Genomic DNA, 144,179 nt, shown 5'->3' with positions numbered 1-144,179 from the left:
TTTGCCAAGTTCGAGAAATGTGAATTTTGGCAGCGGGAGGTGAAATTTCTGGGTCACGTGGTGTCAGAAAGGGGAATAGCGGTGGATCCAGCAAAGTTTCAGCAGTGGTTGAGTGGGGACAGCCTACTTCACCTACCGAGATTCAGAGTTTCCACGGTTTGGCGAGATACTATCATAGGTTCATCCAAGGGTTCTCCAAGATAGCGGGACCACTATTCATTTGACTAAGAAGGGCATACGATTCGTGTGGGATGAACATTTTCAGAAAGCTTTTGATGAGCTGAAGACTAAGTTGACTTCTACACCAATTTTGTCGACCCCATATAGTGGAATAGAGTATCTTGTCTACACGGATGCTTCTTTGCAGGGTCTTGGATGTGTTTTGATGCAGGAGAAGCGACCGATTTCGTGTGGATCTCGTAAGCTTAAGCCTCATGAGCTTAATTATCCAACACATGATTTGGAGTTGGCAGTTGTGGTCTTTGCCTTACGTATTTAGAGGCATTATCTGTTGGGTGAGTCCTTCAGATTATTCAGCGATCACAAGAGTCTCCAGTATTTGTTCACCCAGCGGGAGCTGAATATGAGACAGCGCAGATGGTTAGAGTTTGTGAAAGACTATCACTTTTCTATACAGTACCATCCAGGGAAAGCGAATGTGGTGGCGGATGCACTCAGTCGCTAACCTGTTGGTAGTCTTTCCGCTCTATTCACTACTGAGTGGAATGCATTGAAGATTGGAGGTTCCCTTGATATTTATCATCACTAGACTATAGAAGAGCACTAGATTTTGCATGCGATGATCTAGTCCCTTATTGACCGTGATGGTGCAAGCCCATCATCTTCATCCACTCCGATGGAGGATTGAGCATCTTGTTACTCTTGTTACTTTTTGTTTCATGTTATTTGATCCAGTTTTATGTTATTTGGATATTGTTGATTGTTTTAGGCCATATTTGGCATGACGATTATGGGTGCACTTTTTATGTGCGCAGATTTTGATATCCTTCCCAGTTATAATAAAACATGACTTGTTTTCCAGATTTTCATCTATATATATGTCTATACTTTATGCTTGGTACCCAGTTTATGTTGACAGATTATCAGGTATAAGTTTGGGGGTGGACATTTGGCATCTCCTACGGGATTGGATATGTGACAAAAAAAAAAATTCATGTTTTAGCACTCAGTAGTGTTGTTTCCTTTTACCTTTTTTGTGTGCTTAGTTTTTTATATTTGTCTTCATACATTGAGGACAATTTATCATTTAAGTTTGGGGGTGTTGGGATACAACCAGTTATATGCATAATGTTGTATAGTGTCATTGCCAAGTTGTGGTTATAAAAAATAAAAAATAAATATTTTTTTGTGTGTTTAGGCAAATGATTTCTCGTTGTTAGAACTAAGTTTGGGGGGGGGGGGGGGATTTATGTGATTAATACAATTTGTATGCTTATATATGATACCAAAAGATGGTTGAAAATTGCTAGTATGCATGTTTAGATGAAAAAGGTCCATTGCATGATTTAAACATCTTATTTTCGAGTTTTCATCTCTAAGTGACTTCATATTGCACATTGAGCACACCAGAATTTGCATCTCCTTCCTTGTGGTATTGTAGAAATTGGCTCCTTGAATTGATGAGTTAAATGAAAAAAAAAAAATTCCTTGGCATTGAAAAAAATATATATAGTGTATGTGGACCATTTTGTTGATGCATGAATGATGGAAATTGTATAGTGTTTTGAGATATCATTGTTTTCATAGTTATTGTAGTCTTCCTGATAAAATCTTCCCTAAAAGTCATATGTTCCAGCTTAAAAAAATGAGCCTTTTTGCAATATTTGTGGGTATCATTTATAGTAAACCCTCACGAGACTTCACTCATCCTCTAGGGATACCTGGGGGTTTTAAAAGGCTTATTGCAAATGCCAAATGCAATCATCACTCCCACGAAAGAGAGGATGTTTCATTTCTATTTTTGCTAAGGGACTAGGAAAATGTAAGTTTTGGGATGTGATAAGTGTCGAATACTACATATTCAAGTGCCCTTAATTGCATGGTTTAGTCTATTTAACATGTTAATAAAGTGTTTTTATATACTTTTGTGTTTATTTGTTATTTTCAGGGCTTATCTCGAAAATGGCGTAAAAATAGACTTTTACGGGCTTTTAATGAACAAGGCGCTTGGCGAGCTAGGGAACCAGGCAAAATGAACCTAAGTCCAAAAGCATACTCAGCCAAGGAAAAAAGTTAGACCCATGAAGTTAAATAAAGTCCAATTGAATGAGTTGGATGAGCGTAGGATTGACACCTATGACAACTCAAAAATTTATAAGGCACGGTCAAAAGCATTTTATGATAGCCATATTGTGAAAAAGTCTTTTGAGCCGGGGCAAAAGGCATGTCTCTTCAACTTTAAGCTTCGACTCTTTCCCGAAAAGCTTCATTCTAGATAGGATGAACCATATGAAATCATTTTTGTCTTACCTCATGGAGTGGTTGACATCAAGAATTTGAAAGATCAAAGGATCTTCAAGGTTAATGGACGACGCTTGAAACCATGTGTTGAAGGGCATAACATTTAAATAGATGTGGAATCTGCATCTTGGTGGATCCCATCTACTTAGATTCTTAAGCTTTATTGGTGTTGACTAAAGACGTTAAACCTAGTCCTGCTAAGGTTTTCAAATCCTATCTTCCTGTAGATATTTTTTATTCCATCATGTATTCCTTTGGCTTGTTTTATTCTTCTTAGGTCCTAATAAGTGGTCTACTATATTCCCGTTGAAAGAGGGGCATTTCTTGCTTGCTCGATCGATCGAGCATTTCATTTTATCAATCAAGGGTTCCCAAACTTAGATTAAATTTTGGAACCCCAAAAACAAGCTCTTAACCACACCATTCGAGTCTCTGTTTGATCGATCTCAGAATGGTCTGATCGATCGAGTTTTCCTCGATCAATCTGAGGTTCCCACACTTAGAAAAAAAATTTAGAACCCTAAAAACAAGCTCTCGCCCACATTGTTCGAGTCTCTATTCGATCGATCTTAGAATGGTTTGATCGATCGAGTTTCCTTAATCAATCCCAGGTTCCCACACTTAGAAAAAAATTTGGAACCCCAAAAATCATGCTCTCGGCCACAACATTCGAACTATTCGATCGATCTGGTCCAATCAATTGAAGATATCCCAGATGAATCGTAGCTTTGACCCTTCATTTTTATTTTTATTTATTAAAAAAAAGGGGTCGTCGTTTCACTTCTTGTTCGATCGATCAGAGCATTAGTTTGATCAATCGAACACATGGTTCGATCGATCGAGCGTGGCTGGAATAGTTTTTATAAATTCATTTCAAGGGCCATTTTCACCATTTTTTCAAACTTTTCTCCTCCTCTAAGCTTAACTTCTCTCTCTCTCTCATCTAAAATCAAATTCAAAACCCTCTCTCTCGCGGATTCATAACACTCATGCCCCGACTCTTCATTCTTCCTCCTCCTTGTTCACTCCATCTCCAGTGAGTTTCATTTTTATTTTTTATTTCATTTTTCTTTATTTTTCTTTTTTGCTTTGTTTTTCTTTCCATGCATGATTAGATTAGCATGTATATACCTCGTTTTGTTTCCATTTGAGGATTGAAGCATAATTGAAATAGATATGATTTTTTCGAATTTGGAAAGGGGGTCACGAGCCTTGAAGTGACCATTTTATTGTCTATTTGTGGTGTAAAGGGGGTTAGTGCCTTCAAATGACCACATATTCAAGCCTCGCGATGTCAATGTCACATATCCGGCTCTTTTTGGCGTGACAGTTCCATTCGATTGATTGAACGATACCTCTAATCGATCTTATCAGATCGTTTAAACCAGAACTCTGATCGATTGAACTAGATTGATCAAGCAGACACTCTGATCGATCGAGTATGTCACAACAGTGTTGAATATTCTCTATGTATGCTCCATGATCCATGCTTATTTCTTCATTGCCAATGCCTGTGTTTTCCCACATTGGTAGTCTATTTTAACTTGTTTCTCTCATGGCATTCTTGATTTCTACCTTGATCTTCTGTGCCACACATGTTGAATTGTTGATAAATGTCTAAGTGAGGAGTATAGTCTATAGAATTACACTGTTTAGCAACCATGTGATTTATTTGCTGAACTTCATGTTTTATGCAGTATTTTCTTACTGATTTGTCTATCTTTACTTGACAAGCATGCTGCATATTTCTGTACTTTCAATTCTATATATTCTATATCAGTGCTTACTCCTAACTTGGATTACAAGTGTTGAATCTTTTGTAGACCATGGTTAAGTTTAAGACCACAGCCAAACGCTAGAAGAGGCCCAACCCTTCCATCTCAGAGCAGTCTACTTCTTCATCCTCATCAGCTTCAGCAGCTACTCTAGCTCCTCATCCTCATCCACCTATTCCCCTACATTTTTGGGATGTAGTGGCTGAGAAGTACACTGTACTTCCAGTCGAGCACAAGACTCAATTTCATGAGCCTGACTTCTCCACACACAACACTACATAATGGTCTTACAATGAGATTTACGGGCGGAACCTGAGCTCGATCTTTAGTCCTATTGCAGATTTGGTATATGATGTGGGTGGAAAGTGTCAATTATAAAATACCACTCGTAATAGAACGAATCCTTTGCAGGATAGGGCTACTTAGAAGGTGTCTGAACTATGGTGGTTTATTAAGTCTTCAATTAATACTATTTTACTTTAGAAAAAGAGTTTGTTTGTTGTGTTGTGTGATTCAATAACATGAACAAAATTAAATTAAGTAAAGAAATTAGATTAGAGAGAGAAGATCTTAGGGATTGACTTCACCACGAACCTCATACTATGGTCAACTATTTAACCTTGGGATTTCAACACTTATGTATAATATGGAATTCAATAACATTTGTTTAATTCAGATTTAAATAAAGATGTTTAATGAATTTCAGTTAATAATAACCTATTTTCGGTTGGCACGAATTATCTACTTACCTACTTCTAACTAATGTTGTAGTATAACTCGTCTTCCCTAGGTATAGACTATGAAAACATTCATTCACAAAAAATGTTTGAAAACCATTGCATGACCTCTAATCTTATTGTCTGAGAAGCCCTTAGCTACCAGTCTTATACACCAAGAATAAGTTGAATATAATTTAAGAACAATTAAATCAAAGACAAGGTATTAATTTCTCAAAAACTTCTTTACTTCATTAAAATCCCAATTTCTTAGAACATCTAAGTCAATTGTTAAAAATCATGCAATCAAAATACATAAATAGTTAAAATCCCAAAGTATAGAACAATCAAACCATAGTAATCAGATTCGGGTTACATCAATGCCTTAAGAGAAGATTTAGCTACTCATAACGACGCAAGATATCATCTTTGTTATTGTAAACTACATCATCATGGACTGCACTTCTCTTCTATGGATCTTCACCTTCAATGCTTTAGAAAAACTACAAAAACCGTAAAAGCTGCCACTAGATCTAAAATATTTGCAAGAAAAAAAGAGAACTTTTTTGTGGCCTTACGTATCCTTTTGCAGAAGTAAACTAACTTTTAACCAGGATTGGATGGGCTTTAGGTCTTCTGGGGTCATCTGGGCCCGTCTGGGATAACTTAGGACTTAATTAGAATTAATCCCGCAACTTAGAAATCTGACTTAACAAGAAAGGCTTGAGCAGAGAAGCTTCTACTCGAGCTTTCTGGATAGTGCTCAAGCCTTTTGACTTGTGCTCGAGCAGAAATTCTATACTTAGCAATTTTTATTCACTTTATTTTCGAAGTGTCTTTTTCATCAACACATAGAATATTTTGTGACTTCTTCTTCAAGGTACTCGACCACCTTGCTTGGATGCTCGAGCCTTTGGCATTATGCTCGAGCCTTGTGATCTCTTTTCAAGCTCTAGCAACATGAATCTTCCAAGGCTTCGTTTCATATTTCGAGGGAGTTTGTGCTCGAGCCTTTTTACAAAGGATTGAACACCTTGAATCTCTACTCGAGCAGAAATACATTTCCTCAAGACTTTTGGCTTTGGTTACTTTTATTGCCTAAGTCAACTTTGTGCTCGAGCTAAGGAACTTGTACTAGAGCTTTTGCACTTGAACTTCTGCAAAATCACCATTTTGACTCCAAGCTTGCTTTAAATGATTGGGAACAACTCTGTAAGGTTTGATATTAGTCTTAATGCGACCTTAGTGTGTTGCAAAAAATTGTGTACTTATAATTTAGAATTAACACTTATACAATGAAGTATAGTGAGAAGGATCTTCCATAGGGATTGAACATGTGTTAGAATCTAACTTGACTTTAGTGCTAATAAGATTAAAAAGAGGTTTGGTTTGGTGATTAATCTAAAATTCAATTTAAAGCATGCATTACAAATTAACCTAAAATGAATAGAGTTTAAGAGATAGGAAAGAAGTCTTAGGGCATAGGAATCACCACTAAGCTCATTCACTAAACCATTTGCCTTCAACTAATTGGGAAAAAATCATGTTGTAATCAAAATGTGGCTACAAGCACACATCAATCTAGAGAACGATATAATTTGCAATAATAATCATGGATTATCAAATTCAAGGATGGATTGTCTACCAAGCTACAATTAAAATGCAATTAAACTACAATTAAACAATAATTAAACTAAAGGTGTAGTGCAATCCATCAAGCATAAGTATAATCAATCAAATTAATCAACAATTAATTGTATCCAATAAAAACCATGCGTAGCCATCACTAAATCCAATTACAAAAAGTATTTAGTGTAAAGATTGATTTTCAATTAATTACACATAAGACAATTTGTAATCAACATAGAGAACCAATAATAAGAATTAACCATAAAAATCATTCGTACAACCAAGTTTTGCATATACACAAGACTATAGCACAAATCACAACATTTAATTCTTTAAAATAATGAAAGACAACAGTTTAGATTACAAGCTTAGGGCTCATCCAAACCCTAAGGATAAGACTAGCCACTCATAGAGGGTGTAGATGTGGTCAAGGTAGCTTCAAGATCCATCCACATACCTTGTTTCATCTTCCTCTTCTTCTTCTTCTTCTTCTTCTTCTTCTTCTTGGTCTTCTTGCTTGAAACCCTAGAGATCTAGAGATGTTCTTGCCTCCATTTCAAAACCCTAATTTCTATCTAGAGATTTCTCTACAGAACTAAAGCTAACAAAATGAAATAATAGCTAACCAAAATAATATAAAAGCTAACCCCTTTACAAATTGTCCAATTCCCCTTTTATACAAGACCCTTGGAGCCCAAAACAGGTTCGAAATATGCCTAAAAATAATGCAATCCCATAGCCCCTTGGTAGGTGAAGTACGGACCAAAACTGCCCTCAAAATTATCCTTTTAGCAAAGTTACTATTGATCGCACAGTATTGCGATTGATCGCAACTCTGCTATGATCGATAGTAATGAGTTGGTATTTAACCCTATCCACTTTGATCTTATCACTGATGTGGCTGCTGACGAGGACTGCGATCGATCGTGATGATGATGTGGCCACTACGAATGATCATGATGATGATGTGGCAACTGCGAATGATGAAGTGTACTTGCAATTGATCGTGGCTCTGCTGTGACCGATCGTGACCCCCTTTTAGACTTTTTTTTTGACTTTTCTCGATGTATTCGCTTGACTCAAAAAAAAACTTTAATGAATTGTTTTTAGCCCGTTGGAACCTTATTGACCTAAAATTGACAGAAACACAAATTAGGACTAAAACGGGAAAATAAAGATAGATGAAGGGTCTAAAATACCTGAGCTTAGGGCTGAATATGTGCATATTTCAGCATTCTCATACCCCTAAACTTAGATATTGCTAGTCCCTTAGTAATGAACTACGAAGTAAAAAAAGTAAGAAACAACTATACAACTACGAAGATTTGGTACTTAGGGTCGCGGCACAAGTAATGAGACATGCTAAGACGATGAAGTTTGGCATAAATTAGGAAGGACCATATGAAATAATTAAGGCAAATAAGAGTCAGTATTACAAATGACAAGAGGTCAACACCAGTTTTAGAACCGGATCTCTAAAAGTAAAGTGGATAAATATTTATTTTCCATGGAGCAATAAAAGCTCGCTGTTGTTTGCTAAAAAAATTGGATGTCAACAAAAAAAAAAAAAAAAAAATTCCATTAAGTGTAACGTTAGGTAAAGGGGAAATTTTTATAAAATGTAAAGTTAGATAGCAAGCCTTCCACTTAGTATATGTTGGAGAATCAAAATGAAATTTCATTTCCACAAAAAAAAAAAAAAAAAAAAAAAAAAAAAAAAAAGAAAAAATTGGGGAGTTCACAGAAAACAATTATATTACTGTAAGATTATTTATTAATTGTGTGGCCCACATGATTTGGACATGTGATATCTTTCATTAATTAGTGGTTAAGTAAATAGATATCAAATTAATATTATATTATTTAGTCAATCTATAAATTACCTTTTTGGGAATTAATTATTGGAGAAGTAGTTTCCTATTTATTCCTTACTTTGATAGAAAGTGGAATTAAAGTTACTAAAAGGAAAACTGGTCTTCTCTCTACCTTTATAAAAGCGCATATTCTCATCAGTTATGTATGCTAATGATACAACACGTAAAATTTTTATGTGTGAAAAAGGCCAAGAGAGAGAAACTAGTTACCACTCTTTGCCTGTGAAGACCTGGATTTTTCAACCCAGTGTGTCCTGTGATGACCCGAACCGGATCCGAGATGCGGAAGAAAAAAAATAAAACAATGGTCTCAAGAGACACAACACATCCCTAAGACACCAATGTGACACTCAATAAGGTCACGGAACCCAAAGGAAACAAATGCGGAAGCAACATTTCAAAAACGGACAAGAATGGACCTAGGGGCAAAATGGTCATTTCTAACATAAAAGTGGGTGCTACCTAGCACACCATTGGAAAGAAAACGAAAAATTAATGAATTTAGACTCAAGAATCACTTGATTCGTTATCTTTCCAATGGTGTGCTAGGTAGCACCCACTTTTATGTTAAAAATGACCATTTTGCCCCTGGGTCAATTCTTGTCTGTTTTTGAAATGTTGCTTCCGCATTTGTTTCCCTTGGGTTCCGTGTGACGACCCTGGATTTTTTAACCCAGTGTGTCCTGTGATGACCCAAAACGGATCCAAAATGCGAAAGCAAAAGATAGAACAATGGTCTTTAGAGATACAACACTCCTCTAAGACACCAATGTGACCCTCGACAAGGTCACAAAACCCAAAGGAAGAAAATGCGGAAGCAACATTTTAAAAACAGAAAAGAAAGAACCTAGGGGAAAAATGGTCATTCCACACTGAAATGGGTGCCACCGTGCACACCATTGGAAAGACAATGAAAAATTAATAAAGATAGACTCAAGAATCACTTGATTCGAGGTCCGGACGGCAAAGATATCAAGTTCTGAAGTCGAAGGAAGGGATACCCTATCCCGGTTCGAACCAAAAACAGACACTACCTTACTAAAACTTGAATAACTTGAGGCACAAGAAGAATCTGAGGCTCTAATTAGTACCATTGGAAAGCTTATTTCGACACGATCAATTTAGACTCAAGAACCAATTCGGAGTTAAAACGAAGAAGTTATATGATTTGAAGTCAGAGGTGCAGTGCTGAACCAAGACACACACACCCATGAACAGTACTTTGAGCACTCGAACAAGGACTTCGAGCACTCAAAAATTGCCCTAAGAAATCTGCCCAAAGTTCGAGCGCTCGAACTCCCCATTTAGAGCGCTCGAACTCCTGTAGGCTGCTCCTAAAATGTTAACTTGAAATGTAATTTTGAGGACTTTCTGGACCTTTTTGAGAAAAACACAAAGAAGAAACTACCCTCAAAATCATATTTTCTAGCCAACCATTCCAAAAGAAAACTTTATTTTTCAAGTGAAAATCCCAAAATGCCCTTATGCTCAGTTTAGGCTCAAAACGGCAAAAAATGTAAGTTTGCACCAAACATACTTTTGACCCCAAATACACTTCTAGGCTGAAACGAATATGCACACAAACGTAATAAGTGATTTTGAGCGTGCGGGAATGGTCCGCGGCTCCCAGAAACGACCAATGCAAACATAGTGAGATAATAACTTGACATTTTTTAATATTTTCATAATATACCATAAAGTCAAAACTACATAGGATACAAATACATGTCATTGGCCTCCGGCCTCATCTCATACATGTCAAATATATTGTAAAGAGTGTACTCGTGTACACACTACATGTTTAAATTCAAATATACATATTTTGATATATAAGGCTACAAGTGGCTTTTCAAGCCAACCTTTACAAGAAATGGAAATCTTCAAGTCCACCAATCATCCAAGCATGACGAGAATCGCAACCTTGATTCTTGTACCTGAAATATGCCCCAGTATCGTAGGGGTGAGTAACATAAAGCTACTCGTAGGAAATGAGCATGCATCGACCTACGTTTTACAAGTTTGCATGATTTAATTATTGTGGTTCATTCCACCTAACGTTTATGTCAAAGGTGAGACTCAAGGAGCATCCTAGCTACCTAGGATCATTTCTAGCATCAATCACCTCATTCATGCAATTTTAGCAACATAGGGTCATGCTTACACAAAGCAACAACATAGGAGCACGCTTACACAAAGCAACAACATAGGAGCACGCTTACACAAAGCAACAACATATAGATTCTCAAGGTAATCAACTTGAAGTCTAAAATGCAACATCAACTAAATATAACAATTTAGCATAATTAGAATATCTAATACCACACATCAAGACATAGGTTCTCTAGGTTATCAACTAGAAATCTAAAAGTGTGAAATCAACTAAATATATCAATTTATTATGGATGTACTTAACAACATCAAAATCGTCAATAACTAAAACCACAAGTTACAATATAAACATGATTGTTAACTTGGAATTGAATGCGAAAACAAATAATGGAAGACTTGGACATCTACGCTCGGAATTCTGCCGAGACCTCAATGGTTATTCCGGGCACTAACCCACAGGGAAGACCACCCTAAGTGCGCACTATCTCAGACTTAAAGGACTCACGTCCCCGTACTAGAGCCAAACCCTAGCCATCTCAACTCAACAATGTTCCAAGATTCCAAAATTAAACCAAATAAGTTCACAACTTATACATAACTTATATAATGCATGAAAACACCTTCCATGCACAAGTAGGTTGAAACCACACAATCCATGCCTTAGAGTTTCAATTCTAAAATGACATACATAATGTCAATTACAAAGTGTGTAATTCACTACACATGGCATCAATATATTCTATAAAGAAAACATGTTCTCATGAATATAAATATAACAACAAAGTTGTCCAATGCTTAAAACACAACCAAGTGAATACACAACAAGCTCAAGTCCATGATTTGAATATAGAAACAACCTCTAAAATACCAATAGATCCATGGAGCCATTAGATAGAATTTAATGAAACAAGGTGATTAAATTCTCTAGATTTCAAATAACCTCAAATTAATATATGTTAAGCAACATACCATGGTCTTTACATATATCAAATCAAAAGTGCAAGATAAGCAAGATATCATCAAATAGAATTTAATTAACTTAAATCAATTAAATCTATAGATTTCAAAAGTTGTCCAAATGATCTCAAATTAATTTATATCAAGCACTACGTCATGGTCATACCATATATCAAGTCTAAGATAGATTACAGGCAAAACACAATTTACTAGAATTTAAACCAAATTAAATTCATTTAATCTCTAGATTTGAAAACTCATCTAAATCAACCCAAATTAATATATATCAAAGATCAACTCATGGCCATACCATTTACCAAGTCTAAAATGAGTTATAAGCAAACTACTATTAATCATAATTTCTTAAATTAATACACTACATGTATACAAGTTGTATAAGCATCAAAAACATGCAAGACAACAAACATATAACCCTATAACATTCCCTACCTCACTAGAGAAGTGTCTCTCTAGAATCCAAGGCAAAATCAACACAAAATGGCAAACCCTTCTAGGGTTATGAAGAGGAAGATGAGGAGAACAAAATGTATTCCCAAGTTCAAGCTTGGAAATCAATGGAAGGCTCTTAAAAATCAAGGTCAAAGCTTAAGGCATTAGGCTCCATCCATGGGGGTTAGGGTTTTCTTTACAAAAGAGGGAGGAAATGAAAAATGATCAAGATGAAATGTGAGTGGAGGGGATAGAGATCCTCCACTCACTATGTGCTCTTACACTACCTCTCACACACACACTAATGCAAAATCAAATTGTGAGCCTACACTTGTCACAAATCCAAGGCTCCACCCTAGGCTAAATCTGAAGCCTACACTTGTCAACCATCCAAGCCAACAAGTGCACCAATCCTAGGCCAACAATTGGTTAAATCTCCACCCTCCACATGTCCTCATCCAAGGCCTCAAAGTGTTTCCACACACATGTCAACAAGTGGACCAATGAGAGTGTGACACTTGTCACACTTTCTAAAAATTGCAAAAAAAAATCCTTTTTGAAAATATCTTCCAAATTAAATTGAAAAATGGTCCTTAAGATGAAAAATAATTACTTTCCAGTAATTACACAAAAACCCCTAAAGTTTAAAAAATTACAAAAAAGTCATGCATCTATACCCTTTACAAGAAAAGTAAGAACTTAGCATGTTTTTCTACAAAAGTGAAAATACACTTAGTATGGGATTTAAATATCGTGGATGCATGCAAAACCGGAATAAAATCCGAACACGAAAAGTGAGGTTATGCCAACAAAGTGACAACCGAGAAAAATACGAAAGTGAATAGTGTCACAAAAGTGAAAATGTGAAAATGACTCGGTCCTCAAAGGAAGTCATCAATCCACCGAAAAGAGTCTCAGAAACCATTCCCGAGTACTCAAGATGACACTAAGTGACGAGAAACTGAACTCAGAAAAGAAAAGATCAACGGAAAAAAAATATCCGTGAAAATCCGAGAAAAGAAAAGGAAAGAAAATGACCAGGTCATTACATTCCGTAACCTCATTGAGTGTCACATTGGTGTCTTAGGGATGTGTTGTGTCTCTTGAGACCATTATTTTATTTTTTTTCTTCCGCATCTCGGATTCGGTTCGGGTCATCACAGGACACACTAGGTTGAAAAATCCAGGGTCGTCACAGGTGGTATCAGAGCTCCTAGGTTCGAAAACCTTAGGACGACGGGTTTTGGGTGCATATCATGTTTTTGTTACCATGCTCTATGTGTTTATATTCTTTATGATAACATGTTTTGGTTTGATAACATGTTTATGTGTTTAAGTGCTTATGTGGTATATGTAGTATGCCGTTGGTTTAAGCATGATTTTATTCTGATGTAAAGAGCATGACATATGATGTATGCTAGATTAGAATTGCATATGCATAATTGTGTTGCATATTTGGCATGATACGGGATTGGTCATTGAAGCACGAGTTAAGGATGATGGTGATTGTAGTCATAGTTTCGTGGTAGTATAGGTTGTTATCGACCTAGTATTGGTTTTGAGGTAAGTGGATGGTCACCTTTTGTTTAGGCTCTTGTGAGATGAATCATTGGGTGTTACCATAGTGGTGGATTTGTTGGTTTTGGGCCATTATGAGGTTATGGACCTCTTAGGATCCCTGATTGTCCAGGAAGATTCCTCTGGAACTTGCATTTTTCGTGGGCGGGTACCGTACTAGCGAACTACAAGTACAGTTCGGATGGAATCAATGTTGGTTTTGTTTTGATAGGCGTTTTCCTTTGATCGGTGATGATGATGGTTGTTTTGGGATCAGTCGTGGTGATTGATTTAGTTGTTATTGGTATGGCTGTAGTTGCCATTTTCCTTGAGGAGTTCTTGCGTGATGACGCTTTTGGGATCAAGTCGATTGATTGATGTTTCGGGTAGTGAGAGCACTGCACTATTAGTGTCACTTGTAGTGTCACCTTTAGATTCGGAGTTAGATTGTTAGAGTCTTACCGTTGTGGTAAGGGCTCACATTTGTTTGGAGACAGGTTGTTGTCGTATTGGTTTTGGAGTCAGTTTATGGCTAGGAATTGTCCTTCCTTTTACCTAGACACTCTAGGACACGATGTCTATAGGGTTCATTGTTGCATCATTTTGTCTTATGCAGTTTCGTTTACTACCATGTTAGTAGTATGATTTATGTTATTGTGATCCATGAGTAGGTGGAGGTCTATCCACATTTGCCTTCTTGTTGTGTGGCATTAGCATGCCTTCTTTATATGCTTAGAGATGCCATGTTGTTACTGTACTTTTGTGAGATGCTTTTGTGCTTACATGGAGACGTGTTGCATGTACCTTTAATTTTTATCTATGTGAGTAGATTTACTTCTTGGTAGTTGCATTTCCTTGCCATATACATAACTTCCAGGTTTGGTTTTCCCATTCGTTTCCCTCGGTCGCACGTAGTGTGTATGCGGGTTTCCATAAGGGTTTTGTGTTGGTTCGTGTTAGGGACTTCACAAGGAGTGAGTCTCTTCTCTTCGTTGCATTGTGCACAGTTTTGGGGTTGGTTGGTCCGTGAGGATCACTATCATTGTCTTGAGTCCTTGATGAGGATTTGATGGATTTTGGTAGACTTACTTTCATGTAGGGGGTGAAGTCTTTGACCTTGTTGTCTTTCATTTCAGAAATGGAGTCGTGGTGTTGTCCTTTTTAGGACTGGTGGTTCCCTTTCTTTTGTGTCTTCCCTTGGGGAGTTTCTGCCATAATTATTAACGGATTTGTAGTGCTCAGAGTAAGTTGATTGGTGTGAGATCATTTTATGGGGACTTATGTCCATATCATTGAGGATTTGTTTGATTGTGAGGTGAGCTCGATGCTCTTTTGAGAATGTCTTTTGGAGACTTGTTTCCATTTTGGAGACCTGGATGTGGTTAACTTTTAGGAAAAGTTTCGGAGGATTGCTGTTGGATATGGCTTGTTGTGGAGTTTCTCATCCTAGTTATGACTAGCCATAGTTTTGAGGAATCGTAGTTCTGATGATTGGTTGTGGATCAAAAAAAAATTGAGGAATTTTGATTTAACTTGGTGTTTCTAAGTACGGTTTTGAGAGATTTATTTTGTGACCGTGGTTGTTGGCATTTTGATGTGTGTGCCACTTGGTGGATTTGTATTTTGAGGATTTAGTTATCCGTGATAAGGATGTGGATCTGATGTTTAATCATGGTGATTGGTCTTGTAGTTGATCTGTTTCGGGGAGTAATGTGAACGACTTTCGATGAAATGTCTTATTGTGAGGTTCATTTTGATTTCTGTAGGCATTGATTTGCTTGTCAGGTTTTGGATTCCTGATTAATGTTGTTAATAGGGGTATTTTGAGACATTGGAGATGTTAGTTTTGCTGTATTGAGGATTTAGGGCCTTAAGCATAGCGGTACCTATAGCATTGTTGTCAGAGTTTTGGGATCGGCCAGGATGGTCCGGCCGGACATCTTTGGACCATATCTCAGCTCTCATAAAATGTTGGTCCCCGTAGTGCTTTTGGTAATGATCATTTTTGACATTGATGTCATTGGTATCAAGAGGTTTCATGGGTAGACCAAGTGGGGGGCAGGTTATGAACTAGTGTCTTATACTGTCATGCTACCGTACAAAGTTGTGTGTTGTGGGCAAGTACTAGTTGCCGTTGATGCTACTTTACTGACAAGTAAGTGTGGGCGGGAACTAGGATCTGCCATTGCTACCACACATTTGAGTACGTAGTGGGCGGGTTTTGGTCACTATTCGTACTGCCACGTTGTGTTTGTTCTGTACCCTGATTTGATATGTGGTTATCTTGGAGTTCTTTTGGTTGTTGTTTTTGGTTCCTTATGATGGTTTGTCAGGATGGACGCTTACGGTTGTTGTTTTCCGTTCCTTTGTCTGACCCTGGGTTCTCTGTGTGAGTTCAAACTTATCGTGTGGCCATGTGGTCACTTTTCCTTTGAGAGGTTGTCTTGTCATAAGTACGTGGGTGCAGATGACACTGGTTTGTGTGTTCCTTTCAGCTTTGAGGTCGCTGGTGTGGCGTGTTGTGTGGGGTACTCGGAGATATACTCCGTAGTTATCCTGGTTCTGCCTTTTGTTGTTTGGGCTAGATTTCGGGGATGAAATCCCTTTAAGGTGAGAAGGTTGTAATGACCCGGATTTTTCGGATAAATTTTTTCAGTTGTCTTTTCCCTTCTAAGTTTGGTTTCTTGTCGATTAGTGTCGTCTCGAGTGCTCTGGAATGACTTCCGAGACTCTTTTCTTTGGATTGACAACTTCCTTGAGGACCGAGTCATTTCCACATTTTTCATTTTTTGATACTATTCACTTTTCGTCATTTTCCCTATTTCATCTTTTTCCCTATTTTGTCTTTTCCCCGTTTGTCACTTTGTTGGCGTAACCACACTTCTTGTGTTCGAAGTTAGTTTTGACTTCATGTATCTTCATTCTCAGTGGTTTCCATGAAATACGTATCTTTACTTTTGTAGTAAAGTACTCTGGTTGCTCCCAATGTCCATAGGGGCATGGATGCACAGTTCTTTGGAATCTTTTTCTTTTCTTGGGGTGTTTTTCATAAATATCTTTTGAAGATATTTATTTCAGGGGTTTCTAAGAAAATATCTTTTGGAAGATATTTTCATTCTGGAGCAGTTTCGCAGTTTTCACTTTTTGGAGGGGCCATTGTGCAATTAATGAAAGTTATTGCTCAATGCCTTGTTTTGAGCCTGGAACCTCATATGGGATTCATTTTCACATTTCGTCGAGTTGTGGACTCTTAGAATTTCCTCCTGGTCGATGTTTTCCAATTTCAGGGTTTCTGGCCCCGGTTTGCGCCAAACTTGTTTTGGGTATAACTTTCTGCTCGGGACTCAGTTTTCAACGCCGTTTCTTCCGTTGTTCATATTTTCTCATTTTGAATCTTTTTCATTCATAGAATTTTTCTGTTTGAGCACGTTTACTTGAAATCCACTTTTCCGAACCCGACGGGGCCTTTTTGGGGCACTTTTTGAGACTTACTATAAATAGGATGCCCTAAAGTGAAAAATCACTTTTTTACTAATCTTCTCCAGCTCTTGGCTGGCAGCCATGGGAGCTCCTTGGCTTCCACCCTTTCTCCTTCTCCTCCACTTGATTTCCTTGGTAGAAATCCTTCGATCGTTACGTCTATTATTCCCCTCGACGTGCACTACCATTCCCCTCGACGTGCTCTACCATTCCCCCTTATTAGAATTCAGTTTTGGCTATTTCTTGAGTTTAGGTTTAAATTCAAGTTGTGATTTTGATGGGGCTTCTTGTGGGTTCATGTAGATCGTGTTGTCCCCGACAAAACCCTTCGGTATAGTCGGTTTTGGAGCTTTTTTTTTTCGGCGGGCTTTTGAGATTTCATCTCAAATGGAGGTAGGAAATGTTTTAGGATTATTTGTGTGTTGTATTGTGTGTTTGCCATGATTATATAACATATATGTATGCCTTGTATCAAATCTAGAAAGTTAGTAATTTTTATTTCTTTGTATAAGATTTAAAATTCATGATGATGTGTAACTTGGATTTAAATTGTGGCACGCTAAAAAATCTTGTTTTAATGTGTTGGTTAACATATATTAAATTTGGATTAATTAAATAAGAATTGCTCTTTTTAATTAATATTTATCTTTTGTGAAAGATTAAAGTCCATGGTCGTACCTTGCATGCAATTGAGTTGTAATATGCTTTTAAATTAAATCATGGCATGTTCTTGACATACTTTAATTTGAGAGCATTTGGTTGAGTTTGGAAATCTAGAGACTTTAATTAAGAGAATTAATTAAAATCTATTTTGTGGTTTCATTGGCCTAATTAAGCTTTTGTGTGAATATATGTAATGACCATAATATGTCTTTTATCATATATTAAATTGAGGCCATTTGAAAATGATTTGAAATCTAGAGAGTTTAATTATTTTGATGTAGTTAAATTCTATCTTGTTTATCCATGGATCTAATCATGTTTTAGAAGTTTTTTCTATTTTAAGAGCATGGATTTAGACTTGTGATGTATTCACTTAATTGTGTTATATGCATTGAAAAGAATTGTTGTTAAATTTATATTCATGAGAGTATGTTTCTAATATGAATATATTGTTGCCTTGTGATTTCATATCATTATGGATATAAAATGTTTATTATGCACTATTGAGAGTTATATTGCTAACTTGTTACTATGTAGTAGTAATATGTATAAGTTATGAACTTATTTGGTTTATTTTGGAGTCTTGGGACATTGTTGTTACATGTGATATGGCTAAAGTTCGGCTTTAGTGCGGGAGGTATGAGTTCTCCCCAATTGAGATAGTGCGCACTTAGGGTAGTTTTCCCTGCGGGTTAGTGCCCAGAACATCCATTTTGTTCTCAGCGGAAATCCGAGACGTGATGTCCAAGTCTTCCACTATCTGATTTCGTATTCAATTCCAAGTTGGCAACCAATGTTTAATTATGACTTGTGATTTTGGTTATTGGCGATTTGATGTTGTTAAAGACATTCATACTAAATTGATATATTTAGTTGATTTCACACTTTTAGATTTTTAGTTGATAACCTAGAGAATTTATGTCTTGATGTGTGGTATTAGATATTCTAATTATGCTAAATTGTTATATTTAGTTGATGTTGCATTTTAGATTTCAAGTTTATTACCTTGAGAATCTTTATGTTGTTGCTTTGTGTAAGCATGCTCCTATGTTGTCGCTTTGTGTAAGCATGACCCTATATTGTTAAAATTGCATGAATGAGGTGATTGATGCTAGAAATGATCTTAGGTAGTTAGGATGCTCCTTGAGTCTCACTTTTGACATAGATGTTAGGTGGAATGAACCACAATAATTAAATCATGCAAACTTATAAAACGTAGGTCGATGCATGCTCATTTCCTACGAGTAGCTTTATGTTACTCACCCACGTAGTGGGGACATTTTTCAAGTGCAAGATTCAAAGTTGAGGTTCTCATTATACTTGGATGGTTTGTGGACTTGGAGACTTCCATTTTTGTGAAGGTTGGCTCGAAATACCAATTGTAGTCTTATTTGTCAAATGTGTATATTTGATTCTAAACTTGTAATGTGTGCCTAAGCACACTTTTTGATTCTCATTTTGTGTATATAATATGAGGCCAAGGGCCAAACTTCTATTAGGATTACATTTATATCATGGATGTTAATTTTTGTCTTAATGAGAATATATGGAAAATCATGCGTTTTAGTATGCTATTTTGCACCGGAGTGTGCATTGTGTATGAAACTCATCCATTAGAATTCATTTAACATGTATGAGGTGTGGCCAAAGGCCAAACGGTATTTTGAAGTCATTTCATGATTTTAAATTCCAAGTTTTCATTCCAAACTTTATTTTTGTCATTTTGGCCGTTGGGGGGTCATATTTTGTATCGGCCATATTTTTTAGCCATGGACCATTGTAGCACATCTTATTAGGTAAGTTACGTTTGCGTGTATGGTCATTTTTGGGCAAAGCTTCTTCTTTGATGAAATGAGCCTCCTACGGACTCATTTTACATTTTTGTTGCATAATCTGACCTAAGGGTATTTTAGGAATTTACTTTGGGAAATAAATTCCGTTCTTTAAATGGTTGAATAGAAAATGTGATTTTAGGGGGGGTTTATTCTTCGTATTTTACCTGAAAATGTCGTCTTGGCATTGGAAATCCATCGCAAAGTTCAGCTTTCTGTTTTCCATTTAGCAGCTTTTTGGACCCTCTGGACCAGATTTCTTGGGAGGGAATTTTGAGCATTTCACAGTGCGTATTTTTTTATTTTTCTCGAGAGTCACATATAAAACTCAATTTTGAGGGGGGTTTCTTCTTTGTGTTCTTCCAGAAAATGTCATCTAGGGCCTCAAAATCCCATTTGTTCCGGAAAAACCCCTGCTGCCAGGTTTTTGCTGAGTCGTAGTACAAGTGTACGGGTCAAGTGTACGGGTGATGAATCTCGTAACCGGTTAGATGAGCGTGGACAGTGAGTTGGACACTGATTTTTGCTTTCTAACCGATTAGAAAGGGTTTCCTAACCGGTTAGATGGTCTTGGGTTGACTTTTTGACCGTTTTGCCCCTGTTTCTTCCAATAGCCATATCTTTTTCATCCGGACTCCGAATCAAGTGATTCTTGAGTCTAAATTCATTAATTTTTCATTGTTTTTCCAATGGTGTGCTAGGTAGCACCCACTTTTATGTTAGAAATGACCATTTTGCCCCTAGGTCCATTCTTGTTCGTTTTTGAAATGTTGCTTCCGCATTTGTTTCCCTTGGGTTCCATGACCTCAGTGAGTGTCACATTGGTGTCTTAGGGATGTGTTGTGTCTCTTGAGACCATTGTTTTATTTTTTTTCTTCCGCATCTCGGATCCGATTCGGGTCATCACAGGACACACTGGGTTGAAAAATCCAGGGTCATCACATTGCCTATTGATCAGAGTTGCAGTTTAGTTTGTGGTTAAAGAATCTGGACGTTGGACTTAATCTCAACAAAGTTTGATATCATGAATTGAGGTATTTATATCTAACTAGTATTTATTTATGCGTTATAAACTATGTAAAAATAATGAAGTTCTAAGATTATGGGATTTATGTTTATTTGTGACGAATGGCTTTACACGAATAATTGTAGTCTACGTGTGGTATCAGAGTTCATGGTTTAGGAACTCATTGTTTTCCATTAATGTTGCATAAATAATATTTTCAATTTAATCCAATTGCATGTCTAATCTTTCATGTCTGAATGCATATAAATATATTCGAATATGTTGCTATATTTGATCTGATCGAGACTAATAAACGTGGCCCACCGTTGAGTAATTGATATGCCTTTTGAGTCCTTTTATGAATAATTATTCTATAATAATTTTATTTTGATCAGTTTGTGTGAACATGATTATATTACTTGAAAGTTAATTACTGAACACATGTATGCATATGTATAATAATTCATCAAGTCGCATAATTAATGTGTACAGACAAACTGATGCAACATATGTTTCATGGATTGATTTATTTTATTATAGAAATTTAAATTTCTAAAATAACACGAGTTTAGAAATTTAATTTAATCTTATTATTGGACAAGCAAATAAATTATTGTATTTTGTATTCAAACATACATACATATTGGAGAATCAATTTTAAATTTATTCAATTATGATCTTCAAGTCCGAAAAAAATAATAATAATATATTTTATTATGTATATAAAATAAAAAGATATTTTCTTTGAAATTTTGGACTATTAAGTTTTTGAGATCGAAGTTGCTTAAACTTCAATCAACAATTATAAGTATGTGTGTATAATTTTAAATGGATAACTTAATGATGAATTACTTATTGTCTAATTTAATATTCATATTATGTGAAGATTGGTAACTACCAAAGTGGCCCAATCATAATGATTAATGAATATTAATTTTTATAGTAGACATAATTAATGATAAATTAGTTACTAACTAATTTTATATTCATATTATGTAAATGTTGGTAGCTACGAAAGTGGCCCAACCATAATGGTCGATGGATATTAATTTTAGTAGTAGACATAATTGCAATATTTCATGAATTATGATACTTATGATTTCTTGTGATATTTATGAATATTGAGTTTATTTAATTATGAGAAATAATTCCTCAAAGGGAATTAATTTTCAAGTGATTAAATAAAAATTAAGGGGTTGTATGTATTTTTTAATTGGGTAGATATAGGATATCCAAAGGTAACTTATCTGTTTAATTAAATAATGCATCACCAATGAAGGTATACATATAAATACATGTAAGTATCGTTATTAGTATTTTATAGTTGTCATCCAAAGGGATACTATAGTTACACATTGTATTTATATTTTTAAGTTACATATACGTGTTGTTAACTCAAAGCATTATTGTTGTGAGCATTTTATCTTATTATGTTTGTATTATTATATCTTTTAATGTGCATGCTACATCTGTTTTGATTCTCAATAGAACTAACTTCTCCTAATGGAATGAGTAAGTTGAGTTCAAAATTTTGATGTGTTAAATCTTGATTTAGCATTTTAAATTGAGAAACCTACTGTTATTACTGATAAAGACAGTGATGGAGAAAAGATTCTCCATAAAGCTTGGGAGAGATCGAACAGATTAAGTATTATGGTTATGTGAATAATTGTTCCCCATAGTAATAGTGCTAAGGAATATTTGATTATAAGAATGTTTTCGTATTGTAGATAAATATCTAAAATGGAAATTATTAATTGATATAACTACTATGCATTTTTTGTTGGTACTCATACAACGTATTTTTAGATGACTAATGTTACTGCAAAATTGAAAACCTTATAGATGATTGTGAATGAGAATTTTTTTTATTCAATTTATTCTCAATTTCTTGTCCATTCAGTATGGGTCATTTTGAATCAACACTATTAAAACAAGTGGAAAGTGATTTAATTGACCATTATGTTAATTTACGAGGAGACAAGATTTAAGTAGTAAGGTAATCATTATATTCATCTGATGACTTAAGAAGTTATAAATAAATTTTGGGAATAAGTCTGAAAATGCATTAAGTGAGCAACACCTAAAATTAAAAGATTTAGGTCAATCTACTAAAAGAAAGGAATGTAATAATGAAAAAGTGTCATTAATGTATCGAACACTTTTAGAAAGATTACATGAAATATAAAGAATGACTCGAAAAAGATTGGTAAGCTTTTGGCTTTTGTATATTTCGAATTACTTATTGAAATTCTTTTCTAATACATAATAGGTTGACTTACGTACTAATGTTTATGTTTCTAATAGATGCAAGAATTTCTTATGGCCTAAATCAAAAATTCAAATAAGAATTTCTTAGTTATGATAATTAAGAAAAAGTTTTGTTGAAACTATTGTGACATTATTTTTAATGTTAGACAGTGGATTTTATTTAAATTATTTTAAACTTTTTATGTTTATTCATTTCCTCATAATTTGATTTTATTTCAAAACTTTATGTTAATAATTTTTCATTTAAATTTGATAATGATGTTTATTCAAGAAATTTTAATTTGTGAGTTATGGTATTATTGTTGATGATTTCTGTAAATTCAAACTTAATAGTTTATTTATTAAAAACCTTTTGATCTTGCATCATAATGTTTGAATTCAGCGTAGCTCAATTAATAGAAAATTTATCTTTCTTGTGGCATAAAAGACTATGTCAATATTTAGTGAAAGGTTAGGAAAATTAGTAAATGATGTGATTCTTCTGAATCTAAACTTTACTGATTTTGGTGTATGTGTAAATTGTATTAAGGGTAAACAAACTAAACACACAAAGAAATGAGCCACAATAAGTATAGGGATTCTTGAAATTATTCATACAGACATTTGTAGACCTTCTGATGTTTCATCTTTTAGTGGAGAAAAGTATTTTATTGCCTTTATAGTAAATTTTTCACACTACGGATATATCTATTTGTTGCATGAAAAATCTCAAGCAATGAGTACTCTTGAAGTATACATAAATAAGATTGAAAAACAACTAGATAGAAAAGTGAAAATTATAAGGTGATATAGAGGTGGTGAATATTATGGAAAGTATAATAAAACGGGTTAATACTCTAACTGTTTACTAAAATCCTTGAAATATATGGCATTTGTGCTCAATATACTTTGTTATACATGCCACAGCAGAAGCGTGTAGCTGTAAGGCATAATCGTACTCTTATGGAATTGATTAGGAGTATGTTAAGTAATTCCTCGTTACCCATAATGTTGTGGATGTTAAGTAATCTAAAGGATACAAGTTTTACTATCCTAAACATAATACGATAATTATTGAAACCGGTAATGTCAGATTCATTGAGAATGGTGAAGTCAGTGGGAGTGATAAAAATAAGAATGTAATCATTCAAGAAATTATGGTATAAATTTATTTATCCATAACTTCTAAGGAAATAATTGTTCCTTCAGTTGTTGAACCGTATAACAACGAAAAACAATTGAATGATCAACAACTCCATAATGAGATTGTTACCAATGAATAGATTGTAGATGAATCATACGAAATAACATTAAGACGATCTTAAAGAGAAAGGAGATCTGTTATTCTGGATGACTATATGATATATCTGCAAGAATCTGATTTTGATATATAGTGAGATATATACAGATTCGGTTACATATTCACAAGCCATTAATAATAATGATTTTACTAAATATATTAGTGTCATAAATGAAGAGATTATAAAGAAACCTTCTCTCTAGTATCTAAGAAAGAATCTTTTAAAATATCATGGCATTAGTAGCTTATTATAATTTAGACTTGCATTAAATGAATATGAATACAACTTTTATGAATGGGTGTTTATAAGAGGAAGTACATATGGAACAACCTGAAGGCTTCACATTAAAGGGTAAATAATTCATGGTCTGTAAACTTAAGATGTCAATATATGGATTTAAACAAGCTTCCTAACAATGGTATATCAAGTTTAACGATACCATTATTTCTTTTGGTCTTAAGGAAAACATTGTTAATTAATGTATATACTAAAAGGTTAGTGGGAGTAAGTTTATATTTCTGATTCTATATATTAATGATATTTTATTTGTTAGTAGTGATCTTAGTTTATTATATGAAACTAAAAGTTATCTCTATGAACTTTGAAATGAAAGATATGAATGAAGCATCCTACGTGATAGAAATATAAATATTTCATGATAGATCACATGGATTTTTAGAATTGTCTCAGAATGTATATATTGAAAGAGTTCTAAAAAGATTTGGTATGGAGCATTGTTCAACCAGTATTGTTCCATACATAAAAGGGGATAAATTCAGCTTAATGTAATCCCAAAGAATGAATAAGTGATAAGCGCCGAATATTGCATATTCAAGCGCCCTAAATTGCATTAGTTAAGTCCATTATTTGATTTTATTATGTAGATTATCTTCATTTGTGCATTTTTGTTTATTTTCAGGTTCATTGGCTTAAAAGAAGCAAGAATGATGTTTTTGTTGAAATTTTGAATGCAAAGTGCTCAATGCTGAAGCTTGGCAGCAGTGGAACCTGACTTTTGTCGCCATTTTTGACCTAGCAAACTCAAGAACTGGACTTCTATCATAACATAAAAGATTTATAGCTATGAATCAGCTTTCCAAATCTTCAAGCGGTTCATCATTCGGAGTTCGGAGCAGAGAGTTATGATCTTCTTATTAGAGGTGCTCAGAACTGCCTGGCAGCAATGAGTTTCTGCCTTGATCTTCAATTTTGACCAACCAGACTTGAGAATTGGATCTCCACCAAAACATAAAGTTTTTATATCTCTAAATCAGCTTTCCAAATCTTCAAACGGTTTTTCATTCGGAGTTTGGAGCACAAAGTAATAACCGTTTTACCAAAGTAGGTCCGAGCGAAGCAAAGCAAGCATGGAGCAATCTGCTCCATTTTCGAGTGCTCGAGGCCCTATTTCAAGCACTCGAAATTCAGGCAGAATGCAGCTCGGGACTCCTCATTTTCAGCCACTTGCTTCATTGGTTTCCTCAATTTGAATATCCCTATTTTATGAAGTGGTTGGGAATGTTTTTGGAGGAGATGGAGGGCTTTGTTGGAGGAGAGAAGGCAACCAAAGGCCAGATATATCCTATCCTTCATTTTTAGAAGAGGAGAGGAGAGAGAAGAGAGCAAAGAGGGTGGTGTTCTTGAGTGCTACAGTAGGAGCTCGAAAATGGAGATGGAGGCTTCTTCTTCTTCTTCATTCCTTGTAGTCATGGGTAACTAAACCACACCTAGGGAGGTGATGAAGCCTCCCCTTGTTGTTCATGTTTTAGATTAGGCTATGTTGGGGATTATGATGTATACTTTTGGCATTTTCATAGTTAGAGCATATCATCTCATGTAATGAACTCTAACACTTTTAAATGATTTATGTGAGTTTCTTTTGCTTGTCTTAATGATCTTTGTATTAATCTTATTGCTTGCATTCTCATAGTGACAATGGGAATCAAACTATGATTTGTTTTCAAGGCATGTTGTTAGAAAAATGGATAGTCCATTGCTTAGGAATTTCCTTTGATGGGTTATGCTAGTTTCCTACCTCATGTGCTTTATCATTTGGTTATAAACTTGATAGTTCTTGCTTGAGTGAATATGTTGAGGGCTACACTTTAGTTTAGGTAGCTCAAATGTATGAATTTTTAAGGGATTATTCTTGTTTAATGATTTAATGAACTTTTCCAAGAGTGTATGGTAACATAGTGTTGCTATATATTCCATGACCATTTTATACATTGTACCTCCCCAATTTAGCCTTAGTCTAGCATGTACTTAGGGTGTAGTGTGGATTCATCTTCCTAGTATTTTCTACTTGTATCTCACTTCCTTTAATTTAATTGCAATTTATTGTTTTATGCATTTCAATTTCTTAGTTTAGTGACAAACACACAAACCTTTTTTAAACCTCCCTCATCATTCTAAAATGATTCTAGACATTTAGGTTGTATTAGACTAGCGCAATCCCAGTGGTTCGACTTACCCGACCAATAGCCCTATTTTACAATGATTCGTGCTATTGGAAGGTTGATGTTAATTAACCAACTGATCAATTTTTGGTGCCGTTGCCGGGGACTTGCATACGGTTTAGCAACCAAAGTTTTAGGGTTAAACTTAGTGTGATTGTTAATATTGTGTTTTGTGCATATTTCTCGTGTGGTTTAACCATTTTTATGTTGTAAGATTCTAGGGACTCGACTCTCACCGTGGGAACGCTAGCAAAGTGTAAGTCTAGAGGACCCTAGGTAAGCTTCTTGACCTTTTAGTTTCGCATTGTTATATTTTGTGCATGTGTTAAGCTTAGAAGTAGTTAATTTATTTGCAAGCCCTTGTTGAGGCTATATTATTGTTTTAATTTTGTGTTCAAGTATCGGTCCTTGTCGTGACCATTTATTTTATGTCTTGATAATTGAGGAGAAAGAGAACATCGTATGTGGAGTTGTGGTTGATGAATTGCTTTGTTGAGTATATGCTTTGTTGTTAATGTTCGGTTGTAGGTCACTTTCCTTACCCACAATCGATTCTCCCATTGATATTAACTCTCTTGAAAGAACTCTAGACGGAACCCTAGGGAACCTACTCTTACACGGGATCTTGAAACTGAATTTAATACAATGGGGGATAATATAGGAAATCCGGGGAATGAAAGGGCTGAAATTCCTAATATCGAGCCAATGACTCTTAGAGATCATTTCATCCCTACCACCTATGCTTCTCCATCTTGCATAGTGATGCCAAACATCGATGCAGCTCAATATGAGATCAAATCTAGTACCATCCAAATGCTTCCATCTTTTCATTGTTTTGATAATGAAAATCCATATAAGCATCTCGATGAGTTCCTTGAAATCTGTTCGACCATCCGGTTGAGAGGATTTCCTGAAAATGCACTCCACTTACATCTTTTCCCATTCTTCCTAAAGGATAGGGCAAAATATTGGTTGAACTCCCTCGCTCCCAACTCTATTACTTCTTGTGCTCAATTGCAACAAGAATTTCTTAAGAAGTATTATCCGGTGAGTAAAACTAACCAAATGAGGCGTTCCATTCTAAGCTTTTCTCAAGTTGATGGAGAACAACTCCACGAGACTTGGGAAAGGTTACAAGATCTTCTTCGGAAGTGTCCTCATCATTTGATCCCAAAATGGCAATTAGTGCAAGCTTTCTATGCCGGCTTGACCGACACCCATAGATTCATGGTTGACTCTTCTTGTGGTGGGATGTTCATGTCCAAGAATGCGGATGAGGCTTGGACCTTACTTGAGAATTTGAGTGAAAATTCACTCCAACACAATTCTCGTAGGGCTCTGACCTCAACCACTCCAAAGAACACCAATCCTTGTCAACAAAAATCAATAAGGGAGGAATCATCTCAAGTGGATGCCATTGCTCATAAATTCTACCAATTGATGGCACCACATCTTCCCCCTTCATTGTCTCAAAATTCGGCAAGTTCGGTTTGTGCTTCATATACTAGTCCATTCCATCTCTCGGAAGATTGCCCCACACCGAAGCAATTTCCCAATCCCAACCAAGAGCAAGCTAATGCCATGTTCTCAAGGCCCGGGCATAACCCATATTCCAATACATATAATCCAGGTTGAAGGGACCATCCGAATTTTTCGTGGAGACAACAAGCCCCACAAAATTCCCAACTTCAAAATCAAGGGCCTCAAAATCAGCCCTCTTCTCAATATCAAGGTAGGCCTTTCCAAGCCTCTTCAAGCTACCAACGTCCATACAATCCAAATGTCTCCACTCAACCTCCTGTGAATCCAATTGATGAGATAGTGGCTGCAAACAAGCAAATGATGGAATCATTAAATGTGCAAATGATGGAATCATTAAACAAGCAAATCATGGATTCCAACAAGCATCTCTTAACATCCTTGCAACCTACTCTCCAAATGGTTCACTCCCATACTCAATCCATAGCTACGCTCAAAAATCAAATGGGACAAATAGCTAACCAAGTGAACCAACTTCTTCAAAAAGACAAGCGTAAGCTTCCCGCTCAACCATTTGAAAATCCTAGAGGGATACATGCAATTGATGAAACCCCTCTTCCGAGTGGGCCGAGTCTTGAGCATGTTCAAACTATCACCACCCTTCGGAGTGGTAAAGTGGTTGACAACAAGGTCGATGGAGACAAAAGTGAACAAAATCCTCCTTTGAAAAATCCAAATTCAAGCTCTTCCAATCCAAATCCAAGTTCTTCTTGTCCAAATACCATTTACGGAAATCCCACGCATGTCACCTCAAATGTGGAAACTACTTATGAACCAAAAGCTCCGTTCCCTCAACGTCTTCAAGAGTCGACACATTTTGGGAATAAGAATTGCAAAATTCAAGATATGTGGAGGTCTTTAGGCAAGTAAAGATCAATCTTCCTCTCTTGGATGCTATCAAACAAATTCCTCCCTATGCAAAATTCCTTAAGGATTTGTGCACTCAAAAGCGCACTTCCAGAAGTCATTTACCAAAGAAAGTGAGGTTAACCGAAAATGTTAGTGCGATCATTTAGCACAGCACTCCTCCGAAGTATAAGGATCCGGGTGCCCCCACAATCTCTTGTCATTGGTGACAACAAAATCGAGAGGGCCCTCCTTGACTTAGGAGCTAGTGTGAATTTGGTTCCATATTCGGTTTACCTACAACTTGGTTTGGGAGATCTTAAACCAATTCCAATAGTATTGCGACTTGCTGATAGATCTATTAAGCAACCACGGGGAATCATTGAAGATGTTATCATAAAGGTGGATAGGTTCTACTTCCCGGTAGACTTCGTGGTTCTTGATACGGAACCAGTCCACGACCCAAGAAAACACATTCCCATAATTCTCGGACGTCTTTTTCTAGCTACAGCTAATGCTTCTATTAACTGTAGAACCGGATTGATGGATATCTCTTTTGGGAATATGAATGTTAAGCTCAATATTTTCAATGCTGTGCATCTTTCTCTGGATGAGAGTGAGTGTTTTGCAATCACTATTGCTGATGAATTCATTGAAAATCCAATTCCACCTCCTTCAACGGAGGATCCCCTACAAGCTTGCTTGGTCCACTCTAATTTTGAGGATTTTGATGAGGAAAAATCCATTCGGAAAGTCAACTCCTTACTTGATATTCCATCACCATTTTCCTCTCCTTTATGGGTAGCACCAAACCCATCTCTATCTTGGGAATGTCCATCTCCTTCCATTTCTTCACCGGAGTTACCTCAACATTTTGAGGGTGAACCACCGGACAAAGGTAAGGAGAATGTTGACAAGTTGCTGGAAATTCTTCCAATCATTCCGGCCCAATCTAGAATCATTGTCCATGATACTCAACCTGTGAACAAACCATTTGAGTACAATGAGGTATATGACTTGGAGATTGCAAATATGAAAGGTCATGATCCTCCCATTGTTAGTCAAGACAATGACATTCAACGAGCCTCCATAATCTCGAACAAGCAACACCTTTGCTTAAATCTGAAAATAAAAGAAGTGAGATTAAAAGAGATGCTCAAATCCTCTAAGGCCAAACTTGTTTCTCTTCGGAAGGATCAATATCCCTCACCATTCATTGATCCAAGTTTGAGACCATATGAAGGAGGCAAGTTGCATACGGAGCGTTAAGGATCCATCTCTCCAATGGATCCCGATCCTGGTTCGTTTCGCTATCGACATTAAATTTAGCAAAGCAAGGGAAGAAATTCTTTCGATGTTCCAAGCTTCCCTACCTTCTCAAATTGCTCGTGCCTTGAAATTTTCTGGGAAATGATTTAGAAAAACCAAAAATTTGATTTTTCTGAAATGGTCTTCAGTTGTGTTCCGCAATTTTAGACCGGCCTCTTAGACCTTCTCAGCTCTAATTTTCATTCCCGGAAATTTCCATCGCTTTCTAGCAATTTCATAGGATCTTTGGCATGCAACTCATGTGCACAACCTCTCATTTTCAATGCATTGTTGGATCATGGTTCCCCAAAATTTTCCATACATTGGAGATGAAGTGCAAGGTTTAAAAAAAAAAATTCCTACATTCATCCATGCATTTGAAGAGACCAAATCCCATCCATGCATTGAAGAGATGTTCCAAGGTTTAAAAATTTTCTCAAAATCATCCATGCATTGTGTGAGGTTGCAAAAGTTGAGAAATCTTCTTGAAATCATCCATGCACTCATTGAAAAAAAAATTTTGCACAATTTGAAAAATTTTCTAAATTTTCCATGCATTGCAATGAAGTGCAGAGTTTGAAAATTTTCCCTCCTTACATTAGAATAGATTGAAGTTCAAAAGTTTGAACATTGTCCATGCATTAGAAAGAAGTTGAAAAGTTTTCAAAATTTTCCATCCATGCATTACATTAGAATGAATTTGCCAAGTTTTAAAAATTTTTCTGAAATTTAATTCATGCATTGTGTGATGTTGCAAAGGTTTAAAAATTTTCCTACATTCATCCATGCATTGGAAATGTGTTGCATTTTAAAAATTTCTCCAATTTGATTCATGCATTAGCAAGATGTTGCAAAGTTTGACACATTTGTTTCAGCAATTGCATCCATTCAAAATGCTCACTGGGCCAAGATTCTAGTGCTCGAATGATCTAACCAAAATTCCATGAGCTACTGCCCATTTTTGGAGCACTCTAGCTTCCATTTGGATTGCTCCAAATTACCACACCAATTTTGCATGCTCACTGCCCAAGTTTGGAGCGCTCTAGCTTCCATTTGGATTACTCCAAACTTCTCCACCATCATTCTGAGGCTGCTGCTTGTATTTAGAGCACTCTAATTCCATTTTAGAGTGCTCTAAATGTGAACCAATCTCATCCCAAGCTACTGCCTTCATTTAGAGCACTCTAGCTCCCATTTTGAGTGCTCTACATGTGAACCATCAATCCCAAGCTCACTGCCTTCATTTAGAGCACTCTAAATTCCATTTGGATTGCTCCAAAAATTCAGCCCTTCATGTGCAGCTACTGTCTCCATTTCGAGCACTCGAATTCCAATTTCGAGTGCTCGAACCTCCATCCCAAACATCCCAAGCACACTGCCTCACATTTGAGCACTTGAAAGCCAATCCAGAGTGCTCGAAACTTCTACAAAAAACAATTCCGAGGCTCTGCTTGTTTTTGGAGCACTCGAAGCCAAATTTCGAGTGCTCGAAAAACCAAACTCATCCCTCACTCTCTGCTCGAGCATGCTCAACACCAAACCCCTCCCTTCAGCATCACCAACCCAACACAAACCCAGTGCCGAGCACACTGCTCAAATTTCAAGCACTCGAAGACCAAGCTTCGAGTGCTCGAACTCCTCATGCCCACACCCTAGCCCATCACTCAAGCTCTCTCACTCACCATCGAGTGCTCAAACCCCTCAGCCTGCTGCCCCCCTGTTCATCCAAGCTCCACCTCCTCCTCCTTCTGAGGATGCTTCCATGGCAACAGCCGCTGCAAGGTTAGAGCCTCCGGTCGACTCTCAACAGGACCAGGCTTTCATCCGGGCTAGCATTGCCGGTATTCATGAGCGGATGGATCGTTTTAAGAATTCTTTGTCCGCGTACACTCGGACTATGTGTGAGACTTCTTCCCGTGCCGAAGAAGATCGTCGTCTTGCTGCTGAAGACCGCCGTGTCGCAGCTGAGGAACGTCGTTTGGCTTCTGCCGAACGGCATAAGACTCAATCTCTCCTCTATTCCATCCTCGCCCGTTTACCCTCTGGCCCGTAGCTTGTTGCGAGTGTTGGACCTTATCTTTTTGTTCATATGTAAATATTTCTCTTGTATCTTTTGTTTTACTTTTGAACTTTTAGAATTTGCTATGTATAGGTTGCTCTAGTAGACATAATCTATGTACAGCTCTTTTGTAATCATGTAAACTCCCTTTTGAATGCAAATTCTCTCTTTTCTGTTATCTTTTTGTTCAGTATTTTTCTGTATATGTGCTTGTGCTATTAATGCCTTTTGTGGTTGTTTCTTTTTGTTCTTCGTCATACTATCCAGGTGGCGCAGTCCATTTCAAGTTTGGGGGTTTTGTCTCACCATGCCTTTTCTTCCCCCTGGGTATTTTTGTTCCTTTTTACTCTTTGTCATTTTTGTCTTTAACTTTAATCCATCTCCCATATTGAGGACACTGTGTCGTTCAAGTTTGGGGGTGCATTATTGCATTCTTGGCATAGTTTTGGTATCATATTTTTATAAAGCAATGATAGTGTAACTTGGAACTTGTTGGAGATGAAGCATATGTTTAAAACTTTGTGTATAGAAGCAATTGACAATTTTGAAAATAAAGAAAAATTTTAGTTGAAATGATCATGTGGATTCAAATTAATCTGTATAAATGTCCCAATTAGATTCTTGCTGGACTTTACACTCTTATAAGCTTCACAATGCACAGATGCACATTGGAAACTTAACTGTGAGGCATGCAACTTGATTGACCTTGATCTTGGCCTAGTTAATCTGATTTGATGAACCTAATGGATGAATATCTTTGGCATGATTCTTAAAAAAAAAATTAAAAATAATAATAAATAAAAATAAAAATAAAAAAAATTGAGAAAGATAGAAAATAATGACCAGTTGAAGTTCGTAGCCTTTCCAACTCGAGCTATTAAGCCCTATGGAGTGTCTCTACACTTAGCACCCTAAAGCCGTCTGGTTTGGGAGTTGTTGGCCTAACGCTTGCTATATGGGATGGTTAGAAAGCTTAAAGGACTTAAACATTGCACGGTCATTCAAAAAAAATTTGTAATAAACATGGTTTGTTGGAGTTCGTAGCCTTTCCAACTTGAGCTATTAAGCCCTATGGAGTGTTTCTACACTTAGCACCCTAAAGCCATCTAGTTTGGGAGTTGTTGGCCTAACGCTTGCTACATAGGTTGGTTAGAAAGCTTAATGGATTTCAGCACTGCACAACCATTCTATGTTTCATTTTTGAGCTTTAATAAATTGTCAGCAAGCAACAAAAGTTGTCTTGTAAATAAAATCATGCCTTAGGGACTTCATTTAAAGGGGAATTCAATGATTTGAAAACTTGTGCCTTGGAATTGGAAAAGAAAGTAAAAGCCGCATGTTGAGAATCCAATTCACTTTCACTGAAGTAGAGTTGATTTCCATTTAAGATATGACAATTGAGTTATTTATATGGACGATGATGTTGATGCATGCATGTTGAAATGGTTTTTGTCAATTTTTGTATCAATGCTTCATATATGCATGGTAGTTTTCCCAATGACCCCGTCTCCAGCTCTTTGTCTGTTTCAAGTTGTATTTGAGCTATGTATATATTTATTTTTGCCATGGTTGATATTTTTGTTTTAGCATTCCCATGTTTTTCATTCCATCAAGTTTTTCATTCTGGTTTTGCTAAGGGACTAGCAAATGTAAGTTTGGGGGTGTGATAAGCGCCGAATATTGCATATTCAAGCGCCCTAAATTGCATTAGTTAAGTCCATTATTTGATTTTATTATGCAGATTATCTTCATTTGTGCATTTTTGTTTATTTTCAGGTTCATTGGCTTAAAAGAAGCAAGAATGATGTTTTTGTTGAAATTTTGAATGCAAAGTGCTCAATGCTGAAGCTTGGCAGCAGTGGAACCTGACTTTTGTTGCCATTTTTGACCTAGAAAACTCAAGAACTGGACTTCCATCATAACATAAAAGATTTAGAACTCTGAATCAGCTTTCCAAATCTTCAAGCGGTTCATCATTCGGAGTTCGGAGCAGAGAGTTATGATCTTCTTATTAGAGGTGCTCAGAACTGCCTGGCAGCAATGAGTTTCTGCCTTGATCTTCAATTTCGACCAACCAAACTTGAGAATTGGATCTCTACCAAAACATAAATTTTTTATAGTTCTAAATCAGCTTTCCAAATCTTCAAACAGTTTATCATTCGGAGTTCGGAGTACAAAGTTATAACCGTTTTACCAAAGTAGGTCCGAGCGAAGCAAAGCAAGTATGGAGCAATCTGCTCCATTTTCGAGTGCTCGAGGCCCTATTTCGAGCACTCGAAATTCAGGCAGAATGCAGCTCGGGACTCCTCATTTTCAGCCACTTGCTGCATTGGTTTCCTCAATTTGAATCTCCCTCTTTTATGAAGTGGTTGGGAATGTTTTTGGAGGAGATGGAGGGCTTTGTTGGAGGAGAAAAGGCAACCAAAGGCCAGATATATCCTATCCTTCATTTTTAGAAGAGGAGAGGAGAGAGAAGAGAGCAAAGAGGGTGGTGTTCTTGAGTGCTACAGTAGGAGCTCAAAAATGGAGATGGAGGCTTCTTCTTCTTCTTCATTCCTTGTAGTCATGGGTAACTAAACCACACCTAGGGAGGTGATGAAGCCTCCCCTTGTTGTTCATGTTTTAGATTAGGCTATGTTGGGGATTATGATGTATACTTTTGGCATTTTCATAGTTAGAGCATATCATCTCATGTAATGAACTCTAACACTTTTAAATGATTAATGTGAGTTTCTTTTGCTTGACTTAATGATCTTTGTATTAATCTTATTGCTTGCATTCTCATAGTGACAATGGGAATCAAACTATGATTTGTTTTCAAGGCATGTTGTTAGAAAAATGGATAGTCCATTGCTTAGGAATTTCCTTTGATGGGTTATGCTAGTTTCCTACCTCATGTGCTTTATCATTTGGTTATAAACTTGATAATTCTTGCTTGAGTGAATATGTTGAGGGCTACACTTTAGTTTAGGTAGCTTAAATGTATGAATTTTTGAGGGATTATTCTTGTTTAATGATTTAATGAACTTTTCCAAGAGTGTATGGTAACATAGTGTTGCTATATATTCCATGACCATTTTATACATTGTACCTCCCCAATTTAGCCTTAGTCTAGCATGTACTTAGGGTGTAGTGTGGATTCATCTTTCTAGTATTTTCTACTTGTATCTCACTTCCTTTAATTTAATTGCAATTTATTGTTTTATGCATTTCAATTTCTTAGTTTAGTGACAAACACACAAACCTTTTTTAAACCTCCCTCATCATTCTAGAATGATTCTAGACATTTAGGTTGTATTAGACTAGCGCAGTCCCAGTGGTTCGACTTACCCGACCAATAGCCCTATTTTACAATGATTCGTGCTATTGCGAAGGTTGATGTTAATTGACCAACCGATCAATAAGCTAGAAGGTAAAGGAACGGAAAACATTCCTTATACATATATTGTGGAGTTTGATGTACATACAAGTTGGTAGAGGATGAAAGATTATATCCTCACCCTTAGGAAGACGTTTTTATGAATATGTGGATAATAATTAATTCACAATTGGTTATTTGTTCCTTTTGGCTGGAGGAATAATATTATGAAAAAGTGTAAAGTAATTTATTATTACTTTGACTATTATGAATTTTTTAATTTGTAGCATGCCTTGAGGTTACAATTTATGGTTGCAGAATTTATCTCCGGACTTGGAGTTACAGGTACCATTTTCAGATTACTGAAAATTTATCCTACAATTGTTGATCTTTTTGTAAGAAAAATGATAGGTATTCTAAAGTTGAAATACTTTATCATTAAAGAAGATATTTAGAAACAACAAATGTCTATTAAACATATAAGCACACAACTTATGATTACAATCCATTAACGAATGGACTACAACCCAAGACATTTATGGAACATGTGAAAGAATGGGTCTTGACTGTAGTCAATGTTGATTATTTTTTAATTATGAATTGTTTAACAGTGCTTATATATATTTGAAATTTTACGCTCATTAAATGTGTTTCTGATATTTCTTATTAATTAATGTACATGTACGTATTGCTTTAATAAGTGGTAATAGGAATAGTCTTAAAAAAGACATTATTGTTAGATCATTATTGATACTTCTCATTTATAGACTATGTTGAATAGGTTACTAGTGTTGTGGTATATGGAAGGAATTGTGTCATTTAGTGATATATAACCGCCATGACTCTCATTGGTAATTTATTTACCATGGTATTTATAATGACTAACTTAAGGACTCAATCTGATTTATGGTACATAGTAATGACTATTTTACTAAACTATTACAGAAGCTATCATATGGGCCAAGTGAGAAAATGTAAGATTATTTATTAATTGTGTCATATGATAACAATTAGTGGTTAAGTAAATAGATATCAGACTAATATTATATTATTTGATCAACCTATAAATTACCTTTTTGGTAATTAATTATTGAAGAAGTGGTTTCCTATTTATTCCTTACTTTGATGGAAAGTGGAATTAAAGTTACTAAAAGGAAAATTGGTCATCTCTCTACCTTTATAAAAGTGCATATTCCCATTAGTTATGTATGATAATGATACAACACGTAAAAGTTTTATGTGTACAAAAGGCCAAGAGAGAGAAACTAGTTTCCACGCTTTGCCTATTGATCAGAGTTGCAGTTTAGTTCGTGATTAAATGATCTAGATGTTGGACTTAATCTCAACAAAATTTGATATCATGTATCAAGGTATTTATATCTGACTAGTATTTATTTATGCATTATAAACTATGTGAAAATAATGAAGTTCTAAGATTACGAGATTCATATTTATTTGTGATGAATGACTTAACACGAATAATTATAGTTTACAATTACTCCACTAAGGGAGAGGCCATCCCAATCTAAAGTGGCATCAACGCATACTTACAGGCTAGATATCTTTCGGGCAAGGTCTACATGAGAAGTTTTCAAGTACTTCACCTTATTGTCACGCCCCGCCTATGGAGGTTATGCCACGCAGGCGACACGCAGACGCTGAGGAGGACGCTGCATGGCAACTGCATGGCAAGTGGAGTTTCTAGAGTCTTCCGGAATAGTCTAGAGTTATGTGGAAGTTTCTAGATATGTGTAGAAATGTGTAGAAGTGTGTGGAAGGTTCTAGAGTTCTCCAGAGTTGTGTGGAGTAGTATGGAGAATTCTAGAATGTTGTAGATACTAGTAGATAAGTATGGAAGTGTGAAGAAGGTGGGAGAAGATTCTAGATAATCAATCTCCACCGTTGGTTAGAATGCATCCTAGCCGTCCATTAGGGATGGGGATGCCTATAAATAGAGGTAGGACTTCATTTTGTAGGCAACAAGTCCTAGAGTGAGTCTTGAGAGCCTTGTAGAGAGCTTGAGTGCTAGCCTTGTACAAAGCATTCTTTGAAGTAATAGAAGTGTTCTTTCCTTGCCAACTTAAGTGCCTTAGTGTGTGTGAGTGTGCAAGCCAGGTGAGGAGAGGGCGAGGGCAACTACAACACTAGTAAGCGCACGAGGGGAGTGTGTTGGCTAAGGTGTGCACGGGAGTTAGGCTGACCAAGTACTTGCGAGAGTGAAAGCAACGTCTTGGTGCCGCACGGGAGCAGCTAGAGTGGTACTGAAACTCTAAGCCCGTGACAGTTGGTATCAGAGCAGGTTCGTCAAGGGAGCTTTGTTGGAGTAGACATGGCTAGCGGAGGAGACCACCAAGTCCACATTTTAGAGCAGAGCTTGGAGGAGAAGCTTGCCACACACTTGGTCTACACGGAGACTAAGTTTAATAGGCTCGAGAGAAGGATGGCGGAGCTCTACGAGCTGATTGATGGCATCGCCAACAAGGCGCAAGAGAAAGAAAGGGACTTGCATGATCGGGTAGACGACTTGCGCATGGAGATTGCCGAGTGCAAGAAGGAGTTCTCTCAGGCGCGCGAGGTCGTGGTGAAGCCAAGGAAGAAGAAGGCGCCGGAGCCCAAGGAGTACGATGGGGCAAGGAATGCGCGCCAGATTGACAACTTCTTCTGGCACATGGAGCGGTACTTCGAGTGCATGGAGATCGAGGATGATGAGGAGAAGGTGCAGACAGGCACTATGTACCTCACGGACACTGCCGCTCTATGGTGGAGGCAGCGCTTCACCGGTAGAGGCGCAAGAGCAGTTGACACATGGGAGGAGTTTAAGAGGCAGCTCAAGAGGCAGTTCTATCCCGAGTGCGTTGAGGACCTCGCCATGATCAACCTAAGGCGCCTGAAGCAGAAGGGCAGCATAAGGGAGTATGTGAAGGAGTACTCCAACTTGATGCTGGAGATCCTAGAGATGCCGGAGCGGCAACGTGTGTGCTTGTTCATTGATGGGCTGCAGTCTTGGGTGGCCACGGAGCTAAGGAGGAGGGAGCCTAGAGACTTGGCATCCGCAATGGCTATAGCGGAGCGCCTCGAAGACTTTAGGCGCGATGACAAGAGGGCCACGTCTCCCAAGAGGGACCACGGCAAAGGTGGGGGAGACCGGCGCTTCAAGAAACGGGGCTCGCCCAAGTCTAGCGATGATGAACACAGCGATGAGGAGAGACGCCCACGCCATGATAAAGGTAAGGACCATTGAGAGAGGTCTAAGGCTAGTGGCAAAGGGGAGCGCCGCGATAAGGGCAAGTGGGAGCCGAAGTGCTACTTGTGCGAAGGGCCGCACATATTGCGACACTGCCCCAACAAGAAGACCATGAGCGCCCTTGTGAAGGATAAGGGCAAGGGCAGGGTGGACGATGCGGGCAGCGATGAAGATAGGTGCATGGGGGCTATGCAGATGCTGAGTAGCATGGCGCATGACACCAAGAAGAAGGGCAAGGCAAAGAAGGTAGCTGGGGTGCGCTATGTGGATGCGCAGGTTGGTGGCAAAGCCGTGCAAGCGTTGGTAGACACGGGTGCTACACACAACTTCATTACCCCGGAGGAGGCGCAACGACTTGGCTTGGAGATGCGCAAGACGGAGGGCTGGGTCAAGGCCGTCAACTCCGAGGAGGCACGCGTGAGTAGAGTGTGCAAGGAGGTGGAGCTATGCATGCAAGGATGGAAGGGCAAGGCTGACTTCCAAGTTGCGGAGATGGACGACCACGACATGGTGCTGGGGCTGGAGTTCATGGACAGGAACAACGCCGCGCCACTACCATGCCTTGGTGCGTTGATGATACTTGGAGGCGAGGAAGGCAAGGCCGCATGCATGGTGCCGCTCGTGGGCAGGAAGGAGAGTCCAGAGGTGGCAGTCAACACGATGGAGCTCGTGAGGACTTCACATCTCCCGAAGGGCGCTCGTACATTTGGGCCAAGGACATATGCGCAAGTGCTGATGACCTGCGAGAGGCTGGGTCAGCTGAAGAAACCGTGACGAGGGCGTCACGGAAATGGGTGGGGGAGAATGTCACGCCCCGCCTATGGAGGTTATGCCACGCAGGCGACACGCAGACGCTGAGGAGGACGCTGCATGGCAACTGCATGGCAAGTGGAGTTTCTAGAGTCTTCCGGAATAGTCTAGAGTTATGTGGAAGTTTCTAGATATGTGTAGAAATGTGTAAAAGTGTGTGGAAGGTTCTAGAGTTCTCCAGAGTTGTGTGGAGTAGTATGGAGAATTCTAGAATGTTGTAGATACTAGTAGATAAGTATGGAAGTGTGAAGAAGGTGGGAGAAGATTCTAGATAATCAATCTCCACCGTTGGTTAGAATGCATCCTAGCCGTCCATTAGGGATGGGGATGCCTATAAATAGAGGTAGGACTTCATTTTGTAGGCAACAAGTCCTAGAGTGAGTCTTGAGAGCCTTGTAGAGAGCTTGAGTGCTAGCCTTGTACAAAGCATTCTTTGAAGTAATAGAAGTGTTCTTTCCTTGCCAACTTAAGTGCCTTAGTGTGTGTGAGTGTGCAAGCCAGGTGAGGAGAGGGCGAGGGCAACTACAACACTAGTAAGCGCACGAGGGGAGTGTGTTGGCTAAGGTGTGCACGGGAGTTAGGCTGACCAAGTACTTGCGAGAGTGAAAGCAACGTCTTGGTGCCGCACGGGAGCAGCTAGAGTGGTACTGAAACTCTAAGCCCGTGACATTATGCTCCAAAGCTTTCATTTCCTCTTTAGACTTGCGGATCTCATCAGAAATCTCTTCAAATTCTTTAGTAAGAAGAGTAGTCAAGGTAAAAGAACAATTTTTATGAATTCGAGACTGAACCCAACAGAGGTTCAGTCCAGCTATCTTGCCATCTGTTAGAAGCTCATTTACCGCACCTAGGTCGATCTTACTGACTTGGTGAGCAGGTTTCTCCACCAATGATTTAATAACATCCGCTAAACCATCTAGAAAATCGCATTGAAGAGAAGGGCCTTGAACTTTGAATTCTACAAAAGTTTTAGGATGATGCTCTTATGTGCGATCCAGAATTATGACATTATGGGAGCCACACAAAAAATTAAGCCATTTATGACAGGTTTTTCAGAAGGAGGCTCACTTGAAGTGGTTCCTGGATGAAAATCTCTGGGAAAATCTCCACAGCCCAAGGTCTTGCGGGTATCAACAAACTCAGAAATAGGGCCCACTACATCTAAGAAGTTTTTAGACCTGAATAATTCATTCATTATATCTTACAAATTATAATGCTTGCTTAGGGGTAGAGCTAGGATTGTAAAGTAGGGTGGGCTAAAAATAATTAAACCCTATGATTGCTTAATGTGTCATCCATACTCTAAATACATAATTATCATGCATCAGTTATTCAATTAAACCCAATAATTTACAACCTTCTAACACATTTATACTTCCAAACTCTAACGTATTTTTACAGTCAAGAATCCATTAAAGTTTGCTTCATATAAGTATTAAAACAAGCCACTACAAGAATGCAAGATATATATGTTCCTTATTAATAAATTCACATTAGAAAGTAAGACCTATGTGCTCCGCCCCTGACTAGTTATTAATCCATTATATAGTAAATTACCCAATTTAATAAGAAATTATCAAGTCATCAACAAAGCCCTTTTTATTTCACTGGATTAACAATAATAATCCATAATATCCATCTACCTATGCCTTAGTGCCTTACACACGAAGAGTTTAGGTCTTCTTCCATAGACTAACAATATGTTTGATTTACTAGATTGGGCTTATTATATTTTATTATGATTTATTTTGTGATTGGGCATGTCTATGGTTTGTGGGCTTGCTCATATTTAAGGTTGACCTTTGTAAATTTATAACTCTTTTTATCTATAGAAATACTATGGATTGGACTGGGCTGATAGGAAGAAAAAAGGGTAATACATGGGCTTATAGGAACAATAGTACTAATTTCTTTTTTTTTTCAATTGGACCTGGGCTATAGTCCAGGTTAGCCTATTACTAGTTCCTCCCTTGGTTTGCTTGATACTCCTCTGGTACATTTCTGCCCAATTGATACAAAGTTTGTTCATGATTTTTTGTACCTTCACTTTAAGATCCAAGAGAAAGAGCAAAACCATCTATAGATTGGTTAAATGAGAGTTTCAACAAACCCGGAATTGCAAAGTCCTTACTTTCTGGAGAAAAAAATATGCGTGGGTGTGCTTAATAGTACATATGGGGGCGTGCCTGATGGCACACGGGTGCTTAACAATACACACACAATAGTCTCTAATGGCACGCATGAAGCACTCTCTGTTGGCACACTCAAAGGTGTGTCTGATTATGTTCATGCAGGAATTGCCAACACGCAAGTAGGAGGGGACGCAGTTTGATATAGTTTCCACTTCTACTGGATTATCACTATCAGCACTAGCGGTAGTTATGGTATTATCCTGTAACATATATATAAATATCTATAGTTTATTTTTCAAAACAGCTTAGAAAGTTCAAAATAATATATATATATATAATGATGATGACCACGAATTAAAATCTGGAATGGCATTACCTTTCGAGCTTTTTTTGAAACGCGGCTATTCACATCTTTCTTTTGCTTTGGAAGAAAAGCTGCACCTTGGGTTGAATTAGAATTCGGCACTAGGGTAGAACGACGAGAATGCGGAACCCCCACAAGTTTTGAAAAAGCTATAGGACAAGTTGGAGCTTGATCCTTGGGAAACTAACTTGCATTACCATGAGCATAAGCCCAACATTTCTGGGGAAGCTTAAGTGAGGAATCAGTTACAAATATTGTGATGGGGGCAATAGTGAGTGGTGTCTCATCAATAATGGAATGAAAAAGAGCAGCATTTTTTTTCTAAAATTGATGATAAGTTTCCGAGCATTCACCCTCACGTTGGTAAAAGGAATAAAAAAAATTGCTGGAGAATGATCGCACTGATAGTTCACGGGATGCCTGGTAATGTGACTAACAATCTCGGAAAGACATGGTGTCACTTTGAAAATGCGGAACTCCTTGGTTGAACCTGAATTGATGTGAAACCCGTGCCGGATTATAGCTCACAGAAGATAGTCTGGATTCAATAAAGCTTGGAAGGTAGCAACCAAATATGATGGAAGCAAACATCAATTGAGGAAAGCTAATGGGTTGACTATTGTCAAGCAACTCGTCGTCGTTAGAATAGAATATAGGAAATTCTTTGCCGTCCCACACAAATTTTGCTTCAGTCTATGAAATCCCCCAAATACCGACTGGTAACTTTCAACCATCGTAATACTTGACAAATGTTAAATGGTTTGTCTTCCTCATCATACACTTCAAATTCTATGGGATCATGCCCCAGGGAACCTTTTAAACAAAAAAAAAAAAAAAAAAAAAAAAAAAAAAAAAAAAAAAAACGTTAGGAATGGACATGTAATGTAGGAACTACATACCTTCCTAAAGAGCTTGTCAAATCCTCCTAAATCATTTCTAGCCGACGATATAAGGTCCCAAGAAAAATGGGGGCTAAATGAATATCGCACCCACGAGCAAGTATGGCGGCGAGGGGAAAGACCCTTTGATTCAAACCATCCTCTAGTTAACCTTCAAATAAAAATTGGTCCAACCAATAAGATAGAAAACCCGTCAAATGAAGAGGTGTGTCAAGCTTGGGACCGTCTGTGCTACGAGGTCTACGGTTTTTAGAACGCTGAGTAATGATTTTGAAATCTTTGAAAAAATGACGAACCCAATCCACATAAGCTAGCTTCTTGTTCTCAAGTATAGGTCGTGAAGGCAAAAGAGTAGAACTGTCAAATTGTGTGCCAGTTCTAACAGCAATTGAAGCACATACCACAACTTGTGTTGGGTGTGGCTCAAAATTTCGTAAATTAGTTTTCTTTTCCATTTTGAAAGATTGAAATTTGTGAAAGAAATTGTATCTCATTATGTTTCTATTTTAGAGTTGAAATTGATTTGGTAACTTCTTGTAAGCAAGTGGTATAATTCTTGTCCTTTGAAAACTCTATAAATAGCGATGGGTTTGGGCAAAGAGGAAAAAAGAGATAATTGTAGAGAGAAAAAGTGAGTTGAGTTTGTGAGAAGAGAAAAAGTATGTAATAAAAATTTGAAGTAAAGATAGTCATTCTTTACTCATGGATGTAAGTAATTTGTCGAACCACATAAATCTCATTTTGCTTGTGTGTGCGCTTTTATCTGTTCTATTTGCCAATTGTGTGTGTGAAATCCGAACAAGTGGTATCAGAGCCATGGCGGCAACCATTACAGAAGGAAAGTACGTGATCGATAAATTTGATGGAAGAAGGAATTTCAGTCTATGGCAAGTTCAGATGCGAGATTTACTTATTTAGCAAGGGCTAGGAGAAGTGTTGGGTAAGAAACTGGAAAAGATGGAAGATGCGGATTGGGAGAAGATTAACTCGAAGGCAATGAGTGCGATTCGATTGACATTAGCGGATGATATTGTGTATGATGTGATAGAAGAAGATTCAGTAGCAGACATGTGGAAGAAGTTGGAGATTTTGTATATGGGAAAAAATCTCACCAACCGATTAGTTTTGAAGTAACAGTTGTATTCCTTTAGGAGAAAAGAAAGGGTAAGCCTACAAGAACATCTTGGTGAGTTCAACAAAATTATTTGTGATTTATCTATTATAGATGTCAAGTTCGAGGATAAAGCAATTATTTTGTTAACATCAGTACGCTCTACCCATAAGCATTTATTCAATACTTTGCTTTATGAGAGAGATACCATCTTAATGGAACAAGTTAAAAGTGCTTTGTTCTCTAATGAAAAGTTGAATAATGAAGAGAGTCGTGATGCTCAGGCTCAAGCTCTTATTGCGCAAGAGAATAAGATATTTGGAGCTTCAAGAAATCTTGTTCCATTGTTAGAGAAAAGATGATACAAGTGTGGGAAAAAGGGCATATTCAGTGGTATTGTCCGGAAAGAAAGGAGAGTGCATCCGTTGCTGCTGTTGTGTCGGAGAATACGAAAGAATGGAGTGATAATGATGAAGTATTATCAATCATTGATAATAAGGGAGATACTAAGGAATGGATACTTGATTCTGATTGTTCCTTTCATGTGTGTCCTTGTAAAGAGTGGTTTACTACCTACAAACCTATAGGTGGTAAGGTAATAATGCTTCTTGTGACGTTATGGAAATTGGAACAATCAAAATCGAGATAACGAATGGTTTGGTAAGAACTCTAACGAATGTACGTCATATTCCAAGTGTTAGAAGGAATATGATCTTTGTGGGAGTATTGGATTCCAAGGGTTGTTGGTATGAAGTGAAGAATGGATTAATGAAGATTAGAAGGGGACCACATGTTATGATTTTGGGAAGGAAGGTCAATAATCTCTATATTTTGTTGGGAAATACTATACTAGGTAGAGTAATTGTAAAGACATAATGGAAGCCTGTTTTGCGATCTACTAGATTGGAGGATCAAGAGAAGGAAGAAGTCTTGGTAATTGCAAAAGCACCAACTTTATTCCAGAAGCAAGAAGAGTTCGATTTGGTGATGCGAAAGTAGATTCTAGGTTCAATTATTTGAACTTGGAATTTGCTAGGAATAGATGTGTGTGGTGGAACTATGAAGAACGACAAGAAGCAAGAAGATGTTAAGTTCAAGGTGGAAAGATCTTCAGTCAATGTGGAGTTATGAATGAGCATATGAATGATAAATTTTAAGCCAAGGTGAAGATTGTTAGGTTTGTAGCTCAAAATTGCACAAATTAGTCTCTTTTTCCGTTGTGAAAGATTGAAATTTGTAAAAAAAAATTGTGTCTCATTATGTTTCTATTTTAGAGTTGAAATTGATTTGGTATAATTCTTGTCCAACAAGGAATTGGGTTTTTTGAAGACTCTATAAATAGAGATGGGTTTGGGTAGAGAGGTAGAGATGAAAAAAAGAGATAATTGTAGAGAGAGAAAAAGTGAGTTGAGTTTGTGAGAAGAGAAAAAGTGTGTAATAAATATTTGAAGTAAAGATAGTAATTTTTTGCCTATGGATGTAGGCAATTTGCCGAATCACATAAATCTCGTTTTGCTTGCGTGTGTGTTTTTATCTGTTCTATTTTCCAATTGTGTGTGTGAAATCCCAATAACTTGGTATTCGGTAGATAATTCAATAATATTGGTCTCCAAAGCACTAAACACAGAAGTTGGTATAACACTACAACGTCTTCTAAAGTAGGTGACTCACCCCAAGATGTGATGAAAGTATGAGAATATGTACTCCAATGAGAAATCAACGAGTTTAAGCTCGCTTTGTCACGCCTAATGGTGAGGACAAAAAACAAACAAATGGCGTGTAAAATTTTAGAGTGCTCTAAGATGTCTTTGTAGCATTGTTTACTGAAGATATGCTCTACCCATAGATTCTAATCAGTAGGAGAACTATTATGACCATCCATTTCAATAAAAGAATATGTAAAATCACCACGTTTAATTGAAAGCCTGGAAATGGAAGAGGGGGGAATCAAAGCTTCATAAATGTCAATTTCATCTTCAAAAAATTTAGGGTCATTTGGAATTGAGAAGTCTTCTTGCTCTTGCTCAAGTCCCATAAATTTCCTGAAGTGATCTTGCTATGTCTCAAGGAAAGGAGCTCTTTCCCAAACCATATTTGAAGGAATACTTGGTATCTTCCCCTTCTGAAAACACAAGATTTTTCTCAGGCATGGAAAATGAAGAAATGGGTTTACTTGTAGAAAGCAAAAGAAATGGCATAGAAAGATTAGAAATAGCGGTATAAAAAATAATAAATAAATTGATTATAGATAGAAGCCAATGACAATAATTGGGTTTGCTGGTTTTATAGTATAGTCTACTGCCAAGAGGTTAAGAAAATGTATAAATGGGTATGGAGTTATATACATGTCCTGGTTTCATGATATCCGCTACTATGTTTTAACAACGAGGGTATCCGTGAGATAAAGATAGTCATGGGATAAAAAGCTTCAAGTTGCAATAAAACCACATGGATAAGGAAAGTCTGAGAAAATTGCAAGGTTTGGGGTGCAGGTATGATACAAAGGAAAATAATTGCAATTAGATGGTACCACCAAAGTTGAGCATGCAAAGGTAAAGCTAGTGTAATGGCTTTTGCCGCGCCTCACGAGCGTGCGGGTTATATTTAGCTAGCAAATGATTTATTCTAGGGATTTTTACATATAAATGGGGTTAGGGCCCCATATTTACACATTGGCGGAGTTAAAGTCTTATATTTTCACAAAAATGAGTTTGACCTAAATTGTGACATGGCACATGAAGTTTTACTGTTTAAAATTTTTGTTGTCTAAAATGCCCTTCTCCCTATTCCAATGCATTTACCTTATTACCCTTCTTATTTCCTCGTCTAATTTAAGCCATTGGAGCCCTAATCATTCAGAATCCTTATTCGTGCGCCCTCTCTAGTTGTTTAGGGCTTTCCGGGAAAACAGCCATTGACAGCGAGCTAGAGCACTAAAGTTCTTAATCTTTAATCTGGTGGACAACAGTAAGACGGAGGAAGGTCCAGTCATAGAGAATGGAACTTGAAACAGTACAATCCTTCAACAATCCCATTTTAAGGGCCGAAGAGATGGTAAATTTGGGTTTCTTTGTTCTGTTTTCTAGCATGTGTAATGAGATTAGGGAACACAAGATTTGTACATGATTTTGTGTATTTGGTGTTTGTTTCTTGTTACAGATTCAATTTTTGTTGTTAAATGTGAATGAAAGTGGGTTGGTCTCTATTAATCATGGTTGATTTTTGTAGTTTTTTGAGTGTTAGGGTTTTTGGTTGCATACCTTATGAATCCTGCCTCGTTTTTTATTTTTTATTTTTATTTGGTGCCATTAGTTTCATTTATTTTTCTCTCCATTTTTTACTTCTCTCTTCATATATTTGAGCACCAAAAGTACAACCATTATCACTTTCTCGACTGTGAATGCTACAAGATTGGCACATGTTTATAGAATTGGCATGTTCTTAAATGTATTTATCTATTTGGATGTGAAAAATTACATGTATATTGTACAGACTTTTTTTTTTTTTGCATTCTTATTTTCCGAAAAAAAAAAAATACATGTATATATGGAGTATCCTAGTATGGTTATCTCGAAGTCTTAATAGAATAAGATGAGGTTTCTGTAATGATTGAGTAGCTAACTTTAGGTGTCTGGTAAATTACATCTCATGTATCTTCTTTCTTGGGAGCTACAGCTTCCACAGTTGGTTCATGTATTGAGCGAATTGAATATTTATATCCTGCAACAAGGAAACAAAAAACTCAATAGCCCTAATATAAAGCAAAATTCATGTTATTCTTTCCCTTCTACAATTAAAAGCTAATTTGAAAAATATTAATGGCATAATACCAAATACAATTATCAAAACCACAAAACAACATATCTAATACCAAATCACAAAAACTAATTTGGAATTAGAGTGAGTAATGTAGAGAAAATATAGAAATGAAAAAAAAAAATATATATATATATATATATATATATATATATATATATGACACAATTGTAACCTAAAATGAAAATTATAGGTATAGTATATATGTGTGTGTGTGTATATTACCTGTTTGGAAATTGGGGTTATATGAAAGGGTTCTATGAAGAAGATGGTGTGAAGAAGAGGCATGGTGTCTAGTTTTGAGATAGCGAGGGATAGAGAGAAGAATTGGGTTTGCTTGTTTTCCACATCTAAAATCAAACTTCCACTTCCATTTTGCAAATAGAGGACCCTTTAACATAAATGAAAGAGTCACCTTTCTAATTTTGAAAGGATGTTCTATAGTGACAGGCTAGTTTTCCAAAGGCATTTTGCAACTGAAAATGGTATTACACCCCACACTGCTAATTAAGTTGCACATTACATCCATAAATAGCTCCATTAGCGCCATGAATAACACAAAATATTCTCCAATCTAGCTAAGCGAGTGTTTAGAAAACATGGTACCTAAATGCCAAAAAGTGGTACCTTCAGTCCAAAAATGTGGTATCTTTGGAAAAAAAAAAAAAAAAAGTGGTACCTTTGCAAAAGGGACTTATTTTTGCAATTGAAAATGGTATTACACCCCACACCACTAATTAAGTTGAACATTACATCCTAAACAGCTCCATTAGCGCCATGAATAACACAAAATATTCTCCAAGCTAACTAAGCGAGTGTTTAGAAAACATAGTACCTGGATGCCAAAAAGTGGTACCTTCAGTTCAAAAACGTGGTACCTTTGAAAAAAAAGTGGTACCTTCGCAAAAGGGACTTATTTTTGCAATTGAAATTGATATTACACCCTACACCGCTAATTAAGTTGTACATTACATTCATAAACAGCTTCATTAGCGCTATGAATAACACAAAATATTCTCTAAGCTAGCAAAGTGAGTGTTTAGAAAACTCCAAGCTAGCTAAGTGAGTGTTTAGAAAATATGGTACCTGGACGCCAAAAGGTGGTACCTTCAGTTTAAAAACGTGGTACCTTTGGAAAAAAAAGTGATACCTTCGTAAAAGGGACTTATTTTTGCAATTGAAAATGGTATTACACCCCACACCGCCAATTAGGTTGCACATTACATCCACAAATAAATCCATTAGTGCCATCAAGATTACAAACTATATTCCAATCTAGCTAACTTAAGGGAATGAATAGTACAAAATATACTCCAAGATCACTTGGAACATAGTTTCTTTGCTAATTTTTTTTTTTTAATTCTACAATATATCCTAAACACAATTATTCTCTACTTGATAGGTAAAGAAGCTGATTTAAGCCAGTTCCATAATTCTACTTTACTTGATATCTAGCTGATTGGCAATGTTGAATAAATAACAAAAAACAGTCTTAATAATGCATTTGTACATCTAAATGGAACATTGCTAATCAGCTAAATATTAACCAAAGGTAAGGAAGATACAAGTATTTTTCATATATAGAAGCCCTTTTACTTTCTAATGGAACTAACAATCTATGTCTTGCGCCTGTGTTCAACACATAAATGATGCATGTCTTTAATATGAAAAAAAATAATAATAATGCACACATCATATCATATCACCACATACAACATAAGACGTATTAATGAGAATAACAAAAATCCATTACTTTTCATTAAGCAAAAAAATTAAGTCTAATACCATGTTTACAAAATATTTAAAGCCGCCATGAATATTAAAAAAGTTCCCATCCATCCAATATGATAATATCAATAAGGAATAAAAACTAAATTACTAGATTCAAAAAGAAACAATCATCTTTTTCAAAATAACAACATAACCATCAATTTTGAACATATATTAGATCCCCTCGTTTGTACAAAATCTTGAGGGCAACAATCGATCCTTCAATCACATTCTGTAATAAAAAAATAAAAATAAAAAAAATTCAATTTTATTACATTTAATGAAATTAGCACATGGCTCTATTAAAAATTTATTAACACACGATGCAAAAAAATAATATTTGAACAAATTTAAAACTTACTTGAACATGAAAAGTCATAGTGATGCTTCGAAAGACCCTTGTAGCCTCCTTTGATTCCTATAGAAAAGTCCTTAGCTCTTAACCTATTAATTTTTGGATTTCATCTACTATATATATATATATATATATTATGTAAAGAGTTGAGAGAATAAAATGCATCAGTAATATATATTACTTCCATTGGGAGAGATGCTAAACATAGAAAATTTCAAAGTAGAATTGAAAAAAAGGTACATAAGAAATTGATTTCATATCAACATCAGTATATATATAAGTGTTACAAATTTAGATTAAGCACTCACCTTAACTATGAAGATTTATGTCTTCAAAGAAAGAGTAAATCCCCTTTAGAAGGTAAAATCACCCCAATCCTACCCAAAAACCTGCAAATAAATTAATTGTCTTTTATTTAATAATTAAATTCAACAAATTTCAATCTTAATGTTTCTTGATACTCTAAATTAAAGATTATATGCCAAAAATGCCCTAATGGCAATTACAGATTTAGATTTTTAGAACATAAAAGGAAGAATTTAATGAGCCAATCCTTTGTATGCTAATTCATGAACAACACATTCAAGGTATACTGCCAGATTAGTAAACCAAATAGTACTACTGCCATAAACTGCTTAAAATGTTAAACCAATTCAAATATATACACATTTTCTAAAACGCAAAAATAAAAATCAATTAAACTAACCCATCATTAATGAAAATCAATATAACCCAGCCCACCATTATTAGTTATACACATCTGTATATTCATCTATTCATCTCTAAGACGCAAAATAGCTAGGTAGAGATAGAAGAGTACTAGGAACAATCGCAGGGGGGAATACAAAATCAACACATGGCATTATTACACTTGTGAAGAATGGAAGCCAAGAAATATATATATATATATATATATATATATATATATATATATATAACCTCAATCTCTCAATCAAACGAGCTAAGAACATTGGCAGCAACATTGTCAATAATCTCAGCACTGTAGAATCTCAGGTATTATAAATTTATTTATTTGATTGAAACTGAATTTAGGAGGGAATGACTCATGATGGCCATCAGAATCCACATCTAATAAAAATGGACACACTTTACCTTTGTGCATTCCTACTAATTGATGACAAATCATTTGTATGTAAACAAAAATGTAAGTTTTGCAAGTTTTACTATATTTAGAAGTATTAGCAGGCATGATTACTATCTTATTCTGTCACGTTTGCTAGACATCCCTTCAATTCTAATTTTAATTTCTAATGATTATTTATAGTCTAAACTGAAACTGAAGAGGAAATTAAATGTTAAGGACCAAATATATGTTAATGAATTTACATACAGGAGATGTAATTTTCCAGACACCTAAAGTTAGCCACTCAATCATTACAGAAACTTCATCTTATTCTATGAAGACTTCGAGATCGGATAACCATACTAGGATACTCCACATATACATGTAATTTTTGTTTTTATTTTTTTCGGAAAATAAGTATGCAAAAAAAAAAAAAAAAAAAAGTCTGTACAATATACATGTAATTTTTCACATCCAAATAGATAAATACATTTAAAACATGCCAGTTTTATAAACATGTGCCAATCTTGTAGCATTCACAGTCAAGAAAGTGATAATGGTTGTACTTTTGGTGCTCAAATATATGAACAGAGAAGTAAAAAATGGAGAGAAAAATAAATGAAACTAATGGCACCAAATAAAAATAAAAAATAAAAAACGAGGTAGGATTTATAAGGTATGCAACCAAAACTAACACTCAAAAACTCCAAAAATCAACCATGATCAATAGAGACCAAACCACTTTCATTCACATTTAACAACATTACACATGCTAGAAAATAAAACAGAGAAACCCAAATTTACCATCTCTTCGACCCTTAAAATGGGATTGTTGAAGGATTGTACTGTTTCAAGTTCCATTCTCCATGACTGGACCTTCCTCCGTCTTGCTGTTGTCCACCAGATTAAAGATTGAGAACTTCGGTGCTCCAGCTCGTCGTCAATGGCTGTTTTCCCGGAAATCCCCAAACAGCCAGATTGGGCGCACGAATAAGGATTCTGAATGATTAGGGCTCCAATGGCTTAAATTAGATAAGGAAATAACAATGGTAATAAGGTAAATGCATTGGAATAGGGAGAAGGGCATTTTAGACAACAAAAATTTTAAACAGTAAAACTTCATATGCCATGTCATCATTTAGGTCAAACTTATTTTTGTGAAAATATAAGACTTTGACTCCTTCAATGTGTAAATATGGGGCCCTAACCCAATTTATATGTAAAAATTCCTTTATTTTTCTATGACGACTAGCACCTGCCCCATCAGCGCGTGAATGTAATCTATGCACATACATCACCAATGCACCAGCTGTTAGGAAACGTGCAAGTTTTAAAAACTTTTCGAGGGATTTTGATTCATAGATCTTGATTCATCACATAGAGACAAGTTTTATGCAAAAATAAAAATATGATGTATCATTTAATTAATGGATTGAATACTTACATCAAAGGTCTGAGTAAACCTTTAAAACTTTCCTCTAAAGTGAATGTTCTCACTTATTGTAGATCCATTAGCAAGATGCCTTCTCCTTGGATCTTCATCTTCTTGATAATTATTTTACCTTTAGGAATCACTCATAAGTCTCCATGAATGACCTTGGAAAACTAGGCTTGTGGGAGCCTCCATTAGATAAGAAAATAAACCCTAATTTTCTAGAGAAAGAAAATATATTCCTTTTTCCTTCTACTAAAAATCACACCTAAAATATACATAGACCATGTATATTTATAGGCAACATAAAGGTAAAGAAAAGGAAACAACTAATCCTTCTCAATCTCTAATTCACATGTCTCAAATCTAATATGATTCCAATATCAAGTTGGGCTATGAGTGAGAATCCATTGGGCCTATTATTTTATTGGCTACAATGAATTAATAATTGGCCCGGTCCATGGACCCAATTCAATTAATTCATAAATTAATTTCTACTCCACTAAAAGAAATTAATTGAACTCCAATTAAATAATAAATAACCTCTAAGTCAATATCGCACTTTGACCCCTCTATGCATAATTAGTTATCGGATAAGTAAAGCCATCAATCCGACTACTTAATTAATATATTTATTTTGGTACCTTTGATTATTTCTGGCTCGATCACAATAAAACATTTGTTTGACAAATATAATAATTTAAATAAATAAATATATAATAAATCATTTTGTCTAAAAACACACGAAGGCCTTCGAATTTACTTTGTGATCAACCATAATCAATACAAAATAAATATAAGTAGCAATGATGCAAATATTGAAAATATAGCCCTCTAATTATTAATTACATAACTACCCAAAGTGTCGGTCTAAGGATCCCGAATAATCCGCCGAACAAATCAAAGTAATTATTAATTAATAAAAGAGTCTATAATTTTCTCATGCTTAAGAGTTAAATGCCATGACGGTGATAGGGAGCAATTGCATACGACGGCTCTCGCAATATATCTCAACCTAACGCGGATCCAGTTCAAATCTTAATTAATTATGAGTCCATCCATAATTACCGACTATGAACCATTTATGATTACTATTTATATATCATGCATTGATTGCCATCACATACATATATATAAATATCTCTTGTAATCAAATGGACACTATCAATTCTATAATGAATCAAAATATAATACATTAAATTCATCAATTGTATAAAACATAAATATTTCAAAAACGTCAGGAACATATGTCACTTTAATCCAAACAGAAATTTGCTATGCCAGGGCATATAAATCCCAACACCAGCATGTTCGCGCTTCATTAATAGGCATAGCTTGCGTACGTGCTAGTATCATATATGTCACTAGCATTTGGGTATCATGCACAACAACGCTTATATACGCACAAGCTTAGTTCATACTTCATATACGTGCATCATTAGTGTACGGACATGACTATTTGCAAAGCATAGGGGCATGTACACAAGAGAGTATTGGGCCATCTCTTGTGGGACTTTTCCGCGGCTATGTATAAATATATTATCCCAAACTATTGAGTAACTAAGTACTTTCACGAAGGAATGGAAAGGGTGATATATTTTCGGCATAGTTCGGGTTGTGAAAAGCCAAGGAATATAAAAGAAAGGTCTTTTGCGGTAGACGATCATGGCGCTGAAAACACTTGTATTTAACTTTGGAAAAACAAATATATAATTTGTTTACGAATGTTATCACGAGGAGTAAACTAATGTTATGGTCTCACCCGAGCATTTAGCAATCACAACAAAACCTGCATGCAAAGACTAAGAATAGTTCTCAATGATGGTGTTCAAGGATGTGAACCACGACACATTATGAATAAACATCATAAGGGACTATTTTAAGGTCTCAGCGCAGCGTGGGAGGGGTGGTGTCATTGGCGCTCAATGATGGCATCCCAAGCCGCTATGGTGTGTGTCATGAGCACACTTTGTCATAGTCCGGCATGGGAAAAGGGGTAAAATGTGGCATGGAATGATTGAATAAGAGGCTCGTCGGAGTAGGATGGAGGTGGAAACAGGAAACTCCCGCAACAAAAAAACCCACGGGATCGGGATATCCACGCTCTGACAGAGAAAAGGATATTGATATGACACGCGACCTAGTTAATAGGTGCGATAACTCTCTCGTGACTAGCATGTGCCCTAACGCGAGCAATCATCAAGGCCAGTTAAATCTCTTATTTTTTGGATCTCGTCCTCTTCCCCATCTCTTTCACTCTATTTTTTCCCTAAAATTTTTCTGATCAGCTGTGAGAGTAAATCAATCTTTTGGCTTCAAACCAAGTCATTTTCCATTGAAACCCTCTACAGTGAGTCTGAGTGTTTTTCGTTTTTTATTTTTTTTTGTGCCATGGATTAAAAAAAAAAAAAAAAAAAAAAAAAAAAAAAAAAAAAAGAAAAGAAAAATTCAATCTCTTTGTGTTCAGTTCTAAGAGATCCATAAGAGTTGTAATACAATGATCTAAACAATTAAATAAATAGATAGTAAAAATAAAAATAAAAAAACTCACCAAAACATAGATTACAAGCTTGGCCCTTTGCCATCGGCTCATTAACTTTCTAAGCATTAAAAAATAAAAAATAAAAAATAAAAAAAGAAAATAAAACCCTTATGCATGGGTGGCTCAATTCAACAATGTAGAAAATACAATGTCTCACATATAAAAACAACCTATTGAGTATTTGAATAATAACAAACATATCTACTTACTAAACCCATGTGCTAATTCTGCTCCTTCAACTTCTTCTTGATTAGGTTAAAAGCTTCTTCTTGACTGCATGATCTAGTTGCCATAATAACACCATTTTTTTCCCCGGTATATTTTTGTCCTTTTGGAGATGAAATGGTAAAAATGCAATCAAATATTGGCATTAGAAAGCACTCATATGCATGTTGTCGTCGAGAAGAGAAGAATAAGATACATAGTAAGATGAATGGTGGTAGAGGGAATTGTAGGTTCCAATCTAGCTTGGGACAATGGTGCCGATGTAGCCAAATCCCATAATAGTAAAGGTTAGAGTTTGGAGGAAAAGGTAAATGAAGTAGTTGTTCTTCCCATACAGAAAATCATAGCATCCACAGAAGAAGAGGAATGCTCCGAAACCCAACTCCAATAGATTAATTCTGTGAATTTTAAACCACCAAGCAATACTAAAAGAATTAGTACTAGATAATACACACACACACACACACACTGTTCATGTACAAAATATGTGCATAATTTAAATGCACTATGGTTGAAAACAAACACTCTCTCTAAAGCCTCGTTTGGTAACAGTTTTACTTCAGTCTTTTCGATTTCATGTGAAGCAGAAATAATGTTTTTGTTGTAGGGTTATATATTCCAAAATTGAAATATGTTTGGCAATAAATTTGTTGCACAATATTTCAAAAAATTACATTATATCTTCTTCTTTTGTTTATGTTTTTCACAAATTTGCCAGGAAAAACACAAAACAAAAATAGTTGCCAAACTTCCCCAAGTGAGCAACCTCATATAACTATGAAGACAAGTGGCATGCATATCAAGTGTTTTAGTGATGACAAAGAGAGAAGTAACCAATGGCCAGTGGCCTAACGGTATCAAACCCATACTTTTTAAAGGGAGATCAGGGTTCAAGCCTCGGTGGAGAGGAGGAGGAGGAGGAAAAAAAAACAAAACAAAAAAATAAGTATATATAAGGGCATTGATCTCACCTGTCTCCGATCCTAAATCGGAGTTTCTTTGGTGCTTTGACATTTGATTTGTCCTTAAGAGCATCTCCTAGTTTTTCAGTGACTACCCATTCATTAGCTCTCCCTGCTTCAAGCAGACCAATAAAAGTGGCCTTGGTTCGATGCAGAGACATCACATTCTCAAATAGGATCCAGTAAAACAATAGGTGGATTGATCTGCATTCGATCAGTTTCAAGTTGAGAAAATTAAGTCTCAATCATTTAGAACTTGTTTGGTTCTAGGGACGGAGCCAGAAATTATGTTTAGGGGGCACAATGTAATAAATTTTTTTGAGGCAGGGCAATTTTAAAATTTAAAAGAATTATACATACAAAAAATGAAATATTTTAAAGTTAAGGGGAACAAATTTTAAAATTTTAAAGAATTATACATACAACAATAAAATTTATTAAAGTTGAGGAGGGGCATTTAAAATTTTAAGAAATGTTACATACAAAAATAAAAACATTTTAAGTTGGGGGGGTACTTTTAAAATTTTAAAAAATTATGTATACAATAATATAATTTTTAAAAAACTGAGGTGGGGCACGTGCCCCCATAGCCTTAACGGACTCCACCTTGTTTGGTTCAATTTTTTTTAAAATAAATTACTTTTCATCGGATAACAATAAATTATTCTCTACAAACATAATTAAAAAATATTTGTCTTTCGAGAACAACTTTTTGAAAATATTTAGTTCAGTTTATATTTATTCAAAAAAAGTTTTTTGTTTTGAAAGAATTGAGAATTAGAAGACTACAAATATCTATTTGTTTTACAATTTCTAAATATTATTTTATAAAAACTAAGTTAATGAAAAGCCTATTTTCATAAAATTGTCTTTTTTATAGGATAGTAATTTGAAAACAACTTTTTTTGCTTTTTTGAGTTCTCCATAACCATATTTAGTAAACTGAACCAAACAAGAATACCCTTTTTAAAAAAACTGTTTTCTATGTTTTCTAGTCTTAAAGAAATATTTTGAAAAGGCTGAACTTTTTTAAAAACAGTTTTCCATGTTTTCTAGTTCTAAAGAAATATTTTGAAAAGGCTAAACTAAACACGTCGTTAGCTTTCTCTCCTAGTAGAAATTAAAGATCATTGTGTCATGAAGACATTGTGTAGATGTGTGTATACATATATAATTAGATATATATATATATATATATATATGACCTTGGAGTTCCGACGGAATTGAGAGTGGTGATGATGCAGGGGATGTAAATGGCTCCCCATTTTGGAATTTGGACTTCAGGAACCAAAATGGTCAATGGAAGTACGACGCAGTAGAAGAAAAAGGTGACCATATGAGCTATGATCTTCCGAACAAAGAAGAAGCTGTAGATCACATATACCTTCTTCCATAATGTTACTTTCTGCACAATATATATATATATATAATAGGAGATGAATAAATGTTCGTACAACTTTGCTCTAGCTAAAACTTTCGAGTATATAAAATAATATTGCACAAAAACTGGACAAAATACATAAATTGACTGACCTTGTTTCTAATGATTTCCATCACCATTTTCCTGAACAAATTAGCAGGACCACAGGACCACCGGTGTTGCTGAAAACGGAATGCTTTGAAAGTACTGGGAAGTTCACTTTTCACCTATATATATATATATATATATGAAAGAAAGAAATAAATAAAATAAATGGTAATTACTGAAGATATATAGAAAATTATAACACATGTATGTATATATATATATATATACCTGGAGGTCACCAAGGTAAACGAATTTCCAACCCTTAAGACCAGCTCGAACAGCGAGATCCATATCCTCAACGGTTGTTCGGTCCTTCCACCCACCTGCCTCATTGATAGCAGCAATTCTCCACACACCAGCAGTTCCTGCATTCATATACAATTCTTGATAATGGATTATTTTCAACACTGATATATTCAATTACATTGTCACTATCAGTCTGAACCAACCTAAGTATCCACCAACCCAAGTATCAACCGAAACACACACGGCAAGATTCATCAAGAATCGAGCATCCCTATCTGTCATTCATTGTATAAAAGATCGGGCGTTTGGCATATGTTATGATATTATTTTTTGTGATATTGATATTCAAATTTGGATACATATCATATTTGGGACCTATAAATGATACAAAATTTCAGAGTAAAACATTCGACTAAATTTATGTTGATAATAAATGACATCATCATGATTATCATCGTATTTAATGACATCATCGTAATGTCATCTTTATAAAAAAAATCTAAATACATCATACTATTTATCATAATTCATTAGAAAAATATTAATATACCATTAACATTAATTGTCAGCTTTGGTCCAATAGTCTATTATAAAATGCTGCTTTTGAAATGCAGTAAGTGAAGCACTCCGCAGTACTATTGTCAATAGAAATACAAAGAAGATATATATACACACACACACACACACATAAATAGAAGTGAGAGATTGGCGTGAGTGAAGCAATTAAACGTGCATTGGCAAATTAACAAAGGTGAGGGGTTTACCATTAAAACCAAAGAAGGCGTGAGTGGATGAGCCCACTTCTTGCTCAACTGTAAAATGGTAATCCAATGACATTTCCTGCATCCTTGTCATCAAACACTCGTCCGCGTTCACTACATAATTATATATATATACACACACACACACACCATTAGACAATTACAATTTTATCCTTTGATATATCGATGTTCTTCTTGAAATATGATGTTCAACATATTGGCATAAATCGATTCCGACACAAGACGTTACACTACTTAGCATGAGTATGAGAAATCCCCATCACATTAATTCACAGTGGCAATTAATCTCCCTTTTGATTTTTAAATAAACTTGTCCATGGGAGATACGCAAGACACATTTGTAGCCAAATAAAAAATAAAAAATTGTCTTAATTCACAGTGCCTGCTGAGCTGTTTACTTTTTGTCTTCACGAGATTCAAGTAAATCATCTATTTACCATTGCACCCAAGCGTCGGTGAGGGAGTGTGGGCCCAAGAACTACTAGTTTGGACCACGTTGATACTTAACCCTTCAAGTTTATATTCTTGACCACCAAATAATACGGATTAAACTATACTACTGCGCTGCGCTACAGTGTATCGGTTGTGAAAAAAATATTAGAATGCAAATTAAAAAAATATCAGCTTATAATATTTTTATAACGTGTATTACTAATCCTCTTTATGGAGTGAGATAGATACATTGTAATGTAGAAAACATTTTTAATTCAAATAATACAACCGAATACCTTTTTATTCTTAACTATCTAGTATTTTAATGGCTAGCTAGATTAATTTCGTAACAAAACTATCAATTTCACCTAAGAGTGCGACTGTTAATTCTCACTTTCTGAATTCAAGAATTGGAATCTGTCTAAGACACCTTTTCAAAATAATTTTTTCTATCATACATATATGGAATTAGAAGACTGCAGTTGTTTGGTGTAAATAATTTAATATTTAAAAAAATTCAAAACCACCATCTTAATAATATATATATATATACATTGAAGATGCAAGGAATTCATTTCCATTTTCTCTCTCTAGAATTCTTTCACTTCAACAGAATAATCCTCTTCTCTATCCATTACTTCTCATATTTATAGATACTTACAAACACTAATGGACTGCTAGATCTGGGCCCGTTTGGTCATCTTTGATGGGCTATTCGCGTTCAGCCCATATGACAGTATTTCTCTATGGGCTGGACCCAACTGCTCAGACCGGATGCCATGTTCGTGGTTCATATCCGGCCCATGTCACTTCTGGCCTCCTCAACTGCCCCCATAATTACTCCCTATTTAATAAGGGGGTAATTATCAAATGCGTCTCATCATGACGTTGACGGCTCAAGAAACTCTTATGGGGGAATGGGCGGTCGGATCCGGAATCAATGTTCTGGGATTCGATAAACTTCTCGCCTCCCTGACGCTTCGGCCCTCGGGTCCACTTCGTCTTTATAAGGCTCTAGAATGCCACTTCATGCCTTTTTACTGTCTCCATCTCACTCCATCATCAGTCAAATCTCTCGCTCATTTTTTTAAAACAGTGCTAAATTTCATCCGGTGAAATTCTTCAAGAGTTATTCTTCCAGCGATCTTGCAGTGTTCTTTGCTGCTTTCTACCCCAGAGGTTAGTCTTGTTCCTTTTTACTTTCGGTAGACTTCTTTTTACTCTTTTAGATCCTTCATTCGCTTTCACCATGGTTGTAGATCTAGATGTTCTTCGTATGAGACTTAGACTTCCTGACAACATCCAAGTTAGGGTTTGCCCTAGAGATGTTAATATTATGACCGGTGCCGGCCTTCTTCCCGGCAAGGTTTTATTTACTAACCTTCAACTGAATGTCGTTAGGTTCCCTCTGCATCCCTTCTTTAACTATGTTTTCAATAGACTGGGGATATCCCCTCTGCAGGTAAACCCAAATTTCCTTAGAATCATATCCGTTATGTTACTACTGATTCGTGACAGAGGTCTGGATCTTGACCTCATAGATTTTCTTCTTTGCTATAAGGTCAGTAAGATCCGAACTGAAGAGTCATTCTACCACCTTTACCCGATCGACAAGATGTCCATATGTACGGATACAATCAAATCTGAAAAAGGGTTAGAGGGATAACATTGTGGGTGTTAGTGGGGCCTGGTCTTCGCCGGCTGCAGAGGATTACCCAATCCCGAGCGCCTTTGGCGTCAGTTCTGTCTCCTCGTATAAGAAATTCAAATCTCATAAAAACGATTGTCCCTGCGAAACATGTGTTCCTCGCTTTTGTACTTTCTTATGTCGCTCCTTAGGCATACCTTGTGATGACTTGAGCTACAGTGTTTGCAGGGATAGGAGTAATTACTTGAAGAAATACGTTCTGAACGATATTCCTTCTTGCTCAGACCTCCTCACTTCAGACAACCTTCTAGTGCTCTCATCCCTAGGCTATACAATGAGCAGGCTTCAGATTCCTTCCTTTGGTAGGAGGAAAAATCCTCCCCCAGCCACTACTGCTGCTGGAGCAACCTCCTCTCCCGGATCAGCCTCTTCTTCAGCCACCATCTCTGACACTATCCCGAGTGTGGTGGCTATTGATCCTGTTGTTAGCACCCCTGCTACCAACCCGAGCACATCTCCACAAATCACTACTACCCCTGCTGCTGCTAGGGGTGTTCGGGACAAAGAGCGAGGCAAAAGACCTCATCCTGACGGTGGAGTCAACCTCGAAGAGGAATCTCTTACAAGGAGGACCCAAGTTTCTAGGCCGAGCGCTCTCTTGCATCGCCCAGTCAGAGCTCCTGCCCCCTCCGGGCCTATTGCAGCTACTGCCTCTGCTTCTGCTTCAGCTTCTGCCTCTGCTTCTACTCCTGTTTTACCACCATAGGCTCCTCGATACACCCGAACGGATAGGACGTTCGTGATGCCGAACGAGACCATGATCAAGGATGGCCAGACCGCCATGGCACACTATAGGAGCATGTGGACTCCAAAAGACCTTGAGGCAGCGAAGCGTCTGTCACAAAAGGATGTGTTCAGCCGCTTTCCCCAATCTGCCATGGAGGTGACTTTTATTTTCTAACTCATGAATCTTCTCATAATATTTGCTCTTGCCTTCGTCCGACCAGGCGATCGGTTTAACCAGTATTCATGCATCTCTATGCAGACTTTGTTTGGTATGATGGCTATGCAGAAACAAGTGGAAATGGGGAACGCCAGGGCCCGTAAATTCTCTGATAGCCTGGATGTGGCTAATAAGGAAAAAGATATTCTTGCCAACAAGAACACCGAGCTATTAATTAAACTTGAAAAAGCCGAAAAAGAGAGATGCTCTGAAGAAGGAGACCGACTCTCTTCAGGATGAAAAAGATGCCCTTCAGCTTGAGAAGAGCGTCTGGCAGACTGAGCGCGATTCAGTTAGAGATGAAAAGGCAGAGCTCCAGCACCTTCTGGCTGACGAGCAGTCTGCTCAGATGGCATTTGAGAAAAGAGCTCTGGACGAGCGCAACACTCTGATTGACACCATTAGCAGAGTGAATGGTGGCATGTTGGCTCTTCATGCTCGGTTTTCAAGAGTTGGAGCTCTTAGATATGCTCAGGGATTCCGAGATGGTTTTTTCGACCGAGTTTCGGCTGAGGGCCAGACCAGTTCAACTCCGGATGAAATTGATAAGGATCTAGGGATTGACCCTCTGGGGGTCTATGTTGACCCAGAATCCACCGCAGCCGAGCACATATTTGATAAGTGTCAGGAGATTGCTTCCTCCAGGATCACTACAGCTCCTTCTACCGTTCAGCCTCTAATTGTTCTTCCTTCGTCAACTATGGTATCTCCCATAGTCACTGCTGATGTTGGGCCCCAGCAGAACGACTCTGTTATTCATCTCGATTCCCCACCTTGTGAGGGTGAGATGGCTAATGGGAACGAGGAGGCGAGTCAGCACAACCAAGAAGCTGACGTTACTGAGGCAGCTAGCTAGGGCTATTCAGATCCCTCAATTTCATACTCTTTTGTAGTCATGTGATTTGAATACTTCACTTTTTGTAACCTCGAAGCTTATTATGAATGAGACGATAAAACTTTTTGTACTATGCTCTGTTCAAACCCACTTTCAATACTTTTTCATATTGACTTTGCCGTGTGAGTGAGTGCCTGGCGCTCGGCCTGAATGCCACACGCCACTTGACTTTTTTATTTTTAGCAAGTGTTTGGCGTTCGGCTCATGGTGCCAGCTGCCACTTATCTCGTTTAAGTGCCTGGCGCTCGGCTAGAATGCCACTTGCCACTTGGCTTTTTTATTTTTAGCAAGTGTTTGGTGTTCGGCTCATTGTGCCAGCTGCCACTTATCTTGCTTAAGTGCCTGGCGCTCGGCTAGAATGCCACTTGCCACTTGGCTTTTTTATTTTTAGCAAGTGTTTGGCGTTCGGCTCATTGTGCCAGCTGCCACTTATCTTACTTAAGTGCCTGGCGCTCGACTAGAATGCCACTTGCCACTTGGCTTTTTTATTTTTTCATTTTTTCATCCTTTTTTTTTTTTTTTTTAAACCCTTTGAAAAGAAAAGCTATTTTTATAAATCTCAGGAATTTGCACGTTTATACGTACTTGATTGAAAACAAACAACATCCGATAAAACTGAAACTTAGCTTTTATTGATAGTACCTCTTTAGAGACGTAGCATTCCAGGGCTTGTTGACCAACCTTCCTGCCATGGTTTCTAATGTATATGCCCCTTTCCCTATGACTTCTGCAATTCTGTATGGGCCTTCCCAGGGTGACATCATTTTTTTGACTATTCCCACCTTTCTTTTCAGAACCAGATCGCCAGGGGCAAAATCTCTGTGTTTCACTCTTTTGTTGTGACTATTCGCCAATACTTGCTGGTATGATGCAAGCCTTATTGCTGCAGCGTCCCTCTTTTCGTCTATCATATCGAGGTTCAATCTTAACATTCTGTCATTCTGACTTTGACTCTATGTTAAGCTTCTGATAGTTGGGACCAAGTGCTCAACCGGTATAACCGCCTCGGTACCATACGCCATTGCAAACGGGCTCTCCCCAGTCGGCCGCCTTGGGGTGGTTCTGTAAGCTCATAGGACGTTCGGGAGTTCATCCAACCACTTACCTTTATGGTCCTCCAGCTTCTTCTTAATGCAGGCGAAAATTGTTCTGTTTGTAATTTCTGCTTGTCCATTGGCCTGGGGATGACTTACTGCAGCCAACTTTTGATTAATTCCATACTCCTCCAGCAGCTCTCTTACTTGCTTGCTGTCGAGGTTCGTGCCATTATCCATGACTATTGACCTTGGAATGCCGAAACGGCAGATAATATGGCTCCAGATAAATCGTCTCACATGAGTCTGAGTCACGCTCGGATATGGTTCTGCTTCCACCCACTTAGTAAAGTAATCCGTGGCCAGTAGCACATACTTGTTCTGAGCTCTCGCAGTTGGTAGAGGACCGACTACATCCATCCCCCATTGTGCGAAAGGCCATGGTGAGGCCATTACGTGCAATTCCTCAGGTGGTTGGTGGATCAATGGTCCATACCGTTGGCATTTATCGCACCTTCGAGAGAACTCCTCCGCATCTCTTGACATGTTCGGCCAGAAATACCCTTGTGTCATTGCTTTGTGCGCTAACGATCTTCCCCCAGAATGATTTCCACATACGCCTTCATGAATAGCTCGCAACACCTGCCGAGCCTCTGTGGGGGTGACACACTTCAAGTATGGGCCAGAGTAGGATCTTCTGTACAGCTGGTTATGCACTATGGCGTACTTTGCAGCATTCTTTTTGATTTTCCTAGCTTCATCCCTTTGCATAGGCAGAACGCCATCTCGAATATAAGTGATGATGGGGTCAATCTAACTCGGTTCATACGGTATAACATTGACTTGCCAAGGTTCAAAGTCTAAAGGTTCTTCAAAAATAGATGGCTGGGTCAGTATTCCTATTGGAATCACCCTCGCCAATGTCTCGCCAGAGCTCGAAGCACTACATGCTAACCGATCTGCATCTGCATTATGTTCTCTCGGTAACTGTATGAATTCAATCTTTACAAAGTCCTTGGCTTTATGCAGAACGGCAGAACGATATGCCTCCATCGTGTCATCCTTGGTCGCATACTCACCATTTACCTGCCGAACAATCAACTGTGAGTCACTATAAACAGTCAAACTTCTGACCTGTAGCTCTCTGGCCAGCTTTAACCCATTCAGTAACGCCTCGTATTCCGCTTCATTATTGGTGGCTCGGAACTCAAGTCTGAGTGCTTGACTCAAAGAAGTACCCTCTGGGGTTTGCAGTTTAACCCCAATTCCTGCCCCCATCTGATTAGAGGAGCCATCCACATAAAGTTTCCAAGAGCCGCATCTAAGGTCTTCTTCCGTATCCTTAGAGTCACATTCTAGCAGGAAATCGGCTACCGCTTGTCCTTTGACAGCCGTTCTCGGCTCATATGTTATGTCAAATGAGCTTAACTCTATGGCCCATTTTGTCATTCTGCCCGAGAGTTCTGGCTTGTGCATAAGCACTCTGATTGGAAAAGTTGTTAGGACAGCTATAGGGTGGGATTCGAAATAATGCCTCAACTTTCTTTTTGCGTTTACAAGTGAAAGTATCACCCGTTTGGCCTTCGAGTGCCTTCGTTCTGCCTCGGTCATTGTCTTACTGACATAAAACACCGGGTGTTGCACCCCTTCCTTGCAACGAATCAAAACGGCACTTGTCGCAACACTAGATACTCCGAGATATAGATATAATTTCTCTTCTGGATCCGGGGCTGACAGGACTGGTGGATTCTGCATATATTCCTTCAAATGGGTTAATGCTTGTCGTTGTTCATCCCCCCAGACCTGTCTTCCATGACTCCGGATCGTGTCAAAGAACGACTTGCAGCGGTCTGACAACTTAGAAATGAATCGACTTAATGCAGCTATTCGTCCTGTGAGGGCTTGCACTTCTTTGATCGTCTTTGGCTCAGCATTCTTAATCAAAGCCTCTGCTTGAGCAGGGCTAGCTTCGATGCCTCTGCGATTGACCACGTGTCCCAAAAATTAACAGGAACTCACACCGAACGAGCACTTGGTTGGATTGAGCCTCATCCCATATCGCCTCAGCACATCAAATACATCTTGCAGATGTTTCAGATGATCATTCTTCTTCCTACTCTTTACCACCATATCATCAATATAGGCTTCCACAATCTTTCCTATTTGATCCTTGAAAATTTTGCTAACAAGCCTTTGATAAGTTACTCCCGCGTTTTTCAGTCTGAAAGGCATAACTTTGTAACAGTATGTCCCTCGCTCAGTAACAAAAGAAGTTTTTTCTTCATCTGCCGGGTCCATAGGGATCTGATTATAACCTGAATAAGCGTCCAGAAAGGTTAAACGCTCATACTCGATGGTGGCATCCACCATTTGATCAATCTTAGGCAGCGGGAAGCTATCCTTCGGACAGGCTTTGTTCAAATTGGTGAAATCAATGCATACTCGCCATTTCCCATTCTTCTTCTGCACGACAACGACGTTGGACAACCAATCAGGATAGTGCACTTCTCTGATGAATCCCGCATCGAGCAGCCTATCAACCTCCTCGGCTATGATCTGGTTACGTTCTGGAGCAAACCTTCGTTGCTTCTGCTTTACTGGTTTGAAATTGGGATTGACATTCAAGGAATGACAGGATACGGAGGGATTAATTCCAGGCATGTCTAGGTGACTCCATGCAAATACATCGGCATTGTGAGACAAGAAGTCAATTAGCTCCTGCTGCTCTTCCCTGGTCAGTCTTACTCCTACTCTGGTAGTTTGCTCTGGCTTGGACTGATCGATCTGCACATCCAGAATGGCCTCTTCGGTCAAGTCAACTGGCTCCTCCACCCTATTCTGCTTGGGTGGAGGTTCCTGTAATTGCTATCTTGGGCTTGCCGAACGGATGGGCGCCTTCCCTTTCCCAGCATATTTTAGTGTGACGGAATAACACTCTTTGACTGCAACCTGATCCCCATGAATGTCTATCACCTTATTTCCATCGGGTCCGAGGCACCTCATGACCTGATGCAAAGTTGAGGGCACACCTTGGACTCTGTGAATCCATCCTCTTCCCATCAGGAGATTGTACGAGGGGTGAATCTCCACAACCACAAAAGTTTCCATAAGAGCTCGTTCTGCAACTTGAACTTCTACTTCCACCATACCGATGGGCTCCACCCTCTTACCATCAAATCCTAACAGGGGATTTCCAGTGGGCTTGAGCCTCTCTGGCTTAATCTCGAGCCGATCAAATGTGTCCCTTGGCATGACATTCGCACTACTTCCAGGATCGATCAGAATTCTGTGCACCAGGCAGTTCGCCACTATCAAGCTGACTACCAACGGATCTTCATGGGGGATTTGAACACGCAGCAGGTCTGTCCTGTCGAACTTTATCTGTATCGATGTGATCTGTTGGTGCAGAGTATTCACACTGCTGACCCTTTTCTTCATCTGCGCCTGCCGTAGGCGCGTTCGGAGTAGCTCATCTAAGTTTTTGCTAGGCTCGGGTCGACCGTGAATAGCATTGATTATACGAACTAGCTGTGAATTGTGGGAGCTTTGCTTCTGACTTCTTTTTACTTGCTCCATCGGTTGATTCTGCTCTATCGCCGAGCCTTGGACATAACTCGCGAGTTTCCCTCTAGCTATCAACATCTCCACTTGCCTTCTCAAATTCCTGCATTCGTTAGTCTGATGACCGAAATTGGAATGGAAAGCACAATGTTTAGTCTGATCCCTCTGTTCGAGGGGTTGCCTAATTGGCAGTGGTGGATGAAACTTATCTTTGTTCTCCTGATATAGCCTCACCAGAGTGACCTTCAACGGAGTGATTAGCCCTTCCTCCCTGGACCTCTTTTCTGCCTTCCAGGAGGTCTAACGTTGCGGCTGAGCCTGCTTCTGCCTGATCTTTGCCTTGGACTTTTCCTCAGTCGACACGACCGACGTTGTCTGAGCATTGGCTGCCTCCTCTTCTTCCAAGCGCACAAAGCCATCGGCTCTTTCATTGAGTTCATCCATAGTCGTCGGCGTGTTCACTACCAGACTTGTATGGAACAGAGTGCCACGTGTCATGGCCAACTTGAAGGCTTGAACCGCTGTAGAAGGGTGGCATTCAATCACCATACTCTTAGTGAGGTTAAACCTGGTGAGAAAAGCCTGGAGACGTTCATCTTTGTGCTGTTTCATTGTGAATAGGCTCGAGATGTCCTTCGGCGGACGCTTGTTCCCATAGTACTGGCTTATGAACCAATCGCACAGGTTCCGGAAGCTATCAATCGAGCCCCTAGGCAAGTTCTTGAACCAGCTAAGCGCCGGTCCGGCTAGACTTGTAGGGAGTCGTTCTCGGTATTCAGAGCCATCTTCAACTGGATATGGTACACATGATCGATCGGATCGGTTGTTCCGTCAAACAGAATAAAGACTGGCATGGCAAACTTCCTTGGATGCGGAGCATTCAGGATCTCATCAGTAAATGGTGAATCAACTGTCTGAGCCGCGGATCGGAGTGCTTCATTCTCTCTCTGGAGCCCAGCGGTAGCTCTATGAGCTACAGATCTGCTCTCCGAACCGCGATGAGTGAGTGTAGCCATGGAGGGCCGGTAAGACGGATCGAATGACCGTTCCTCAATGAGCTCTCTTTGCCAAGGTGATACAACTCGGCGGCGATCAACCTTTATCACTTCCTCTCAGTTGAACCTTTCCTGATGCGGATCGAAGGACATGGCTTCGTTCTGTCTGATCTGCTCATGTCGCGGATCAATGTGAGTCGATCCTTCGTGATCCTCAACTCGACGAACATTTAGCGGCACATCGTCCATCCTCCTTTCATCACGGTGGAGAGCTGACTGATTGTTCTCGTCCTGCTCGCCTTGATGTGCGATATTAGGTTGAATACCTCCTTCACCGGCCGGAAGTGGACGTGGAACCGCCGGCATTTGCTAATGCTGCATTCCAGCTTTCAATTCTGCATTCTTTCTTTTGAGAGCTTCGATCAAGTTCATCAACTCCTCAAGCTTCATTTGCTGGACAGCCTCCATCGGATTGGAGCTTTCACCTATCATTATTCCTGAACGGAGTAAAGGCATTAATCTCAAGTTCTTGAGTAGATCTGAGCTTCGTGAGCGCGAATTTTTCAGATCTGGACTCGAATTCTCCGAGTTATGCTTACGGTTGACGAGATCTGAATTCTAAATCCGTCAGATCCGGCCGCAATCGAACAACTCGTTATTGCGTAGATCTGAAGCCACTTCCATCAAAGCAACAGAACTAAAATTCCTCCAGAATAGGTCACAATCTCTCAGATCTGGATCCAACTCCCAAAGATCGAGTTTCGTCTTCACGAATTGGTTTGAATCCACGCGATATTAATCAATGATCAATCAATCTTCAACGATTCCCACAGACGGCGCCAATTGAAGATGCAAGGAATTCATTTCCATTTTCTCTCTCTAGAATTCTTACACTTCAACAGAATAATCCTCTTCTCTATCCATTACTTCTCATATTTATAGATACTTACAAACACTAATGGACTGCTAGATCTAGGCCCGTTCCTCTGTGGGTTTTGGTCATCTTTGATGGGCTATTCGCGTTCGGCCCATATGGCAGTATTTCTCTATGGGCTGGACCCAGCTGCTCGAACCGGATGCCATGTTCGTGGGTCATATCCGGCCCATGTCACTTCTGGCCTCCTCATATACATATATAATACTACTTGGGAAAAAAAAAAGTTCCAAGAGCAAGACAAAGGGTAGTGAAAATAAAGGTTGTCATGTCAATGCCCCTAACTAATCACGTTGTATAGGGAGAGAAGATGGGGTAGGTAATTGTGTTGATTTTACGTGAAGAAAAATAGTTTTTAAATTATCATTAGATTTATTATCTTTAATAAATTATTTATGTAACAAATAAAAAAATAAAATTCTACACTTATTTGTATTTAGCATAAATAATTAATAAAAAATAATTCAGTTAGGTAATTTACTGCAAGTTTTCAGTGTGAGTATCATTATCTTATGTCAATATTAATTTACTTTCTTTTACTTATGTGTCAACAAGCTATTAGTCAGAACCAATAATAATTTCGAAACAATTTAATAATTTCTGGTTCAAATAGCATATAATAAACAAAGTGTCACAATTTGAATGGATAACTAATCTAGTAATCACATAACGTGAAGAGTAAAAAGTCTGCAATACATTTATCAAAAAATAATAATAATAATAATTTTTTAAAAAATTATTTAAATAAATAATAAAATTATGATTACATCATTATAATAATAATAATAATAATATGTATCTCCTACTCACATAAATAATAAAATATATTTAACTTTCAGACTAAGGACTATTTTGATATTTTTCTTTAAACCGTGAAATATGACTTGTTTGAAAATTGTGTGTGTGAAACGTGTATTAATAATGCATATAGATTATGTCACGTGATTAGTTTTTTTGTTTTTCTTCCTTCCTTGTTCCGACAGACCACAATGGAACATTTGTAGTCCCTAATGTCACATGACATATCATTTTCAAAATAAAGTAGGCAATAAATATTTCTCGGAGAATCAACAATAATGGTGACAGTAGGGGACACGACCGACACTATAGTTGGAGCAGATAAGGTTATTAACAAATAGTAGTAGTAGAGTAATGTGATGGGTTGGGTTAAGTGAGTTTGAGTTAGCTTACCAAACCTCCAACGAGCCTGAACAAGTGCAATCTGAGGGTTGTGGACGAGGAAAGGAAGGGCTCGCCGGAGATAGTCCGGTTCGGGCCTGAAATCAGCGTCGAAGATGGCAACGTATTCGCAGTGTTTGACATACTCATGCTTCAACCCTTCTTTCAGTGCACCAGCTTTGTAACCCACTCTGTTTTCTCTTATTTGGTACCTTATGTTAACTCCTTTGCTACCCCACCTCAAACATTCTTTCTCCACCAAATCCTACGATAAAAATAATAATTAGCCATATCAACACAACACCACTTCATAAATTGATTGTATTTCTGTCACCCAAATAAAATTGATATGTTGGGCTTGTTTGGTATGTATTTTATATTTTATATTTTTATTTTTGTTCGGTACCATAACAGCAAATAGTGAAAAAAAAAAACATTTGATAAGAAATATTTAATTTTGTTTAGTGAATAATAGTCAAAAATAAAAATATCAATTTGGTATTAAACTATCGATTATTATTTAAAACACCTTACAAAAAACAAAAACCCAAAAACAATAGTATTTCAATCAGGTCCTAATTATCATTATTGTTGAGTATATTGTCATTGAAATAGAGAACACGTACATAAATGTGGGAAAACTAGAGTTAAATGCCGTAAATCACACAAGCCTAGATCTAAAAATGATTAGATACAAGGGGACCTATTTGAGATAGCTCATTTTTGCAATATAGAATTGACCCTTACCCTCCATCGAAAAAAGATAAAAAAAATCGGATTTAAATGCCGTAAATCACACAAGCCTAGATCTAAAAATGATTAGATACAAGGGGACCTATTTGAGATAGCTCATCATAAAAAAAATTACATGTACTCATCAGAAAACTAAAATTTCATAAAAGAAAAAAGAAAGGAAAGAATTATTTTATTTGTTTTGGTAAGGACTGTTTGGATGAATAAATTTGATTTTTTATCGAGTACCTTGATGGCAGGGTCTGTAGAATCGTCGAGTACTTGAATGACGAGACGATCAGACGGCCATGAAAGCCCACATGCAGCTCCAATTGAGATCTTGTAAACCTGTCTCAAAACAGAACAGACTCCAAAACTTTAGTTTATGTATCACTATATATATATGAAGAAGGCCAAATTTCACATTTCAACCAAGAACACATATATATAATATATAAATAAATCACCTCTTTCTCATTGAACATTGGGATTTGAATAAGGACCATTGGAAAACCAGAGTTGCCGAATTCGATGTCTTCCCGAATGAAGTCCGATTTGTAACGGTTATGGGGCTTTTTGCAGAATATCTTGACGAGGATGATGACAACACCCATGTAGAGCCTCTCCATGAATAGCATGAGTGACATGGTCAGGCATACAAACACAGCAACCCTTAGCACTGGCACTATCAATGGTGCTTTTATTAGTTCCCAAATCAACCCTATTTGCCCTGCTGCTCCTGCTATTGCTATGTCACCCATTTTCTCTCTCTAACTTCAAACACATCAGACAATGTGGTAGACTGAAGCACTCTCTTTATCAAAGTAGAAGAGAGACAGGACACTGTTGTGTCATTGTGCAATAGAGGAGTTGTTGTGTGTGTGAGAGAGAGTATAGCCAAGTATAGAGAGAGAGATGGCTATTTTATAGTCATTTTTGGTCTTATTTGGTTTTTTTTTCTTTTTTCTTTTTTTTGTTACTGCTTTAATTTATTTTTTATTTTCAAGTATATATAGTATGTGTGATTTCACTTATTGGTTATATATAAAGGTTCATAAGCTTTCAACTGTTCCAACTACAAGCGTGTGCGTTGGGTCAATGGCCGGTCACAAATTCCGGCAATGGCTCTCAAAATAAAGGGTATATTCCGGGATTTGTCGGCAGGGGGGAAGGGAAGGCCTTATGGTTTATGCCATGTCATAACGTGGATGGCCTCAAAATGTGGTGTTATCTGATTCGGTGTCAATTATAAAGCATACTAAGTCAAAATCAAAAATTAGTTGAGAGCGAGAAAGCGCCTGTATATTATATATTTTATATTTATATAATTATTTTAGAGACTATCCTTATTTTTTATAAATAACTAATAACATTTTTAAATACCACAATTAGCCTTTCAGCTAGAGGTGGCAATTCGTATTCGCGTCTCATAATCGTGTCTTGTCAACCTAAGGGTATTCTACTGAAGAGGTCAACACTAACCTGACTCATTTAATAATTGTGTCAGGAACCCTCAATACTAACCCGACCTGTTTATTAAACGGGTTAGACGTTTTAACCTATTTAATGACTTATTTATGAATATAAACCTTGGTACAACCAAGTTTGAATTCACAATACCATAGCACTAATTACAATTAATAATCCCCAAAATTGAAAGACAAAGGTTTAATTACACATGTTTAGGGTTCATCCAAGCGCTAAGTGAAAAACTAACCACTTATGGAGAAAGTAGATGTCATCAAGGTAGCTTCACAATCCATCTCCAAACCTTGGCTTATCTTCTTCTTCTTCCTTGGTTGAAATCCTAGATAGAGTGTATCAATGTAGAGAGAGAATGTCCCAAAATATCCTAACCATAAGCTAATCCTTGCTAAATGTCCAACATCCTTTTCCAAAAGGGCTAAATCCCTTATATAGGTGGCTCTAGTGACCTTCAAATGGTCTGACCTCATGCACAAGGATCCCAAATGATTGCACCACAAGCTCCCCTGAATTGAGGCTTCAATTGTATTTTTCACAGATTTTGAGGCAAGTAAGATCGATCACAATAGTGGTTTGATCGATCACGGGTAGGTGGCAACTATTAATGTGGATAAGGACAAGGCTTGAAATATTTATGAAGATAAGAACAAAGTCTGTGATCGATCATAAAAGGGTTGGATCGATCACAAATGATGGGAGATATTTATTTGGATAAGGATAAAGGCATTTATTTGGATAAGAACAAGGCCTTCGATCCATCATGGAATCTGGCTGGATCGATCATGTGTGATCGATCGTGACTTGGTTCGATCGATCCAAGAGGAAATTTTGTAGCTTCAGCCTCTTTTTTGCACTATCTTCCCACTAAGACTTGGTTGACTTTCTCAAGGCTCTAAAACATATAAGTTAGCTCATTTCAACCTTATGCACCTGAAAAGGGGAAAAATATAAAAGAAGACTAAAGCGAAAAAATAAAGATAGACTAAGGCCCTAATATACTCAAGATTATGGTTGAAATGTTCATATTTCAACACTTAAGAATGACCTGAGCAGGAGTGCCATAATTCAAGAGAATTAGAATTGACATATGTAGATGCAACAGATATAGTAGGAGTATGTAGATGAAGAAATGAGAGTTTGAACAATCAACCAACCTTACGCCCGGTCCCAATAATCTGTCCAATCTGAGGATCCTGGACAACACAACCATTAGAAGAAAAGGTTATTTTTAAGTCTAACTCAATTGATTGACCAACTGATAAAAGATTAAGAGAATTTTGGTATAAGAAAGACATCAGGAACGAATAATTGGGAGTGAGAAACAATCTCTGTACGACTAATGGTCATGGTGGATCGATCAGTTGTATAAATGACACGTGAGTGAGGTGCAGGAGTTTGAGTGGTAAGAAAAGTAGAATCGAATGTCATGTAATTACAGCAAGCGGAATCAAAATACCAACATGTATTCTTACCTAGTGTGGTAGAAAGAGAAAAGGAATATGCACCTTATATTCTAGTCAAAACCTGATTGATAATTGCCTCAACATTAGTTGTAGAGAATGTAAATGAGAAAGATGAAAACTTGGTAGGAGTGCTAGACACTGGCACTAGAGTTGGAGCTAGAGCCCGTAACTGTAGAGGCACAATGTGAGAAGTAGCCATAATTAGAGTAGATGAAGTCAATCTAGCATGAGTGTGACATTCCTGAAAAGAATGCCCTCGAATTCGACAAAAAAATGCAATAAAGAGAGTGATCATGGCGGTTGTATCGTCCGTAATGATTGAGGATGTCAATTAAAAAGCCACTGTATGAGCAGTAAAGGATGGCGTAACGAAACCTCCTGTGGGAGTCTGCAAGCACGTCTTCTTGTTGTCAAGCTCATTGAGAATACTTGAATAAGAGGAATGATCTCATTTTGTGCCATTTAGATAACTCAAATGCAAAAATGGACCACAAATTTAGAATCAACGCAAAAAACTGAACTGGAAAGACAGGTTCAAAAAAACTTTCTACTGCTGCTGACATGGCAGAGAAAGGATCTGATGCTAACGGTATCAGTGTTGATGTGGCAGATGACGTGTCACCTTTGGCAAGTGACATGGCACAAAAAGGGGGCCTTTGTATGATGTGCAGCTGACCTAGATGATGATGTGGCAGCTGACGTGGTTTGATGGTGTGGCAGGATGATGTGGAAAACCTGCTGACAGAGCGTTAATGTGGCGGTCCGGATTTGATGCGGGCGCGTGACAGTGCGTGGGAGAGCGTGTTGGCACGTGGCAGCGCTTCTGAGCGAGTAGGCATGCGTTTAAGCGCGTGGTAGCGCGTTTCGGTGCGTGGCAGCACGTCTAAGCGAGTGGTGGCATGTGTCGAAGCAAACTAGATACCAGTGTCTGGCGGCGCGTGAGGGCGTGTGATATGTCATTTTGGGACAATTCCAACGGCTTATTAATGATTTTGGTCTGTACTTTCGGTTGATATGATCATAAACTCAAAAGGACCTCTGGAAGGCCTGCTTTTGTTGTAGTAGTGCTGAAACACCGTGTATAGAGGTTGCGGCACTAATGGTGGTATCCCCTAATGACTGGAAAAGTCGCAAAGAAAGAGTGGAAAAAATAAAATAAAATTGGAGAATATGTGTTTAAGAACCTTGCTCTGATACCATGTTAGAGGTACAGAGAGAGAATATGAAACTGGTAATGTATTAAGTTGAATCAATTACAATGTACATAAAGCATCTATATGTAGATGAGGAATGTGGTAGGTGAGTGATGAGTAAGTTATCTATATATGTCAAATGGGTAGGTGGAGGCGAGTACAGTAAACCCAAAACCCTAGTATTATATACAATATAAGCTAAAAAAATAATGTTATATTTTGATCAATATGTCATTTCCTCTTATTAAATTACTCATCAACTAAAACATATGAAGCGAACAGCCATTTTGTAAGGGCAGTTCAGTATTTTTTATTTATTTTGTGCAGTTCGTCCTAATAATAATAATATCAACAACAACAACATTAATTATAAGTTTGTTATCACAAATATGATTTCACAACCTATTGATTATTGAAGGATATAAAATGTACTTTATTGTTGATTCAAGTGCAATAACAATATTTTTCTTATAAATAAGCTTTACTTTTTGTTTTTTGTTGTTTTAGTTTCTTACTATCACATTTTTATCCCTTCTCTAGGTTTGCATACATAACATGCAAAATCGATCTTTCAGCTCTTGGGACACAGCCAAAAATTGGTTTCAGGAAGGGCATAATAACATGTGAAAAAATAAAAAAATAAAAAAAAGTGTAAGAAGGAAAAGAAAGAAAATTAGAAAGTTTTTTTTTGAATAAAATCATTTTAGGGGGGCATTTTATAAAATTTAGTAAACTTTACATATAAAGGGGATAATTTTTTTTTTTTTTTTTTTTTTTTTTAATTTCCTAACGGATACTCGCACAACCCCTCAAAGAATTGTTTGCACTCCAGAAAATTCGAATCTTAAACTTTATTTACCTCTTTTTAGGTCTCCTCCTTTATCCTCCTATTTATATGAATGTTAGAACACCCTACAAAAATGTTTCACGGATTCGAAGTTAGAATACAGCCTCTCCTTACCGCAATGATGGTAGCTGTGCCAATAAAATAAAAAAATAACAGTACAAACCGTGTTTCCTGTTGAGGTACTGAACTTCTCAGTTGTCGTTCTCTTTTTTCTTTAATTCTTTGTATGACTAAAATTTTGGAAATTAAACCTCATTCAAATTAAAATCTCAAGTTCTCTTGTCAGAATCCTCCTTCAAAATAAAACTAAAAAATATAAAACTAAGCCTCCGTATTTCCAATCATTGTAACCAACATTTCTGTTTTAAACCAAGTAGACAATCCTCTCGAACTCGTGAAGTTCATGGCATATGGTGTTTAATACCCAATAACTCTTTACTAATGAAAATGTGTGCATACAGCTCCAAAATTAAGAAGCAATACAATACAATACAATACAATACAATGTCATAAGCTATAAGTTTAATATTACATGTTGAACTAACCCCAGATTTTCAGTCTCTAAAAAGAATACAGACATCTTTACAACCCCAGGGTTTCCAGTCTCTAAAAGGATACAAGAATCTTCATGGTCTGAACTGCTCGATCTTGAGCGTCAGCCATCCTACGAGTAAACATTTATTGACTCGATTATGGACCCTCCGAATTAGATGAGATGAAGCTCTCTTTCGTACAATTGGCAAGGTATCAGCACAGGTAAGCATGACAATTGTACAGAATTCTGACCGGCCTCCAATCTGTCCATATGATTGCTTCCACAAAGAGCAAAGAATGTCAGCTAACAAGAGCTTCAGACCCCATCAGTTTAACAAGGAAGGCAACCTGAAGGGCAACTCTTTTCAAAGCACTGGCAGCAAAAAGGTGAAACCCATCAAATGTCCCAAGACCAGTGATACAAAATTAGGTTATTATTACTCCCTTGGTTAATCTAAGTGAAAAGCATCTTAAGCTCCTCGATCCGTGCAGTTCGGACTTCTTGGTCAGTCAAGGCACCAGAGATCATCCGTTGCTTCCGGGCTTGCACTGCTTCCATTTTTTCCTCGACTGTTCCCTGCCATCCAAGATCATTTAGAAAGGTATATGAAGCCCCTTTCGGTATGTATGTTTGACTTGATCTTTGGGGGACACTTCGTGCAACCCCTTTAAGTGGGTCCAACGCTGGGTGAGGGCTTGAAAAAGTAAATGTAATGAAATTGAACAAGTCTTTGGAAATCTGATGCTAAAGCATATTTAAGTTCTCCATGAAATCCTCAGTATCCAGTTTAGTCACAAAGTACTTGTCTAGAGTATTTTCCTTTCTCGTGCCATTACATCAATGAATGAAGAAAGTAAAATGTTCCAGTTAGATGATTTTGCAAGTGAAAGAAGGAAAGAAAGGAAAGAAAAGAAAAGAAAATATACCTTCACAATGAACCGTTTGATCATTACTTTTTTAGTTTGTCCAATGCGGTGAATGCGCATGACAGCCTGTTCCTCTACAGCTGGATTCCACCATGGATCCTGCAAGAAAGTTTGAAATCAGCATATAGACGTTAACCATCAAATTAAATAAACAAAAACATGCAGACAGAGGGAAAACCAGAGAATCAAACTACACAACACATTGGGACATAAAAAGTAACAACATGAAAAGAAAGAAAGAAAGAAAGAAAAAAACACGACACCGAGAATAAGAGATGAAAGAAATGGGAGGAGAAAGAGGGGGGAAATAGGAGAGAAACAGAATAGATGGTGGAAAGGAGACCCTGAAATTTTATTAATTCCCCAAAAATTTAATAATTCTTCATATTACACACAAGTCCTTGTATAGGCAAACCCATAGACAATTAATTACCCCAAAACCTGATCATACAAAGAACTACAGCTTGAGACTCTGATAGAGAGTCGTGCAAGGTCCTCTGATCGAAACCTAAGGCAGGATGAATAGGTCTTGTAGAACTAATTATTTGTTTTAACTAATTTTTAGGTTAAATTATGCTGACACCCCCTCTGGTTTGCCTCTGACACTCAAATAGAACTTGGTCATCGACGACCCCCTGTCGGGTTTGCTCGATTTGACAGACACACCTGAGAGCTCTGACACATGATAAAATGACCAGAATGCCCTTTAAGTTGCAGTTTGACTCATTGAAATAAAGAAATTATAAATTTAACCTTTCTAACTAATTTTAATGGACCAGAATAACCTCATCATCTCTAAAATTCCACCACAAAATACTCATTTTCTCTCTACATATGCATATAAATCAATCTCCATCTCTGGAAATCTAATCCAATTTATATTTTTGCATTGATTGATGGAAAGCTGCAACATAAACAATTCAAAATGCATCCAAGCACAAAGTGATTTCCTAATGTAATCATTCCACCCCTCCTGTGCTTGGAGAGTGTTGAGGAAGCCCATGTGCATCATCGTCCTCCCCCCTCCGCTCACCAACACCTGATAGAAATGGCAACTTATCCTACACCTCCTCCCACAAGCTTATCCTACACACCACAGACCACAACCACCTCTCTGCACTCCAGACACGGACCCATCTTTTCCCAAATTACCCATCTCGTCCTCATGCCTCCAGGAACACCCATGGAATCTTGGAATTCACCCCTCATTTTTTTAAAAATTTCTGCAAAAATACTGAAAACCCATTTGAATGGTTTGTTTAACTCACTAAAAAGACTAGATATAGAGCACCACCCACCATAGCCACCTCTCTGCACTCCAGACAGTCCCATGTTATTCCAAATTACCCATCTAGTCCTCACGCCACCAAGAACAAGAACCTGCCCTTCTCTCTATTGATACATCTTTCTCTCTATATATATATACGTCTATATATATATATATATATATCGATTTAGAAAGATAGCGGGTTTTGAGGTGTGATTTGGTCATTTCACACTTCTGATAATTGCCATAAGAAATAAAATTAAATAATAAAGGGAAATGTAGGCATTTCATTCTTTTTTAAGCACTGTTTGGATCAAAAACTGCCAGGGGGTGTCATTGTCAAAATATGAGCAAGGTTCCATCTGGGTGTCAATTAGGTAATTTAACCCAATTTGTAAAATTAAACCTGAATTAATAGAAATTTAACTTAAGAATCTAACATATGGTATAACTCATATGCAATCCACATAACACAGATTTACGTGGTTCGACAAAGCCTACGCCCATGGTGAAGATCCGAAGAAAGATTTCACTACTCGAAAACAAGAGATTACAAGTTTCAATCCCCAGACCCTAGCTCTCACACTCTCTTTCATGCGATATTCAGTGTTCTCTCGTTTTCCCACTCCAAACCCTAAACGCCCTTATATACCGGGCTATAAGATAATACAAATCACGGATCACAACCCACAAGCAAAGAAAAAAAACAGGTCACAACATCACAATTTCGAAAGATGCGAGTTTAAATCATTTTAGGGAATCAAAATAAGATTAAAACTTGAAAATTAAAAAACCCTAGATATATAATCCATGAACCCTACTTGGTGAGTGCATTAGTGTGTCAAATTATCTTCATATCCGGACGATGATTACATAATTACTTTTGGTTGTACCATAACTTTCATCTTCAACCCTTGGGAGGTAACTAACACTTAAAAGAACACGGTGCCCACTTTCTCAAAGCAACTTGAAGACGATGACAGGTGAATGACAATGATAACAAGGAGATCACTAATAATAGCGACAGTGGTGATTGGTGAAGGCTGATGACAATATTTTTGGGATTATGTGCCCTTCAAGCCAATGAATGGAATGTAATTGACATTATTATTGACGGAATTTTGGTCTTAATTAAATGCTCTACATATATGGTGAATATCCTGTATTGGTTAGTCCATAAGATGTATCGTGATTATCACTGTAATGTTTTCAAATTTTACCATCTTCCAATTTCTGGAATTTTCTAATTTTTTGAGGGTATTTCCGTCTTTCCTTGTTTTGAGTGCCGGACACCGTGGGGTATGCCAGGTGTGTCCGAGAGTTGATTGGGACATTTCTTTGAGTTCAGGACTCCTAGAAATGCAATAGTTGTCATTTTTGCATTTTTCCATTTTTTGGGCCGGACGGTCCCGTATAGGACCCGCTACCGGAATTGTTGCATATGGGGATTTTAGTTGGGTCCATATGCATCTCATATATTTTATTTAATGTATTTATGTGGGTTTTATATGGTTGTATGCATGTACATAATTTTGTGGTGGAAAAATTAGAAGGAAAATAAATCAAAAGGTATTTTAAAGTGGTGGGACCCACCACTACCATTTTTAGTGATCAAAGAGACCACATTTGGTCTCTCATCTTCTCTCTGCCCGTAAGATCTCTCTCTTCCTCACTTACCTCTTCTTTTTCTTTTCTCTTTGTTTACAAACTTCAACCTTTGATTTCTTCCTCATTACTTAGAATTTTTAAGTGCCGTTTGCGACAATTCGAAGAGCTCGGTGAGATCTTCAAGTCTTGGTCCCACCACTACCATTTTTAGTGATCAAAGAGACCACCTTTGGTCTCTCATCTTCTCTCTACCCGTAAGATCTCTCTCTTCCTCACTTGCCTCTTCTTTTTCTTTTCTCTTTGTTTACAAACTTCAACCTTTGATTTCTTCCTCATTACTTAGAATTTTTAAGTGCCGTTTGCGACAATTCGAAGAGCTCGGTGAGATCTTCAAGTCTATAAAAACAATTTCAGCTTTTGAACATTCTAAGAATTCCGAAAATTTGGACCCATGTGAGGGTGTTCTACAAAATTGAGGTAGGGGTGTTTAATCCATAACTTCTTGGATTTTAGTGAATTATTCTCTGTGTTTTGCTGTCTAGCATGCTATAATTGTGATGAATTTCTTTAATATGATTCAATTGTTGTATATGAAAATTATAATTATGTGTATTGCTATTGTTGTGTGAGAAAAGCATGCCTAATGTGTTAAATTCCATGCCTTTGGTACTTATTAATTTGCTAGAAATTGCTATGTGAAAGTATGTTGAATTGTGTACTATAAAATCTCTGAATATGTGTATTAATTGATTTATATGAAAAGCATACCTAATGTGTTAAATTCCATACCTTTGGTGCTTATTAATTTGCTAGAAATTGTTATGTGAAAGTACGTTGAATTGTGTAATATAAAATATTTTATTGTCATTACATTGAAAAAGTATGTGATGTTCATGCATAGCATTGGGCATGAAAAATGGGCAAAGTGATTGGAAGTGAATGAAAAAGGGGTTTTGGGGTAAAGTTTTGATTAAAAATGGTTTTGTGAAAAAACCGGTCGCCGCGGAGTTACCAAAGGGCCGTATAGTTAATATAACCTAGTAAGAACTAGGGAAATCACCCTAGCGTGATTGAGCTATCTGGGCCCCAAATGACGCCGCGGAGGTACCAAGGGTCAGGGACAGTGGCCAATCCTTCTCTCGTGTCGTCGCGGAGTCACCAACGGACGGGTTATATTAACAGTTTAAAAAGTGATAGATGATTTTGAAAATGGGGAGCGACATAGCACTGCATTGAAGAGGTGTGTAATTTTGCTCACCCTATTAATTAACATTTTTCAGGACATGGGAAAGAAGTGGTGGATGACGTTCCACCACAGGCTTAGTATGGATTAGAAGATTATTTTGTTGTTTATTTTTTTTTGTATCTAGGTCTCACTATTTTTGTAAAACTTAGCATATTGTATTCTGTACGGAGACTTAGGAACTCTTGTTATTGTAATTTTGCTTCATGGACTGTAAGTTGATGTAATTGGAATAAAATTCTAGTATGTGAGCATGGGTCTTTGTAGAAGACAGGTACTCCTTCGTTCTGGATGAATGGGAAGATGATGATGGGCTATTTTGTGTGTTGGGACAGGTTAGATTAGTTTTGAAGGTCCAAGAGAGGCCATTGTTTTTTTTATGCATTTTAGCAGGTTATTTTAGACCCCTTTTTAGCAGAGGTCATGCCGATTTTTTTTTTTTTAATTGGTGTCATTTTAGGGTCGTTACAAAGTTGGTATCAGAGCAATGGTTTGAATACCATTAGGACGACGGGTAGAGGCCTACTTGGGATTGCATAGGGAAGTTGAATTGCATGATTATGTGCTACATGTTAAAGTGTTTAAATGTTTGAGCAGCATGCTTACTTGTTTACTTGCTTACATGATCATATGCTTATATGTTTACAGTTTTGAAGGCATGCTGCTGAGCGCTGAAAAGTGCGCATTTAAACCCCTTAAGCTTGGGTATTCTAGGACCTTATCCTATCTTATTTTCCCATTTTAGTCTAATTTCATATTATTTCCCTTTTCAGGCTCTTATCCACAAAATAAGTCAATTCAGCTGAATTAGAACATAAAAGATGCAATCTCAAGCTTAGTGGAAGAAAGGAGCAAAGTGGAAGCAAAGTGGTGGAAAACAAAAATCTTCGATCGATCAGACCAAGCTCAGATCGATCTCACAGTGATCGTTCCAACCATGTCAAGATGGATCGAGCCTCTTGTCCTTATCCTCAGGAAATTCCCATCTTCGATCGATCCAACATTACTTCGATCGATCGGACTTCTTTGATCTTATCCCCACCTACCATTTTTGTCCTTTTCCAAAAATATCTCAAAAATATCTCAGATTTGTCATTATTCCAAAAAGGCGCCGCCATGGTTCGATCGATCTGACCACCCTTGTGATCGATCGAACCCACTCAAGTGCAAGAAAAACAGAGTTCCAGCCAATTAAAAGTTGTGCTCGTGGTGCAATCATTTGGAGGTCCTAGTGCACAAGGTCTGACCATTGGGTGTGACACTTGAGCTACCTATATAAGGATTTTGAGCCATTTTACACATATACAATCTTAGAGAAAGGAACCATATACACGAGAAAGGTTGGAGGAGTCTAGAGATTAGAGAGATACACACCATTTGGGAGTTCTTCCACTCATCTAGGGTTTCCATCAAGGAGAAAAAGATCATTCCTACCATGGAGATGGCCTTGAGGGTTGGATGACTACATCAATGAGTGGCTAAACCATTCTCTTGGGCTAGAGATAGCCCTAAGCATCCTCCTAGACTTTAATGTTTTGTATTTTGAGGGGATTTGTGTTGTAATTCTTATCTTGACATTTGATTTATATTTGAATCTTGTTTCCACAATGATTTGTATGGTTTAATACTTCCAATTGATCATTTCATTCTATTCACATGTCTATGTATGCTAGAATAGATGTTCATGTGCTTATCTCTAGGTTTTGTGATATTGATGCATGTCTATGTGTGTTGATGCTATAAATCTAGTAATTGTCAAGGCATGGTGCTTTAATGGAATACTCTTGTGGTTTATTTAATGGTTCATACTCATTTCTTGATGGATCCCTCTTCCTTAGTTTAATTAGTTCAATTTTCATGTCCTTAGCTTAGTTGTAGTGTAGTTGCTTTACTTTTTTAGATGGGAGGACAATCCATGCTTGTTGTTTGATGTTCCATACTTATGAATACAATTAGTATATTTCTCTAATTTGATGTGTATTGTTTGTGAACTTAAAGGAAGGAATAAGGGCTTAGTTTGATATGTTGTGTTATTCACTAATTTGTCTAGACAATGTATACTTATTTAGTCATCCATGCTTGTTGATTCAATTAATGACACACTAGTATTGCAACATATAATCCCCCTCATTCATTACACATTGAGTGTATAGGAAGGTGATGTTTAGTGGTGACCTCTAAGTCCCAAGATCCCTCTCTTATATTCTCTACATTTTACTCTACTTCAATTGCTTTACCTTGCATCCATTTAGTTGGCATTGTAGTTTAATTAACCAATCAAAACATCTTTAATCACTCGACCTACTAATCCAACCTTGATTTCCAAGCATAATACACTCCATGTCTCTTAGGACGATCCCTACTCACCTTAGCTATATTTATAGTTAGAAGTAGTAGTGGCAATCTCTAAATTTAAACTTGGCCACATTACACTCCATTTTGTGCTTCCTGCTAGGCGCGCACCACATGCCTATTTGCTATGTGCTTATGGGTCTAGATGTTGGTATAGGTAAATGAAGCGTATATGTTAAGTGAAAGCACGTCTATTTGTTATATGTTTCCATGTTAGGAAATTATGACTTGATCACCCATTATAAGCTTAAGTTATGATGATGGTGCCGCACATCATGTATACTTAGAACTGGTTAGTATGCGACTTTGTATACGATTTTGTGATAGGTGTACACGCTTGGGAAGGGTACGGTTTTATGGGGTGAGTTGTTTGGTGTGCTCTTAAGTGTTGTGTCTCAGTTTCGAGTTATGTGAGTGCCCAAAGCCTTGAGTTAAGGTCGCATGATTGTGTTGTATTTGACTCTTTTCTTGCCATTTTTAGAGTCATGCCTCCGAAGAGACGTAGAGAAGCAGATGATGGTGAGAAGCAGGACGAGCTCTTTGATTGGGACTTTTTGGTTAAGAATTTGGTTGAGGCCATGACAAACTTTGTACGTGCAATAGTCATAGAGACTCAGAGGTCGATGGTACAGTCGGAGAGAACGGAGGTTACAGACAGACAGGGAGATAGGGGCTCATGGAGTCAGGCTAAGGAGGTGGAGATGTTGTTCGGGAGTCATGGTGATTCATCTCATTCTCCCGTTGTTTTTACGTCACCGCTGGAGACGTTCCCTAAGGTCAAGAGGGTTTGTTATAGGTGCAAGCAGACAGGTCATTTGAAAGCAGAGTGCCCTTGGAGTCGGCCTAGTTCTGGAGTTTGTTTTAAATGTGGTCAGTCTAATCATAGAAAGAAGGATTATCCCAAGAGCGGTGGAACTCCAGTTGCTAGGGTAGGTTCAGGGCAAGGACCAACTCGACCTTCAGTATCACAAATTGGTGTTCAGCTTGGAGAGTCACAGGAATGGGAGACTCGGGGTCGTATAATCAGTCCAGTTGTTTCTCCTGTTGAGTCACCAAAGGGACCCCCTGTAGTCAAAGGTATGTAACTGCATTTATTTCTAGCATTTTATTGGTGTTTTCTTTTAGTAAGTGTTCGGTCTAACGGATAATGGGGATAGTGATGGTAATGGCAATAATGTCGGAAAAGGAATGAGGAGAAATAATGATTTTGAACTTAGGACATGAAGTTTTCTTGTTTAGGCATGTAGATCGCCTTAGAAAGAGTGGTTTAAGTAGTTGGTTAAGTATTAATGACTGATTGCATAGTTGGTGGTTTTGAGGAGGCTATTGGGTGTTGAGCATTCTGAGATTGTGCCCATTTTATTTTGAAGATCTGTCAGCATGACATTGCCGTATGGAGGTTCTTTCCTAGTAGTAAATAGAGGTTGTTGTAGTGGGAGTATCGAGAGAAATGGTTATTTCTTGTTTTGATGGTGTTACCTTAAGGATGTTTAAAGAAGAATTGCTTAGTTGTGGCTTGATGGTCTGGTGGGGTGATAGGTTTGAACCATTGTTTCGAATGAGTGGCAGTAAAGGCGTTATGGTGTGATGTTTAGCATTGATGAGCTAATGGTTTCAGGTATGATCCGATGATAGATTAGAATTGTAAGTGTTGTTGTATGTTGTCAGGTAGGTGATGGGATTGTGCGCCAGTTGAGGCGATTGTGAACGGCTTAGTTTTTTAGAACCAGCGAGAGCGGTGTTGCCGGATAGGCACCTTTTTCTTTTGAGGAGTCAATGAACTGTTGTGACCGAGGTCACAGGTCTTGTGTGCACGGTGTTCGAGGTAATGTCGTTTTGAAGGGTGAAGGTGGAATAGGTGGTAAAGTGTCATTTTATAGCTTTGAGGTTTGTCATTTGGGAGTAACGGTTTCCAGATGGGATGGAATGCGGTGTCCAAAGTGTTATGATTGTTTCTAGTGATCGAGTGTCGTGAGCACTAGTGCTCTTATCTGGTTGGTTTTGGTTGGCATGAGTATCGCGATGTAACGTGTGTGAGGTTCCGTGTTTGTGTTTGACGGTCCGTAGGTGGCGAGGTCGCCTAGAATTACGTTCGTAGTCCCGTATGTGTTTCCAGTTGGTTCTTCTCCTTGTGTGTAAGGAATTCATTTCATCTCAAGTGAGATTGGGTGTCCACGGTTGGACGATTGGTGAGTAGCGTGTGACAGGGTGTCGGGTGCATTCAGGTGTGAGTTGTCAGTCTCTTGTGAGAGCGGGGTTCGTTACCCTTTCCATTTGTTCTAGTCCTGGCAAGGACGTCGTTTGTTGTGAGACTTGTTCTCCATCTAGGAGTTGTCCGCGTCCGGGGGCGAACGGATTTGTAAGCGGTTTGTTACGCTGTTAGAGTTCATCAATTGACGTTCTAATTGAAGGGGTCGACTCACTCCCACGGAGGGAGGTGAAGTCTTCGGTTTTTGTAGTGGTTGTTTTGAAAGTGGTTTTTATTGGTAGGATGTGAGGCACGGGTTGCTGAATAGGGGTTATGTTTCCGATGTTTAGTACTAGCGGTGATGGTTAGGAAATGTGTCGTGAATCGCAACTTGAGGATAATTAGGTGATGTGATGTGACTTATGTATTTGGACGTTTTTATAGGTGACTGATTCTAGCAGTGTCCTGAGGACAAGTGTTGGTATTGTTTGAATGTTTTGCAGCTAAAGCGTGATTATGGGATTCCGTTAAAGAAATGTAGGAATGATTGACCTTGGTTTTGAGGTTTCAGGTATGAGATAGTCGCATTGTGTGTTTTGACGGGGTAGGAATTGAATCGAGTAATGTTATAAGTTGTTTACCTGGTGTGGATGTTATGAGGAAATTAGGGATCTTTAGTACTGGTTGATGATTATGACGTTTGGTATCGTGTTGCTTTTAGCTTGTTATGATTGTGTGATTGATGAATGATTGTCGTGTTGCTTTTAGCATGTTGATATGTGACTGTATAGTTGTTGAAGTAATGTGGAACGATGGGTGGATAGTGAGTGGATCTCTTGGTTGTTTTATGGACTATGTGGGGATGTGTTTGAGGTTTAGACTTGAGGACAAGGACGACATCTGTGTTGAGACCGGATCGAGGATGAGAATGGCCTGGCCAACCATTTCTCCTAAATTAATCCCTCTTTAGCACTATGTCAGGTTAAAGGTCCATGATTGTTTTGGTTTGTCAGGAATAGTGAAAGTACAGTATCGCGAGTTGAGTTGGTGTGATAGTGTGGATTCAGGTGGTTGTCTCAGGTAACGAGGTGTGTTAGGTAAGACCAAGTGTCCGATAAAGGGGTTTGTGGTACAATCATTGATTATTGAAGATCTTGTTTTGAGGATTTGAGTCCTAGGTACAGGATAGTACGTTTTATTGGTTGGTGACTCATAATTGTATAGTTGTTGGGAGATTCATTATTTAGCTATCTTAAGGTTGTTAAGTGTAATGATTGCCGAATGGTGCGGTTGGTGGTTGCTTGTACCGATATGTGGTGGTGTAGTTGTGTGTTAAGTGGTGAGTGCTTGGTCTGATAGGGACGTGTAGATTGAGTTTGAGCTTGATTGTGTAATGAACGGGGTTCCTTGTTTGGGATTTTGTGTGTCCTTTAAAGGATGGGCTAGGATAGGATATTGTCATGTTCAGGGGTCTTGTGACCGTTTTTCTTTCGACTCCGAAGCCTTGTGTACCAGTGTAGAGGGGATCAGTGTTGGTTTTAAGTCGAGTGCAAAATCCAGCGGGTTTTGTGTACGATGTTGTGAGTGATATTGTGAGTACTCTCATAGGGTGGTGAGCATTGGGTTTTTCTGACGACAGTGTATGATTGCCTATTGGCATCGGGTGTTAAAGGCAACAAGGTGGTTAAGTTCTTAGCTCTGCGGTTTGGTGAGGTGTTTCTCAGGAAGGTGTGTGGCTATGGGTCTCCTTCTTTAAGGAGGGTAGATTTCGAGGATGAAATCTCTTAAGGAGGATAGAATGTAATGTTTTCAAATTTTACCATCTTCCAATTTCTGGAATTTTCTGATTTTTCAAAGGTATTTTCGTCTTTCCTCGTTTTGCATGCCGAACACCGTGGGGTATGCCGGGTGTGTCCGAGAGTTGATTGGCACATTTCTTTGAGTTCAGGACTCCTAGAAATGCAATGGTTGTCATTTTTGCATTTTTTGTTTTTCGGGACGGACGGTCTCGTATGGGACCCGCTACTGGAATTGTTGCATGTGGGGATTTTAGTTGGGTCCATTTGCATCTCATATATTTTATTTAATGTGTTTATATGGGTTTTATATGGTTGTATGCATTGAGTTCAGGACTCCTAGAAATGCAATGGTTGTCATTTTTGCATTTTTCGTTTTTCGGGCCGGACAGTCCCGTATGGGACCCGCTACTGGAATTGTTGCATGTGGGGATTTTAGTTGGGTCCATTTGCATCTCATATATTTTATTTAATGTGTTTATGTGGGTTTTATATGGTTGTATGCATGTATATAATTTTATGGTGGAAAAATTAGAAGGAAAATAAATCAAAAAGTATTTTAAAGTGGTGGGACCCACCACTACCATTTTTAGTGATCAAAGAGACCACCTTTGGTCTCTCATCTTCTCTCTGCCCGTAAGATATCTCTCTTCCTCACTTACCTCTTCTTTTTCTTTTCTCTTTGTTTACAAACTTCAACCTTTGATTTCTTCCTCATTACTTGGAATTTTTTAGTGCCGTTTGCGGCAATTCGAAGAGCTCGGTGAGATCTTCAAGTCTATATAAACAATTTCAGCTTTTGGCCATTCTAAGAATTCCGAAAATTTGGATACATTTGAGGGTTTTCTACAAAATTGAGGTAGGGGTGTTTAATCCATAACTTCTTAGATTTTAGTGAATTATTCTCATGTTTTGTTGTCTAGCATGCTATAATTGTGATGAATTTCTTTAATATGATATAATTGTTGTATATGAAAATTATAATTATGTGTATTGTTATTGTTGTGTGAGAAAAGCATGCCTAATGTGTTAAATTCCATGTCTTTGGTGCTTATTAATTTGCTAGAAATTGCTATGTGAAAGTATATTGAATTGTGTAATATAAAATCTCTGAATATGTGTATTAATTGATTTGTATGAAAAGCATGTCTAATGTGTTAAATTCCATACCTTTGGTGCTTATTAATTTGCAAGAAATTGTTATGTGAAAGTATGTTGAATTGTGTAATATAAAATCTTTTATTGTTATTACATTGGAAAAGTATGTGATGTTCATGCATAACATTGCGCATGAAAAATGGGCAAAGTGATTGGAAGTGAATGAAAAAGGGGTTTTGGGGTAAAGTTTTGATTAAAAATGGTTTTGTGAAAAACCCGGTCGCCGCAGAGTTACCAAAGAGCCGTGGAGTTAATATAACCTAGAGGGAACTAGGGAAATCACCCTAGCGTGGTTGAGCTATCTAGGCCCCAAATTACGCCGCAGAGGTACCAAGGGTCAGGGACAGTGGCCAATCCTTCTCTCGTGTCGCCGCGGAGTCACCAACGGACGGGTTATATTAACAGTTTAAAAAGTGATGGATGATTTTGAAAATGGGGAGCGACATAGCACGGCATTGCATTTCATGGCATGACATTAATTGTTTTTAGCCTTGAAATTATATTGTATTCTTCCTCGGTATAGCATGATCCCGTTCCCTTTATTTCTATTCATTGCCTGGATTCACGGGGTCACAAGAGGTGTGTCTTATGCACCACCTACTGAGCAATTTTGCTCACCCTATTATTTAACATTTTTCAGGACATAGGAAAGAAGTGGCAGATGACGTTCCACCACAGGCTTAGTATGGATTAGAAGATTATTTTGTTGGTTTTTTTTTGTATCTAGGTATCACTATTTTTGTAAAACTTAGCATATTGTATTCTGTACGGAGACTTAGGGACTCTTGTTATTGTAGTTTTGCTTCATGGACTATAAGTTGATGTAATTGGAGTAAAATTCTAGTATATGAGCATGGGTCTATGTATAAGACAGGTATTCCTTTGTATAAGACAGGTTAGATTAGTTTTAATGGTCCAAGAGAGGCCATTGTTTTTTTTATGCATTTCAACAGGTTATTTTAGACCCCTTTTTAGCAAAGGTCATGCCGAATTTTTTTTTTTTTTAATTGGTGTCATTTTAGGGTAGTTACAATCACTTTGACTATGCATGTGATTTATATATGTATGATGGTGTTCATGCACTGGAAATATGAATCAGGGATAATGCATTATCATAAAGTGTTCACATTTGGCGATAGAGGATGGACTCTCTATACGAAAAGAATGGAACTGAATTTACGATAAGTTGAGACAATTGTGTGAGCCATCGTAGTAATTGCTCCTTATTGGCAAATGACTCTCAAACATGAGAGAGAATTGGACTCTTACCATGATTAGAGGTTGCTTTGATTTATTCGGTGGGCCACGGGGCCTAAAAATCAGGTACTTTGGGTACCTATTGATCATTGGCATTGGAACATACTCTCAGGATTGCTTCTATGCTATAATATTTATTTTGACTTGATTAGATTGATCATGGAAAATTTTGGGGCCTCGGTGGTTTGATAAAATGGTTTTATGTATAGGGATAGCAACGGGGCGGGTTTGGAGCGGGTTTGGCTAAACCCGTCCTTGCCCCGTCTGTTTAGTGACAAATCCATACCCGCCCCGTGCCCCAGGACGGGTTGAATTCTCAAGTCCATCCCCACCCCGTTGGGAGATGACAATACCCGTGCCCGCCCCGTTAACATTTTTTTTCCTTCCTTTTTTGACTACTGGAATAACATATATACCAATCCATTGGCATATGCGGTTACCCATGTCTTCCATAGAACTGAAAATTATGAAAAAGAAAAAACCAAACAAACAAATAAACAATTTACCTTTGGCGTATTCATCAAATTAGCAAGAGAAAAAAATTTCAACCAAACTCCCAGAAAAATCAGTACCAAAATATTATATGTAGAATCAGCAATTGAAAAAAATAAGAACAAACCTAAATCGACTCAAAGAGCACTAACAAAGTCGTCGCTAGTGTCTCTCCCTCTCTTATGAATTGTGAAATGGTAAATTGAGTCCAGACAACAATTGATCGACTAAAAATAATGGATTTTCTTCTTACCAATCTCTCTCCTACTCTACTCCTTCGTCAAAAGACAAACCCACCACTATTCACCACCACAACCCTCTTTCTCCTCACCTTTCTCCATTAACAAAACCCAGATCTTCTCTCTAACTCGTGTTGCGCAGGTCACCCAAACCTCAAGTACGCAGGAAAAACTTGAAGAGAATCAAGAGATCTTACCAGAGATTCAAATGAATCATCGATCTCAACTGCCAAAGTGGACCGAGAGTTTGGTTTTTGGGTAAGATGCGCCGACCCCTATGTTGTGAACTTGCGGATGTGGAGGCACTACTACTATGCATTAGGGTTATAACTTATATAGAGTAACTTATAATATATATATATATATATATATATATTAAAATTTAAAGAATTGTATATAACGGGGCGGGGCGGGGCGGATATGAATCAGAACCCGTCCCCGCCCCGTGACCCGGGGCGAGCACAAAAAATGTATCCATACCCGCCCCGACGGTATAAAATTTGTTTCCATATCCCGTTATTAACGGGGTAGGACGTGGCGGAGCCCCAGCAGGGTGGTAAAAATTGTGTATATTTATTAATCAAATAATTTATTTTTGTCAAAAGAATGCTTTATGCGATCAAACAGGAAATAATCAAGGAGTCAAAATAAAGGATCAATTAATTAATTGGATTGATGACATTATTTATCCGATGGCTAATTGAGCGTAGAGGGGTTATATCGTAAATTGACTTTGTGGTTTAACCATTCTCTAATTGGAGTGCAACCATTCTTATATGGTGAAAGTCAGTTTGGTTAATGGGTTGATTTGCATTGGGTCATGAAATGACAGGGTCAATGAATTAGCGCATTGGAGCCAAGAGAATGGGCCCAATAGATCCTTACTTTTAGCCCAAGTTTGAGTGTTAAGCAATAGGGAGTGGAAAAAGTAAGTTGGAGATCAGAGAGTGCTATGAGCACTCTAGAAGTAAAACAAGCTTCCAAATAAGAAGTTGGTAGCCTAAATGTTAGTGAGATAGGCAGTTCACCATCTCGTTCTTAATTGGTTGGGACTTGAGAATTTCATTTGCTAAAAGAAGCAATGTCTGGTAATAATTATATTTTCCCAAAGTCAAATAATTTACTACTTTTGAAGTTCAAGAATATCTCTTCTCTAACAAAAAATAAAATAAAAATAATTGTATATGCTAAGAAATAGAAAGCAAGTAGTATCCTTTCATCAAGTAGTTATAGGTAAAATGTTGCTGTGATGGGCAACTCCCACGATGTATCTGATTGGTTGAGAATTACATCATTAATCAGAAAATTTCTTAAATGAGTGTTCACAAGTTTTTGTGCAAGAGTTCCTCTTCTAATATCACATAAAATAATAAAAGTATCTCAAAAGCCTATAGGTAGGAGTATAAATTATCCGCCACAGTACATGTTGTACAATATTGTATGAGTTGTCACACATGTACAGTTAGTATTGTATGAGTTGTCACCTACCCCTCATTACCATATATAGAATTACCATGTATATGGTTTACTTGTTCTCCACTCACCTATTCCTGTAACTTCTCCTATATAAACACCATTGTATTATTGTATTACTAACTCAATAACATATACGTTTTCATATATTCTCCTTCTCTCTCTCTCTTTCAACATGCTATCAGAGCAGAAATCGATCCCTCTTTAAAAACAATTATTTTTTATTTTAGTCTTATTCAAACTCCGATCTTGATTCCATCTCTACTTTCTCTCAAATCTCTTCTCGGCGATCTCTCCTCGGGGATCTCAATTCTCATCTCGGCAATCTCTCTCGGATCCCTTCTCGGCTCTCTCCTCGATAATTTCTCTCGGGTTCATCTCGGCTAGATCTTGGTTCTCTTATCTCAGCTCCCTCTCGCTACTATATCTCATTTGTTCGGCAGCTCTTGTGATGGATACTAAAGAATCCCATCTTCTTGGGTTAACCAGCACCAAACTGGAAGGCTCGAACTACCTTCAATGGTCTCAAGCCGTAGAGGTGTTCTTACTGGCTCGAGGAAAACTATTCTATCTTAAATCAACCAAACCCAACAGTGATGAAAAGATTATTGAGGCTTGGGAGAAAGAAGATGCTTAGATTATGACTTGGTTATGGAACAGCTTGGAGCCTAGATCTTCTACATGTCATTCCTAGAATCTGCCAAAGATATCTGGAAAATCTCAGGGACATGTATTCTTCAGAGAAGAATATTTCTCGTATTTATCAGTTGTACCATGATATTTTTAATCTCCAGCATAGAGATTGTTTTGTTGAAGATTATTACTCAGAACTGAAGGGCATGTGGGAAGAATTGAATGTCTACTAACCAATGACTACAAACATAAAACAACAAAAAGGGTACAGGGAGGAGTTTCGGGTGGCAAAATTTTTATCTGGACTTAAACCCAAACTCACTCTGATCAATTCGCAGATTTTGTCTAGCAAGGAGATACACACAGCAAGTGAGACTTTTACTCTAGTTCGAAGAGCATCTATTCATGCCCCTATGATTGAGAAGGACAACCACTCTGCTCTTATTGTTCCTACTGAGCGACATAATACTTTCCGTGGAGGACGAGGGGGCAGAGGTCCTTCCAACCCAGGTCGTGGTACTCGTGGCGGCAGAGGGGGTCGCGACAGCAAGCCGAAACAATTGGGTAATGCCTCGATCTTCAAGGGATTTGATTGACATTTGGAGGGGCTAAAGGGTGGGGGGCCATGCTCGTGTCTGTTGGAGGGTGACCCCCCTTTGTGTTTGGTGGAGCATCTAGAAAAAGCGAAATAAAAGATCTTTTGATGGGGAGGAAACCTCCATCGGGGCGCTGAAATTTGCTATTATTAGTTCTCTTTTTAGTTGGGTGATGGGGAGAAATTGTATATCTTTAGATGAGATTATAGACTTTTTGGGTTCTTTGGGTTCGTAGGGCTTTTTGTTTGGTTTATTGTATATCTCTTGGGATGTGTTCCCCTTTTGAACGCTTTCTAATACATTTTATTTATCAAAAAAAAAAAGAGGCTACTCGCACTCCTGCAAATGAACAAATCGTTCTCTCCGAAGCCAAATATGATTATCTGGTAAAGCGTGAGCGTGCAAATCAGCCCTCCTCCACCGCTACTATCGTTACTTCAGGTAATACGTGTCTCCATGCTTCATCTTCCACACCTTGGATCATTAATTCAAGGGCATCCGATCACATGACAGGTAACCCATCTCTTTTTCTGATATTTCTCATGTTTTCTCTCACTTTTTCATTAGTTTTATATATCCCTCAATTTTCATTCAATTTATTGTCAATTCGCAAAATCATATCAAATTTAAATTGCTTAGTTACTTTTTCTCCTTCCCGTTGTGTCTTTCAGGATCTCAAGACGAAGAAGACAATTGGTGGGGGGTTTGAGAAAGATGGTCTTTACTACTTCCAGCCAACTACAGCTCCGACAGCTCTACATTCCACCTCCTCTTCAGCTTACCAATGGCATTGCTGCCTTGGACATCCCTCTTCAAATAGTCTTCGAGCCTTGGTCCCTTCTTTAGTTGATTTTTCTAAGTTTAATTGTACTACTTGCGAACTTAGTAAACATTGTCGGGCTACTTTTAAGTCTCGTTTTGATAATAAAAATTTTAAACCTTTTGAGTTAATACATTCGGATGTTTGGGGACCAACTCGTACTACTAGTTTATTTGGTACTCATTATTTTGTGTCATTTATTGATGATTATTCACGTTTAACTTGGGTTTATATTCTTAAAGATAAATCTCTAAGTATTCTCTGTTTTTCAATCATTTAATGCTGAAATTCAAAATTAGTTTGATGTAAAATTACTTGTTCGAACCTCGGTGGATGCATGTGCGCGTGAGTACCAACTATGAAAAAAATAATAATAATTAAATTACTTGTTCTTAGAACTGACAATGCCCTTGAATATAAACTTAATGTTTTTCAAAAGTTTCTTGAGTCGAGGGGAATTATCCATCAAACATCTTATATTGATACCCCTCAACAAAATGGAGTTGCTGAACGGAAAAATGGCCCACTACTAGCTATCGCTCATGCCTTAATAATATAAATGCAAGTTCCAAAACATTTTTGGGCTGATGGTTCTGTTTGTTGCTTATCTTTTAAACTGCATGCCTTCTAGGGTCCTTCAAGGAAAATCACCCTTCCAAATGATGTTTTCTGATAAAAACCCTTTTTCCATTCCTCCAAAGGTGTTTGGGTGTATCTGTTTTGTTCATAATCTAAGCCCAGGACGAGACAAACTTGATCCTCGTGCTCACAAATGTATTTTCTTATTCTCGCACTCAAAAGGGATATAAATGTTATAGTCCAACACTTCGTAAACAATTTGTGTGTGCAAATGTAACTTTATTTGAGGATGCTCCTTATTATTCCTAGGAAGGCAGTCGTCTAGAGGACTCTGTTCTTCAAGAGTCTATTATTCCAACTCCAATTTTTGATCCTAACATCCCACCAGCTCTTCGTGTCTATACTCGTTGCCGGAAAAGAGTAGTTAATCATGTTCCACCAACTGTAGTAAACCCAGCCTTGCCACTTCCACTAGTCGCTTCAACGCCGGGAGATTCTTCCATCTCTCTAGAGTCTGATATTTATCAACCTATCGTTGTTCGAAAAGGTAAATGATCTTGTACCAATCACCCTATCTCTAATTTTGTATCGTATAATAAATTGTCCTCCTCTTTTCAAGCTTTTTCTTTGACATTATCCTCTATTGCAAATTCCTAAGTCCTACAGGGAGGCACTTTCTCATCCAGGGTGGAGGAAAGCTATGGAAAAAGAAATAAACGCTTTAAAATTGAATCATACTTCAGACCTTATTCCTAAGCCTGCTGATACTCTGGTTGTTGGTCGTTGTTGGGTTTTTACCGTTAAACAGAAGCCTGATGGTACTGTTGACCGTCTCAAAGCTCGACTTGATGTTTCTCTTGTGGCCAAAGTGAATTATGTTTATGTGACAATCTCTCTTGCAGCTAATCTAAACTGGCCACTTCATCAACTTGATGTTAAAAATGCCTTTTTGCACAGTTACCTTACTGAGTTGACTCAACCACCTGGGTTGTTTTGAGTATAAGGGGGAGCGTGTGTCATCTCAAGAAATCTATCTATGGCCTCAAACAGTCCCCTCGTGCATGGTTTGATAAGTTCAGTGAAGCAATGGTAGCTCATGGTATGACCAGAAGCCAAGCTGACCACTCTCTTTTTTAAGAAAGCGAAACGTGGTATTGTGACTCTTGTGGTGTATGTAGATGATATCGTTATCACCGGCAGTGACAAAGATGGGATACAAGTTGTAATCCATCACTTGAGTTCTAGCTTCCTTACTAAGAATTGGGCAAACTTCGATATTATCTCGGAATGGAGGTGGCTCGGTCAAAGCAAGGCATTAGTCTTTCTCAACGGAAGTATACTCTTGATCTCTTACAGGATACTGGATATCTTGGCTCGAAACGTGTAGCTACACCCATGGAGACTAATGTAAAACTTAAGGTAGATGATGGTGACCCACTCGATGATCCAGAGATGTATCAGAGACTTGTAGGTAAACTTATTTACTTCACAATCACTCATCCAGACATCTCCTATGCAGCCAGTTCATAACCAATCCTTGAGTACCTCACATGGAGGCAGTTGTACGCATCTTGCAAAGGGTGCTCCAGGACGTGGTCTGCTTTATCGATCTTCTGGACATCTTCGGATTGAGGGATACACAGATGCAGATTGGGCCGGTTCTCCTTCTGATCGACGGTCCACCGCGGGTTACTGCACATTCATAAGAGGAAATCTAGTAACTTGAAGGAGTAAGAAACAGTCAATTATGGCTCGTTCCAGTGCTGAATCAGAGTATCGTGCCATGGCACACACTGCCTGTGAGCTTAGTTGGTTGAAAACTCTTTTACAAGAACTTGGGATTTCAATCCAGTACCCAATTCCTCTCCATTGTGACAATCAGGCAACAACTATTCATATTGCTAGCAATCCAATTTACCATGAGAAGACTAAACACATTGAAGTGGATTGCCATTTCATTCGATCTAAAGTTGACTTGAATGAGATTGTTACACCTTTTGTTCCTTATGGTAGACAGTTGGCAAACATCTTCACTAAGGCACTTCCCAAGAACTCTATTGATTCCATATGTAGCAAGCTGGGAGTTATTGACATTTACTCTCTAGCTTGAGGGGGAGTGTTGTACAGTATTGTATGAGTTGTCACACGTGTATAGTTACTATTGTATGAGTTGTCACCTACCCCTCATTACCATATAGAATTGCCATGTATAGGGTTTACTTGTTCTCCACTCACCTATTCCCGTAACTCTCCTATATAAACACCATTGTATTATTGTATTACTAACTCAATAACATATACGTTTTCATATATTATGTCTCTCTCTCTCTCTTTCAACAGTTCAAAATTAACTTCTCAAAAAACTTATTTATATATACATCAATTACTAATGTTATTAATTTATGAATAATATTAACTAATTGTCCACTATAATAAGCAATATTTGAAAGGGCTTCAAATCTTGAACACACGGTACCTTGTAACTTATCTTTCTTTCTGGGATCACCATATCAATTCTCATACAAGGAATGTTACCAAAATGGCCCTTCTATTCCTTCCCATAACTCTTTAACATATGTTAAAAGGAAAGAAAAAACTAAAGTAGTAACTTCAAATAAGTCAAATATTACCAACTCAAATGCTTGACACACACTACTATCAGATTCTAATAAAAGTGAAGGTAACTAAAATGAAGATTAACCAAAACAAAAGTCAATTATTTCCACTATCACAACCAAAGCCAGGAACAATTCATTTAAGAAGGTTGAAATATTTTATACATACCAAGACAAATGCATTGGATGCTGCTGTTAGGTTTATTCCAACCCCACCAGCCTTCAATGACATTAACAGCACCTGTATAACAACCAAGATCAAATAATTAAACCAATGTCGTCATTTATATTATTATCACCACTTACCAACCCCTAAGTTCCGTTACAAACCAGGATGTTGCTTTCTTCTGAGAACTGCTTTATTACTTTTTCACGTTGCTGTTGGTTTAGAGTCCCATCCAGACGAAGAAACGGAATGCTACTCCTGTACAAAGTAAGTATGCCAACATATCAACACACTTTGCATTTTTCGAAGATAGAGACCTCAAGAATAGTATCATATGCAATGATAACCGACAATATCATCACCTTATAACATCTTAGCAATACACATAACTAAAACAATAGCCAAAGGAAAACTGTAAGAAAAATCCAAAATTGAATTCATTTACATATAAACATATACACACACACTTTACCATCTTATTTATAGCCAATCAAACCCTCCCTCCACGGTGCAAGTGCATATAAATAGACAGGTACATATCTGATTAGGTATCAGAATCATTGGCCATGTTTGGTTCAGTTTTTCATGAACTGTTATTTTGAGATTTGAAAATCAGTTTAGTCAACAGGTTCTGAAAACTGTTTTCTGAGTTCTTGTGAACTGTTTTTAGAAAATTGAACCAAACAGACCCATTCAATTTTGTCATTTCTGTGAAATAATCATTAATGATTTCGTTATGGCAAATCCCTGCATATCCTCCAAACACGTCTCACATGGCATCCCACGTCCATAATCTAATAATTCGAAGCTAATCAATAGGTGCTAATCAAAGAGGGAGCATAATGCATCCGCATAAACCAAAGACGAGTATCTAAGAAGCAAGAAATTGTTACCGAGAAAGTGGAATCTGCAAAAGATCTAGAAAGGCAGTCCATTGGCTAAAAACAATGCTTTTAGAGCCTGATGAACGAAGATTCTCTAGTTCATGCAACAGAGAGGCAACTTTAGATGATTCAACCCAGTTTCTCTCAACATCAATCCGGAAGCGACTATCAGTTGGTGCCGTAATAAGATTTTGCCTGTCGATTGTCTTCCTGCCAAAAAGAAAATGCTATATCTCATGATAGTACGACCAGTAATATTACATTATTGTAAATATTCAAAAAGAGGGAGCAGCTCACTGGGTGAAACAGTAGAAAGAAATATTGAATGGAAAAACAATAACAAATATGAAGATACCTACAAACAGGACAAAGACCAGAAGTAGGATTCCGCCAACTTGCCAAGAGACATTCTCGGCATAAGCGATGAGCACAAGGTGTCAAAACTGCATCTTCAAAAGCTTCGAGGCATATTGGACACTCTCCCTGCTCCCCCTTGCGCAACTCTTCAACAACCTCCTGAATATAAGCCCGTGAAGGCACATCTTTTGCCTCCCCTTCCACAACATCCCGACCACCCTTAAGGAAACGTTTGGCAAGCTTATTCAGATCAGAGAATTCATGAGCATCACCTCGACTGAACACATCAAAGCGACCATTACCAGCCATAGTTAACATAACAATATTAAAATGAGGATTTGAAGGAAACTACATGACGTGACCTAAGGTTTCCAAAGTATGCATCATAAAATGAACAGCATCCATCAATCGGTGTGCATTTTAATCATCCGAAGTACAAGCAAATGAAATAGCATCCTCCCAGATCATTGAAAAATGCACAAATAAATAACATATGAAATGGATGATTGAGAAAATCTGATCTAATGAAAACTTTTACTACAGACACAAATAAAAGATTGTCAAGTTATTTTGTGGACCATATGGAAGGATCAGCTGCAGAGATTTGTGAACCACATGACATTTTAGGATATTCTTGTACATCACATTTCCTTTATAGTGCCAATCGTGAAAATCATAGTTTAATGTTGTTACTAAAATACCCTCACATTTTGTGCAGGATGTTTAGATATTTACCTCTTCTTCTTGGGCATATATATTTTCTATTTATTCGCTAACACACTTTTATCTCTCCATTTTACCCAAAGGGTAGGGGGTTGTTAGGAAAGCTTTGTTGATGATAAACAACCATAGAAACATTAAGGACTGCAACAAATAACTCAAAAAGGGAACCCCTACCACCTCTGTAAACCAGATTATCATCATTACACCACCACCACCCATATCATAGACAAAATATATGCCACAACTAAATTCCATGAGAAGAAATAAATTAAAATAAAGCATTGTACAAGAAAGATTCAAACCTCATCACAAGAAATGGATGATCACAACACTGGCGAAGACGTAAGAGCAGCTCCAATATAGAAGCATAGTTATGAAGAACCCGTCCTTGCTCGACGAATTGATCAAATTTCACCTGAAGAGATTCAAGTCAACATGTTATATAAAGGCACTTCAACATAAAAGCAAGAAAAAGAACATTACTTATGGAATACCTTGGATCTTTTAAACAAAGCCTCATAAAAATCTTTTTCAGCTTCTGTGAGTTCACAATAAATCACCTGGATATCCGCTGGTGGGAGAACTAAAATTGGCCTAAAACCAGAAGAAACATAAATTTAGAAAGCTAGAGACCAGAAAAAGGAAAGAATATGATAAGATATATTCTCTGCTGGTTAAGTTTACCTTCCTTCTCGGTCAGTGCTAAACTTGGTTCTTCTTAACATAATCGGCCTTAAGATGGACTGAACCAGCTTTAACCCTCTCTCATCACCCTCCTCAAAAGGTTTTTGAATGAGTTTATTCCACCTATGTTATACACATAAGTAGCTTAACCATACGACTACACATTACCAAATACTTAGAAACACACAAAAAAGGGAATCTGGTCCACATTAAATGAGATTCTCTATACATCTCTAAGAACTAAATTTCCAGAATGTGCATCACATTTTTTATCTTTATTTTTATTTTACGGACAAGTGATTCTAGAAAAGCATTGCTTTGATTGCAGTTATATAGTTTGTCACTTTAATATTCCCAATCAGATTGACATAAAAAAAAAAGAAAAATGAAGACCAACAATCAAGGTCCTTTTGAAACGTTCAAATACCAGCTATCACTCCTCAATCATGTGCTCAGAGATGTCAACTGCGTAATAACCTACCAGATCTCTTTGAGATAAGCTGCCCTGTGCTAAATAGAGCTTTTAGATAAACCCAAGAATTAATAAATACAGGAATAGAACCGAAAACTCGAAGCTACCCACGCAATAAAGCCAGACTGAAAACAAATATGTATATATATATATATATATATATATAGGATTATCATAAAATTGCAATCCCACATCACCGATTTCATTTAATAATTAAAATAAATAAATAAATAAATAAATAAGACAAAACTTTAAATTGAACAGATAATTTGATCAAAGTATTGAACAGCAATCCATTAAAACCACAAATATGTGCATATAAAAAACTTATTAGATCCACAATAAGGATGCAATTTCCACTAAGGGTGCCTTCCATTATCCAATGTATTCATAACATACACATAGCCCTAAGTAACTTATAAAAACAAAGTTCATGAATTTCAATCAACAGGAGAAGAAAAACTTACCATGCCCAGTTTCCCCATGGTTCAACCCTCAAAAATCGAAGGAGACTATAAATATCCTCCACGTTGTTCTATGACAGTGAAACAAAATGTCAGGAAACAAATCTATACAACTTTGGCAACTCACCACACTTAAAGGTATGAAGATCTCCAAAAATTAATATAAAATTATGCCCAAAGATTATTCATTTTATACAAGCATGAAGTACATGGAAAGTTTCATAAATTCCAGGGAAAAAATAAAATAAAATAAAATAACACATTTCAGAATTTGAAATTAACAAGAAATACATTTGTACACAGAAAAACGACATTATAAATCATCAAATTATATGCAGAGGAAAATCAATTGATTGATAAGATGAAGTCTATGAGCCTCCGCCTGACTTCAACAAAGCTGTCAAACAGCACAGTATATAAGAAAGGAAGTTTCATTTAACAAAATTCTGTATCTATATATTTATATATATAAATCCTACAGCTTCAACACTGTAGTGAATCTATACAACATCTGCAGAGGACACAGATGCTAGACCTGAAGGAGAATTTCAAAAGTTCAATCAGATGATAAGCTCATGATGTAAGCAAAAAAAAAGAAAGTGAAATATGTGCAACTAGGAGTTGGCAACCACAATGAACTTGAGGAAATATCTACAATCCAGAACATAGATGGAAATTTGCATAAAGTTTATAATGATAATGATCAACATTGCCTTGTACCCATATGAATGGGGTCAGCCGCATGAATTCTCTTTTTCCATACTTTTCTATCAAAGCCAATTCTCCTATTATATTTTATTTCTTAAAATTATTCGAATAACTTCATCCAATATTAGTTTTGGTTGAGCTCTCTTTCTCTAACCTTATATACAAATTAATGTCTCATAAGATGTATATATGACATATAAATGCAATTTCTTATAATGCACATTCCCATAACGATATATATTTCTATTACAAATTCTCATAAGACATATACATGAGTCATAGAATGTCTTTGTCAAACAATGCAGACGGAAGGAAGTAATATGGATTAAATAATTTGGCTTCAACAGATAATGGAGGCAGCACAAGAAGACCTGAATACTCTGCCTGAGTAAATTTCGTGCACAACACAATAAACTTGTCAGGAAAGAGACTTTTTCTGATTATAACAGGTTTATATATGTGTATATTTATAGATATAAAACTGCAGAACAATAAACTTACCCAAATTGTTGATCAACTTTATCATTTTAAACAAAAAGCAAATGAAAAAGTGAATCACTCATGCGTATAACATTGCAGAGAACCATTTATAGAAGAAGACAGCTTAACTGGATAAGCTCAGTCGCAAAATCATAATTTTATAATAAATATATACCTGGATAGGGGTACCAGTAAGACACCATCGGCGATCGGCAACAAGGGCAGCTGCAGTCACAGAAATTTGGCTTTTAGAAGATTTGATAGTATGTGCCTCATCAAGAACCACCCTAAACCATCTCACTGAGTAAAGTCCCCCATTGTCTTCAGTGTTCTACAAAATAAAACAATAGAATTAAAAGAGAGGTCTACATCGGATTATCCTGTATAATAGAGTGAACCACCAAGTGACCGGAAACTTTGCCGTAAAATCAATAAAAGGCTTTTAAGGTACCTCTGTCGAAAATTCTGAGGCTAATACTCCATAGGTAGTTAGAACAACATCACTCTGAGCTAGAATTTTTGCATCCTTAGGTCTGTTTTGTCCATAATGAACATAAATAGACAGAGACCCAGGTCGTGCATGAGATTCAATCTCTGCCTATCAATACAGAAACACACAACTTGAGTATAACCACCAGAGAGACATTAATTCTGTGAAACCTGCCAACGCTAAAATGGCAACAACTTACCTTCCATTGGCCTAGAAGAGTCATAGGACATATAATCAGATTACCACCACCAATAAGCGAGTTCTTTTGCTTCACAAGCTTATTGAGACCAGAAAATTTTGCTGCTTTGTCCGGGAGGCTCGGAGATTGATCTGAAGCATTGCTTGCTTCACTATTAACACTGAAGGTCGGGCTCATGTTTTGGCTACCTAAGGATCCACCTCTTTCTGAATGAGCAAGAAGGAGAGCTATGGTCATAATGGTCTTTCCAAGTCCCATGGCATCTGCTAAAATCTTCAAATTCATGTTCAAGTCAAAACACCAAAAGAGTTTAACTGCAAAATTGAGGCAATGGAGACATCAATTAGGGAGAGAAACATACTCCTCCTTTGGCCATTTGAAGGGTGCTTGGAAATTCTGTCGTGGCATCACCAGAAAATGCATTCAAGTAGACAACAAGATCCCTCCTAGAAAAATACCAATATCCCCTTGAGCCTGGAGTTCAGAAGTGAGTAAACTATTAGATATTGATAAATATCAACTTACTTATCTGCAAGGCGATATGCATCCCAACATGGGTGAAGGGTAGTTGCTGCCTCATCCATGCACCGTCCTTTCTCCAACTGAATCATCCAATGAAGAGCCTGCTTTTGGTAGGGGCGAAGTTCACATTGAATAGTACTAGGGGGTTCCATTTCCTAAAACACAAAAGATAAATAAATAGATGTACCTTCTTTTTGCATATAAAGTTCCATTAACATATGAAGATATTCTCAGAATAACAATACCTCTAGCTCAGAGTTATCACCAACACCAACAATATTGTCAAGATCAGTATCAGAAATGGACTCTTCATTTTCCACTTTATTTCCATTCAAAGATGAATTCTTAAACTTGTTGACATGTAGCAATGAGGCAGGAACACCGGAGCTGTCCTGTTCAGTTAGAACTAAGTACTAAAATCGATCATAAAATTAATGGGATCAGCCAATTAATATGTTTACCATACCTCTGAGTTTAAAGGCCTCTTCCTTGTGTACAAATCGCCAGGAGTGAATTCCGCCTGGTTATATCCAAGCAAATATAAATGAATATTTGTTAGGTTTCACAAAGAAAATATCAGCATATATTGTTTTCTAAAAGAAGATGTCAACTTGCATGCATGGCCAACATCATATTCATATACACCCATACGCATAACATGATGAAAACATGGTATAGCTCTCGAGTAAAGGTTACAAGACAAAACAAACTATCACCTTCTTAAAAGGTGTTATTCCCAGCAGCCGGAACAAGGTTGGCAGAGGGTGAATGATTGATTCATCCACAGAAGTGCTGGCTGCCTTTAGTGAGGTCTGGTGGCTTTTTCGGAACATGGAACTGTTAATGTACACACTGAACAGCACACAAAATTAGAAATTAATCAGCCATTCCATGCACCACCCAAAAGTACAGCTTCAAAAGTAAATTCGATTCTCTTTCTTTTTACCACACACAAAGATGTATAAGTTTCATGCACCTTTAGCATACCTGATTGTCAAAAGAATGGTGTCCATAATGCCCAGTACATCAGGAGTAGATTTACAACAACCCTCAAGCCGGACCTTATTATCCCTCACAAGCGGCAAAAGACACCGCGCCCACTCATTGGGAATTCGACCAATCTGTCCACACTATCGTCATCATCATACATTAAATATATATAACAAATCTAATGCATATTACAGGCCCTTTTGATAGCATTCCTCTCTCAAATTTCTATTTCCAAAGAGATCATGAGTAACAAAATCAGCCAACTAAGTAAGAAAAAAATTCAGAATATACCTCTCCACAATCTTTGGTCGAGAACCTTACAATCTCGGAACAGGCAGCGACCTGTCGACCTCGGCCACCAAACTTGGCCGGTGAGGGTGAACTAGATTTACTATAGTTGTTCAGTGGAAATGTGAAATTCACTTCTTCACCAGATTTCAGCCTCCTCCCTTTACACGTGGACATGCCTGCAACCTCACCGCAACCCACAAACCACCACTCACTCCCCATCGAACTCGAGCACCTATTCAAGTCTTTGACGTCACTTTCCATCGAATTTCTAGGGTTCAGAGAATCATTGGAAGTAGAACTTTGAGAACGATTGAGGATCTCGTTACCATTTTGAATTGACTTCACAGCAACAGTTTCAGATTTTCCCCGAACTCCTTGGGATTTATCCTTGGTTCTGAAACTCAGGGGGGTGTCAAATATGATGTTGATTGCCGCAGTTGCGTCGTTCTTCGCCATATGAAGTGCTCGGATGATGTCCATGTCGGAGTATTCTTGACCAACGATAGACCGAACTGTCTCTATTAGTTCGTCGGTTACTTTATTCCCCATATTATTGTGATCAGATAAAGCCCTAACCCTAACCCTAAACCTAATTCGAAAAAAAATGATTTAAGACAAACGAGCAGATCATGAATTTGAATTTCAAATCCTTTGATGATTCAAGAAACCCTCAACTCTGAGATGGGAAATGCTGCGGGCTTTTTTTTTCCGTCAGAGTGGAAAGATAAAGGTGGATGATTGAAATCGGGAGGCGGTATATTAAGGAAGGAAGCGGGAGACACATTTCCCGCCATCTTCATTTTACATTAATGCCATTATTTTTTTTTTAACAAATTTTCACATGTTTGTTAAAAAAAATAATTATTTAGTGAGTTTTAAGAAAATATCTATACTATTATTAAATAGACAAAGAGTTTGAGTCTTTCAGTATTTATTTATTAATTATAAAAAAAAATTAATTGATATAAAATCAATCACCACTTTCTATACTATTTATTTATTAATTATATAAAAAATTAATTGATATAAAATCAATCACTTAAAATAATTTATCAAATAATGAAATAAACTATCACTTAAATTCAAATAAGTAATTATTTAATTAAGTTAAAATTTACTTATTAAAATAAAATAGACAATTATTAAATAAAACAATTTACCAAACATTTTTCTTGTCCCACATTGATGTTGAGTTATAAATAATTATATGGAAATCTCTTACAAAAATATAGATCTAAAAAATATTAATTATACCTTTCTCAACCTTTTGGCTAAGATCAAGTTAAAAGTTACATATTAAAATAAAATAGGTAATTATTTTATAAAATAATTTACCAAACATTTTTCTTGTCTTATATCAGCTTTGAGTTATAAAGGATTACGTACATTTCTCGACCTTTTGGTTAAGATCAAGTTAAAAGTTAGTTATTAAAATAGAATGGGTAATTATTTTATAAAATAATTTACCAAACGTTTTTCTTGTTCCACATCGAGTTATAAAAGATTATTCTTATAAAAATATAGACTTAAAGAAATATTAATCATACCTTTGTCAACCTTTTGGCTGAGATCAAGTTAAAAGTAACTTATTAAAATAAAATAGGTAATTATTTTATAAAATAATTTACCAAACATTTTTCTTGTCCCACATGGGTTTTGAGTTAACATTTTTATTGTCCCACGTCGATTTTGAGTTATAAATGATTACATGGAAGCCTCTTATAAAAACATTTTTCTTGTCCCACATTGATTTTGAGCTATAAAAAGATTAACTGTACTATTTGTTCTTATCGGTTTAATGTCTGATACAAAGGCCACCGGCCTTGTATTATGTGGAGCATGATATAGAACTAAATTTAGATAATTATTTAATAAAATAATTTATCAAATAATAAAAAATATAAAATATTTATTAATTGATATAAAATGAATTAAAATAAAAGAGTTTCTATAAATAAAATGAATTTTAATAAAATAATTTATCAAATAATAAAATAAATTACCAATTAAAATTAAATAGGTAATTGTTTAATTAAGTTAAAAGTTACCTATTAAAATAAACGAGGTAATTATTTAATAAAATAATTAACCAGACATTTTTCTTATTCCACTTCGGTTTTGAGTTATAAATAATTACATGGAAACCTCTTATAAAAATATAGACCTAAAGAAATATTAACATGATATTGAACTAATTTTTTTTGGGTCGGGTCAACTAGAATAGTGTAACGACCCGGTCATTTGCCTCCCTTTCCTTTTTCTTGAAATTTTACGAATGAATTTTTTTCGTTTAATTTTCTTTTCTGAGCTCTATTTCGTATCGCTTAGTGTCATCTCGAGTGCTCAGAATTGGTTTCTGAGACTCTTTCATGTGAATTGACAACTTCCTTTGAGGATCGAGTCATTTTCGCATTTTTCGTTTTCCGGACACTATGCGCTATTCGTCTTTTCCCTATTCTGTCATTTTCCCTATTTCGTCTTATCTCTGTTTGTCAGTTTTTGGCACAACCTCACTTCTCATGCTCGGAGTTGGTTTTTGACTTCACGTGCCTTCATCTTGAGTGGTTTCCTCGAAATACGTATCTTTATTTTTGCAAGAAAGTACTCTGGTTACTCCCGGTGTCCATAGGGGCATGGATGCAAAGTTCTTTGAAATTATTTTCTTTTCTTGGGGTGTTTTTAGTAAATATCTTTTGAAGATATTTTATTTCAGGGGTTTTTAAGAAAATATTTTTGGAAGATATTTTCATTCTGGGCCATAAGTGCAGTTTTCACTTTTTGGAAGGGCCATTGTGCAATTAATGAAAGTTATTGCAAAATGTCTTGTTTTGAGTCTGGATCCTCGTACAAGATTCATTTTCACATTTCGTCGAGTTGTGTACTCTTGAAATTTCCTCCTGGACGATGTTTTCCAATTTCAGGGTTTTTGGCCCTAGTTAGCGCCAAACTTGTTTTGGGCATAACTTTTTGCTCGGAACTTGGTTTTCAACGCCATTTCTTCCGTTGTTCATATTTTATCATTTTGAATCTTTTTTGTTCACAAAGTTTTGCCATTTGAGTGCATCTGCTCAAATTTTACTTTTTCGGACCCGGCGGGGCCCGTTCGGGGCACTTTTTGAGATTTCTATAAAAGAGGGGTGAGATATTTCATTTTTCATCTTCTCCCCTCTTCATGCACGACCTAGAGCTCCCATGGCAGCCCAAGGGGTGCTGCCATCTTCTCTCTCCTCTTTTGGTTCACTTTTCCTTGATTGAAAGTCTTCGACCTTAATGTTTATTGTTCCCCTCGCCGTGCTCTACCTTTCCCCCTTATTAGAATTCAGTTTTGACCATTTCTTGAGTTTGGTTTTAAGGTCAAGTTATGATTTTGATGGGGCTTTCATGGGGGTTATGTTCACGGCGTTGTCCCTGATAAAACCTAGTAGTTTCGTCGGATTCGGAGCCATTCCATTTTGATGGCATTTGAGATTTTCATCTCAAATTGAGGTAGGTGATGTTTTAGGTTTAAATTCTTGTTATATAGCATGCTTGTGATGCTTATACTACTTATTTGCATGATTAAATATAAAATTTAGAGATTTTATTATTTATTTTTCTTGTACGGGATCTAATTTTCCCAGTTGGTCATGACTTGGTTTAAACATGTAGCATGATTTTATATTGCCCCTTGATATGCTCATTGTCGTGTATTAAAATTGGAACATTTGAATAAGTATTAAAGATTTTATTTAATATTTATCTTAGGTGAAAGATTAATTCGCATGGCCTTAACTAGCTTAAAATCAATATGTGTTAGCATATTAAATTAGGCCTTTGCATGCTCTCCAACATAGTTGAATTTGAAAGTAATTGGAGGTGTTTTAAAAATTAGTAATTATTAATTAATTTGATTAATTAATTTGCCCGAGTGCACTATTCACTCTATTTAAATTCCGACTTGATATTCTTGATTTACATGCCATATAGTTTCACATATATTTGATTTAGAATATTCGGTTAGGTTTTGAAACCTTTTATTTAATTAAATTCCATATTTAAGATTTAATCCTCATGGTGATATACAACTTGGAATTGTATTGTGGCATGCTAGAAAATTAAGCTTTGGCGTGGTTGTTCACATATATTAAATTGGGATTGATTGCATGAGAATTGCAACCTTTAATTTATATTTAACTTTAGTGAAAGGTTAAGTCACATGATCTTAAATTGAATGAAATAAACTTGTAATGTGATATTACATTAGTTCTTGGCATATTCTCTAAGATATGTTAAATTGAGAGCATTTGATTAAGTTTGAAAATCTAGAGATTTTAATTAAAAGAATTAATTAAAATCTATTTTGTGGTCCCAATAGCTTAATTAATGTTTTAACTTGATATTTGTATTGGCCATGACTTGTTTACTAGTATATATTAAATTGGGACTATCTGAAATTGTTTTAGAACCTTGGGATTTAAATTAGCATGATTTAATTAAAGTTCTACTTTGTTGTTCTAACAACCTAATTGAGTTTTAGAATGGATATAGGTGATGACCTTGCCATGCCCTTTAACATGTATTAAATTGAGGTTAATTGAAATTGAATCGGAAATCTAGAGAATTTAATTGTGTTTATCTATTTAAATTCTATCAATTTGCTCCATGATCTAGTTGTGTTTTAGAAGTGGTTTCTATATTCAAATCATGGACTTGGACTTGTTGTATATTCATTTGGTTATATTTTGAACATTGGATAACATAGTTGCTATGTTTGTATTCATGAGAATATGTTTTCCTTATTGAATATATTGTTGCCTTGTGTAATGATTTGCACACTTCGTGTTTAACATCTTTCATGCATAGCGTGTAACGAATCGCACACTGAAGATTCGATATTCATCATATCAATTAGTTGTGAATTTAGAGCATGTATTGTATAGGTTTCCAAATTTGGTTGTACTTACTAGATAGTTGATTATCTTGCATATTCCTATTGATATATGTGTTGTTGCACAACTTGTTGATTTTGGAAACTTAGGGATGTCGTTGTTTGACTATGGCTAGGACGTGGTTCTAGTACGGGGGATAGTCCCTCTATATATAGTCTAGTGCGCACATAGGGAGGTTACTCATGGGCTAGTAACCCTAAAGTAACTATGTTGTCGGTCTGATCCGGCGTGACGTCCGAGTATCCACTTTGTTTGATTTCGCATTTCATTTTCAAGTTGATAACTAGATGATGTTGTAACTTGTTGTTTCTTATTTGTCATTCCATTTTAAGTTACAGGATGTTAACTTTGCGAAATTGTGCTTTATGCGTTGTATTGGAAGTTCCAATGTTGGTTAAATTGCATCGATATTGAAAATCGTGTTTTGACGTTCTAATGAAGCTTAGGATTGATCCTATTGATTCATTTATAACATAGACGTTAAGTGGCATAAATCACTACTATTATTTTGTGCTTTAGATTCTAAGTTGATGGCTTTGAGAACTTAAACCTTGTTGCATTGTATAACATGCTCTTTTGTTGTTGAATTGCATGGATAATGTGATTCTTGTTAACTTGTATTCAAATATGCTTTTGTCATGTTGTATGGATTACTTTAGACTTAGTTCAATTGTATTGAAAATGCAATTCATGTTAATATATGCTCAAGCATTCTTCTTATCGTGTTCTTTAGATTATCCCAACGATGATTCGTTTCATACACGTATGTATATCATGATTCTTGTTGCTTAGACTCTAAGGTAGCTTAGGATGCTCCCTGAGTCTCACTTGGACATAGACATTAGGTGGCATGAGCCCCTTTAACATGTTTCACCTTAAGGTGATAAATTTGTAAAATGCTAGGTCGATGCATGCTCATCTCCTATGAGTAGCTTTATGTTACTCACCCCTACGATACTGGGGCATATTTCAAGTGCGAAGACTTGGTTCGTGAAGCCTAGCATTCCTTGGATGTCGAGTAGCTTTCAAGTTTCCATTTCATGCAAATGTTAGCATGAAATGTCATTTTGTAGACTTATATGTCAAAATATGTATGTTTGATTCCATGTATGTAATGTGTACTTAAGTACACTCATTTCAATGTATTTGATATGTATGAGATGAGGCCGGAGGCCAATGACATGTATATTGTATTTTATGCAACTTTTTAACTTCATGAAATGTTATGAAAAACTTGAAAAATCGCAAGTCATTCCTTCACCACGGTTGCATCGGGTGTGGGAATTCCATTTTCATTCTTTTATAGGGTCTTATTAATCTTGTATGAAGTGTGGCCAAGGGCCAAACGGTCATTTGATCCCGTTTTGCATTTTTGGATTCCATGTTTTCCATTCCAAGTCCATTTTTGCCTTTTTGCCCGTTGGGGGGTCGGATTTTGCATCGGCTATATTTTTAAGCCATGGACCATTGTAGCGCGTCTAAATAGGCAAGTTACGTTTGCGTGCATAGTCGTTTCCGGGCAAAACCTCATCGTTTGTGTTTTGAGCCTCTTGTGAATTCATTTCGCATTTTTTTTGCATATTCTGATCTAGGGGCATTATGGACCTTTCACCTCAGTTTTATTTTCTTCTTTCAACATGGTCGCTTAGAAAACGTGATTTTAGGGGGGGTTTCTTTTTCGTGTTTTTCCAGAAAATGTCGTCTTGATATCGGAAATCGCTTACGAAGTTCAGTTCTCAGTTTTCAAAATAGCAGCTTTTTGGACCTCCATGACCAGATTTCATGGAGGGGCATTTCGGATATTCTATATTGCGTTTTTTTTTAATTCTCCCATATGTCACGTAGAAAACTCAATTTTGAGGGGGGTTTCTTCTCTGTGTTTTTGCAAAAAAATTCATCTAGGCCTCCAAATTCAGCTTCTGTTCCGGATTTTTCCGAAAAACAAACCCACAGCAGCTTTATGGGCTGCTGCTGCCAGCCATGTGTACACCGGCGCGCGCACGGCATGCATGGGCGTGCGCATGGGCGTGCGCATGGGGCTATCATGGCCCCTCATCGGGCCACCGCGACGTCAATTCTTTTTTTGGGCTTTTCTCGTTCGTCCGGACTTCGATTCAAGTGAATTTTTTTTTGAACTTGACTAATTTTTCACTGTATTTCCAACGGTGTGCTCGGTTGCACCCGGTTCTTCCTGAATAATTACCAGTTTACCCTTTTTGCCTTAAGTGCTCGTTTTTCTTCGTCATGCCGTTTCTCCTTCGTTCGGACTCCGAATCATGCGATTCTTGAGTCCATCTTGATTAGTTTTTCGTTGTCCTTCTAGCGGTGTGCTCGGTGACACCCGAATCTATAGTTTTTAGAAATGACTATTTTGCCCCTAGGGGCTTATTTGTCATATTTTCAATCCTTTGCTTCCGCATCAGTTTTTGTTGAGTTCCGCGACCTCATGGAAGGTCACTTTGACTTCTTAGAGTCTTGTTTTCTGTTTTTGCTTCCGCATTCGGATCCGTTATCGGATCATCCTTATGGTTCATCACAGGACACGCTGGCCTAAAAACCAGGGTCGTCACAAGTAGCTTACTACTTTAGTGATCCTAACATTTCATTGGTGTTGCACTACTGCCAAGTTTTGGTGAACCCTCCAAATCAAAGTTCAAATCTTGTTGTAATGTGCTTATTAGGAATAAAATAAATTACCAATTAAAATTAAATAAGTAATTGTTTAAATAAGTTAAAAGTTACCTATTTAAATAAGATAGGTAATTATTTAATAAAATAATTTATCAAATAATGAAAAATATTAAAAAAAAAATATTAATTGATATAAAATGAATTAAAATAAAATAATTTCTATAAATAAAAGGAATTTTGATAAAATAATTTATCAAATAATAAAATAATTTACCAATTAAAATTAAGTTAAAAGTTACGTATTAAAATAAAATAGGTAATTGTTTAATAAAATAATTTACTAAACATCTTTCTTGTCCCACGTCGGTTTTGAGTTATAAAGGATTAAATAATTAATAGTATTATTTTTAATAGTATATGTTCTTATCGGTTTAATATCTTATACAAGGGCCACCGACCTTGTATTATGTGGGTCTCGGCCTACATTATATTGAACTAAATTTTTTTAGGTCGGGTCAACTAGAGTAGCTTGCTACTATAGTGATTCTAGCATCTCCTTGGTGTTGAGCTATGCCAAATTTTGGTGCACCCTCTAAATCAAAGTTCAAATCTTGCTAATGTGTGTTTATTAGGGGTAAAATAAATTACCAATTAAAATTAAATAGGTAATTATTTAATTAAGTTAAAAGTTACGTATTAAAATAAAATAGGTAATTATTTAATAAAATAATTTACCAAATACTAAAAAATATGAAAAAAAATTTATTAATTGATATAAAATGAATTAAAATACAAGAGTTTCTATAAATAAAATGAATTTTAATAAAATAATTTACCAAATAATAAAATAAATAGGTAATTGTTTAATTAAGTTAAAAGTTACGTATTAAAATAATTAATAAAATAGGTAATTATTTAATAAAATAATTTACCAAACATTTTTCTTGTCCCACATCGGTTTTGAGTTATAAAGGATCACATAGAAGCCTTTTATAAAAATATAAACCTAAAGAAATTTTAATTATACCTTTTCCCATCCTTTTGGCTAAGATTAAGTGTAGTATATGTTCTTATCGATTTAATATCTGATACAAAGGCCACCGCCCTGTATTATATGGGTCTCAGCCAAAGTTCAAATCTTGCTGAATTGTGCTTATTAGGGATAATTGAAGATTAATATTTAATTCTTACATTATTTATATTTTGGTTTAGGATCGAAAGGGCTAAAAATATAACATTGCACAATAGCTTTATTTTTTTCAAACTCTGCTCTCATCTAAATTAATAATAATAATAGGAATTCAATGATGTTTGAATCTCACAATATAAGCCTATTCAGATTGATGGTATTAGGTTAGCTTTGAAATAATCTCTTCAAGTTGCATTTACGCCCCTTTTTTGTAGTTAATATAAGTGGAAAATGGTAAGGACATTTCATGGGTATGATAAGACTAATCAAGCTTTGTGTATTTTATTTATTTATTTTTTTTAATTTTTACCAAATAATAAAATAACTTACCAATTAAAATTAAATAAGAAATTATTTAATTGAAATTCAATCAAGATGTTTCAAATCATTAAATATGTACTAATTTAAATTAAATAGGTAATTGTTTAATTAAAATTCAATCAAGATGTTGTTGACACCCATTTTTGTAATTAGGCTTAGACTACAATTGGGCTTGAAGTACAGTGACATGGCAGAGGTTTGGGTCGTAAGAAGAGATTAGGCTTGAAGTACAATGACGTGGCAAAGGTTTGGGTCGTAAGAAGAGATTGGGCTGAAGAGATGTGGAAATTAGTTTGGGCTGAAAGTCATTACTACTTTACATGGATCAAATAATAAACTTAAACTATGATCGGGATAGTGATGTTACAGTTAAAGAAGGATTGAGTTTTGCATGGATTATGTTCAAAAACGTTACAAATGGAATTGTTTTGGATAAGTTGAAGTAACAAATAGATAGAAAGGGTAGTGGTAATGTATATCGATTAGTTTATTTATTTAATTATGTTTATCTATATGATTAAGTTTTTATTTGAAAACAGTAATTAGTTATTTGATAGAGTTTGATGTATTTAGAATGCTCATGTATAGGAGTTTGTTTTATGAATTATTTTATAAATAAACAAAGATGCATGTTGTGCTAGTGGTCCAGCACCCTCATAATCATTTTAATATTGTTATTGCTTTCTCAAGCATTTCCCTAAATAGCATCCTTAATATTTTTTCTCTATCTTTATCCATCTTATTCTTTCTATCTCGTTCTAATTCTCTTCCTCTATCTCTCTCTCTCAATCTCTTTCTATATCCAGATTTTCTCCCATTTATATTTTCAATCTATTACTATAAATTATTCATTGTAAAAGTCCTTTTAATTAAGGCATTTCTGAACTCAAAGAGGAGTTTTACTGCTCCTTTTTTTCCTCGCATCGTCTGAAAGTCAACCTTCTTAAAAGGACTGAAGTTGACAATTTACACTCTGAACCATATAATTGGTTTTGGCACGCTCGTATTACATCAATTTAGAATCGGATCTAAGGAGCCGATTTTAGCGTCAACATTTTTGGCACGCCCGGTGGGACTCCACTAGGTGAATAATTTATAACAAAGATGCATCCCAAGAAGAATTCAAAGAATACGAATACAAACGAGGAAGACGAAGAGGAAGTCCAGCCAACTGGCTAAGCCTAATCCCATATAGTAGGAACGTCCTTCCCATCAGATGTTCCAATCATGCAAATACTTGAAGCTATTAGGCAGGGAATGGAAAGCCAAGAAACCCGTTTAGGAGCTCGAATAGATGGGATGGGTCTGGAGGTGGACTCAATATCAAATCAAATATCGACTGTTCAAAGCCGATCTAATCAAGCCGAAGCTTCAAATATCCATGAGTCATTGGATCAACATATTTCTTCATTAAAAGTGATCATTCCTAAAGAACCAAGAACAACGATGACAGGATTTATGCTGCCAAATCCAACTCTCGGCATGCCAATCAGCAATGTGCCGAATCCAACTCTCGGCATCACAATCGGCAATGTGCTAAACCCAACTCTTGGCATGCCGATTGGTAATCCACCGATATTATCAGATTCGTCAGCAATAACTACTGTGCCGATATATCAGCCAGTAAATCACCAGCAGAATCAAAATATGCAACGCCCACTAATGCAACCGATTCCTCCTTTAAGAGATCAACAAGAGGTGGGCAATCAGAACTAAGGTATGGTTAATCCATTAATACCACAGGCGGCTGCTGGGGGCCAGTAAATACAAATCCACAACGATAATGGGTCAACCCATTTGATCCACTTCACCCGAATGACCCTCCAGGCCAAAATGCGGGGATCGGCAGAGCTCAAATTTTAGCCCTAATTCAAGCCGAGGTAGCACAGGGACACAGATGTCCTCGGCCAGTATACAGGAAGCCTTATCTTGATTATGTCGATGCCCATGAGTTACCCAGAAATTATCAGTATCCCAATTTTTTTATGTATAGTGGTGAGGAAATCTTTTCTACAGTGCAGCATATTGCAAGGTTCATAGCGCAATGTGGGGAAGCAGGTCCTAATCCTTGGCTAAGGATGAGGTTATTTTCTAGTTCCTTCACTGGGACAACATTTAAATGGTACACCAATCTACCGGCCAACTCTATTTGAACGTGGGATAAAATGAAAGAAGCTTTCCATACCCAGTTTTACCGAACAGAGTCAGAAGCTATGCTGGCAGATATATCTCGATTATCTCAGTTGCCGTGCGAATCGGTTGAAACTTTTGTGGCTAGGTTCAAAAAAGCCAAACTTAAGTGCCGAGTAAGTTTGCCAGAACCAGAATATATCAAGTTAGCATTAAATGGTTTAGACATTGAACTTCACAAAAGGTTTGATGGGGTTAAATTTCAAGATCTCTTCGATTAAGCAGACAGGGCACTCGGTATGAGGAGATACTTAAAGAAGAGAAATAAAGGAAGAATTCCTCCAAGGGTACTTACTATAAGGACCCTAATTATGAGGTGTTCTCGGCAGAAGTTGGTGATGAATTAGAAGTTGACGTTGTTGAGGTCAATATTAAGAAGCCATACATCTGTGAGGCATTGATCAAACCTAAGTCGACCACATGGGGCAATGCAACATCAACATCAGCAGCAAGGAAATGAGCTGCTGATACAGGGAAAATCTATTCTTTCGACTTATCAAAAATAGATTAAATCTTTAATCACTTGATGGCTGATAAATTGATCTCTTTGCCTAAGAAGCATAAGATTCCATCGGCAAGTGACATAAAAAGAAAAGAGTATTGTAAGTATCATAACTTTTGGAACCATGCTACTAATGATTGTACTATTCTACAAGGTGTGTTGCAGAAGGCTATCGATGAAGGTACATTAAAATTTCTAAGAAAACAACAAATACCATGAAGGTGGATACCAATCCATTTCCTACAATCATATCGACTAATATGATAAGCTTAACAAAGCGAGAAAATCGACAGGAGGCTGAGAAGATCTTAAGTGAGTTTCTTTCATCAAGTGTGACACCAGAAAAGATAGCGGAATTGCAAAGACAACTAAGAGAGGCTCAATTGGCCTGGATAGACTATGGTTGTTGTCCAAATTGTAAGGGAAGTAGAAATCTAAAGAAGAAGAACCAATGGAGGTTCAACCAAAGAGAAAAGGGATTCTTGAAAGGCTTACCTTCCCAATTAAGCCCGGTGAAGAGCCTCGGCGGGGTAAGTCCAGTAAAAGTTATGTGAAGGCAGAAAAACAAGATCGACAAGAATATATATCTAGCCAATTCCATTCCCAATATCAGCATCCCAACTTTAAACGACACTTACCAGTCCAATCAGAAATTTGGGTACAAAAGGCATCGATTCCCATAAAGTGTGAACTGTACGGCCAAGGACAGACACGGCCGAGGACAGATGGACTCGAGTCAATCACCCAAAATTTCTTAGAGTTCAGCAATATCCGAATGGAGGCCCTACTCGATCTTAAAAACGTAAGGAATAAAGGAGAAGGGCCGGGGCAAAAAGGAAAGTAGAAAAGGTAAGCCAAGAAGAGTTGGTGATAAGCACCGAATATTACATATTCAAGCGCCCTTATTTACATTAGTTAAGTCCATTAGTTGATCGTATTGTATATATTAGCTTTATTTGCATGTTTTTGTTTTCTTTTAGGTTGGTTCCCTAAAGATAGTTAAAAGTGAGGCTTTGACGAGTTCTTGAAGAGTCAAAGCATGCCGTTACCGGGGACCTTCATTTTGGCCAAGCCAGTGATCCATTGAACTCATGATTATCCCTGCAAAAAGCGCTAAGGAGGATGATCGTGTCATCGGGCCGAGCCAAGTTCAATTCAAGAAGCAAATGTGGTGCTCAGGAGTATTGCGGGCGCCCGCTGATTGGTCCAGAAACTTTCCATTTTTGCGGGGCCCAGCCATGAACTGTAGGCCCCCGCCAAGTGCTACAGCCTAGCCTCCCTGACACCTCGCGAGTGCCTACCCTGCACTGCGGGCGCTCACCAATCTGCAGACAAGAGGTCGTGGGCTGCTTTGTTTCACCCAATGCTATCCCCTTGATTCAAATGATTGCTCTGCACTTCTCTAGGGATTTTGGGCCACGAAAATAGAGTTGTTGGAAGGATATTTTGGCAAAATAGAAGGCTTGAACCATGTAAAAAACATATCTCATATTGTAAGGATATTTTGAGATAGAGAAATATTGACTTTTTGAGGGTGTGTGTGTATTGTGGCTCCTAGGTGCGAAAATGGAGGGTAAGATCACCTCTTCTCCTTCCTCATTTGCTTCTATGGGTAACTAACTCCCTTTCTAGGGAGGTGATGAAGCCCTTCCTTGTAAGCATACCTTAGTTTTGGTTTAATTTGGAGAATAAATGTATATATGGTGGGTTTCATAATCTAGAGCTTTGTACTTGATGTAATGGACCTAAATTTCTATAAATGATTATGTTAAATCTATTATCTTGTCTTAAATTTGTATTTTCTTATGATTGTATGGCTTGTATTTTCATAGTGACAATGAAAATGAGATTGCGAAATGGTTTTAATGGCATGTTGTTTAAGAAGTTTGATAGTCCATAGCTTAGGGCCTTCCTTTGATGGACTATTCTTGATTTTTAACTTCATGTTTTATTATCATTTGATTGAGGGTTTGATAATATCTAACTTAGTGAGCATGTCTAAGGCTACACCCTAGTTTAGGTAGTTCAAGCATGTAAAACTTTGATAGATTATTCTTACCTATTGATTTCAAGAATTTATTGGAGATAATGTAGCAATTTTGTGTTGTTACATATCATGGTTATATATTTATGTTGTTCCCCATGTTAATCACAAGCTAGCATGTTTATAGGGTCGGTAGTTGATTCACTTCCCTAGCCTTTTCTACCTAAGTTTCCCTCCTTTTAATCTCCTTTAATTTATTGTTTTATGCACATTTTAATTCCAAGTACCAAGTGACAAACCAAACAAACCTTACATCTCTTTCATTAAACCAAGTGATTACAAAGACTTTGGTTGCCATAAACTTGCAGTCCGTGTGGTTCGACTTACCCCTATGATAGCCCTATTTTACAATGATTTGTGCTATTGCAAGGGTTGATTATTATTAGTAGACATTATTCAAGCTGATCAATTTTTGGTGCTGTTGCCGGGGACTGCAAACGGTTTTGTAACCAAGGTTCAAAGATTAACTTTGGTTTGATTGTGAATATTGTGTTTTGTGTATATTTTCTTGTTTGGTTTTGGTGACATTGTGTTTTAAGTATTCTTGTGAGATTCTAGGGACTCAAGGCTTGCCGAGGGAAAACTAAAAATAACATAAATCTAGAGGACTCCTGGTAAGTTTTTCAAAGTTCTAGTTTAAAAATTGTGAATATCTTGCATATGTTTAACTTAGTGATATTTATCTTGTGAAGCCATTGTCGAGGCTATTCCTATTTTATGTTTTACAAAGCATCGGTCTTTGTCGTGGCCATTTATTTTTTGTTTTGTTGATAATTGAGGAGAAAGAGAACATTGTATGTGGATGTTATGGTGAAGAAGTGTTGTGCTTGTTGTGAACTGTGTGATACCCCCTAATTTCGGAACACGGGTTGATCAGGTCTACGCACAAAGTCAGGGAATATCAGCCAATCAATAATAAGCAAGCACAGAATACAAGAGTAAAATAAATAAATAAAATAAATAACGCTGAAAGGGAAAACTAAATTAATAATTAAATAACAAAACCTCTGATTACATAATCTCCAATAAAATTCCATAATAATAATAAATCTCCAGAGTACAACTTATGAATCCATAGAAGGTGGACCCCGAATATAAATCCCAACTAAATACGAAATAAATCAATGTCTAACCCAGAAATAATAAATAATAACGAAAACATAGTGGAGGTCCTACGTCTATAACACGGGAAGAGTGATGAAGTCTGGCCTCTGCTCTGCACGAACTGATTCTACGTCTGGAATTGTCAAAGACCTGAAAAGATATCAACAAAGGTGGGTCAAAACCCACGAACAAGCCCTTACTACTACATCCCAAACAGAGACCCGATAAACGATACATCCTAGTCCGACTCATGCAATAACTACATAGGCCAATATACATAAGTATACACACTATAGATTTTCACCGGATTATAAGACAGCCTCAACCGGATAGTAGGTCTCATGTAAGCGCACACAAAGTGGTCATGAGTACCTCTTCTACCAGGGCACACACATCCCTATAACCAGCTACTCATCTCATCTGGCAATATACGCCAACCCTAACCATCGATCCTGAGGTCTCAAGCTGGTATCATGGTACCCAATTAAAATATACATATATAAGTAAATATAACCATATCTTGACAATGGCACATTAAGGTCATAACCATATCCTAACAACGGTATGACAAAACATATGAGTCTAACCTTATTAGTTAGCTCACATGTGTATCAGCAAGCCATATCCTAACAATGGTGCTGTGAGGACCATATCTTGACAATGGTCCTCCTATTATATTCGTATATACAAATATATACAAGTTTATATTTACACGATCTCGCCTATGATTATTATCATTCTACATTATATAGCAATTGCTATAACAAAATAAGTAATTACAAAAATCACGCGAGAAACTTGTAAGTCAAGTAAACGCTTTAACTACCGATATAACCATGATAATTAATCTCACATTCATCGATAAATTATAACATAACTTAAAAACCTACTTAAACAAATAATAATATAATAAAGTATTTTAACTCTCATGCACCCAATAATACAACCATGATTAAGGTTGACAACCTTGACTTTTTTTTTTAAATTTTTATTTTTTTTATTTTTATTTCATACTTTAAAGCCCATAACAGAATAAAATTTAAATAATATATATACATGTGCTATGACCGTAATATATATAATTAAATAATATATATATATATATATACTGCGACTTTGATTTCAGCAGTAGCCTCCAAAAGACACGGACAACTTCCACATGCAATGGAAAAACTAACAGTTGAACAGGGTTCCTAAGCTATATATAAAAATTGCAACTTCTCTAAGTTGTTTGGTAATTGACACTTGCTAAAAAAAAAAAACAAAACTGAATTTTTTTCCCAAATAAGTCCCTTAAAACTCCATTGTCAATGCTCCTAAGGTCTGTAACTATATCCCAAATCGTTCTAATAATCCATAACAAGTTCGGGTAATTATTTTACACAACAAAACCTTCAACTGATGCGTTTTAAAACTCAAAACAGTAACTAGAAACAAGAATATATATACTTGAAATTCACACTATTCAGATCTGATTTAGTTATGCAATTAAAATTTCTTTTCTGTAATTACACCCTATAATCATCCTAGTTATGTACCGCATATAAAGTCTAAGGGAATGAATAGAAGAAGACTTTCCTTTAGGATTTCAGATCGTAAATCCTACGCTGTTCTTCTCCAATTTAATTCTTGACGCCGGCTGTTTTTGGGTCGCCGTTAACTAGCCTTGCCGTTCTGGTTATCGCCTACACAGCCTCCTACCTACTCCTCTTAATTCGGCCTCACAATTCCCTTCTTCTTTTTTCTCCCTTTTTCCTCTCTTCTTTCCCCTCTTTCACGCCGCCGCTCTGCGTTTGTTTGTTTTTTTTTCACTGTTCCGTTTCTGTTCTAGTATTGAATATCACCCAGAACCTAAACATCTATATAATATATATATACAAATCTATAATTATGTAATATAACCTAAGTGATTCTACACTAACCCACTTACATCCAACCACATCATATCACTACCCATCCATCACACTAATATTGTACAAAACTAATAATAAAAAAAAAATATAATAACAAACCACAAAGCCCACCTGTGCACTGACCTTGTCCACCACGTAAATAACATTTATCCATTTATTTTATTTATTTGATAAGTCACCATGTAAATAACATTTAGTCACCATGTAAATAACATTTATATAAATGTAAATAAACATTTACATAAATATAACACCTTAATATAGTGTATATAAATATATATTTATAATAAACTAACCATTTATATATATATATATATATATATATATATATATCTATATAACACTTTAATATATATATATATATTAACCTACAACTAACTAAAAATAATAATAATAAAAATAAAATAAAATAACCTCAATGAAAAATTTACAATTAACTAAAGAATTTCTATTAAATAATTAACATTGAAATGACAAATAATTAAATAATCCAAAACAATTCAATTAGTCTAAGAACATAAAAATAATAATAATAATAATGAAATAAAATAAACACTAAATAAGTAACATTTAATGACAAACAAATAAAATCCTAAAACAAATACACAAACAATTTAAATAACCACGTAGATAAATAAATTGAAAAAAAATAAACAAATAAAAGCCTTTAAAAATTTAGGGGTATTACAAACTGTGTTGTTGATGTTGGGACGTAGGTCATTATCTTTGCCAACTCTTGAAGCCCCAATTGATATAAATTCACTAGAAAGGACTCTTAGAAGAAACCTTAGGGAATCTGAAAATACAAGAGGAATTAAACCTGAATTTAATACAATGGTCGGAAATGAAGAAAATGTCGGGAATGAGGGAATCGATAATGATAGGGCTGAAATTCCAAATGTGGTACTTATAACTCTTAGGGACCATTTCATACCTACCACTTATGCCTCTCCTTCTTGCATAGCGATGCGAAACATCGATGCAGCCCAATATGAGATCAAATCTAGCACAATTCAAATGCTTCCATCCTTTCATGGCTTTGAAAATGAAGACCCCTGTAAGCATCTTAATGAGTTCCTTGACATCTGTTCTACCATCAAGCTTAGGGGCTTCCCTGAAAATGCACTTCATTTGCGTCTCTTCCCATTCGCCTTAAGAGATCGGGCAAAATATTGGTTGAACTCCTTTGCTGCAAATTCCATCACTACATAGGTACAATTGTAACAAGAGTTTTAAAAAAAATACTATCCGGTGAGTAAAACTAATCAAATGAGGCATTCCATTCTTAGCTTTTCGTAAATCGATGGGGAACAACTCCATGAGACTTGGGAAAGACTATAAGACCTCCTTAGGAAATGTCCGCACCACCTAATTCCAAAATGGCAATTAGTGCAAGCTTTCTATGATGGTTTAACCAAACCACATAGACTCATGGTTAACTCATCTTGTGGAGGGATGTTCATGTCTAAGAATGCAGATGAGGCTTGGACTTTACTCGAGAATTTGAGTGAAAACTCATTGCAACATAATTCTCGTAGGACTCTAACCTCAACCAATGCCAAGAACACCAATCTCTGTCAACCAAAGACAATGAGGGAAGAATTTTTTCAAGTGGATGCCATAGCTCACAAATTTTATCAATTAATGGTACCATATTTCTCTCCTTCCTTGTCTCAAAATTCAACAAGTGTGGTGTGTGCATCATGCATGTAATAACCTGGATTTTCACGGACAATTTTTTTCCGTTGTCTTTTCCTTTTTGGGTTCGGTTTTTCATCACTTGATGTCGTCTCAAGTGCTCTGGAATGATTTCTGAGACTCTTTTCCTTGGATTGACAACTTCTTTTGGGGATTGTGTCATTTCCATATTTTATTTTTCCGAACACTATTCACATTTTGTCTTTTTCTCGTTTATCCTTTTTCCTTTCACAACCTCACTTTTTGTGCTCGGATTTGATTCTGGTTTTGCATGCATTCATGATATTTGATTTCCATGATAGTGGTATTTTTACTTTTCTGGAAAAGCATGTTGATTGCTTAGTTCCTTCATCAAGGGGCATTAATGCATACTTTAGTGTAATTCTTCTTAATTTGTGAGGTTTTAGTGTAATTAAATAAAGTAATTATTTTTCATCTTGGGGACCATTTTGCAATTAAATTTGGAAGATATTTTCAAAAAGAACCTTTTTGCAATTTTTGAAAAGTGTGACAAGTGTCACACTCTCATTGGTCCACTTGTTGACATTTGTGTGGAAACTGTGACGGCCCAAGTTTTTCAACCCGGTGCGTCAATGATGAACCGAAAGATGACCCGTAAACGGATCCGAAATACGGAAGAAAAAGATAAAACAACGGTCTCTAGAGTTACAACATGACTCTAAGATACTAACATGACACTCAATGAGGTCACAGAACCCAAAGGAATCAAATGAGGAAGCAACGTTTCAAAAACGAATAAGAATGAACCTAGGGGCAAAATAATCATTTCCAGCTTAAAAGTGGGTGCCACCGAGCACACCATTGGAAAGGCAACGAAAAATTAATGAATTTTGACTCAAGAATCACTTGATTCGGAGTCCGAATGATGAAAATATGGCTAACGGAAGAAGAAGGGGCAAAACGGTCAAAAAGGGGGCAACCAAGAACATCTAACCGGTTAGGAGACCTTCCTAACCGGTTAGGAGGCCAAAAATCTTGCCAAAAATACTGCCCATGCACATGTAACCGGTTACGAAACCCCTCGTAACCGTTTACATATGAAGAGGGCAGTAAAGTGCAACCCAAAAACCTGGCAGCATGGGTTTTTCTGGGAAAAATGGATATTTGAGAGCCTAGATGACATTTTCTGGAAAAACTCAAAGAAGAAACCCCCCTCAAAATCGAGTTTTATACGTGAATCATGTGAAAAATCGAAAATTACGCAATATGAGATGCCCAAAATACCCTCCCAAGAAAACTGGTCCAGAGGGTCCAAAAAGCTGCTAAATTTAAAAATTGAGAGCTGAATTTCGGATGCGATTTCCGATGCCAAGATGGCATTTTCTAGAAAAACATGAAAAAGAAACCCCCCCTAAAATCATATTTTTTACTCAACCATGTGAAGAACGGAATTTATTTCCCAAAGTAAATTCCCAAAATACCCTTAGGTCAGAATATGCAACAAAAGTGAAAAATGAGTCCGTAGGAGGCTCATTTCACCAAAGAAGAATCCTTGCCCGGAAACGACCATGCAGGCAAACGTAACTTACCTAGTAAGACATGCTACAATGGTCCATGGCCTAAAAATATGGCCGATACAAAATATGACCCCCCAACGGCCAAAATGCCAAAAACGAAGTTTGAAACGAAAACTTGGAATTTAAAATCATGAGATGGTTTCAAAATGCCGCTTGGCCCTTGGCTACACTTCATACACGGTGAATGAATGCTAATGGAAGAATCAAAATGGAATTCTCACACCCAATGCAAACATGGTGAATCAAAAACTCAATATTTTACAATACTTTCATAATATTCTATGAAGTCAAAATTTACATAGGATACAAATTACATGTCATTGGCCTCCGGCCTCATCTCATACATGTCAAATACATCATAAAGAGTGTACTCATGTACACATTACATATAAGGAATCAAATGTACACATGTTGACATATAAGACTATAATTGGCATTCCAAGCCAACCTTCACAAAAAATGGAAGTCTCCAAGTCCACAAACCATCCAAGCATAATGATGACCTCAACTTTGATTCTTGTACCTGAAATATGCCCCAGTATCGTAGGGGTGAGTAACATAAAACTACTCGTAGGAAATGAGCATGCATCGACCTACGTTTTACAAGTTTGCATGATTTAATTATTGTGGTTCATTCCACCTAACGTCTATGTCAAATGTGAGACTCAAGGAGCATCCTAGCTACCTAAGATCATTTCTAGTATCAATCACCTCATTCATGCAATTTTAGCAACATAGGTTCATGCTTACACAAAGCAACAACATAGGAGCATGCTTACACAAGCAACAACATATAGATTCTCAAGGTTATTAACTTGAAGTCTAAAATGCAACATCAACTAAATATAACAATTTAGCATAATTAGAATATCTAATACCACACATCAAGATATAGATTCTCTAAGTTATCAACTAGAAATCTAAAAGTGTGAAATCAACTAAATATAGCAATTTAGTATGGATGTACTTAACAACATGAAAATCGCCAATAGCCAAAACCACAAGTTAACAAGGTAAACATGATTGTCAACTTGGATTGAATGCAAAAATAAATAGTGGGAGACTTGGACATCACAGCTCGGATTTCTGCCGAGACAAGGCAAATTTGGAGCTACTAACCCCCAGGCAGCCTACCTAACGCGCGAACTTTATAGGGCTAATTTGGAGCTACTAACCCCCAGGCAGCCTACCCCACGCGCGAACTTTTGATTTAAAGGACTCTTGTCCCCGTACTAGAGCCAAACCCTAGCCATCACAGCTTAACAATGTCCCAAGCAACTCCAAAATAAATAAGTTAACAACTTATACACATTACTACTACATAGTAACAAGTTAGCAATATAACTCTCAATTATGCATAATAAACATTTCATATCCATTATGCTACGAAATCACAAGCCAACAATATATTCATATAGAAACATACTCTCATGAATATAAATTTAACAACAATGCTCTTCAATGCATATAACACAATCTAGTGAATACATCACAAGTCTAAATCCATGTTCTCAAAATAGAAACAACTTCCAAAACATGATTAGATCTATGGATACACAAGATAGAATTTAATTACATCAAAATAATTAAACTCTCTAGGTTTTAAATCATTTCCAATTGGCCCCAATTTAATATATGTTAATAGACATATCATGGTCATTACATATATTCACACACAAGCTTAATTAGGCCCATGAAACCACCAAAATAGATTTTAATTAATTCCCTTAATTAAAGTCTCTAGATTTCCAAACTTAACCAAATGCTCTCAAATTAAAGTATGTTAACAAACATGCCAAAACTTAATTTAGAAGCATAACAGAACTCAATTCCATGCAAGGTATGGCCATGAACTTTAATCTTTCACAAAAGATAAATATTAATTAAAAAGAGCAATTCTTATTTAATTAATTCCAAATCAATATATGTTAACCAACATATTAAAATAAGTGTTTTTACCATGCCACAATTCAAAACCAAGTTTCTCATCATCATGAAAATTAAATCTTATACAAAGAATTAAATGTTTCAAATTTCCTAAATTTGACACAAGGCATGCATATAGGTTGTATAAACTTGGAAAACACACAATACAACACATATAAAATCCTAAAACATTCCCTACCTCCATTTGAGATGAAATCTCAAATCCCCACCAAAATAAATCGGCTCCGAATCCGACGAAACTCCTATGTTTTGTTGGGGACAACACCACGAACATGAATCCCAAGGAAGCCCCATCAAAAAAACAACTTGACTTCAAACCCGAACTCAAGAAATGGCCAAAATGAGATTCCAATCGGTTGGAATTGAAGGCCTCGCCGAGGGGAACAATAAACACAAAGGCATCACCACTTTTTAATGAAGGGAAGAAGTTCAAAAGAGGAGAGAGAAGATGGCAGCCATGGATGGAGCTTGGACCGGCCATGAGAGAGGAGAGAGAGAGAAAAATCTGATTTTTCTTTTTAAGACCTCCTATTTATAGAAAAACTTAAAAAGTGCCCCAAACGGGCCCCACCGGGTCCGGAAAAGTGAAATTCATGCAGACGCACTCAAATGGCAAAACTCCATGAATGAAAAAGATTCCAAATGAGAAAATATGAATAACGGAAGAAATGGCGTCGAAAACTGAGTCCCGGGCAGAGAGTTATGCCCAAAACAAGTTTGGCACAAACTGGGGCCAGAAACCCTGAAACTGGAAAACATCGTCCAGGAGGAAATTCTAAGAGTCCGCGACTCGACGAAATGTGAAAATGAATCTTATACGAGGATCCAGGCTCAAAATAAGGCATTGAGCAATAACTTTCATTAATTGCATAATGGCCCCACAAGAAAGTGAAAACTGCGAAACTACCCCAGAATGAAAATATCTTCCAAAAGATATTTTCTTAGATACCCCTAAAATAAAATATCTTCAAAAGATATTTATGAAAAATACCCTAAGAAAAGAAAAAGTTTCCAAAGAACTTTGCATTTATGCCCCTATAGACACCGGAAGCAAGCAGAGTACTTTTTCACGAAAGTAAAGATACGTATCTTATAGAAATCATTGAGAATGAAGATACGCGAAGTCAAAAACCAATTCCGAACACAAGAAGTGTGGTTATGCAAACAAAGTGCCAAACGAGGAAAAGACGAAATAGGGAAAAAGACGGAATAGGGAAAATGACGAAAAGTGAATAGTGTCGAAAAACGAAAAGTGCGGAACTGACTCGGTCCTCAAAGGAAGTTGTCAATCCACAGAAAAAAGTCTCGAAAATCACTCCAGAGCACTCGAGACGACACTAATCGACAAGAAACCAAACTCAGAAGGGAAAAGACAACGGAATAAAATTTATCCGAAAAATCCGGGTCATTACAGAAACACTTTAATGCATTGGATGATGACATTTGGAGGTGAGGATTCACCCACTTGTTGGCCTAGGATTGGTGCACTTGTTGGCTTGGATGATTGGCAAGTGTAAGTGTAGAATTAAGCCTAGGAAGGAGCCATGGATTGGTGACAAGTGTAGGTTCACAATTTAGTCTTGCAAATATCTTTGGGCCACTTTGGGATTATGGTTTTAAAGGTGGGTTTTTGTGTAATTGACCATAGATGTGTGTGTTGACCATGGTGTAGGATCACATAGTGAGTGGAGGATTTCTATTTCCTCAACTCACACATTTTCACATTTCATCTCTTTCTTCCTCACCACAAAACCCTAGCCTCCATGGATGAAGCTTGAAGCTTTAGGCATTGACCTTGATCTTTGAGGCTTTTCCACTTACTTTAGACCATAAAGTTTGGAATACTTTTTGTTCCCCTCATCATCCTCTTCAAAACCCTTGAAGGATCTAGCCTAACTCCTAGTTTTGCTTTGGTATCTAGGGATTCAATTCTCTAGTGAGGTATTGATCTATTATTTTGAAGTATTTTTATGTCATTATTGAGTGTTTTACATGCATAGAAGAGAATGACTTGTATTCTGCCCTTAAACTGTTTTAACTTGAAATAAATCTTGTCAAACTAAATATATAACATGAAAATATAATCAATTAGCTTCCATTTAGTTTTGGTTTCATGTAATTTGGATTTAAAATGAATTAGTTATAAATTTTTGAAGTTGCAAGCTAGTTGCTGGAAGTTTAAATCTTTTCTTATCTGGTCCGAAAACGAATTTTTATATGGAGCTGTTGTGCTTCAATTACCTTGAAATTTTTACTGGAACTTTCCTTGTGGATTTTACACTACTCAGAATTTTTTCATGATTTTAGAGCATTTCTAAATTTTTTTTAAAATCCAAGACTATTTGCTATCCATGTTTTTATTGCAGCTGGAAAACATATTTTTAGATAATTTATTTCACTAACTTTTTGACATTGGATCATGGCTAAAATTTCTAGTTTTACACTCTCATATGTTCACTTCCAAAATAAATTAGGTTTACCCAATTTGGACATCAATTGAATTTTTCATGAATTTTCAAAGTTGGAAGCTATAGGCTGAAAATGTGTTTTCTGGGCAGAATTTGTTTCAAAGTTATGGGTCAAAACTGTTTCAATTGGGAAAATATTTTGTTAAACTAAATTGATATTATCAAATTACAGTGTTTAAGCTTTCATTGGGCTTTGGATTCATTCAATTTGGATTAGAATTGAATTTTTTATGAATTTCCCAAGTTGAAGCTAACAAGCTGAAATATCTGTCTTGCGGACCATAAATTTAGGGCGATTTCATTTCGGTGGTAATTGGGATTTTCATTCCAATTGAGGTAGGAAATGTTTTAGGATTTATATGTGTTGTATTGAGTGTTTCTCATGATTATACAATTTATATGTATGCCTTGTATCAAATTTAGAAAGTTGGTAATTTTTATTTCTTTGTATAAGATTTAAAATTCATGATGATATATAACTTTGATTTGAATTGTGGCATGCTAGAAAATCATGTTTTAATATATTTGTTAACATATATTAAATTGGTATTGATTGAATAAAAATTGCATATTTTATTTAATATTTATCTTTTGTGAAAGATTAAATCCCATGGCCGTACGTTGCATGAAATTGACTTGTGATATGCTTTTAAATTATATCTTGGCATGTTGTTTAACATAATTTAATTTGAGAGCATTTGGATAAGTATGAAAATGTAGAGATTTTAATTAAAATGATTAATTAAAATCTAATTAAGGGTTCCATTGGCCTAATTAAGTGTTTAACTTGATATTTGTGATAACTATGACTTATGTTCTAGCATATGTTAATTTAGAACCATTTGATGTTGTTTTAGAAGTTAGGGATTTGATTATCATGATTTAATTAAATTCTACTTTATTGTTCTTATGGCCTAATCGAGTTTTGATGTGGTGTATGTAATGACCATGCTATATTATTTATCATGTATTAATTGGAGGCCATTTGATTGAGATTTGAAACCTAGGGAATTTAATTAGTTTATAGATTAAATTTCGTTTCTATGGTATTATTGATTAACTCATGTATTTGACATTGATAGTATGTTTAAAGTATGACTTTTGACTTATAATGAATTTATGAGTTTATGTTTTCAATAATGGATTATATTTTTATAGCGTGTAACGAATCGCACTTTAAAGATTCGACATTGTCATCCTATAGTAGTTGTGGATTTAGAGCATGTGTTGTGTGGATACAATCTACTTGTGCATGGAAGGTGACTTAGTGCATTATATAAATTACATATAAGTTGTGAACTTATTTGATTATTTTGGAGTCTTGGGACATTGTTACTGTGATATGGCTAAAGTTCGGCTTTAGTGTGGGAGGTATGAGTTTTCCCCAATTGAGATAGTGCGCACTAGGGTGGTCTTCCCAGCGGGTTAATGCCCGGAATAACCAATTTGTTCTTGGTTTAGTCCGAGACGTGATGTCCAAGTCTTCCACTATTTGTTTTCGCATTCAATTCCAAGTTATCAATCATGTTTATATTGTGATTGTGGTTTTGGCTATTGGCGATTTAAAGTTGTTAAGTACATCCATACTAAATTGCAATATTTAGTTGATTTAGCATTTAGATTTCAAGTTGATAACTTTGAGAATCTATATTTAGTTGCTTTGTGTAAGCATGTTTCTATCTGGTTGCTTTGTGTAAGCATGTTTCTAACTAGTTGCTTTGTGTAAGCATGTTATATCTTGTTGCTATGTGTAGCATGCTCTTGTGTTGTTGAAATTGCATAAAGGATGTGTTTTATGCTAGAAATGATCTTAGGTAATTAGGATGTTCCCTGAGTCTCACCTTTACCATAGACGTTAGGTAGAATGAACCACAATGATTAAATCATGTACACTTGTAAAACGTAGGTCGATGCATGCCCATTTCTTACGAGTAGCTTTATGTTACTCACTCCTACAATACTGGGGCATATTTTAGGTACAGGATACAAGATTGGAGATTGCAATTGCTTGGGTGATTTACTGAGTTGAGCTTTTTTAGAAACATTCTTGTTCACATGCAAGTGTTAGCATGTTCATGATTTGTCTATGAAATGTAATTTTTCTAACTTGGAGGTCTGACATATCAAATGTTGTAAATGAGTTGTAATAAGGCCATGGGCCATTGTAGCATGTTTAAAATACCATTTTACACTTGTGTGTATGTTCACATCATCACATAATAGCATATAATGCAATTTGATCATGCCATGGGGAGTCATTTTGATGCCTTAGGGATGACGTACATCTCTAGTGGCCACTTAGTTTCCTTCGTTTCCGCATTTCAAATCCGCTATCGGGTCATTCTTTTGGTTCATCACAGAACACACTGGGTTAAAAAATCTAGGGTCGTCACAATGCACTAGCCCATTCTATCTCTCCGAAGATTGCCCCACACCGGAGCAATTTCCTAGTAACAATCAAGAGCAAACAAATGCTATGTTTTCCAGGCCCGGAAATAATCCTTACTCCAATACCTACAATTCGGGATGGAAAGATCATCCGAATTTTTCGTGGAGGCAACCCAACCCACAAAATTCGACATTTCAAAATCAAGGGCATCAATATCAACCCTCTTCTCAATTTCCAAATAGGCAATTTCAGGCCTCTTCGAGTTACTGTCTACCCTATAATCCAAATGTCTCTACTCCACCTCTTGTGTTTCCAATTGATGAAATTCTCGTTGCAAACAAACAAATGATGGAATCTCTTAACAAGCAAATGTTAGAATCTAACAAGCAATTGTTGACATCATTGCAGCCCACTCTCTAAATGGTTCATTCACATACTCAGTCAATAGCTAAACTTCTTTAAAGAGATAAGGGAAAACTTCCTGCTCAACCATTTGAAAATCCTAGAGGGATTCATGTGATTGACGAAACCCCTCATCCGAATGGGCCTACTCATGAACAAGTTCAAGCAATCACCACCCTTTGGAGTGGTCGAATTGCGGACAACAAGGTTGATGGAGGAAAAGATGAACAACGTCTTCCTCCCAAAAATCCAAATCCCATCTCATCTAATCCAAATTACACTCCTAAAAATCCAAAGTCCAGCATTGAAAATTCCAAGCTTGTCACCCCAAATGTGGAGACCTCTTATGAGCCTAAGACTCCATTTCCTCAACGTCTCCAAGAGTCGACACATTTTAGGAACAAAAGTTGTAAAATTCAGCACGTGTGGGAGGTCTTTAAGCAAGTAAAGATCAACCTACCTCTCTTGGATGCTATCAAGAAAATTCTTCCCTATGCCAAATTTCTCAATGATTTGTGCACTCAAAAGCGCACTTCCAAAAGTTATTTACCGAAGAAGGTAAGACTAACTGAACAGGTGAGTGTGATAATTCAGCACAGCACCCCTCCAAAGTATAAGGATCTGGGTGCCCCGAAAATCTCGTGTGTCATTGGTGACAACAAGATAAAAAGGGCCCTCCTCGACTTAGGAGCGAGCGTGAACTTGATTCCTTATTCAGTTTACCTACAACTTGGGGTGGGAGATCTTAAGCCAACCTCCATGGTCTTACAGCTTACCGATAGATTGGTTAAGCACCCACGGGGCATTCTTGAAGATGTCATCATCAAAGTGGACAAATTCTACTTCCTGGTAGACTTTGTAGTTCTTGATACAGAACCGGTCTATGATCCAAAGAAACATATTCCCGTGATCCTCGGTAGGCTTTTCTTAGCTAAGGCTAATGCTTCGATAAATTACCAAACTGGGGTGATAGATATCGCCTTTGGGAATATGCAAGTCAAACTCCACATTTTCCATGTAACTCAACATCCTTTCGAAGAGGATGATTGTTTTCTCATTGATGTGGTAGATGAAGTGGTCAAAGAATCTCTCCCCTTCATTCTAAGCAATGATCCTTTTGAAACTTGCATGTCTCACTTTGATTTTGCAAACTTTGATATCAATCAATCCATCCAAGAAGTAAATTCTTTGCTCGACATTGGTGCTATCATGGACTTTCCTCCTTAGAAGGTGCTAAGAGAACCACTTCCTCAACTTTCCACTACTCCTCCGGTCCCTTAATTGAAATCTCCACCACAACTTGAGTTAAAGCCGCTCCTAGCCCACCTCAAGTATGTGTTTCTTGGTACAAATAAAACTCTTCCAGTCATCATTGCATCGGACCTTTTAAAGTACCAAGAAAATAATCTTTTAGCGATGCTAAAAGAGCATAAAAAAGCTATTGGCTAGGCAGTGGCTGATTTGAAAGGAATCGACCCTTCTATTTGTATGCATCGCATTCACATGGAGGACGACGCTAAACCTTCTAGAGAGGTGCAGCGCCGGTTGAATCCAAACATGAAGGAAGTGGTCATGAAAGAAGTGATCAAGCTACTAGATGTGTGACTCATCTACCCCATCTCTGATAGCAAGTGGGTAAGCCCCACTCAAGTTGTTCCCAAGAAATCCGGCCTCACCGTTGTTGAGGATTCAGTGACAGAGCTCGTGCCACAATGCACCACCACCTTGTGGCATATGTGCATTGACTACCGAACTCAATTCTACCACTAGGAAGGATCATTTCGCACTCCCATTCATTGATCAAATCCTAAAAAGGCTTGCAGACCAAAACAACTACTGTTTCCTTGATAGTTATTCTGTCTATAACCAAGTGGTTATAGCCAAGATCAAGAAAAGACCACATTCACATGTCCCTTTGGAACATTTGCCTATAGACGCATGCCCTTTGGGCTATGCAATGCACCGGCAACTTTCCAAAGGTGCATGATGTCCATATTTTCTGATATGGTTGAAAAGTTTTTAGAAGTATTCATGGATGATTTCTTCATCTTTGGATCTTCTTTTGACTCATGTCTCCAAAATCTATCCCTCGTGCTTCAAAGATGCAAGGAGACAAATCTTATTCTAAGTTGGGGAAAGAGTCATTTCATGGTCCCAGAAGGCATTGTCTTGGGGCATGTTATTTCTAAAAGGGGAATTGAGGTCGACAAGGCTAAAGTCGAATTGATCTCTAATCTTCCTCCTTCAAATTCTGTCCGACAAATCCGTTCCTTCCTTGGTCATGCTGGCTTTTATCACCGCTTCATCAAAGATTTTAGCAAAATATCCCTGCCCTTGTGTAATCTTCTTGCTAAGGATATTCCCTTTAATTTTGATGAAGCCTGTTTGGAAGCTTTTAAGAAGCTCAGTACTCTTCTCTCTTTAGCCCTAATCATGAAACCGCCTAACTGGTCTCTTCCTTTTGAGATCATATGTGATGCATCCGATTATGCATTGGGTGCAGTTTTGGGCCAGCGTGTGGATAAGCTACCACATGCTATTTATTATGCTAGCAAAACTCTTTCTGATGCTCAGTTGAATTACACCACCACTGAAAAAGAGTTGCTAACTGTGGTGTATGCCTTGGATAAATTCCGTTCTTACCTTCTTGGATTCAAGGTCATTGTCTTTTTAGACCATGCCGCTCTAAGGCATTTGCCCACTAAAAAAGAGACCAAACCCCATCTAATTCGATGGATACTCTTACTCTAAGAGTTTGACATTGAAATTCGGGATAAAAAAGGGACAAACAATGTCGCCGCTGACTATCTCTCTTGACTACTCATTGAGAAATCTTCTGAATTTGTTGTAGTTCGTGATTCCTTTCCGGATGAGCAACTGTTTCAGATTTCTCTTTCAAATCTTCCATGGTTTACGGATATTGTCAACTATCTTACGGTAGGAAAAATTCCGTCCAAATGGTCCAAACAAGAGAAGGACTGGTTCTTCTCCTAAGTCAAAAATTTCTTTTGGGAAGATCCGGAATTATTTAAGTATTGCCCGGACCAAATCATCCGACGATGCATTCCCGAAACTGAATTCTCAAGTGTCCTAAATTTCTGTCACACTCTTGCATGTGGAAGACACTTCAGTGCCAAGAAAACTATTGACAAAGTCCTTTAAAGCGGATTTTATTGGCCCTCTTTGTTTCGGGATGCTTACAATTACTGCAAGTCTTGTGAGCGTTGCCAAAAGCTCGGATCCATGTTAAGGAAAGACATGATGCCCCTTACCCCCATCTTAATCATAGAGATTTTCGATGTGTGGGGAATTGACTTCATGGGACTGTTTCCATCCTCTTATGGCTATGAGTATATTCTCGTAGTGGTGGATTATGTGTTTAAATGGGTTGAGGTGAAGGTTACCAAAACCAATTATCATAAAGTTATGGTCAAATTCATTCAATCGAACATCTTCAGTCGATTTGGTACGCCGAGGGTCATCATCAGTGATGGAGGTTCTTATTTCTGTAATTGTTATCTCAAATCCGTCCTTCTAAAGTACTCTGTCACTCATAAGGTTGCCACACCTTACCACCCTTAAACGAGAGGTCAAGTGGAAGTATCTAATCATGAGATCTAGCATATTTTGGAAAAAATGGTTTGACCGGACCATAAAGATTGGTCATTAAGACTAAACGATGCGCTTTGGGCCTACCGGACAGTGTAGAAGACGCCCATCGACATATCACCATATCAATTTGTCTTTGGCAAAACTTGTCATCTCCCAGTGGAGTTAGAACACCGCGCTTTTTGGGCCATAAAACGGTTCAACTTTAATCTTAAGCAAGCCAGTTCAACTCGTAAATTGCAGTTCAATAAGCTTGAGGGAATTCGAAATGATGCGTATGAAAGCACCAAAATCTATAAGGCAAAGACTAAAGCATTTCATGACAAGCACATTGTCAACAAGTCTTTTGTCCCCGGACAGAAAGTTTGGCTTTTCAATTCTAGGTTGTGACTTTTTCCCTGTAAACTCCGTCTTTCCTCATGGTGCAATTGAACTTCAAGGTCCTACCAATGGATCTCTTTTTAAGGTTAATGGCCAACGACTTAAGCCTTATGTTGATGGCATAGTCCCGATTCGAAAAGTAGAGAAAGTCCTGTTGATGGACCCAATTTACGAGGACTGATGCGACATCATAGTTCGTCTAGCTATCAACATTAAATTTAGCACTCTTGGGAAGCAATTCTTTCAACTTCCAAGCTTCCCTCTTTCAACTTCCAAGCTTCCCTCTTTCAAGTTGCCTTAGACAAAGATTTTCTGGAAATTAGCTAAGTGTAGCCAAAATGTGAACTTTTCTGCAACTATCTCAAATTGCGTTCCAAAAGTCACTTTAGGCTTATTTAGTTATTTTAAGGTTTCGGTACCATTTTCGGGATTTTTCAAGGTCATTTCGGTAATTTTCTCAAAAATCCAAAAAATCACAGGAAATTCGGACCCCAAAATTAGCGCTTTTGCAAATGAGCTCCGAATCCTGTTTAGAGGGTTATACAAGGTGTCTAGGGTCTATAGGAGCTTAAATTTTTAATTAGAGAATTTTTTGACCCCGGCCTGGCCTCCATTCGGCCAAAATGGCAAGGCAGATTCTGTCTAAAATTGCGGGCGCTCGCAGCTCATCTAGGACCAGCTTCTTAAGGTCTACAATGATCTTTTTGTGACACAGTCGGATAATGCCCTCACTTGGGCCCTTCCTTTCCCGTACTTGGTCACCAAGCTGGTTAAGAATAAAAATTTCAAGGTCCCCAGAGAGAAGAGCGGAGCACTGAGGTATTCCTTTTTGACCTTGGTGAGTGGAAGTCAAGCATCGTCCAGCTTAATACTTCTCGTCAAGCCCGCATTGGTGGTGTGTTTAATTGGGGAGGTCCAGTTGCTCCTGTTACTCCTCCACCGGCTGCTCCCGCACCAGTTGCGTCACCACCGCCTGCTATGTCACTTGCCGATTACGACTTTCTCAACATCTGTCTTGATACCCTTCAGCTGTGAGTCGAGACCATGAAGGGCACCCTTACGGACTTTCGTAAGGAGACTAAGGAGGGACAACAAGTATTACAGGCTATGCTGCAATCTTTGATTGACCGACCCCAGGAGGCGCCGGTGGTTCATCCTCCACTCCGATGATGGAGTGATTTTTTGCTTTCAGTTCTTATTTTCATTTTCAGTAGTACTTTTTTGCTTTATGTTGGGCCGCGTTTGGCATTGCTTTCACTTCCTATTTTTAACTTATAACTGCAATCCTTTTTGCTATTCTGCATGGATACTCGGTTTTTGGTTAAATAAAATTGCAGTTGTTTAGTTTTATCTCTGTCTAGTTTTATATGATGCTTGTTGTGCATAGATGTGTTCTTAACAGGTTCTTTTTAGATTCAAGTTTGGGGGAGTGCTCTTGGAATTCACATGGTGGCATATTTTTCAAACGCCACCGATTTTCCCCCTCTCCTTGGTATTACTGCTCTTTGTACCCTCTTTATTTTTCATTTCCAATTCCATTATTTGTCTTCTCACATTGAGGACAATGTGACATTCAAGTTTGGGGGTACATTTTGGTATTGCATTTTTGTTTGCATGTTCTAACTTGATTCATGTAAGTTAATAAATTTAATTTTTGGGAAGCAATGATCTTGTAATCTTGGAACTTGTTGGAGATTGAAGCATGTGTTTAATACTTTGTGTATAGAGGCAAATGATAGTTTTAAAAATAAAGAAAAATCTGAAATGATCATGTTGATTTAAATCGGTTTGTATAAATGCTTCTATTAGATTTTCGTCGGATTTCATGCTCTTCTATGCTTCACATTCACAGATGCACACCGGAAACTTAATTGTGAGGCATGTAACCTGATTGACCTTGACTATGACTCAGTTGATTTGAAGTGATGACCCTAATGAATGGATATCTTTGACATTGATTTGAAAAATAAAAAAAATAAAAAAATAAATAATGATAATGACTAGTTTAAGTTCATAGCTTTGCTAACTCGAGTTATTAAGCCCTTGGAGTGTCCTTACACTTAGCACCCTAAAGCCATCCGGTTTGGAAGTTGCTGGCCTAACACTTGCTACATGGGTCAGTTAGAAATCTTAAGGGACTTCGGCATTGCACGACCATAATATATATCTATATAAAAAAAAATTTGTATTTTGAATAAATCATGCCTTAGAGACCTCATTTAAAAGGAAAATTCAATGATTTGAAGACTTGTGTTTTGAAATTGGAAAAAGAAGCTAAAAACTGCATATTGGGAATCCGGTTCAATTTCATTGAAGTTAGAGTTGATTTCTATTAAAGAGATGACAATTGAAGTATTTATATAGACTATGATGTTGATGCATGAGAATTGAAATATGTTTAGCTATTGTGTTATATCAAGGTTTCATATACACAAGGTAGTCTGCAAAATGATTCCGTCTCCAATTTTCTGTCTGTTCTAAGTTGCAAATGTGCTGTGTGTATTTTCTTGCACCATGGTTGATGTATGTGGATAGCATTTTAAATGTTTTCATTTTGTTAAGATCTTCATTTTTGGTTTTGCTATGAGACTAACAAAATGTAAGTTTGGGGGTGTGATAAGTGCCGAATATTGCATATTCAAGCGCCCTTATTTCATTAGTTAAGTCCATTAGTTGATCATTTTGTATATATTAGCTTCATTTGCATGTTTTTGTTTTCTTTCAGGTTGGTTCCCCAAAGATAGTTAAAAGTGAGGCTTTGATGAGTTCTTGAAGAGTCAAAGTATGCCATTGCCGGGGACCTTCATTTTGGCCGAGCCAATGATCCATTGAACTCATGGTTATCTATGCAAAAAGCACTAAGGAGGATGATCACGTCATCAAGCAGAGCCAAGTTTAATTTAAGAAGCAAATGTGGTGCTCAGGAGCATTACGGGCGCTCGCTGATTGGTCCAGAAACTTTTCATTTTTGCGGGGCCCTGCCATGAACTGCGGGCCCCCGCCAAGTGCAGCAACTTAGCCTCCTTAACACCTCGCGAGCGCCCGCCAATCTGTAGACAAGAGGTCGTGGGCTGCTTTGTTTCACCCAATGTTATCCCCTTAATTCAAGGGATTGCTCTGCACTTCTTTAGGGATTTTGGGCCACGAAAATAGAGTTGTTAGAAGGATATTTTGGCTAAATAGAATGCTTGAACCATGAAAAAAATGTATCTCATATTGTAAGGATATTTTTAGAGAGAGAAATATTGAGTTCCTGAGGGTGTGTGTGTGTTGTGGCTCATAGGTGCGAAAATGGAGGGTAAGATCACCTCTTCTCCTTCATCCTTTTCTTCTATGGGTAACTAACTCCCTTACTACAGAGGTGATGAAGCCCTTCCTTGTAAGCATGCCTTAGTTTTGGTTTAATTTGGGGAATGAAATGTATATTTAGTGGTTTCATAATCTAGAGCTTTACACTTGATGTAATGGACCTAAATTTCTATAAATGATTATGTTAAATCTATTATCTTGTCTTAGATTGTATTTTCTTATGATTGTATGGCTTGCATTTTCATAGTGACAATGAAATGAGATTGCAAAATGGTTTTAATGGCATGTTGTTTAGAAGTTTGATAGTCCATAACTTGGGGCCTTCATTTGATAGACTATTATTGGTTTTTAACTTCATGTGCTATTATCATTTGATTAAGGGTTTGATAATCTCTAGCTTAGTGAGCATGTCTAAGGCTACACTCTAGTTTAGGTAGTTCAAGCATGTAAAACTTTGATAGATTATTCTTGCCTATTGATTTCATGAATTTCTTGGAGATAATGTACTAATTTTGTGTTGTTACATATCATGGTCATATATTTATGTTGTTCCCCATGTTAATCACAAGCTAGCATGTTTATAGGGTCGGTAGTTGATTCACTTCCCTAGCCCTCTCTACCTAAGTTTCCTTCCTTTTAATCTCCTTCAATTTATTATTTTATGTACATTTTAATTCCAAGTACCAAGTGACAAACTAAACAAAACCTTACATCTCATCATCAAACCAAGTGATTACAAAGACCTTGGTTGCCATAAACTTGCAGTCCTTATGGTTCGACTTACCTTTATGATAGTCCTAGTTTACAATGATTTGTGCTATTGCAAGGGTTGATTATTACTGGTAGACATTATTCAAGCCGATCAGTTGGTTGAGTAGGTTAATATTCCAGAGAAAGATCAATCGGATGAGGTAGAAGAGCATCAACCGACGTGGCCCAGATGCAAAAATGAGTTTTGAATTCAGTTTGGCAGTTTCCCAGATGAAATGTCTTGTAATAAGGCATTCGTATTACCAGCAATGTTCCAGGCCCCATCAGCATCAACTGAGAATTCTGAAAAGAATGGGGAAACAGAAGGAAAAGATAGTGCCAAGGAGAAAGAAATTCAGCCAATTAAGAAGTTATCAATTCTTTCTTCAGAATCGGTAGAGAAGGTAGTCTTTGAGAAACCTTTGTTAACAATGACTCAACAATTAAGGCCTTTGTATGTGAAGGTATGGGTAGAAGGCCAACCTATTAATCGAGTTTTGGTTGATAATGGCTCGGTTCTGAATGTTACATCAGCTAATACGTTGAAGAAACTCGGCAAGAGTATGGAAAATGTTATTCTCACTGTTGTAGCAATCTGTGGGTTCGATGGAGGTTCAACCAGTACTAAAGGAATTCTTCCTTTAGAAGTCAAAATTAGAGGAAGAACATCCTTCACGGCCTTTTTTATTATTGAATCCACGGCCTCATATAATTTATTGTTAGGCCGTGATTAGATTCATCCAAATATGTGCATTCCATCATCATTACACTAGATGTTGATTTTTTGGGATGGACACAAAGTAAAAATAGTAAAATCCAATGATAAGCCATTTATAGCAAAAGTGTATTAGGCAGATGCTATTTTGTATGACGAAGAGTGTGTTCCTATTCGATTTGTGGGAACTGGAGCTGATGGAAGACCTATATCGGCAACTATGAGAAGAAGTCTTGCCGATCAGGAAATCGGCGAGTTGCAACAGGAAAATTCTAGGCCGAAGGTAGAATTCCCTCGGCTTGCTATAATTGAAGAAAATGTTGTTAATGAAAGCCAAACTTAAAAGAGAAGCAGCTCGACAGTAGGCTTTTAGGGCCACTTGTATTAGGTTACAAGCATACATAGCTGAAAAATGGCTAGAAAAGGAAGCAAAAGTAGAGCCAGGTCTCTCAGCTAACGTTGCCGAGGTTGGACAAATCGATAGTGAAAAGTTGGATGCCATTCAATTAGAAGAATTAGAATTGGGACCAGCTAAGCTTGATGATCTCAAAGCAGAAACTTAAGATCCATTGAGGGAGGTAAACTTAGGTACTGATGCAGAACCTAGGCCAACCTATATTAATGCATTGTTAGATCCAGAATTGCAAGTGAAGTTGATCGGCATGTGGAAAGAATACAGTGATTGTTTTGCTTGGAATTATAAAGAAATACCTGGTTTGTCCAGAGATTTGGTGGAACATCGGTTGCCCATTAAAGATGGGTACAAGCCATATAAACAACCACTTCACCAAATGTCTCAAGAGGTGGTAGATAAAGTCAAGGTGAAAATTGAATGATTGTTGGATGCTGGTTTCATTCAAACTACAAGGTATGTCGAGTGGTTATCAAATATAGTTTATGTTATTAAGAAGAATGGCAAATTACGAATATATGTTGATTTTCAAAACATAAACTCGGCAACCCCAAAAGATGAGTATCCTATGCCGATAGCCGGTTAATTAATTGATACGGCTGCCAAACATGAAATTATGTCTTTTATGGATGGACACTCAAGCTATAATCAAATTTATATAGCTGAGGAAGATATCTCAAAGACAGCTTTCAGATGTCCAGGATTGATTGGAACTTTTGAGTGAGTAGTGATGCCTTTTGTATTGAAGAACGCTGGTGCTACATATCAGCGAGCTATAAATTCTATTTTCCATGATATGCTCGGCAAGTTTATGGAGGTATATATCGATGATGTGGCAGTGAAATCAGCAACAAAAAAGGAACACTTGGTTTATCTCAAAGCATCTTTTGAGAGAATGAGGGCCTATAAGTTAAAGATGAATCCAATAAAGTGTGCCTTTGGAGTATCAACAGGGAACTTTTTGGGTTTCTTGGTACACCAAAGGGGAATCGAAATTGATAAGAATAAAACTAAGGCAATTATTGATGCCAGTGCACCGAGAAGCAAGAAACAATTGCGGAGGTTACTAGAATAAGTGAGCTATCTCAGACGATTTATTACTAATATAGCTGGTAAGTTACATGTATTTTCTCCTTTACTCGAGCTGAAGCCGATGGAAGAATTCAAATGGGATAACACACACCAGAGAACATTTGAACAGATTAAGAAATACTTATCTAGTCCTCCTGTTATGATGCCGCCTAGGAAGAAGTGGCCGATGAAGTTATACTTATCGGCTGCTAAAAAATCCATAGGAAGTATATTGGCACAAGAAAATGAAGCAGGAAGTGAACAAGCAGTATATTATCTTAGCTGAGTCTTACCTCCAATTGAGTGCAGATATACGCCGATTGAGAAATTATGTTTAGCTTTGTATTTTGCAACAATGAAATTAAGAGTATATATGTTGCCTGTGTTGGTTTATATTGTTTGTCGAACAGATCTTATAAAATATATGCCATCAAGGCCATTAATCATAGGCCGGATCGGCAAATGGGCTCTAGCATTAATGGAGTTCAATTTTGCCTATGTTCCACAAAAAATGATTAAAGGAAGGGCATTGGCAGATTTCCTTGCCGATCATCCTTCACCAGAAATTGAATCACAAGTGTTCGATGAACTTGACTCGGCAGCTATATTCATAACCCCTTGGACTTTAATGTTCGATGCTCCAATACAAGTGAAGGCTCAGGAGCTGGTATATCAATAATATCCCCAGTTGGGAATCAAATTTAGTTTTCTTTCTTTTTAGATTTCAGGTGCTCGAATAATCAAGCCGAGTATGAAGCATTAATTTTCGGCATGGAAATTTTACTAAAAATGGCACTCAAGGATATCCACATTGTGGGGGATTCAAGTTTAGTGATTAATCAAATCCCAGAAGACTTTAGATGCTTAAATTAGCAATTAAGGCCATTTTATTCATTGGCAACCCAATTGGTCAACCAATTTCATAATGTGACTTTAGAATACCGACCAAGGGCCATAAATAAAATAGCTAATGATTTAGCACAAACTGCTTCAGGAATCAAAGTGCTGAATGGTATAAAGGAAAGGATAATGAAAATCACATGCCGATCTCTTCCATCGGCTGAAACAAGAAATCAAGTTATAGAAGAAGTCTTTGCCACTGATGTTGT

General features: G+C 37.0%; 2 protein-coding genes, 1 non-coding gene and 1 pseudogene across 5 annotated transcripts; 2 read left to right on the top strand and 2 right to left on the bottom strand.

Annotated features, from left to right (window-relative positions):
* Positions 1-55,153: 55,153 nt before the first annotated feature.
* LOC132306119 (glucomannan 4-beta-mannosyltransferase 2) lies at positions 55,154-72,549 on the bottom strand. Its single transcript, XM_059803361.1, has 9 exons — positions 71,832-72,549; positions 71,614-71,712; positions 70,645-70,897; positions 58,934-59,044; positions 58,152-58,288; positions 57,929-58,042; positions 57,601-57,800; positions 56,405-56,599; positions 55,154-55,831 (listed from the first exon to the last, which is right to left on the bottom strand). Exons 1-9 carry the CDS (start codon positions 72,123-72,125, stop codon positions 55,672-55,674), a joined length of 1,563 nt encoding a protein of 520 aa, XP_059659344.1. The 5' UTR covers positions 72,126-72,549; the 3' UTR covers positions 55,154-55,671.
* Positions 72,550-76,259: 3,710 nt separating this feature from the next.
* On the bottom strand, positions 76,260-106,304 carry LOC132306118 (DNA repair protein RAD5A). Of its 3 annotated transcripts, none has more exons than XM_059803358.1 (20): positions 105,560-106,296; positions 105,266-105,408; positions 104,995-105,130; positions 104,745-104,798; positions 104,524-104,670; positions 104,282-104,433; positions 104,118-104,202; positions 103,757-104,029; positions 103,519-103,665; positions 103,243-103,398; positions 101,883-101,950; positions 100,944-101,066; positions 100,754-100,853; positions 100,562-100,674; positions 99,535-99,813; positions 99,189-99,389; positions 98,460-98,553; positions 98,299-98,370; positions 77,814-77,912; positions 76,260-77,463 (listed from the first exon to the last, which is right to left on the bottom strand). In XM_059803358.1, exons 1-20 carry the CDS (start codon positions 106,106-106,108, stop codon positions 77,341-77,343), a joined length of 3,114 nt encoding a protein of 1,037 aa, XP_059659341.1. In that variant the 5' UTR covers positions 106,109-106,296; the 3' UTR covers positions 76,260-77,340. The 3 variants fall into 3 exon arrangements, with proteins under 3 accessions (XP_059659341.1, XP_059659342.1, XP_059659343.1); XM_059803359.1 differs by having other exon boundaries at positions 105,266-105,399; XM_059803360.1 differs by lacking the exons at positions 76,260-77,463; positions 77,814-77,912; positions 98,299-98,370; positions 98,460-98,553 and having other exon boundaries at positions 99,252-99,389; positions 99,539-99,813; positions 105,560-106,304.
* Positions 106,305-113,513: 7,209 nt separating this feature from the next.
* Positions 113,514-113,712, top strand: LOC132310535 (U2 spliceosomal RNA). The gene has a single exon (XR_009482615.1). It is a non-coding gene; the product is annotated as a U2 spliceosomal RNA (small nuclear RNA).
* A 431-nt stretch (positions 113,713-114,143) lies between these two features.
* Positions 114,144-114,259, top strand: LOC132310533 (U2 spliceosomal RNA; annotated as a pseudogene).
* The last annotated feature ends 29,920 nt before the right edge of the window (positions 114,260-144,179 follow it).

The sequence above is a fragment of the Cornus florida genome, unplaced genomic scaffold (assembly GCF_030987335.1).
Source record: "Cornus florida cultivar Cherokee Brave unplaced genomic scaffold, ASM3098733v1 CherokeeBrave_3.0.0_Hap2_Chr05, whole genome shotgun sequence".
Classification (NCBI taxonomy): Eukaryota; Viridiplantae; Streptophyta; class Magnoliopsida; order Cornales; family Cornaceae; genus Cornus; species Cornus florida.
Note: the sequence above shows the minus strand (reverse complement) of the source record. Positions and strands in the feature narration are given on the sequence as shown.

Bases quoted from the DNA above. Each gene is read 5' to 3' on its own strand.
- LOC132306118 (XM_059803358.1), bottom strand. From the start codon at position 106,108: ATGGGGAATAAAGTAACCGACGAACTAATAGAGACAGTTCGGTCTATC. The intron at 98,554-99,188 runs GTAACAATTTCT...TACTTTGTACAG, and splicing joins TTGCAGATTCCACTTTCTCG to GAGTAGCATTCCGTTTCTTC. The intron at 98,371-98,459 runs GTTTGTAACGGA...GTTGTTATACAG, and splicing joins CAGAAGAAAGCAACATCCTG to GTGCTGTTAATGTCATTGAA.
- LOC132306119 (XM_059803361.1), bottom strand. From the start codon at position 72,125: ATGGGTGACATAGCAATAGCAGGAGCAGCAGGGCAAATAGGGTTGATT. The intron at 58,289-58,933 runs GTAAACCCCTCA...ATATGAATGCAG, and splicing joins CGCCTTCTTTGGTTTTAATG to GAACTGCTGGTGTGTGGAGA. The intron at 55,832-56,404 runs GTGAGATCAATG...TAAAATTCACAG, and splicing joins CGATTTAGGATCGGAGACAG to AATTAATCTATTGGAGTTGG.